At 38.3% G+C, this 131932-nt stretch overlaps 5 protein-coding genes, 2 non-coding genes and 2 pseudogenes across 8 annotated transcripts; 5 read left to right on the top strand and 4 right to left on the bottom strand.

Annotated features, from left to right (window-relative positions):
• Window positions 1-52130: 52130 nt before the first annotated feature.
• LOC119982281 lies at window positions 52131-53683 on the top strand. Its single transcript, XM_038825586.1, has 2 exons — window positions 52131-53143; window positions 53324-53683. The coding sequence occupies exons 1-2, from the start codon at window positions 53035-53037 to the stop codon at window positions 53617-53619; spliced, it is 405 nt and encodes a 134-aa protein (XP_038681514.1). The 5' UTR covers window positions 52131-53034; the 3' UTR covers window positions 53620-53683.
• Window positions 53684-53769: 86 nt separating this feature from the next.
• On the bottom strand, window positions 53770-55792 carry LOC119982272 (mitochondrial carrier protein CoAc1-like). Its single transcript, XM_038825573.1, has 7 exons — window positions 55269-55792; window positions 55080-55165; window positions 54778-54985; window positions 54566-54674; window positions 54247-54464; window positions 53997-54116; window positions 53770-53847 (listed from the first exon to the last, which is right to left on the bottom strand). Exons 1-7 carry the CDS (start codon window positions 55443-55445, stop codon window positions 53773-53775), a joined length of 993 nt encoding a protein of 330 aa, XP_038681501.1. The 5' UTR covers window positions 55446-55792; the 3' UTR covers window positions 53770-53772.
• A 604-nt stretch (window positions 55793-56396) lies between these two features.
• Window positions 56397-60263, top strand: LOC120005717 (coatomer subunit zeta-1-like). 2 transcript variants are annotated; one of them, XM_038855518.1, is made up of 6 exons: window positions 56397-56541; window positions 57664-57823; window positions 58788-58932; window positions 59025-59102; window positions 59710-59794; window positions 59956-60263. In XM_038855518.1, the coding sequence occupies exons 1-6, from the start codon at window positions 56527-56529 to the stop codon at window positions 60013-60015; spliced, it is 543 nt and encodes a 180-aa protein (XP_038711446.1). In that variant the 5' UTR covers window positions 56397-56526; the 3' UTR covers window positions 60016-60263. The 2 variants fall into 2 exon arrangements, with proteins under 2 accessions (XP_038711446.1, XP_038711439.1); XM_038855511.1 differs by having other exon boundaries at window positions 58785-58932.
• A 3145-nt stretch (window positions 60264-63408) lies between these two features.
• On the bottom strand, window positions 63409-71847 carry LOC120009450 (annotated as a pseudogene).
• LOC120011775 lies at window positions 64566-69834 on the top strand. Its single transcript, XM_038862898.1, has 2 exons — window positions 64566-65485; window positions 68435-69834. The coding sequence occupies exons 1-2, from the start codon at window positions 64906-64908 to the stop codon at window positions 69676-69678; spliced, it is 1824 nt and encodes a 607-aa protein (XP_038718826.1). The 5' UTR covers window positions 64566-64905; the 3' UTR covers window positions 69679-69834.
• A 3341-nt stretch (window positions 71848-75188) lies between the features above and the next one.
• Window positions 75189-114952, bottom strand: LOC120009442. The gene is made up of 11 exons (XM_038860052.1): window positions 114853-114952; window positions 108498-109322; window positions 108436-108447; window positions 107490-108386; window positions 106614-107381; window positions 86361-87071; window positions 77148-78050; window positions 76992-77057; window positions 76763-76898; window positions 76036-76471; window positions 75189-75278 (listed from the first exon to the last, which is right to left on the bottom strand). The coding sequence occupies exons 1-11, from the start codon at window positions 114950-114952 to the stop codon at window positions 75189-75191; spliced, it is 4944 nt and encodes a 1647-aa protein (XP_038715980.1).
• On the top strand, window positions 98632-98738 carry LOC119983903. The gene has a single exon (XR_005464778.1). It is a non-coding gene; the product is annotated as a small nucleolar RNA R71 (small nucleolar RNA).
• Window positions 111419-111518, top strand: LOC119983933 (annotated as a pseudogene).
• A 3007-nt stretch (window positions 114953-117959) lies between the features above and the next one.
• LOC119983436 lies at window positions 117960-118064 on the bottom strand. The gene has a single exon (XR_005464625.1). It is a non-coding gene; the product is annotated as a small nucleolar RNA R71 (small nucleolar RNA).
• Between the last annotated feature and the right edge of the window lie 13868 nt (window positions 118065-131932).

Below are 131932 nucleotides of genomic sequence, written 5' to 3'. Positions count from 1 at the left end.
TCAGCTTCATTTTGTTCTTCATTTCCCTTGGGTTCACCTTCACATTCTTCATTTGGTGGTGTTTCTTCATTTGAGATATTCATCTCCCTTAAGTTCTCCACCAAAGGGACATCATCTTCATCTTCTTCTAGCAATTGTACTCCATGTGTACCTTCATTTTTGTGCTTCAAAGGATGTTCCAAATCTGAAAATTTATTTTCTACACGCACATTTGGAGCAAGTGTGGTCATATCATCGAATTTAACATTTACACTTTCTTCCACAATTTTAGTTCTAGAGTTAAATACTCTATATGCTTTTGATGATGATGAATATCCTAAAAATATTCCAATGTCACTCTTTGCATCAAATTTATCCAAATTGTCTTTGGTATTTAAAATAAAACATTTAGCACCAAAAACCTTAAAGTAATCTACTTTAGGTTTCTTGCCATACAAGAGTTCATAAGGAGTTTTCTTTAATCCTTTTCTAATGCTAAGTCTATTACTCACATAACATGCATTACTAGTAGCTTCGGCCCAAAAATATTTAGGAAGATTATATTCTAGAAGCATGGTTCTTCCTAGTTCTTGTAAAGTTCTATTCTTCCTTTCTACAACCCCATTTTGTTGAGGTGTCCTAGGAGCACTAAACTCGTGTTTAATACCAAAAGAAGCACACAAAGAATCAAAATTAGCATTTTCAAATTCACCTCCATGGTCACTTCTAATTTTTGAAACCTTTAAGTTATGCTCATTTTGCAATCTCCTAAGTAAGTTTTCAAAAGCATGCAATGCATCACTTTTATGCACAAGAAACAAACACCATGTAAATCTAGTATAATCATCCACAATAACAAATGCATAGTATTTTCCACCTAGACTCCTAACTCTACTAGGACCAAATAAATCCATATGTAACAATTCTAGAGGCCTAGAAGTACTAATATCAAGTTTAGGCTTAAAAGACTCTTTAGTTTGTTTACCCCTAACACAAACATCACAAACATGTTCAACATTGAAATTTAACTTAGGCAATCCTCTAATAAGTTCATTGGCATACAACTTTTTCAATGTAGATATTCCGATATGACCTAATCTTCTATGCCAATGCAAAGCATCATCATTCTTAGCAAGCAAGCAAGATATTTTAGAATTTTTCATAGCATCAAAATGCATTACATACATATCACCACTTCTACTTCCTAATTTCACAACATTACCATAAACATCAAACACATAACATTTATCATTTTTGAAAAGAATATCAAAGCCTTTATCGGCTAAATGACTAACACTCAATAAATTAAAAGATAAATTTTCAACCAATCTTACTTCACTAAGGGAGAAAGAAGAGTTACCTATGGATCCCAAGCCTAGGATCTTACCTTTGACCTTGTCTCCAAAGGTCACAAATCCTCCATTCTTCTTTGCTTCAAAGGATGTGAATAATGAAGCATCTCCCGTCATGTGTCTAGAACAACCACTATCCAAATACCATTTGCATGACTCGGATTTGGATTTTAAGCACACCTAGATAAACACATGTTTAATATACCTTAGGTATCCAAACTTTGGATCCTTTGGGGTTAGTAGCAATAAAGGCATATGCATCAATTTTGAAAGTTCTCATCACATATGCTTTCTTTTCAAAGTCATTCAACCCTTTAGGCACCCAAACCTTCTTCACATAAACTTTTCTCTTCCTAGGTGTAGTTCCCTTAGGAACATTAGCCTTACCCTTGGGGTAGGTACCATTTTTGTTCACGTTGACCGTGGCCTCCTTAGCCTCTAGGGTGTCCTTAAGTTTCATAGGATCATATCCTAATCCACTCTTGTCAAGATAATGTCTTTGAGATGCAAGAAGTTCATCCAATTTAGAAGAACTCATAGAAAATTTTGAAAATTGTTTTTCAAGCATATTGTATTTCTCATTGGCCATATCAAGCTCTTTTTGTAGAGAAGAAGAGTTAGGCATAATAATGCACTCATGATCATCCCATGTATCCAACTCACCTTCTAGCTCATGAATCCTAGCATGCAAAGCATCTAAGTCATGTGAATTGCTAGATGATGCAATGTTACTAGAATTAACAAATGTTTTCAATTGATTTTTTAAATTCTCATTTTCTTGAACTAATGCATCAAGTGAAAAACATACATCATCATATTTAGATTTCAAATCACAACACTCATTTAGATGCATTTTTTCTACTTTAGAAAGTCTACTAACTTCTTTCTTAGCATGCTTGTGTTTATGCATCAATTTCTCATAAGCAATATAAAGTTCATCATAAACACAAGAGAGCTCATCATAAGAAGGTTTAGAAGATGTTACCATCTCATCCGAATTTGATGAGGACACTTCCTCTTCCTCATTTGCCATGAGACACAAGTTGGCTTGGAGTTCCTCTTCACTATCACTTGAAGATGATGATGAAGAATCATCCCAAGTGGCCTTGAATGTCTTCTTCTCCTTCTTCCCTTTTTCCTTCTTCTTCTCTTTCTCTCTATATTCCTTATGCTTCTTCTTTTGAAGCTTAGGGCAATCGGCCATAAAGTGACCTACTTTGCCACACTTAAAGCAAGTACTCTTTTCTTTCTCTTTCTCCTCTCTCTTTTCTTTAAAAGCCTTTCTATTCTTGAATCCTCCACGTTTGTTCATCTTCAAGAACTTCTTGAAATGCTTAGCTAATAGGGCTGCCCCTATTTCACTATCATCATCACTAGAATCCGAACTAGTGTCACTATTGATCCTAAGAGCTAAGCCATTTTTCTTAGGTGGTGCATCTTCCTCATCTAATCTTGACATCTCCAACTCATGTGTCATTAGACTTCCTATTAATTCCTCTATCTTAAGCTTCCTAAGGTCTTTAGCCTCTTTAATGGCTACTACCTTATCTTTCCAAATCCTAGGTAAACTCCTAAGGATCTTTTGGACCTTATCAACTTCCTCATATGGTTTGTTCAAAGCTTCTAATTCATTACATATGCAAGTAAGTCTAGAAAACATCTCCCTAATGCTCTCACCCTTCTTCATTCTAAAGGTCTCAAACTCGGTGACTAGCATGTTTATCTTAGAGTCCTTCACTTGACTTGTTCCTTCATGCTTCAACTCTAACATATCCCAAATCTCCTTTGCACTCTTACATTGAGCTATGTAATCAAATTCACTCCTAATAAGTGCAATGTGCAAAGTGTTGATTGCCTTATTATTTAGGCTAAGTAATCTCTTATCTTCCTTAGTAAACTCACTCTTTTCCTTATCTACCATCTCATCACCCAAAAGTTTCCTAGGAACATAAGGACCATTCTCTACAACTTCCCACAAATCATAATCAATGGAATTTATAAAAATTTTCATCCTATTTTTCCAAAAACCGTATTGCAAGCCATTGAAAAATGGTGGTCTATTCATGGATAGGCCTTCGGCCTCACCATAAGAATTAATATTTGCCATAAATATGCCAAATAGGATATAACTCCTAGTTTTAGCTAACCTGCTCCGATACCAATTGACGGATCGAGTTTAACACAAGAGGGGGGGTGAATTGTGTCCCCAAATTCCAATTGGAATCCCTTTTTCAATTTAAACAAATTAATGGCAATTAACAAGTAGCACACAAATTTGGACTCTAATGATTTTCCTAATCAATATTCAATCCAATGCAAGATGTGATACAATATAGTGAATGACCAAATATCAAATAATCAAGAATTGCACAAAACAGATTTTCAAGTAACACACTGCACACAGATTTTTCAACTCAGATTTTACCTATCAAATGATGTCGAAATGCAACGAAATTTTATATGCAATGTCACAACACCTTAATAAACACTATATCAAAATTTCAGATCAAAATTCAAAGTTTAAGGCAGTCTGCTAATCTTGGACAGATTAGGGTTTTGAAAATCCTGCAGTTTGAAACAAGTAGTAAATATAAACAAGTAAACAAAGAAATCAACACAGTGATTTATAGTAGTTCGGAGACCCTTCTCCTACGTCTACTACCTAGATTCACCAACCTAGGATTTTCCCAACTCCACTAAGGTGTGGTTTTAAGAGACCCACAAAACTCCTTACACCAAGGGTTTCTAAGAACTCCCTCAAACTTCAATGTTTACAATTTCCCCTAACAAAGGGAATTTCTCAATGGGATTTTCAGCCAAGGTTCTCACAGGTTACCTCAAAGGTATTTGGTGTGGAACTCTCAAGATTACAGCAACACTCTCAAAGATAGGATTTTAAGAACAAGAGAGGTTTAGATTGTAAGTAAACAAAGCCTAAAGGATATAGGAACTTCCCTTTTGCAAAAGCAAGAGTAGTGAGAAGTCCTTGATTGTAGAGGCTTGTATTGGAGAAGATTGTTGTAGCAAATAGCAAGAAAGCTTGATGATTGATGAACTTGATAGCAAGAGGTTTCTCTCAAGGATAATTTTCAATTTGCTTCTCCAAGTTGTATGAAAGGGAAGATCCTCTTTTAAAGGCAATTTTCTCCTATGCTTGCAGCCATTGGATCAAACCTCAAGAGTTGATCTCTACCATCCATTGCAGCTCCTAATCTTGGTCATTGATGATTTGAGCAAACAAATCTCCACCATAGAGCATATAGACGTTGCACATGCTCCTCTTTTAAGTCAAAAATTGCAAGCAAGAAAGTTGTCTTATGCACAACCATTTGATCAATGTATGTCTTCAAATCTTGACCATTCAAACTCTCTTTAATTCTCAACCATGGATGTAGATTGTACTATGCCATCTTGTCCCTTCATTTTGAATCAAAGACTTCAAAAGTGATCCCTTAGTCAAGGATCTTGTTTGATTGCACCAACCTAACTTTCTTGGTAGCACATGTCTTGAGTGAAAATGTCAAGGATCTTGTTTGATTGCACCAATCCTAACTTTCTTGGTAGCACATGTCTTGAGTGAAAATGTCAAACAAGAATATATCACTAATGATAGAGAGGACAAGGTTTGTCCCACATGTTTGAAAAGAGTTGTATCTCCATGAAGACCACAACCAATAGCCTCAATGTTTGATTCATTCAACTTGATTAAGTGTCTTAGTGGAAAGTTGGCAAATATAGGATTTTTCATAGTTTCCTAGAGCTCCAAGCTCATTCTTAGAAACTGGACTTCGACCACTCTTGAACATACTGAATTCTGAGCCATATGAGACCACAATGATGATTAACCTACAAGGAAATAGGAGGTAGAACTCCCCAATTGCATGTAAGCTCAAAGAGCTTCATATAGAGCGCATAGGTTAATTACATTAGAAAAACAACCCAGAAAATTCATATTACTGCATGATAAATCATTTTATATGTATTAGAATGTCCATGTAAAATTTCATAACAATCGGAAATCGTTTGGTCACTCAACCAAGCAATTAGATCACTAATAGTGAAACCGATAAATTCTAAGTGTAAATTCAAAGTCATTTTACAAACTCAGTGTAAATGACCTTTTCTCTTGAACTTTACTAAATCAAATATGTTCATAGTGATGAAACTAAGATGCACACGAAATTTCATTTAAATCGGAGTTCATTTGGTTCACCACGTTCACAAAGAACACATATGCACAAAATTAGGTAAAACCTAGTTTTGGCGGAATTTAAGCATATGACCAAATATATATGTGATGCACTTAATTTCTCATGATTATAGTCCTAGAACATATATTAAACCTTCATGTGCATGTGGTTCAAGTTTCAAGTCATTTGTACCTAAATTGGTTAAGATATGATAATTGGAAAATTGATGCTCTAACTTAGTCCATGTATGTTTGTTTTCAAAACTTAATTTCCAGCACTATCTCAAAAATATATAGTCATTTAAATTCAATTCATATAATTCAAATATTGCTTTAATGTTTCATTATCATTTATAAATGATTTAATATCATCAAAATTAGACATATAGGACCATAGGTCCAACAATCTCCCCCTTTTTGATGATTACAAAACATGCATGATATAAATGTCTATTTGATTGTAATTGAATTTAATATCAATTCAAAGTGCATTAAAAAGTTTAATGATATCAATTTAAAACAATTTTGAAACTCATATACAACTTTAGTTAAGTAAGCTTAGCTCCCCCTTACTTTAACATCTATTCTCTCCCAATCATGGCATATACACTCCCCCTTAAGTTATGCCTATATATGCATTTTGGCAAATGATTTTAATGCAATTTATCATCATGTCTCTCCCCCTTTTTGTAATAATTCAAAAAGTGGAGAACTAAGGGGTTGATGCAAGTTTTGTAAAAGATTTATAAGCATTTTTGAGATTTTATCACAAAAGTGATTTAAGACCATAAACATGCTTCAAATAATATCAAAACTAGTTCTCATCAACAAATAGTCATGGCAACACACCAATTGAACTAATAGAACCCAAGTGACCCAATTTGGAGCCTATCACACTAAGTGACCCATGGCCTCCTAATGACACTAGGTTACTCCCCCTTCAATCATGCATACCAATTTATACACTTAGCTTATAAGCACATATCACCAAGAAAATATAATAAGCATTCAAGTTCAAACTTGGGATATCAATCAAACAAGGATATGCATTCAAGTAATATGCACTCAAGGTGCTTCACACAAACCCAATGCATTTCTTAGTTTTATGAATCTATCCTTAGCTAAAGGCTTAGTGAACAAATCGGCAATATTATATTCCCCTTCTACATGTTCAAGCACAATGTTCTTTTTAGCAACATGATCTCTAATGAAATGATGTCTAATGTCTATATGCTTAGCTTTACCATGATATCTAGGATTCTTAGACAAATGTATGGCACTTATGTTATCACAAAGAATTGGAATGTTTGAAAATTCCATATTAAAATCAAGCATTTGTTGTTTAATCCAAAGCAATTGGCAAGTACAACTACCAATAGCCATATATTCGGCTTCGGTAGTGCTCAAAGCAACACATGTTTGCTTCTTGGAGAACCAAGATATGAGCATATTTCCTAGGTATTGACAAGTACCACTAGTACTTTTCCTATTTATTTTGCAACCCGCAAAGTCGGCATCTACAAATGAATGCAAGTCAAATGAAGATTTTTTATCATACCACAACCCTAGGGAAGGTGTGTCCTTTAAGTACCTAAGAATCTTCTTTACGGCCATGAGATGTGTTTGCTTAGGATTAGATTGAAATCTTGCACACATGCAAACACTAAACATAATATCGGGCCTAGATGCGGTCAAGTAAAGTAAACTACCAATCATTGACCTATATCTCTTTTGATCAACATCATTACCATCTAGGTCGGGTTCTAATTTGGTTCCCACTCCCATAGGTGTGGATGAACCTTTAGAAATATCCATGCCAAACCTTTTTAATATCTCATTTGTATACTTAGTTTGACTAATGTGAGTGCCAAGTGGGGTTTGTTTAATTTGTAAACCTAGAAAGTAAGTCAACTCACCCATCATACTCATTTCAAATTCATTCTTCATGCATAATGCAAAATCTTCACACATAGATTCTAATGTAGCACCAAACACAATATCATCAACATATATTTGCACAATTAGCATATCAAGACCTTTGTATTTAATAAACAAAGTATCATCAATACTACCACATTGAAAACCATTTTCAAGCAAGAACTTAGACAATCTTTCATACCAAGCTCTAGGAGCTTGTTTTAAACCATATAAAGCCTTGTCTAGTTTGTAAACATGGTTTGGAAATTTCTTACTTTCAAATCCGGGAGGTTGTTTAACATAAACTTCCTCATTTATCACACCATTTAAAAATGCACTTTTCACATCCATTTGAAAAAGTTTGATATTTTTGTAACATGCAAATGCAAGCAATAATCTAATAGCCTCTAACCTTGCAACCGGTGCAAAGGTTTCATCAAAGTCAATGCCCTCTTCTTGGCAATATCCTTGGGCCACTAATCTTGCTTTGTTCCTAGTTACATTACCATTTTCATCCATCTTATTCCTATAGACCCATTTTGTTCCTATAATGGTGTGGTCTTTAGGTTTAGGACAAAGAGTCCAAACCTTACTTCTCTCAAATTGTTCTAACTCCTCTTGCATGGCATACACCCAATCATCATCATGCAAAGCATCACGTACATTTTTAGGCTCTACTAAAGAAAGCATGGCAAAAGAGTTTAAAGGATTAGAATTGACCGTAGAGTCCCTTTTGGCTCTTAGTTGCCTTCCTTGATGCAAGTCTCCAATAATTAGTTCTTTTGGATGAGACTTCATCACCTTGTATTTGTGAACACCCGGTTGTTCCATAGCATTTTCAGCTTCATTTTGTTCTTCATTTCCCTTGGGTTCACCTTCACATTCTTCATTTGGTGGTGTTTCTTCATTTGAGATATTCATCTCCCTTAAGTTCTCCACCAAAGGGACATCATCTTCATCTTCTTCTAGCAATTGTACTCCATGTGTACCTTCATTTTTGTGCTTCAAAGGATGTTCCAAATCTGAAAATTTATTTTCTACACGCACATTTGGAGCAAGTGTGGTCATATCATCGAATTTAACATTTACACTTTCTTCCACAATTTTAGTTCTAGAGTTAAATACTCTATATGCTTTTGATGATGATGAATATCCTAAAAATATTCCAATGTCACTCTTTGCATCAAATTTATCCAAATTGTCTTTGGTATTTAAAATAAAACATTTAGCACCAAAAACCTTAAAGTAATCTACTTTAGGTTTCTTGCCATACAAGAGTTCATAAGGAGTTTTCTTTAATCCTTTTCTAATGCTAAGTCTATTACTCACATAACATGCATTACTAGTAGCTTCGGCCCAAAAATATTTAGGAAGATTATATTCTAGAAGCATGGTTCTTCCTAGTTCTTGTAAAGTTCTATTCTTCCTTTCTACAACCCCATTTTGTTGAGGTGTCCTAGGAGCACTAAACTCGTGTTTAATACCAAAAGAAGCACACAAAGAATCAAAATTAGCATTTTCAAATTCACCTCCATGGTCACTTCTAATTTTTGAAACCTTTAAGTTATGCTCATTTTGCAATCTCCTAAGTAAGTTTTCAAAAGCATGCAATGCATCACTTTTATGCACAAGAAACAAACACCATGTAAATCTAGTATAATCATCCACAATAACAAATGCATAGTATTTTCCACCTAGACTCCTAACTCTACTAGGACCAAATAAATCCATATGTAACAATTCTAGAGGCCTAGAAGTACTAATATCAAGTTTAGGCTTAAAAGACTCTTTAGTTTGTTTACCCCTAACACAAACATCACAAACATGTTCAACATTGAAATTTAACTTAGGCAATCCTCTAATAAGTTCATTGGCATACAACTTTTTCAATGTAGATATTCCGATATGACCTAATCTTCTATGCCAATGCAAAGCATCATCATTCTTAGCAAGCAAGCAAGATATTTTAGAATTTTTCATAGCATCAAAATGCATTACATACATATCACCACTTCTACTTCCTAATTTCACAACATTACCATAAACATCAAACACATAACATTTATCATTTTTGAAAAGAATATCAAAGCCTTTATCGGCTAAATGACTAACACTCAATAAATTAAAAGATAAATTTTCAACCAATCTTACTTCACTAAGGGAGAAAGAAGAGTTACCTATGGATCCCAAGCCTAGGATCTTACCTTTGACCTTGTCTCCAAAGGTCACAAATCCTCCATTCTTCTTTGCTTCAAAGGATGTGAATAATGAAGCATCTCCCGTCATGTGTCTAGAACAACCACTATCCAAATACCATTTGCATGACTCGGATTTGGATTTTAAGCACACCTAGATAAACACATGTTTAATATACCTTAGGTATCCAAACTTTGGATCCTTTGGGGTTAGTAGCAATAAAGGCATATGCATCAATTTTGAAAGTTCTCATCACATATGCTTTCTTTTCAAAGTCATTCAACCCTTTAGGCACCCAAACCTTCTTCACATAAACTTTTCTCTTCCTAGGTGTAGTTCCCTTAGGAACATTAGCCTTACCCTTGGGGTAGGTACCATTTTTGTTCACGTTGACCGTGGCCTCCTTAGCCTCTAGGGTGTCCTTAAGTTTCATAGGATCATATCCTAATCCACTCTTGTCAAGATAATGTCTTTGAGATGCAAGAAGTTCATCCAATTTAGAAGAACTCATAGAAAATTTTGAAAATTGTTTTTCAAGCATATTGTATTTCTCATTGGCCATATCAAGCTCTTTTTGTAGAGAAGAAGAGTTAGGCATAATAATGCACTCATGATCATCCCATGTATCCAACTCACCTTCTAGCTCATGAATCCTAGCATGCAAAGCATCTAAGTCATGTGAATTGCTAGATGATGCAATGTTACTAGAATTAACAAATGTTTTCAATTGATTTTTTAAATTCTCATTTTCTTGAACTAATGCATCAAGTGAAAAACATACATCATCATATTTAGATTTCAAATCACAACACTCATTTAGATGCATTTTTTCTACTTTAGAAAGTCTACTAACTTCTTTCTTAGCATGCTTGTGTTTATGCATCAATTTCTCATAAGCAATATAAAGTTCATCATAAACACAAGAGAGCTCATCATAAGAAGGTTTAGAAGATGTTACCATCTCATCCGAATTTGATGAGGACACTTCCTCTTCCTCATTTGCCATGAGACACAAGTTGGCTTGGAGTTCCTCTTCACTATCACTTGAAGATGATGATGAAGAATCATCCCAAGTGGCCTTGAATGCCTTCTTCTCCTTCTTCCCTTTTTCCTTCTTCTTCTCTTTCTCTCTATATTCCTTATGCTTCTTCTTTTGAAGCTTAGGGCAATCGGCCATAAAGTGACCTACTTTGCCACACTTAAAGCAAGTACTCTTTTCTTTCTCTTTCTCCTCTCTCTTTTCTTTAAAAGCCTTTCTATTCTTGAATCCTCCACGTTTGTTCATCTTCAAGAACTTCTTGAAATGCTTAGCTAATAGGGCTGCCCCTATTTCACTATCATCATCACTAGAATCCGAACTAGTGTCACTATTGATCCTAAGAGCTAAGCCATTTTTCTTAGGTGGTGCATCTTCCTCATCTAATCTTGACATCTCCAACTCATGTGTCATTAGACTTCCTATTAATTCCTCTATCTTAAGCTTCCTAAGGTCTTTAGCCTCTTTAATGGCTACTACCTTATCTTTCCAAATCCTAGGTAAACTCCTAAGGATCTTTTGGACCTTATCAACTTCCTCATATGGTTTGTTCAAAGCTTCTAATTCATTACATATGCAAGTAAGTCTAGAAAACATCTCCCTAATGCTCTCACCCTTCTTCATTCTAAAGGTCTCAAACTCGGTGACTAGCATGTTTATCTTAGAGTCCTTCACTTGACTTGTTCCTTCATGCTTCAACTCTAACATATCCCAAATCTCCTTTGCACTCTTACATTGAGCTATGTAATCAAATTCACTCCTAATAAGTGCAATGTGCAAAGTGTTGATTGCCTTATTATTTAGGCTAAGTAATCTCTTATCTTCCTTAGTAAACTCACTCTTTTCCTTATCTACCATCTCATCACCCAAAAGTTTCCTAGGAACATAAGGACCATTCTCTACAACTTCCCACAAATCATAATCAATGGAATTTATAAAAATTTTCATCCTATTTTTCCAAAAACCGTATTGCAAGCCATTGAAAAATGGTGGTCTATTCATGGATAGGCCTTCGGCCTCACCATAAGAATTAATATTTGCCATAAATATGCCAAATAGGATATAACTCCTAGTTTTAGCTAACCTGCTCCGATACCAATTGACGGATCGAGTTTAACACAAGAGGGGGGGTGAATTGTGTCCCCAAATTCCAATTGGAATCCCTTTTTCAATTTAAACAAATTAATGGCAATTAACAAGTAGCACACAAATTTGGACTCTAATGATTTTCCTAATCAATATTCAATCCAATGCAAGATGTGATACAATATAGTGAATGACCAAATATCAAATAATCAAGAATTGCACAAAACAGATTTTCAAGTAACACACTGCACACAGATTTTTCAACTCAGATTTTACCTATCAAATGATGTCGAAATGCAACGAAATTTTATATGCAATGTCACAACACCTTAATAAACACTATATCAAAATTTCATATCAAAATTCAAAGTTTAAGGCAGTCTGCTAATCTTGGACAGATTAGGGTTTTGAAAATCCTGCAGTTTGAAACAAGTAGTAAATATAAACAAGTAAACAAAGAAATCAACACAGTGATTTATAGTAGTTCGGAGACCCTTCTTCTACGTCTACTACCTAGATTCACCAACCTAGGATTTTCCCAACTCCACTAAGGTGTGGTTTTAAGAGACCCACAAAACTCCTTACACCAAGGGTTTCTAAGAACTCCCTCAAACTTCAATGTTTACAATTTCCCCTAACAAAGGGAATTTCTCAATGGGATTTTCAGCCAAGGTTCTCACAGGTTACCTCAAAGGTATTTGGTGTGGAACTCTCAAGATTACAGCAACACTCTCAAAGATAGGATTTTAAGAACAAGAGAGGTTTAGATTGTAAGTAAACAAAGCCTAAAGGATATAGGAACTTCCCTTTTGCAAAAGCAAGAGTAGTGAGAAGTCCTTGATTGTAGAGGCTTGTATTGGAGAAGATTGTTGTAGCAAATAGCAAGAAAGCTTGATGATTGATGAACTTGATAGCAAGAGGTTTCTCTCAAGGATAATTTTCAATTTGCTTCTCCAAGTTGTATGAAAGGGAAGATCCTCTTTTAAAGGCAATTTTCTCCTATGCTTGCAGCCATTGGATCAAACCTCAAGAGTTGATCTCTACCATCCATTGCAGCTCCTAATCTTGGTCATTGATGATTTGAGCAAACAAATCTCCACCATAGAGCATATAGACGTTGCACATGCTCCTCTTTTAAGTCAAAAATTGCAAGCAAGAAAGTTGTCTTATGCACAACCATTTGATCAATGTATGTCTTCAAATCTTGACCATTCAAACTCTCTTTAATTCTCAACCATGGATGTAGATTGTACTATGCCATCTTGTCCCTTCATTTTGAATCAAAGACTTCAAAAGTGATCCCTTAGTCAAGGATCTTGTTTGATTGCACCAACCTAACTTTCTTGGTAGCACATGTCTTGAGTGAAAATGTCAAGGATCTTGTTTGATTGCACCAATCCTAACTTTCTTGGTAGCACATGTCTTGAGTGAAAATGTCAAACAAGAATATATCACTAATGATAGAGAGGACAAGGTTTGTCCCACATGTTTGAAAAGAGTTGTATCTCCATGAAGACCACAACCAATAGCCTCAATGTTTGATTCATTCAACTTGATTAAGTGTCTTAGTGGAAAGTTGGCAAATATAGGATTTTTCATAGTTTCCTAGAGCTCCAAGCTCATTCTTAGAAACTGGACTTCGACCACTCTTGAACATACTGAATTCTGAGCCATATGAGACCACAATGATGATTAACCTACAAGGAAATAGGAGGTAGAACTCCCCAATTGCATGTAAGCTCAAAGAGCTTCATATAGAGCGCATAGGTTAATTACATTAGAAAAACAACCCATAAAATTCATATTACTGCATGATAAATCATTTTATATGTATTAGAATGTCCATGTAAAATTTCATAACAATCGGAAATCGTTTGGTCACTCAACCAAGCAATTAGATCACTAATAGTGAAACCGATAAATTCTAAGTGTAAATTCAAAGTCATTTTACAAACTCAGTGTAAATGACCTTTTCTCTTGAACTTTACTAAATCAAATATGTTCATAGTGATGAAACTAAGATGCACACGAAATTTCATTTAAATCGGAGTTCATTTGGTTCACCACGTTCACAAAGAACACATATGCACAAAATTAGGTAAAACCTAGTTTTGGCGGAATTTAAGCATATGACCAAATATATATGTGATGCACTTAATTTCTCATGATTATAGTCCTAGAACATATATTAAACCTTCATGTGCATGTGGTTCAAGTTTCAAGTCATTTGTACCTAAATTGGTTAAGATATGATAATTGGAAAATTGATGCTCTAACTTAGTCCATGTATGTTTGTTTTCAAAACTTAATTTCCAGCACTATCTCAAAAATATATAGTCATTTAAATTCAATTCATATAATTCAAATATTGCTTTAATGTTTCATTATCATTTATAAATGATTTAATATCATCAAAATTAGACATATAGGACCATAGGTCCAACAATCTCCCCCTTTTTGATGATTACAAAACATGCATGATATAAATGTCTATTTGATTGTAATTGAATTTAATATCAATTCAAAGTGCATTAAAAAGTTTAATGATATCAATTTAAAACAATTTTGAAACTCATATACAACTTTAGTTAAGTAAGCTTAGCTCCCCCTTACTTTAACATCTATTCTCTCCCAATCATGGCATATACACTCCCCCTTAAGTTATGCCTATATATGCATTTTGGCAAATGATTTTAATGCAATTTATCATCATGTCTCTCCCCCTTTTTGTAATAATTCAAAAAGTGGAGAACTAAGGGGTTGATGCAAGTTTTGTAAAAGATTTATAAGCATTTTTGAGATTTTATCACAAAAGTGATTTAAGACCATAAACATGCTTCAAATAATATCAAAACTAGTTCTCATCAACAAATAGTCATGGCAACACACCAATTGAACTAATAGAACCCAAGTGACCCAATTTGGAGCCTATCACACTAAGTGACCCATGGCCTCCTAATGACACTAGGTTACTCCCCCTTCAATCATGCATACCAATTTATACACTTAGCTTATAAGCACATATCACCAAGAAAATATAATAAGCATTCAAGTTCAAACTTGGGATATCAATCAAACAAGGATATGCATTCAAGTAATATGCACTCAAGGTGCTTCACACAAACCCAATGCATTTCTTAGTTTTATGAATCTATCCTTAGCTAAAGGCTTAGTGAACAAATCGGCAATATTATATTCCCCTTCTACATGTTCAAGCACAATGTTCTTTTTAGCAACATGATCTCTAATGAAATGATGTCTAATGTCTATATGCTTAGCTTTACCATGATATCTAGGATTCTTAGACAAATGTATGGCACTTATGTTATCACAAAGAATTGGAATGTTTGAAAATTCCATATTAAAATCAAGCATTTGTTGTTTAATCCAAAGCAATTGGCAAGTACAACTACCAATAGCCATATATTCGGCTTCGGTAGTGCTCAAAGCAACACATGTTTGCTTCTTGGAGAACCAAGATATGAGCATATTTCCTAGGTATTGACAAGTACCACTAGTACTTTTCCTATTTATTTTGCAACCCGCAAAGTCGGCATCTACAAATGAATGCAAGTCAAATGAAGATTTTTTATCATACCACAACCCTAGGGAAGGTGTGTCCTTTAAGTACCTAAGAATCTTCTTTACGGCCATGAGATGTGTTTGCTTAGGATTAGATTGAAATCTTGCACACATGCAAACACTAAACATAATATCGGGCCTAGATGCGGTCAAGTAAAGTAAACTACCAATCATTGACCTATATCTCTTTTGATCAACATCATTACCATCTAGGTCGGGTTCTAATTTGGTTCCCACTCCCATAGGTGTGGATGAACCTTTAGAAATATCCATGCCAAACCTTTTTAATATCTCATTTGTATACTTAGTTTGACTAATGTGAGTGCCAAGTGGGGTTTGTTTAATTTGTAAACCTAGAAAGTAAGTCAACTCACCCATCATACTCATTTCAAATTCATTCTTCATGCATAATGCAAAATCTTCACACATAGATTCTAATGTAGCACCAAACACAATATCATCAACATATATTTGCACAATTAGCATATCAAGACCTTTGTATTTAATAAACAAAGTATCATCAATACTACCACATTGAAAACCATTTTCAAGCAAGAACTTAGACAATCTTTCATACCAAGCTCTAGGAGCTTGTTTTAAACCATATAAAGCCTTGTCTAGTTTGTAAACATGGTTTGGAAATTTCTTACTTTCAAATCCGGGAGGTTGTTTAACATAAACTTCCTCATTTATCACACCATTTAAAAATGCACTTTTCACATCCATTTGAAAAAGTTTGATATTTTTGTAACATGCAAATGCAAGCAATAATCTAATAGCCTCTAACCTTGCAACCGGTGCAAAGGTTTCATCAAAGTCAATGCCCTCTTCTTGGCAATATCCTTGGGCCACTAATCTTGCTTTGTTCCTAGTTACATTACCATTTTCATCCATCTTATTCCTATAGACCCATTTTGTTCCTATAATGGTGTGGTCTTTAGGTTTAGGACAAAGAGTCCAAACCTTACTTCTCTCAAATTGTTCTAACTCCTCTTGCATGGCATACACCCAATCATCATCATGCAAAGCATCACGTACATTTTTAGGCTCTACTAAAGAAAGCATGGCAAAAGAGTTTAAAGGATTAGAATTGACCGTAGAGTCCCTTTTGGCTCTTAGTTGCCTTCCTTGATGCAAGTCTCCAATAATTAGTTCTTTTGGATGAGACTTCATCACCTTGTATTTGTGAACACCCGGTTGTTCCATAGCATTTTCAGCTTCATTTTGTTCTTCATTTCCCTTGGGTTCACCTTCACATTCTTCATTTGGTGGTGTTTCTTCATTTGAGATATTCATCTCCCTTAAGTTCTCCACCAAAGGGACATCATCTTCATCTTCTTCTAGCAATTGTACTCCATGTGTACCTTCATTTTTGTGCTTCAAAGGATGTTCCAAATCTGAAAATTTATTTTCTACACGCACATTTGGAGCAAGTGTGGTCATATCATCGAATTTAACATTTACACTTTCTTCCACAATTTTAGTTCTAGAGTTAAATACTCTATATGCTTTTGATGATGATGAATATCCTAAAAATATTCCAATGTCACTCTTTGCATCAAATTTATCCAAATTGTCTTTGGTATTTAAAATAAAACATTTAGCACCAAAAACCTTAAAGTAATCTACTTTAGGTTTCTTGCCATACAAGAGTTCATAAGGAGTTTTCTTTAATCCTTTTCTAATGCTAAGTCTATTACTCACATAACATGCATTACTAGTAGCTTCGGCCCAAAAATATTTAGGAAGATTATATTCTAGAAGCATGGTTCTTCCTAGTTCTTGTAAAGTTCTATTCTTCCTTTCTACAACCCCATTTTGTTGAGGTGTCCTAGGAGCACTAAACTCGTGTTTAATACCAAAAGAAGCACACAAAGAATCAAAATTAGCATTTTCAAATTCACCTCCATGGTCACTTCTAATTTTTGAAACCTTTAAGTTATGCTCATTTTGCAATCTCCTAAGTAAGTTTTCAAAAGCATGCAATGCATCACTTTTATGCACAAGAAACAAACACCATGTAAATCTAGTATAATCATCCACAATAACAAATGCATAGTATTTTCCACCTAGACTCCTAACTCTACTAGGACCAAATAAATCCATATGTAACAATTCTAGAGGCCTAGAAGTACTAATATCAAGTTTAGGCTTAAAAGACTCTTTAGTTTGTTTACCCCTAACACAAACATCACAAACATGTTCAACATTGAAATTTAACTTAGGCAATCCTCTAATAAGTTCATTGGCATACAACTTTTTCAATGTAGATATTCCGATATGACCTAATCTTCTATGCCAATGCAAAGCATCATCATTCTTAGCAAGCAAGCAAGATATTTTAGAATTTTTCATAGCATCAAAATGCATTACATACATATCACCACTTCTACTTCCTAATTTCACAACATTACCATAAACATCAAACACATAACATTTATCATTTTTGAAAAGAATATCAAAGCCTTTATCGGCTAAATGACTAACACTCAATAAATTAAAAGATAAATTTTCAACCAATCTTACTTCACTAAGGGAGAAAGAAGAGTTACCTATGGATCCCAAGCCTAGGATCTTACCTTTGACCTTGTCTCCAAAGGTCACAAATCCTCCATTCTTCTTTGCTTCAAAGGATGTGAATAATGAAGCATCTCCCGTCATGTGTCTAGAACAACCACTATCCAAATACCATTTGCATGACTCGGATTTGGATTTTAAGCACACCTAGATAAACACATGTTTAATATACCTTAGGTATCCAAACTTTGGATCCTTTGGGGTTAGTAGCAATAAAGGCATATGCATCAATTTTGAAAGTTCTCATCACATATGCTTTCTTTTCAAAGTCATTCAACCCTTTAGGCACCCAAACCTTCTTCACATAAACTTTTCTCTTCCTAGGTGTAGTTCCCTTAGGAACATTAGCCTTACCCTTGGGGTAGGTACCATTTTTGTTCACGTTGACCGTGGCCTCCTTAGCCTCTAGGGTGTCCTTAAGTTTCATAGGATCATATCCTAATCCACTCTTGTCAAGATAATGTCTTTGAGATGCAAGAAGTTCATCCAATTTAGAAGAACTCATAGAAAATTTTGAAAATTGTTTTTCAAGCATATTGTATTTCTCATTGGCCATATCAAGCTCTTTTTGTAGAGAAGAAGAGTTAGGCATAATAATGCACTCATGATCATCCCATGTATCCAACTCACCTTCTAGCTCATGAATCCTAGCATGCAAAGCATCTAAGTCATGTGAATTGCTAGATGATGCAATGTTACTAGAATTAACAAATGTTTTCAATTGATTTTTTAAATTCTCATTTTCTTGAACTAATGCATCAAGTGAAAAACATACATCATCATATTTAGATTTCAAATCACAACACTCATTTAGATGCATTTTTTCTACTTTAGAAAGTCTACTAACTTCTTTCTTAGCATGCTTGTGTTTATGCATCAATTTCTCATAAGCAATATAAAGTTCATCATAAACACAAGAGAGCTCATCATAAGAAGGTTTAGAAGATGTTACCATCTCATCCGAATTTGATGAGGACACTTCCTCTTCCTCATTTGCCATGAGACACAAGTTGGCTTGGAGTTCCTCTTCACTATCACTTGAAGATGATGATGAAGAATCATCCCAAGTGGCCTTGAATGCCTTCTTCTCCTTCTTCCCTTTTTCCTTCTTCTTCTCTTTCTCTCTATATTCCTTATGCTTCTTCTTTTGAAGCTTAGGGCAATCGGCCATAAAGTGACCTACTTTGCCACACTTAAAGCAAATACTCTTTTCTTTCTCTTTCTCCTCTCTCTTTTCTTTAAAAGCCTTTCTATTCTTGAATCCTCCACGTTTGTTCATCTTCAAGAACTTCTTGAAATGCTTAGCTAATAGGGCTGCCCCTATTTCACTATCATCATCACTAGAATCCGAACTAGTGTCACTATTGATCCTAAGAGCTAAGCCATTTTTCTTAGGTGGTGCATCTTCCTCATCTAATCTTGACATCTCCAACTCATGTGTCATTAGACTTCCTATTAATTCCTCTATCTTAAGCTTCCTAAGGTCTTTAGCCTCTTTAATGGCTACTACCTTATCTTTCCAAATCCTAGGTAAACTCCTAAGGATCTTTTGGACCTTATCAACTTCCTCATATGGTTTGTTCAAAGCTTCTAATTCATTACATATGCAAGTAAGTCTAGAAAACATCTCCCTAATGCTCTCACCCTTCTTCATTCTAAAGGTCTCAAACTCGGTGACTAGCATGTTTATCTTAGAGTCCTTCACTTGACTTGTTCCTTCATGCTTCAACTCTAACATATCCCAAATCTCCTTTGCACTCTTACATTGAGCTATGTAATCAAATTCACTCCTAATAAGTGCAATGTGCAAAGTGTTGATTGCCTTATTATTTAGGCTAAGTAATCTCTTATCTTCCTTAGTAAACTCACTCTTTTCCTTATCTACCATCTCATCACCCAAAAGTTTCCTAGGAACATAAGGACCATTCTCTACAACTTCCCACAAATCATAATCAATGGAATTTATAAAAATTTTCATCCTATTTTTCCAAAAACCGTATTGCAAGCCATTGAAAAATGGTGGTCTATTCATGGATAGGCCTTCGGCCTCACCATAAGAATTAATATTTGCCATAAATATGCCAAATAGGATATAACTCCTAGTTTTAGCTAACCTGCTCCGATACCAATTGACGGATCGAGTTTAACACAAGAGGGGGGGTGAATTGTGTCCCCAAATTCCAATTGGAATCCCTTTTTCAATTTAAACAAATTAATGGCAATTAACAAGTAGCACACAAATTTGGACTCTAATGATTTTCCTAATCAATATTCAATCCAATGCAAGATGTGATACAATATAGTGAATGACCAAATATCAAATAATCAAGAATTGCACAAAACAGATTTTCAAGTAACACACTGCACACAGATTTTTCAACTCAGATTTTACCTATCAAATGATGTCGAAATGCAACGAAATTTTATATGCAATGTCACAACACCTTAATAAACACTATATCAAAATTTCAGATCAAAATTCAAAGTTTAAGGCAGTCTGCTAATCTTGGACAGATTAGGGTTTTGAAAATCCTGCAGTTTGAAACAAGTAGTAAATATAAACAAGTAAACAAAGAAATCAACACAGTGATTTATAGTAGTTCGGAGACCCTTCTCCTACGTCTACTACCTAGATTCACCAACCTAGGATTTTCCCAACTCCACTAAGGTGTGGTTTTAAGAGACCCACAAAACTCCTTACACCAAGGGTTTCTAAGAACTCCCTCAAACTTCAATGTTTACAATTTCCCCTAACAAAGGGAATTTCTCAATGGGATTTTCAGCCAAGGTTCTCACAGGTTACCTCAAAGGTATTTGGTGTGGAACTCTCAAGATTACAGCAACACTCTCAAAGATAGGATTTTAAGAACAAGAGAGGTTTAGATTGTAAGTAAACAAAGCCTAAAGGATATAGGAACTTCCCTTTTGCAAAAGCAAGAGTAGTGAGAAGTCCTTGATTGTAGAGGCTTGTATTGGAGAAGATTGTTGTAGCAAATAGCAAGAAAGCTTGATGATTGATGAACTTGATAGCAAGAGGTTTCTCTCAAGGATAATTTTCAATTTGCTTCTCCAAGTTGTATGAAAGGGAAGATCCTCTTTTAAAGGCAATTTTCTCCTATGCTTGCAGCCATTGGATCAAACCTCAAGAGTTGATCTCTACCATCCATTGCAGCTCCTAATCTTGGTCATTGATGATTTGAGCAAACAAATCTCCACCATAGAGCATATAGACGTTGCACATGCTCCTCTTTTAAGTCAAAAATTGCAAGCAAGAAAGTTGTCTTATGCACAACCATTTGATCAATGTATGTCTTCAAATCTTGACCATTCAAACTCTCTTTAATTCTCAACCATGGATGTAGATTGTACTATGCCATCTTGTCCCTTCATTTTGAATCAAAGACTTCAAAAGTGATCCCTTAGTCAAGGATCTTGTTTGATTGCACCAACCTAACTTTCTTGGTAGCACATGTCTTGAGTGAAAATGTCAAGGATCTTGTTTGATTGCACCAATCCTAACTTTCTTGGTAGCACATGTCTTGAGTGAAAATGTCAAACAAGAATATATCACTAATGATAGAGAGGACAAGGTTTGTCCCACATGTTTGAAAAGAGTTGTATCTCCATGAAGACCACAACCAATAGCCTCAATGTTTGATTCATTCAACTTGATTAAGTGTCTTAGTGGAAAGTTGGCAAATATAGGATTTTTCATAGTTTCCTAGAGCTCCAAGCTCATTCTTAGAAACTGGACTTCGACCACTCTTGAACATACTGAATTCTGAGCCATATGAGACCACAATGATGATTAACCTACAAGGAAATAGGAGGTAGAACTCCCCAATTGCATGTAAGCTCAAAGAGCTTCATATAGAGCGCATAGGTTAATTACATTAGAAAAACAACCCAGAAAATTCATATTACTGCATGATAAATCATTTTATATGTATTAGAATGTCCATGTAAAATTTCATAACAATCGGAAATCGTTTGGTCACTCAACCAAGCAATTAGATCACTAATAGTGAAACCGATAAATTCTAAGTGTAAATTCAAAGTCATTTTACAAACTCAGTGTAAATGACCTTTTCTCTTGAACTTTACTAAATCAAATATGTTCATAGTGATGAAACTAAGATGCACACGAAATTTCATTTAAATCGGAGTTCATTTGGTTCACCACGTTCACAAAGAACACATATGCACAAAATTAGGTAAAACCTAGTTTTGGCGGAATTTAAGCATATGACCAAATATATATGTGATGCACTTAATTTCTCATGATTATAGTCCTAGAACATATATTAAACCTTCATGTGCATGTGGTTCAAGTTTCAAGTCATTTGTACCTAAATTGGTTAAGATATGATAATTGGAAAATTGATGCTCTAACTTAGTCCATGTATGTTTGTTTTCAAAACTTAATTTCCAGCACTATCTCAAAAATTTATAGTCATTTAAATTCAATTCATATAAATCAAATATTGCTTTAATGTTTCATTATCATTTATAAATGATTTAATATCATCAAAATTAGACATATAGGACCATAGGTCCAACAATCTCCCCCTTTTTGATGATTACAAAACATGCATGATATAAATGTCTATTTGATTGTAATTGAATTTAATATCAATTCAAAGTGCATTAAAAAGTTTAATGATATCAATTTAAAACAATTTTGAAACTCATATACAACTTTAGTTAAGTAAGCTTAGCTCCCCCTTACTTTAACATCTATTCTCTCCCAATCATGGCATATACACTCCCCCTTAAGTTATGCCTATATATGCATTTTGGCAAATGATTTTAATGCAATTTATCATCATGTCTCTCCCCCTTTTTGTAATAATTCAAAAAGTGGAGAACTAAGGGGTTGATGCAAGTTTTGTAAAAGATTTATAAGCATTTTTGAGATTTTATCACAAAAGTGATTTAAGACCATAAACATGCTTCAAATAATATCAAAACTAGTTCTCATCAACAAATAGTCATGGCAACACACCAATTGAACTAATAGAACCCAAGTGACCCAATTTGGAGCCTATCACACTAAGTGACCCATGGCCTCCTAATGACACTAGGTTACTCCCCCTTCAATCATGCATACCAATTTATACACTTAGCTTATAAGCACATATCACCAAGAAAATATAATAAGCATTCAAGTTCAAACTTGGGATATCAATCAAACAAGGATATGCATTCAAGTAATATGCACTCAAGGTGCTTCACACAAACCCAATGCATTTCTTAGTTTTATGAATCTATCCTTAGCTAAAGGCTTAGTGAACAAATCGGCAATATTATATTCCCCTTCTACATGTTCAAGCACAATGTTCTTTTTAGCAACATGATCTCTAATGAAATGATGTCTAATGTCTATATGCTTAGCTTTACCATGATATCTAGGATTCTTAGACAAATGTATGGCACTTATGTTATCACAAAGAATTGGAATGTTTGAAAATTCCATATTAAAATCAAGCATTTGTTGTTTAATCCAAAGCAATTGGCAAGTACAACTACCAATAGCCATATATTCGGCTTCGGTAGTGCTCAAAGCAACACATGTTTGCTTCTTGGAGAACCAAGATATGAGCATATTTCCTAGGTATTGACAAGTACCACTAGTACTTTTCCTATTTATTTTGCAACCCGCAAAGTCGGCATCTACAAATGAATGCAAGTCAAATGAAGATTTTTTATCATACCACAACCCTAGGGAAGGTGTGTCCTTTAAGTACCTAAGAATCTTCTTTACGGCCATGAGATGTGTTTGCTTAGGATTAGATTGAAATCTTGCACACATGCAAACACTAAACATAATATCGGGCCTAGATGCGGTCAAGTAAAGTAAACTACCAATCATTGACCTATATCTCTTTTGATCAACATCATTACCATCTAGGTCGGGTTCTAATTTGGTTCCCACTCCCATAGGTGTGGATGAACCTTTAGAAATATCCATGCCAAACCTTTTTAATATCTCATTTGTATACTTAGTTTGACTAATGTGAGTGCCAAGTGGGGTTTGTTTAATTTGTAAACCTAGAAAGTAAGTCAACTCACCCATCATACTCATTTCAAATTCATTCTTCATGCATAATGCAAAATCTTCACACATAGATTCTAATGTAGCACCAAACACAATATCATCAACATATATTTGCACAATTAGCATATCAAGACCTTTGTATTTAATAAACAAAGTATCATCAATACTACCACATTGAAAACCATTTTCAAGCAAGAACTTAGACAATCTTTCATACCAAGCTCTAGGAGCTTGTTTTAAACCATATAAAGCCTTGTCTAGTTTGTAAACATGGTTTGGAAATTTCTTACTTTCAAATCCGGGAGGTTGTTTAACATAAACTTCCTCATTTATCACACCATTTAAAAATGCACTTTTCACATCCATTTGAAAAAGTTTGATATTTTTGTAACATGCAAATGCAAGCAATAATCTAATAGCCTCTAACCTTGCAACCGGTGCAAAGGTTTCATCAAAGTCAATGCCCTCTTCTTGGCAATATCCTTGGGCCACTAATCTTGCTTTGTTCCTAGTTACATTACCATTTTCATCCATCTTATTCCTATAGACCCATTTTGTTCCTATAATGGTGTGGTCTTTAGGTTTAGGACAAAGAGTCCAAACCTTACTTCTCTCAAATTGTTCTAACTCCTCTTGCATGGCATACACCCAATCATCATCATGCAAAGCATCACGTACATTTTTAGGCTCTACTAAAGAAAGCATGGCAAAAGAGTTTAAAGGATTAGAATTGACCGTAGAGTCCCTTTTGGCTCTTAGTTGCCTTCCTTGATGCAAGTCTCCAATAATTAGTTCTTTTGGATGAGACTTCATCACCTTGTATTTGTGAACACCCGGTTGTTCCATAGCATTTTCAGCTTCATTTTGTTCTTCATTTCCCTTGGGTTCACCTTAACATTCTTCATTTGGTGGTGTTTCTTCATTTGAGATATTCATCTCCCTTAAGTTCTCCACCAAAGGGACATCATCTTCATCTTCTTCTAGCAATTGTACTCCATGTGTACCTTCATTTTTGTGCTTCAAAGGATGTTCCAAATCTGAAAATTTATTTTCTACACGCACATTTGGAGCAAGTGTGGTCATATCATCGAATTTAACATTTACACTTTCTTCCACAATTTTAGTTCTAGAGTTAAATACTCTATATGCTTTTGATGATGATGAATATCCTAAAAATATTCCAATGTCACTCTTTGCATCAAATTTATCCAAATTGTCTTTGGTATTTAAAATAAAACATTTAGCACCAAAAACCTTAAAGTAATCTACTTTAGGTTTCTTGCCATACAAGAGTTCATAAGGAGTTTTCTTTAATCCTTTTCTAATGCTAAGTCTATTACTCACATAACATGCATTACTAGTAGCTTCGGCCCAAAAATATTTAGGAAGATTATATTCTAGAAGCATGGTTCTTCCTAGTTCTTGTAAAGTTCTATTCTTCCTTTCTACAACCCCATTTTGTTGAGGTGTCCTAGGAGCACTAAACTCGTGTTTAATACCAAAAGAAGCACACAAAGAATCAAAATTAGCATTTTCAAATTCACCTCCATGGTCACTTCTAATTTTTGAAACCTTTAAGTTATGCTCATTTTGCAATCTCCTAAGTAAGTTTTCAAAAGCATGCAATGCATCACTTTTATGCACAAGAAACAAACACCATGTAAATCTAGTATAATCATCCACAATAACAAATGCATAGTATTTTCCACCTAGACTCCTAACTCTACTAGGACCAAATAAATCCATATGTAACAATTCTAGAGGCCTAGAAGTACTAATATCAAGTTTAGGCTTAAAAGACTCTTTAGTTTGTTTACCCCTAACACAAACATCACAAACATGTTCAACATTGAAATTTAACTTAGGCAATCCTCTAATAAGTTCATTGGCATACAACTTTTTCAATGTAGATATTCCGATATGACCTAATCTTCTATGCCAATGCAAAGCATCATCATTCTTAGCAAGCAAGCAAGATATTTTAGAATTTTTCATAGCATCAAAATGCATTACATACATATCACCACTTCTACTTCCTAATTTCACAACATTACCATAAACATCAAACACATAACATTTATCATTTTTGAAAAGAATATCAAAGCCTTTATCGGCTAAATGACTAACACTCAATAAATTAAAAGATAAATTTTCAACCAATCTTACTTCACTAAGGGAGAAAGAAGAGTTACCTATGGATCCCAAGCCTAGGATCTTACCTTTGACCTTGTCTCCAAAGGTCACAAATCCTCCATTCTTCTTTGCTTCAAAGGATGTGAATAATGAAGCATCTCCCGTCATGTGTCTAGAACAACCACTATCCAAATACCATTTGCATGACTCGGATTTGGATTTTAAGCACGCCTAGATAAACACATGTTTAATATACCTTAGGTATCCAAACTTTGGATCCTTTGGGGTTAGTAGCAATAAAGGCATATGCATCAATTTTGAAAGTTCTCATCACATATGCTTTCTTTTCAAAGTCATTCAACCCTTTAGGCACCCAAACCTTCTTCACATAAACTTTTCTCTTCCTAGGTGTAGTTCCCTTAGGAACATTAGCCTTACCCTTGGGGTAGGTACCATTTTTGTTCACGTTGACCGTGGCCTCCTTAGCCTCTAGGGTGTCCTTAAGTTTCATAGGATCATATCCTAATCCACTCTTGTCAAGATAATGTCTTTGAGATGCAAGAAGTTCATCCAATTTAGAAGAACTCATAGAAAATTTTGAAAATTGTTTTTCAAGCATATTGTATTTCTCATTGGCCATATCAAGCTCTTTTTGTAGAGAAGAAGAGTTAGGCATAATAATGCACTCATGATCATCCCATGTATCCAACTCACCTTCTAGCTCATGAATCCTAGCATGCAAAGCATCTAAGTCATGTGAATTGCTAGATGATGCAATGTTACTAGAATTAACAAATGTTTTCAATTGATTTTTTAAATTCTCATTTTCTTGAACTAATGCATCAAGTGAAAAACATACATCATCATATTTAGATTTCAAATCACAACACTCATTTAGATGCATTTTTTCTACTTTAGAAAGTCTACTAACTTCTTTCTTAGCATGCTTGTGTTTATGCATCAATTTCTCATAAGCAATATAAAGTTCATCATAAACACAAGAGAGCTCATCATAAGAAGGTTTAGAAGATGTTACCATCTCATCCGAATTTGATGAGGACACTTCCTCTTCCTCATTTGCCATGAGACACAAGTTGGCTTGGAGTTCCTCTTCACTATCACTTGAAGATGATGATGAAGAATCATCCCAAGTGGCCTTGAATGCCTTCTTCTCCTTCTTCCCTTTTTCCTTCTTCTTCTCTTTCTCTCTATATTCCTTATGCTTCTTCTTTTGAAGCTTAGGGCAATCGGCCATAAAGTGACCTACTTTGCCACACTTAAAGCAAGTACTCTTTTCTTTCTCTTTCTCCTCTCTCTTTTCTTTAAAAGCCTTTCTATTCTTGAATCCTCCACGTTTGTTCATCTTCAAGAACTTCTTGAAATGCTTAGCTAATAGGGCTGCCCCTATTTCACTATCATCATCACTAGAATCCGAACTAGTGTCACTATTGATCCTAAGAGCTAAGCCATTTTTCTTAGGTGGTGCATCTTCCTCATCTAATCTTGACATCTCCAACTCATGTGTCATTAGACTTCCTATTAATTCCTCTATCTTAAGCTTCCTAAGGTCTTTAGCCTCTTTAATGGCTACTACCTTATCTTTCCAAATCCTAGGTAAACTCCTAAGGATCTTTTGGACCTTATCAACTTCCTCATATGGTTTGTTCAAAGCTTCTAATTCATTACATATGCAAGTAAGTCTAGAAAACATCTCCCTAATGCTCTCACCCTTCTTCATTCTAAAGGTCTCAAACTCGGTGACTAGCATGTTTATCTTAGAGTCCTTCACTTGACTTGTTCCTTCATGCTTCAACTCTAACATATCCCAAATCTCCTTTGCACTCTTACATTGAGCTATGTAATCAAATTCACTCCTAATAAGTGCAATGTGCAAAGTGTTGATTGCCTTATTATTTAGGCTAAGTAATCTCTTATCTTCCTTAGTAAACTCACTCTTTTCCTTATCTACCATCTCATCACCCAAAAGTTTCCTAGGAACATAAGGACCATTCTCTACAACTTCCCACAAATCATAATCAATGGAATTTATAAAAATTTTCATCCTATTTTTCCAAAAACCGTATTGCAAGCCATTGAAAAATGGTGGTCTATTCATGGATAGGCCTTCGGCCTCACCATAAGAATTAATATTTGCCATAAATATGCCAAATAGGATATAACTCCTAGTTTTAGCTAACCTGCTCCGATACCAATTGACGGATCGAGTTTAACACAAGAGGGGGGGTGAATTGTGTCCCCAAATTCCAATTGGAATCCCTTTTTCAATTTAAACAAATTAATGGCAATTAACAAGTAGCACACAAATTTGGACTCTAATGATTTTCCTAATCAATATTCAATCCAATGCAAGATGTGATACAATATAGTGAATGACCAAATATCAAATAATCAAGAATTGCACAAAACAGATTTTCAAGTAACACACTGCACACAGATTTTTCAACTCAGATTTTACCTATCAAATGATGTCGAAATGCAACGAAATTTTATATGCAATGTCACAACACCTTAATAAACACTATATCAAAATTTCAGATCAAAATTCAAAGTTTAAGGCAGTCTGCTAATCTTGGACAGATTAGGGTTTTGAAAATCCTGCAGTTTGAAACAAGTAGTAAATATAAACAAGTAAACAAAGAAATCAACACAGTGATTTATAGTAGTTCGGAGACCCTTCTCCTACGTCTACTACCTAGATTCACCAACCTAGGATTTTCCCAACTCCACTAAGGTGTGGTTTTAAGAGACCCACAAAACTCCTTACACCAAGGGTTTCTAAGAACTCCCTCAAACTTCAATGTTTACAATTTCCCCTAACAAAGGGAATTTCTCAATGGGATTTTCAGCCAAGGTTCTCACAGGTTACCTCAAAGGTATTTGGTGTGGAACTCTCAAGATTACAGCAACACTCTCAAAGATAGGATTTTAAGAACAAGAGAGGTTTAGATTGTAAGTAAACAAAGCCTAAAGGATATAGGAACTTCCCTTTTGCAAAAGCAAGAGTAGTGAGAAGTCCTTGATTGTAGAGGCTTGTATTGGAGAAGATTGTTGTAGCAAATAGCAAGAAAGCTTGATGATTGATGAACTTGATAGCAAGAGGTTTCTCTCAAGGATAATTTTCAATTTGCTTCTCCAAGTTGTATGAAAGGGAAGATCCTCTTTTAAAGGCAATTTTCTCCTATGCTTGCAGCCATTGGATCAAACCTCAAGAGTTGATCTCTACCATCCATTGCAGCTCCTAATCTTGGTCATTGATGATTTGAGCAAACAAATCTCCACCATAGAGCATATAGACGTTGCACATGCTCCTCTTTTAAGTCAAAAATTGCAAGCAAGAAAGTTGTCTTATGCACAACCATTTGATCAATGTATGTCTTCAAATCTTGACCATTCAAACTCTCTTTAATTCTCAACCATGGATGTAGATTGTACTATGCCATCTTGTCCCTTCATTTTGAATCAAAGACTTCAAAAGTGATCCCTTAGTCAAGGATCTTGTTTGATTGCACCAACCTAACTTTCTTGGTAGCACATGTCTTGAGTGAAAATGTCAAGGATCTTGTTTGATTGCACCAATCCTAACTTTCTTGGTAGCACATGTCTTGAGTGAAAATGTCAAACAAGAATATATCACTAATGATAGAGAGGACAAGGTTTGTCCCACATGTTTGAAAAGAGTTGTATCTCCATGAAGACCACAACCAATAGCCTCAATGTTTGATTCATTCAACTTGATTAAGTGTCTTAGTGGAAAGTTGGCAAATATAGGATTTTTCATAGTTTCCTAGAGCTCCAAGCTCATTCTTAGAAACTGGACTTCGACCACTCTTGAACATACTGAATTCTGAGCCATATGAGACCACAATGATGATTAACCTACAAGGAAATAGGAGGTAGAACTCCCCAATTGCATGTAAGCTCAAAGAGCTTCATATAGAGCGCATAGGTTAATTACATTAGAAAAACAACCCAGAAAATTCATATTACTGCATGATAAATCATTTTATATGTATTAGAATGTCCATGTAAAATTTCATAACAATCGGAAATCGTTTGGTCACTCAACCAAGCAATTAGATCACTAATAGTGAAACCGATAAATTCTAAGTGTAAATTCAAAGTCATTTTACAAACTCAGTGTAAATGACCTTTTCTCTTGAACTTTACTAAATCAAATATGTTCATAGTGATGAAACTAAGATGCACACGAAATTTCATTTAAATCGGAGTTCATTTGGTTCACCACGTTCACAAAGAACACATATGCACAAAATTAGGTAAAACCTAGTTTTGGCGGAATTTAAGCATATGACCAAATATATATGTGATGCACTTAATTTCTCATGATTATAGTCCTAGAACATATATTAAACCTTCATGTGCATGTGGTTCAAGTTTCAAGTCATTTGTACCTAAATTGGTTAAGATATGATAATTGGAAAATTGATGCTCTAACTTAGTCCATGTATGTTTGTTTTCAAAACTTAATTTCCAGCACTATCTCAAAAATATATAGTCATTTAAATTCAATTCATATAAATCAAATATTGCTTTAATGTTTCATTATCATTTATAAATGATTTAATATCATCAAAATTAGACATATAGGACCATAGGTCCAACAATCTCCCCCTTTTTGATGATTACAAAACATGCATGATATAAATGTCTATTTGATTGTAATTGAATTTAATATCAATTCAAAGTGCATTAAAAAGTTTAATGATATCAATTTAAAACAATTTTGAAACTCATATACAACTTTAGTTAAGTAAGCTTAGCTCCCCCTTACTTTAACATCTATTCTCTCCCAATCATGGCATATACACTCCCCCTTAAGTTATGCCTATATATGCATTTTGACAAATGATTTTAATGCAATTTATCATCATGTCTCTCCCCCTTTTTGTAATAATTCAAAAAGTGGAGAACTAAGGGGTTGATGCAAGTTTTGTAAAAGATTTATAAGCATTTTTGAGATTTTATCACAAAAGTGATTTAAGACCATAAACATGCTTCAAATAATATCAAAACTAGTTCTCATCAACAAATAGTCATGGCAACACACCAATTGAACTAATAGAACCCAAGTGACCCAATTTGGAGCCTATCACACTAAGTGACCCATGGCCTCCTAATGACACTAGGTTACTCCCCCTTCAATCATGCATACCAATTTATACACTTAGCTTATAAGCACATATCACCAAGAAAATATAATAAGCATTCAAGTTCAAACTTGGGATATCAATCAAACAAGGATATGCATTCAAGTAATATGCACTCAAGGTGCTTCACACAAACCCAATGCATTTCTTAGTTTTATGAATCTATCCTTAGCTAAAGGCTTAGTGAACAAATCGGCAATATTATATTCCCCTTCTACATGTTCAAGCACAATGTTCTTTTTAGCAACATGATCTCTAATGAAATGATGTCTAATGTCTATATGCTTAGCTTTACCATGATATCTAGGATTCTTAGACAAATGTATGGCACTTATGTTATCACAAAGAATTGGAATGTTTGAAAATTCCATATTAAAATCAAGCATTTGTTGTTTAATCCAAAGCAATTGGCAAGTACAACTACCAATAGCCATATATTCGGCTTCGGTAGTGCTCAAAGCAACACATGTTTGCTTCTTGGAGAACCAAGATATGAGCATATTTCCTAGGTATTGACAAGTACCACTAGTACTTTTCCTATTTATTTTGCAACCCGCAAAGTCGGCATCTACAAATGAATGCAAGTCAAATGAAGATTTTTTATCATACCACAACCCTAGGGAAGGTGTGTCCTTTAAGTACCTAAGAATCTTCTTTACGGCCATGAGATGTGTTTGCTTAGGATTAGATTGAAATCTTGCACACATGCAAACACTAAACATAATATCGGGCCTAGATGCGGTCAAGTAAAGTAAACTACCAATCATTGACCTATATCTCTTTTGATCAACATCATTACCATCTAGGTCGGGTTCTAATTTGGTTCCCACTCCCATAGGTGTGGATGAACCTTTAGAAATATCCATGCCAAACCTTTTTAATATCTCATTTGTATACTTAGTTTGACTAATGTGAGTGCCAAGTGGGGTTTGTTTAATTTGTAAACCTAGAAAGTAAGTCAACTCACCCATCATACTCATTTCAAATTCATTCTTCATGCATAATGCAAAATCTTCACACATAGATTCTAATGTAGCACCAAACACAATATCATCAACATATATTTGCACAATTAGCATATCAAGACCTTTGTATTTAATAAACAAAGTATCATCAATACTACCACATTGAAAACCATTTTCAAGCAAGAACTTAGACAATCTTTCATACCAAGCTCTAGGAGCTTGTTTTAAACCATATAAAGCCTTGTCTAGTTTGTAAACATGGTTTGGAAATTTCTTACTTTCAAATCCGGGAGGTTGTTTAACATAAACTTCCTCATTTATCACACCATTTAAAAATGCACTTTTCACATCCATTTGAAAAAGTTTGATATTTTTGTAACATGCAAATGCAAGCAATAATCTAATAGCCTCTAACCTTGCAACCGGTGCAAAGGTTTCATCAAAGTCAATGCCCTCTTCTTGGCAATATCCTTGGGCCACTAATCTTGCTTTGTTCCTAGTTACATTACCATTTTCATCCATCTTATTCCTATAGACCCATTTTGTTCCTATAATGGTGTGGTCTTTAGGTTTAGGACAAAGAGTCCAAACCTTACTTCTCTCAAATTGTTCTAACTCCTCTTGCATGGCATACACCCAATCATCATCATGCAAACTCAGTGTAAATTTCATGTAAAATTTCATAACAATCGGAAATCGTTTGGTCACTCAACCAAGCAATTAGATCACTAATAGTGAAACCGATAAATTCTAAGTGTAAATTCAAAGTCATTTTACAAACTCAGTGTAAATGACCTTTTCTCTTGAACTTTACTAAATCAAATATGTTCATAGTGATGAAACTAAGATGCACACGAAATTTCATTTAAATCGGAGTTCATTTGGTTCACCACGTTCACAAAGAACACATATGCACAAAATTAGGTAAAACCTAGTTTTGGCGGAATTTAAGCATATGACCAAATATATATGTGATGCACTTAATTTCTCATGATTATAGTCCTAGAACATATATTAAACCTTCATGTGCATGTGGTTCAAGTTTCAAGTCATTTGTACCTAAATTGGTTAAGATATGATAATTGGAAAATTGATGCTCTAACTTAGTCCATGTATGTTTGTTTTCAAAACTTAATTTCCAGCACTATCTCAAAAATATATAGTCATTTAAATTCAATTCATATAAATCAAATATTGCTTTAATGTTTCATTATCATTTATAAATGATTTAATATCATCAAAATTAGACATATAGGACCATAGGTCCAACAGCTCGGTAAACAGATATGGCGTCTCATCCAACGCCCTAGATCTCTGGTAGCAAGATACTTCGTGGTAGATATTTTTCTAGAGGAAATATTTGGAGTGCATCAATTGGGGGCAATCCATTCTTTAATTGGGGGCAATCCACTCTTTGCAATCAGACAGCAGGGGTTTATGTTTACTTCACTCGGATGGAAAATGGGATGAAGGGTTGGTCCTAAAGAACCTAAGCCACACAAGAGGGGGGTGAATTATGTTCCCAAATTCCTATTAGGAATCCTCTTCGATAAAATCGTCGCACAAAACACGGACAAACAAGATTCGGTCTCTAAAAATCCTAATCAAATTCAAACAAGTATTAATATAAGTTTATCTCACATAGAATCACGGAGGTCAAATATAAGCAAGTATATAAGATCACATAATCACACAAGATTGCAACTCACATTCAGATTGTAACAAGATAATGAATCGGACAATCAGTGCATATATTAATAATATATAAAATATGAAAATCAATAGAACAAGTACTAATAATGGAAATATGATCATACGTGCAAGTATGATAGAAGTTATCAATCACAACCAGACTTAGCGTACAAAACTTAATATGGTCAGAGTTAATGTTTTAATCAAGCAAGAACACACCAATCAATAAGAAAATCAAAACAAATATGTAAAGCTATAAAATAAAGAGTGAAGGAGAGAGATGCAAACAGTGATTTATAGTGGTTCGGCGACTAAGCACCCTTGCTTAGGAGTTCAATCCACTATAGAAACGGTGATTTTCCAGAGTTCACCATCAAAACTCGGAGGTTTTCACAAGTTCACCCTCCTAACTTTTACACAAATGGTTTTAAAGGCAAACCACAAAACTTTCACAAACTTACAAAGGTGACACGTTTAAGTACAAGGTTCCTCCCAAGATAGATTTGAATGAGGTTTAAGAGGTAGGAACTTTCAATGGTTGAATGTAGCTCATAGGTAGGATAAAGAATAGAGTGTATAAGAGCTTTTTCTTGAATCAGAACAAATGTAAAAATGGCTTGAATGAATCACGGGAAGAGAGAATAATACTATTGGTGTTTTTCTTGAAGAAAGTTCTTTGAGATTGTTGAGAGAATACGACTGGGTTTGCACAGCTCTTCCTTGTCTTCTTCTTGCCATATGATATGCCTATATAGATTAGGCAACCAAGGGTTTAAGACCCTCAATTTCCTCCACTTCAATTTCGGAAATCATGCCTCTTTTTGATTTGAAATCAACTCCATAAACTTCTCCCTTTAATTCAACAATCAGCCCCTTGTTTTGTCTTCATATAGTAGGAAACAAAATCCCCATTGACGTGTTCTAATTTTGTTCAAAGAATATTCTCTTGAAATGACAATCATGCCTCCATTGACTTAGCAATCAGTCTCTCATTAACCTCTTCAGAATAGGAAATAAAAATCTCCATTTGAATGCAAAGTTGGTCTGCTGGACTTGCTCCAAAGATTATGTAGAATAAGCTCTTCTAAAATGGTCTTGAATCAATCTTCACATAATAGGAAAGAAATAAAACTCCCTTCTTGGTATGGATGATAATAGGCAATAGTATCCTTTCAAACCTTGATTCACTCTCATTAATACTACACATCTTGCTTCACAAAGTCAGCTGGGAACTTCTTGAGTTTCAGTTACCATAAAATAGGAAATAAGATTTTCTCCATAAAGTGTGATTCAGCTCTTCTTTATTTGGTAAGAAAATCAGCTCCAACGTCCTCTTCTTCTCAAGATGAAAACAGCCCTTGATTTCATTCTTTCATGTAACATCGGCTAGATGAGAGAGAGGTAATCTTCTCCATTAATGTAAATAGCATATATGAAAGGTGAAGCTTCTTGACCTTTCATCTTTAACTTTGAACATATTTGAACTCTTGATATGGCAACTCAATTCCAACTTCTTGCCAACTTGGCACTTTCAAAATTTGCTTCAATCAACTTCTAGTGGATTGTCAAGGGTACTTAGGAATTTCTTAGCAAGCCCTAGGTCTTCCAAGACCATCCTTGGACCGCCGGATAGCTCACATATTCATTGAAATATTTAGACTTAACCAGAAATATTCTAAAAAATGCTTATAAGCTCGTTTGAGCTTCATGCTTGAAACATAGGTAGCCACGGTCAAATAATTAATATTTTATCATGAAACATAATATCACATATATATGAATAGACATGTAAAGTTTCATTTCAAACAAATATTATATGATCACATAATGAGTCACATAAATCAATCGGATAATAACATTACGCAGCAATTTCGGACAGATACTTGGACAATGATTTTGAGCAGGGAAACGTCAAAATTTCTTAATCATGTCTCATGAAAAATGTTCATTATGATTTAAATGATGTCTCTGCCAAATTTCAACTTAATCCGAATTCATTTGATATAAAAATAGTTATTTAGTTCTCAACTAGGTTTGAAGCACTTTAATGAAAAACAGTTTCATGCAACACTCAAATTCATCACATAATGCATTGAATCAAATAGCATGGCATGATTCAATCATCAAAAATAAAATGTAGGACCTTTGGTCCAACAGGTCTGAGATAGCTTCCTTCATTTAGAGGCTGAAGTAATCCTTAGCTTACCTCGTCCTAGCAGGAGCTTTGAAAATCGACTATGTTGGCATTATGATAAAAAAAGGTAAATATTCTGTGAAGAGTGCTTACTACTTGGCTATGGACATGGCTTCTTCATGGCCCTCGGCTTCAGATAACGGAATGGCTAATTGGTGGAAGTGGCTATGGTCTCAGCAGGTTCCTCCAAAAGTTAAGAACTTTGCATGGCGTGCTTGCCATGAAATCATACCTACAAGAGTAAGTCTAGCAAAGCAGCTGATGCAGTGAGGCTGCAGGTTCCCTTATCCCACATCGGGTAGATGGGCACTGGGGAAGTGCTTTATATGCGCAAGGGGAACCTTAATCTTCCAGCCAAGGTTTTCGGGCCAGCCCTGGGATGGGGTTGGGCCCTGGGCCTTGGTTACAGCCGGCCCATGGGTAATATTGGGTGCGGGCTGGGCCTTGGTTGGGAGTATGCATCAATGTGGTATCGGAGCCAGACCCATGCTGACGGTGCGGGTGCATGTGGGTCCGCGGGGTGGTGCTCCACGGGGTGGGGGCCACACGTGGGACACGTGTTCTCTGGTTGGAGGGAGGGAATTGATGCAGTGAGGCTGCAGGTTCCCTTATCCCACATCGGGTAGATGGGCACTGGGGAAGTGCTTTATATGCGCGAGGGGAACCTTAATCTTCCAGCCAAGGTTTTCGGGCCAGCCCTGGGATGGGGTTGGGCCCTGGGCCTTGGTTACAGCCGGCCCATGGGTAATATTGGGTGCGGGTTGGGCCTTGGTTGGGAGTATGCATCAATGTGAAACTGATGCAGATTCTGGTTCAGACCATTAGTCGAACAGGTTATGTGCATCACCACAAAACTAACAGAAGAACTTAGCAACCCATAAAAGTCGCCCCGTGTGTCTAAACTCTCCAATCTTCAAGCTCCAGCACCATAACAGGAACATGATCTCAGTATAACCACACAAACTAATCACCAACAAACTCATACATGTCCATTGAAAATTAACAACCTAAATACAATAAGAAGGAAGTTTACAAAATCAAAATGAAGCGAGATTACAAACCAATGGGAAGAACCCAAACTTCGATCGAGCACTCGTGCTGAGAGTAAGGACCCCGAACTAAGGAAGAAACTACGAACAACTAAAATTTCCACAAAATATCCAAGCTGCTGCTAATGTCAACCAGCACTTCTTTTAAGCAATCTTCATCATAGATAAGCAATGGGCTTTCTTGCTACTAGGCTCTTTGGGCTTGGGCCTCACGACTACAAAATGCATCATTTCTTCTCTCCCAATAGAATTCGACTCTGTCGAATTTAGATAGACAGCAAGCTCCACCGGGTTCCCATTGTAGCCTTCTTGGAATGGGTAGCTTTAGAACTAGAAAAAACATAGCAATGTGATCCTGAAAACCACCTCTCACACCCAACCCCAGTATTGGATAAGCAATTAAACAATCAGGCAATTCATGCCAGATAACTTCAAAGTATGAGGTAGCAAGGACTTGAGCATTCTCTACAACAGCAAATTCCATGATTTCAGCATCATCTTCTCTTAAGGAAACTAAGGAAGCGAGTTTCCCCTCATAAGCATCCTTTAGCGTCTCACAATAAAACTTGTTTGCACATACCAACCTTTCCAACAGAGGAAGGTCATCTCCCAAACTACCAGTGGGAGTATGGACTACATTTGCTAAAAGAAAATTATGGAAACTTGTCCAGCCCATACTTGGGTATTGGAATATCATGTATGGTTGACAATTGATCTTAAGACAGAAGACATTGGTTGCCTCCTTACCTGCCTTTCCTTGCTTTTGCTTAAACAAAGTTGCAATAATAGGAGCACCACACATCACCTTCTCTTTGTTCTTGTCCTCATAATGGAAACACATTTCACCAACATTCCCCTTTGAAAAATGATCCACGGGTGACTTATCCATGTGATTGGAAGCCATGTCCTTCCATTCATAGATGCCATCTTCATTTGTAAGCATGGGCACCTTAAATATATTATCACCACATGGAACAAGAATAAGTCTATTATGCTCACCAGAAAGCTCTACCTTTTGTTTCAGCACATGAGCCAAAGATGCACCATCAGGTCCTTTAGTATCTTCAAGACAACTCTCTTCAACTAGAAGTGGCTTCAAGAGCGAGCTTCCATCACTAAAGTCATGTTTCCCATTGTCATTTCCATCCTCTTTCTCAATACTTGAAACAATTACATTCATTTTTCCATCAATATTTTCACATATGGTCATCTCTTCAACAAGCAAGGAAGCTTCACTTTTCTTTGAAATAGCTAAATCAATCAGAGGCTGATCAACATGACCCTGCTGAGCTCCCAACTTCTCTTTAGCCTTGAGCACATTGGAGCTTCTGACATCTAATTCCTTCTCAACCATATCCAGCTTTTGTTCCATTGTATCCAATTGTCGACTCATCATTCTCTTGAGGTTTTCGACTGCCCCTTTTAGCAAACTGAGTGAATCTTGCTCTGCCATCTGAGGGTTCACAGCAAATGACTTGCCACCAGACCAATGTTCATTCTTGTCAATTTTGTCTTCACAAAGTAGAGCACAACAATCAACTCTATCATCACAAGATTGATTTTGCTTGAGAGGCCAATTGTCTCGATGATCATGCCAATCACGTTTATCATGGTACCCTTCCGCCATATCGTCGTGAAGTCGAGGCCTATAATGTAGTTTCTCAGTGATATCTTGACGCCAGTCAAACCGGGTGTCTCTCTCATAAGCATACTTGTTAACGCCCGTTTTGCACGATCTATCACACCAGTTATCTTGCCATTCATTCCGGTCAACCCGCTTGGGTTCCAATTGAGGATGATCATAGTGTCTTTCGTATAGCTCAGCTCGCACGGCAGGAGGTAGATCGTACCAAATTTGGTTGTAGCGTCGCTCGTACCACTCCGTACTCTCGTCACGAACGTGATTATGCCCATAGGTTTGGCGAGTTAGTCGATCATAACCTCCCTCATCATGCCTACTCCAGCCCCTCAGATAGTGAACACGGGCATCCCACGTGCCCATCCCTGGCCTCTGATACCAAACTGATGCAGATTCTGGTTCAGACCATTAGTCGAACAGGTTATGTGCATCACCACAAAACTAACAGAAGAACTTAGCAACCCATAAAGGTCGCTCCGTGTGTCTAAACTCTCCAATCTTCAAGCTCCAGCACCATAACAGGAACATGATCTCAGTATAACCACACAAACTAATCACCAACAAACTCATACATGTCCATTGAAAATTAACAACCTAAATACAATAAGAAGGAAGTTTACAAAATCAAAATGAAGCGAGATTACAAACCAATGGGAAGAACCCAAACTTCGATCGAGCACTCGTGCTGAGAGTAAGGACCCCGAACTAAGGAAGAAACTACGAACAACTAAAATTTCCACAAAATATCCAAGCTGCTGCTAATGTCAACCAGCACTTCTTTTAAGCAATCTTCATCATAGATAAACAATGGGCTTTCTTGCTACTAGGCTCTTTGGGCTTGGGCCTCACGACTACAAAATGCATCATTTCTTCTCTCCCAATAGAATTCGACTCTGTCGAATTTAGATAGACAGCAAGCTCCACCGGGTTCCCATTGTAGCCTTCTTGGAATGGGTAGCTTTAGAACTAGAAAAAACATAGCAATGTGATCCTGAAAACCACCTCTCACACCCAACCCCAGTATTGGATAAGCAATTAAACAATCAGGCAATTCATGCCAGATAACTTCAAAGTATGAGGTAGCAAGGACTTGAGCATTCTCTACAACAGCAAATTCCATGATTTCAGCATCATGGTTGGGAGTATGCATCAATGTGGTATCGGAGCCAGACCCATGCTGACGGTGCGGGTGCATGTGGGTCCGCGGGGTGGTGCTCCACGGGGTGGGGGCCACACGTGGGACACGTGTTCTCTGGTTGGAGGGAGGGAATTGATGCAGTGAGGCTGCAGGTTCCCTTATCCCACATCGGGTAGATGGGCACTGGGGAAGTGCTTTATATGCGCGAGGGGAACCTTAATCTTCCAGCCAAGGTTTTCGGGCCAGCCCTGGGATGGGGTTGGGCCCTGGGCCTTGGTTACAGCCGGCCCATGGGTAATATTGGGTGCGGGCTGGGCCTTGGTTGGGAGTATGCATCAGCAGCATGTCCTGTGTCATCAATGTTGTCTGTTATGTGGGGTTTGATGACATTGTCCATGCTTTGTTCAACTGCCCAATTATCAAATCGACATGGCGAAAGTGTGGGTTCTGGAGAGACCTTCAAGCTTCTCTACATGGAAGTTTTCTGGACTGCGTATTTTTAGGTTGAAAGATGTGTTGCTTCCGACTAATATGCAGATCTTTCTTATGCCAATTTGGAAAATCTGGAACTATAGGAACAGAGTGATCCATAATTCCAAGGGTAGGCAACTGAATGAATTATTTGACTGGATTCCTCCTTTTATTGAATACTTTATGAAGTGTAGCTAGGCAGGTGACTAACGAGGAGATGAGGGAAGTGAGGCCTTTGATACGTTGGGTTCCCCCTCCATGTGGTGCAGTATTTATTAATGTTGATGCAGGGTTTGATAATGGTAAGGGTAAGTCTGTTGTTGGTTGTGTTGCACGAGACCATGATGGACGACTAATAGCAGCTTCCGCAGCTAGTGTGGGCTCGTTAAAATCGATTGAATGTACAGAGTTGTGTCCTATTCGTGAAGGTATTAATTTAGCTCTTGCTTGTCGCCTTGCTTCTGTTACAATTCAAAACAACTCCAAGACTGCGGTTGGAAAGATCCATGGAGGAGAGAGGGTCCTAGACGAGGTTGGGAACATTATCCATGACATTAGGATGTCCGACGAGGCCTTGCCAAATCTCACTATTATGTTCTACCCTAGGACAGCTAATCAAGTAGCTCATGCCATCGCTAAGTTTGAGTTATCATGCTCATCTCCTTGTATTTAGAGATCGCCCTTTGAGCCTCTTTGGCTCAAGGAAACTGTATTGATAGATTCTCTGTCGTTTGATCATTAATAAAGTATAGACTTCCTTTTTCAAAAAAAAAAAAGAGACTAGGAGATAAATTAATTTTAGAGAAATATCATTTTATTCATACATCTGGAATACCGATTGGGGAACAATACAACCAAAAACAAAAAACATACAAGAAAGAATAAATCAATCAGATTAAACACAATACATAAATTAATATCAAACGCAACAACAAAAGCAACACAGATTTATTGAGTCCGCTGGCTTAGATAGGATCTAAATTTCGCACTTAAAATCAACTGGAACCATCTTGTTGCACTCATTAATGTTGAGGATATACTGAGGAGGATTGATGACAGCAGCTAGCTTCTATGTCTTGCATATTTCTTATTAATTACAGTCCTCCATAGAGCTGACTCCTCATTTTTGTATCTCCATATCCATTTAAACAATATGGCCTTATTTTTTAACATTATGTCCCCTATTCCCAAACCTCCATCATTCTTTGGTTTGATTACATGATCCCAGTTTATGCAATGTAACTTTCTTTTGCCTGCCGTATTCCTCCATAGAAAATCTCTCTGTAGACACTCCAATCTCTTAGCAACTGAGGAGGGAATTTTGAATAGGGACATGAAATAGATTGGAAGATTTGCTAGTGTTGACTTGATCAATGTGACCCTGTTGGATATATATAGCATGGATAAGTCAATATAGTAATAATTGCATAAACAATGACCAAGTTACACAAACAGTAACATACATTAACAAAACAGTAACATAAATGCAATTGCTTATATTAAAGAATACCAAACCAAAACGTTAAGACAATTGATAGAAGAACAGCAACGAAGAGCGAGGTACGGTGTCCACCGAATCTCCTTAAGGTGAATTTGCCCCAGCCACTTGGTGTCAACACTTCCGGACAAGCACCTCCCAAGATACAACGCTCTTTTTGTGTAGGTAAGTGACACTTCAATACCACACAACACTTTCGAACCAAGAAAATGACTGTACTCTCAGATTTGTGAGCAAAAGAATAAGAGGAGAATAATGATTTTTGTAGTCTCTCAACTCTACAACTAAGCTCTCTATTTATAGTAGAGCATTTCAACAAAATGGTCCACAAAATCAGCAATATGGACTGATTTTTAGGACTCATTATTGATCCATTTTCATGGTGAAATTATCTCCACTAATCATTGACCATAAACAAACCAAGAAATTTGTTGGAGGACCTTAACTAACTTTGAATTGGTCATATTATGCACCAATGTATATGAGAATTATACATGAGTGGAAAATGTGTCTTGGAATGAAGTATATGTCATTCAACTACACTGAATGATATTTAATATCATTATTTTCCAACAGACCCTACTCCCAATAGACAAATTGCCTACCTTTCCAGTGTGCAAGCTTGGACTTAAACTTCTCAACAATTGGCCTCCATGTCTTTGTAAGTTTGTAATTTACACCTAAAGGCATTCCAAGATATATTACTAGTAGATTTTCTGTTTTGAAATGATATTATACCGCCATCTCCTCCACCCATTGCCTACATCCCCCCAAAGCTACCAAAGAGCTCTTTGAGAAATTCACCTTCAATCCTGAGATGATATAAAAACATCTTAGGATTCTTTTCACCGCCTGAATGTATTCTTCTTTTGCTTCACAAAGTAGAAGTGTATCGTCCGCATACTGAATATGGGATACGGACAGATTGTTTTTCTTGACTTCAATTGCTTTTATTAAACCAAATTCCTCTGCAACATAGAAATTGTCCTCCAATAACATTTTACGACGGAGTATTCTACAGAAGTCTTATAATCTCGTTTTCCTACATGTGATTGTCTAGTAGGTTGAATCATTGGACTTTATTCTATCCTTAAGGTTATTTGTAGTACCCTTTTACACATTTACAATCTAGTGGAAACGAATAAAGCCTTAAGAAAAGTGGCATTGCAACACTCCTTGAAGTCATTTCCTGACTCGATTTCGCACTATTTTGTACCATCGTTCTAAAATTAATTTGGGGCCAGTTTTTTTTCATGACTAGATGAAATGTTAGTATAATATAGAGTATCACTATAAATGTAACACCAGGTTCGAATGGGCGGAGTCACAAGCCTCTACAATGTCAAGTTTGATGGTACTGAACGAATTATCGAGTGGCAATCGGGTTAAGTCTCTTGTCCCTCATCATCCCAGAGAACATGTGAAGTACATAATAATATAACAGGTCAAACTTCCTAACTAATAACAAGCGTTTTTCCTTTACTCAAACTAGTATGGGCAGGTACTATGCCAGGGAAGACAAAGCCATGAAGACTTATATAGGCCGGCCCAAAGTGGATAAAGTATTACTAGTGTAGAGGGGCAGACTGCTACAGTAAAAATGTTTTACCATATATGTCAATAGCTCTTTCGCTCTATACATAGTTGTCAACTGCATACTCTAGACACTAATCTTGTTTTTTCAATTTTTGATATATATTATAACCTTGAGTCCTCCTTTAATTCGATTCCCCCTCAACCCATGACTTACATTTTCTCCAATAGATACTCCAAAATGAGTGAAAACTTATTTTGAGTACTTTTTAAATTTGGAGTGTTACAATGGGTACGTCAAAAGATACTTCCTCGTTTTAGATATACACCAAATTTGGGGTATGCCCACCATCTCTCAAGACTCATCAAATCATTATTTTATTTTCTTCTCTGCTCTCTCCTCTCTCCTCTCTCCTCCAACATCTATTCTATCTCCTCTCTTGCAAAATATTGATGTGATATTGAAACAAAGATGTGATTGGAATGGTGATCCCCTAAAATAATTTTTTTTTATTTTTTGATTAAAATAGGGGCAAACCATGTACCTCATTTTGGGCTACATGATTGGAGCTGCTCTTATATAACCAAAAAAAACTCTTGGATTGTTTTCATAATAAAGGAAACCAATTACAAAAGAAAATCAAACAAACTGCCCTATGTAACTGTGGGGCTAGATTACCATTGTGTAACTCTGGGTAATGGAGGAAGAACCAGAAGATTGATCCACTCCTTGATGGGCTAAGCTCCAAGTAGTATGGCTTTCAGATTTTGCAAATAACTTAACATGAGCCCAATAATTTTGATTAATTGAATAAAAGGCGCCTTGCAGTTGGAACAATTTTTAGATGAGCCTTCTACGCCAATTTTTCATCATTCTTGGCAGAAACTGCAATGGCAGAGCCAAAGCCAGACCCCACAAACGCTTTTTCAGATACGATGTTTCTCTCAAATTTCCTGTGAAGCATGGGTTAAAAAATATCCTGACTGATTGTTGTAACTTGTAAATTGTATATCTAGAGTTGATATTCTGAGAATAAATTAGTTATTTTTTTGTTTTCTTAGCAATGATCTCAGAATCTCTTGGAACCCTGAATGCTGCTGTAGACCTGTGAATCCTGTGAAATGGGTTTTGTGTTTATTTCTGTGTTTTGGCTTGTTTCCTCATCGAGAACTGTTTCTTTGCGGCCAATCCTTATTACTAGCCGAATTGCTGCAGATGTGCTTTTGGCTTCTGTGGAGTTTATACTAGTTTGATTCGGAGAAAATCCATTATTAGTTTCTTCCGTTAATTTGGAAAGATAGAAACTAAATGCTAATTCATAACCTTTAAGTTCTTCTCAAGATAAACAACAAATACCGTGGCGTAATTTGACTTCTCTTTTCTGTTTTTGAAGTTCATATATGTGTGTGTGTGTGTACCGCATGTGGGTTTCGAGGAATTTTGCCTATGAGCTCGTTTGATTTGATTTTATTCATTTAGCAACTTACCTGGTTGTCAATTATCCTTAATGTCCATGATATGGAAGAGAAAGATGTAAAAGCACCGAACATAATTGAAAGAGCGAAAGAAGAGATTGAAGCAATAGCCTATTCACCAAACCGTCATCAAGAAACGCATGGAAGGAGTGAAGATATTGATAAGAATACCCTGGTAGAGGAAGTCAAAGGACCAAGTGTGTTTCAACGGGTAAAGGAAGAATTTGAGGCTATTGCCGAAGCAATCCATCCAAAGAAAAAAGTGGGCAGTCATGACTCATGAGTCATCTTCATGAAAAGGAAACTGATGTGAGCCTGTTCTGTTGGAAGGTTTGAGAAATATTTGCTAGTTTTAAAAGACATGGGTTGTATATGCTACTGTAATGTCTCCTAGATTTAATTTGTATGCTTGCTTCAATTAGCATGTTACTGTGAGATGGAGCATCTGGTGATTTGTGTCATTTCCAATCGTTTCTTCTTTGAATTTGAAATTTTCATTGCAAAATTCTGTTGCTCATATCTTTGTTGAATTGTACTTGGACTAGGAAATTTTGGTGAATAGCTTTCTTGGGGGCAGGTTCTTGTTAGTTTTATCCATGATATATTGCTGGTTGATTTGGATGCAGAGAAATGATGGATTCTTCTCTGACAAAGAGACTGAAACCTGCCAATTTAGTGAGACTCAACTCTCTACAGCTAAATTTTGGCTCTCCAGACATTGTAACAATTTTCTTGACATCCTCCATCTAAATGTACCTTAATTTTATGAGTCGTAAAGAAGCTCTTAGGGAGCCCATACTGTTTATCGACTCTTATGTAAAATATGTACATCTTTAGTCTGTTTTAAGGAAACTTTGTTGTTTCATTGTGCACAACGCGTAAGATTACAAGATTGGACTCGATTGCATTTCTCTAGCTGCTGGAGAGGATTCCATCTCCTTGACTTGAATCATTTAAATTATTTAATGCAATGCTATGTGCTATGTTTGCTCGAGTTCTCTTTGGTTTCTATTTTATTTTATTTTTTGGAACATTGGTGAGATGTTGCTCCGTTGCCAACCTTTATTGAGTTGAGTTCCGGTAGAGTCCGATATTAACCTAGATGGTATGTTGCTAAGGTTTGTCTTTCTTTATTTTTTCCTTCTTTTTCCTTTAACTCGATGGCAGGGTTTTCAGGTGGCTCCTTAATCACCTTCTCGTAACAAAACTTGGTGAGTCAAATTTGTATATCATAATCAAGGAGTTTTTGTCAAATTGTATAACTGCTTTTTTTGCACTTTCTTTTAATATCTGTATTCTACCCATGGGAATTCATTGGAATCAACTCAACCCTTTTACATCTTTCATATTTGATCAACATGAGATTCAAATTTTCAAGGATATCTTGACAATAATTTCTCTTTTGTAAATATTCAGGTTCTGGTTGTAGTTGTGATGTTTTTTACTCCTTTTTCCCGTTAAGATGTTTAAAGAATTGCTGGAAAAGAGGGAAAGCAATATCTGTTTAAATTTGTTCCACTTTTTTTGTTTGCCTTTTATAGAGGGAAGGTTTTAAACTTGTCAAAATTCAATTTCCAAGTGTTTTATGTTGCGATGATTTGATGATTTTTACTAACCCTTGTGAAGAAATACGATCTTGATTGAAGGAGTGATTGGAGGACTTAATTGGTAGCATGATTATAGAATATAATTATGGCATGATCATGGGAATTAATTTATTAAAATCAATGTGCATAAGTTAAGGAGAAACTTACTCTGATTTGTTGTATATAATAGGATACTGCCTCTGTAATAGATATAAAAAAAGTAATACAGAAGAATTCTTCTTTGTATACTTTCTTTCTCTCTTTGTTTATATGGTATCGGAGCAGTGCCGACCCTAGGAAATCTATGGCGGATCTCACTGACGACAAGGTGACTGAGATAACCAGCACCAAGACAGAAAACATGGGACTCGACAACTCGTTCTTCCCACTCACGGTTGAAAAGCTCCACGGGAGAAACTATCTTGAGTGGGCTCAATCAATCAAATTAGTAATCGACGGCAAGGGGAAATTAGGTTACCTCACCTGTGACACGAAGAAGCCATCCTCAACCGATGCCTCTCTGGTGAAGTGGAAATCAGAGAACTCCATGGTGACTGCTTGGCTCGTCAATTCCATGAAGCCGTCAATTGGGAAGACATATCTGTTTCTTCCGTCAGCTAAAGATGTTTGGGATGCCGTTCGCGAGACTTACTCTGATCTGGAGAATTCATCTCAGATCTTCGAACTTAAGACTCGCCTATGGCAGACTAAGCAAGGTACCCGAGATGTCACTGATTATTGGCTTGAGATGAAAAATCTGTGGCAGGAACTTGATCTAAGCTATGATGAAGATTGGAAGTGCACTGAGGACAGCGTGCGATTCAAGCGCAGGATGGAGGATGAGAGGGTGTTCGAATTTCTGGCCGGCCTCAACCGTGAATTGGACGAGGTGAGAGGAAGGATTCTGGCCAGAAAACCTCTCCCATCCACTGGTGAAGCATTCTCTGAAGTGCGACGAGAAGAAAATCGTCGTAAGGTGATGTTGAACGTGAACCAGTTTGGGCCTGGAATTGCTGGGCCAGAGGGATCAGCTCTCTTGATCAGAGGTGCACCAAGTGGGCCGGGCCTAAACCCACAAAGAAAAAATATGTGGTGTGATCATTGCAAAAAGCCTAGACACACCAAGGATACTTGCTGGGAGTTACATGGAAAGCCAGCTGATTGGAAACCAAGGCAAAATAAGACCCGTGGATATCAGGTCTCCATGGATGTCCCAACTGAAAGGAGAATAGAAGCACACAGCAGTACCCAGTCTAACACTGCCTTTAATCAAGAACAAATGGAGCAGCTGTACAAGATGTTTTCTGATATCCAAACATCTAGTCAGTCATCTAATAAGGTGCCCTTAGGTTCGTTAGCCCACAAAGGTAATTTTTTAAAAGCTTTGAGTATCACATCTGAAACTAAAATTCCATGGATTATTGACTCCGGCGCATCAGATCATATGACTGGTAATTATCACATATTTTCTACATATTCGCCGTGTGCCGGCAATCTCAAAGTTAAAATTGCAGATGGTTCACTTTCACCGGTTGTAGGAAAAGGGAGTATCCGTATCTCCGATTCTGTAGTCCTAAAGTCTGTTCTACATGTCCCAAACCTGTCTTGCAATTTACTATCAGTTAGCAAGTTCACAAAAGATTCCAATTGTTCTATTAATTTTCTTCCAACTCATTGTGTTTTCCAGGATCTATCATCGGGGAAGACGACTGGCAGTGCTAAGGAGTGTGAGGGACTCTACCACTTTGATAAGGTCAATTTGAATAAACAGTTTCAAACTGCTATTTGTGATTCTGTGTCTGTTTCTAAGGAAAGTGACATTATGTTATGGCATTTTAGAATGGGTCATCCCAGTTTCCAATATTTGAGCCATGTATTTCCTTCTTTAAAAAAATCAAGCTTTAATCTTCAGTGTGAAATTTGTCAACTTGCAAAACATCAGCGCACTTCATATTCAAAATCCAAATATCACATGTCCAAACCATTTGCCATGATTCATAGTGATTTGTGGGGTCCCTCTCGTATATCCAATCGTTCTTACACAAAATGGTTTGTTACGTTTATTGATGATCACACTCGAACTTGTTGGGTTTACCTTTTGAAAGAAAAATCTGATGTAAGTACTGTGTTTAAAACCTTTCATTCAATGGTTCAAACACAATTCCAAACTCAAATTCAAATTTTACGCACCGATAATGGTACGGAATATTTTAATTCCATTTTGGGGGAATTTCTGACAAAACACGGAATCATCCACCAAAGTTCTTGTGTCAATACCCCACAACAAAATGGTGTTGCCGAACGAAAAAATAGACACCTACTTGAAGTAGCCCGTGCCTTGATGTTTACTACCAAAATGCCAAACATATTTTGGGGAGATGCCATTCTAACATCTGCTTATCTCATCAACAGGATGCCTAGCAGAGTTCTTTCTTTTGAAACCCCCCTTCATACACTTCAGAAATTTTTTCCCACATCCCACTTGTACTCTACTCTGTCTCTAAAAGTGTTTGGATGCACCACATTTGTGCATGTTCATTCTCATAATCGTAGCAAGTTAGATCCTAAAGCCATCAAATGTGTCTTCATTGGATATTCTCCTACACAAAAGGGGTACAAATGCTATGATCCATCTACAAAAAAGGTATTTGTTAGCCTGGATGTTACATTCTTTGAGAATACTCCATTTTTTCTAGAAACTTCTCTTCAGGGGGAGAGTGTGCCTAAAGAAGATCGTTTCTTGAACATTGATCTACCTATCTCAAACACTGAATCTGTTTCATCTTCTTGCTCTAATATGCCATACTTAGAAAACTTGAAATCAGGAGAAGACATGGAAAAACAAAATGATAGGGAGATGCTTGTTTATTCAAGGAGACCAAAGTCAAGGAACAATGAAGATCTCACACCTGAAGCACCAAAAGAGTTGGACCCAGTGATAGCTCCAAATGTGGATGAGTCAATCCCAAGTCCAGGTATTCCTGAAATTGATTTACCCATTGCACTCAGAAAAAAACCTCGTTCATGTACTCTTCATCCCATCTCCAATTTTGTGTCTTACAATAATTTGTCTACTGTTTTTCGTGCCTTTACCTCTAATCTCAATAGGATAGAAATTCCTAAAAATATACAGGAGGCAATGGCAATTCCTGAATGGAGAAATTCAGTAATGGAGGAGATGAAAGCCTTGAAGAAAAATGAAACTTGGGACCTAGTGCACTTACCGAGAGGGAAGAAACCTGTAGGATGCAAATGGGTGTTCACAGTAAAATACAAAGCTGATGGAACAATAGAGCGATATAAGTCTCGCCTAGTAGCCAAAGGTTTCACACAAACCTATGGAATTGACTACACAGAGACATTTGCTCCGGTGGCAAAGCTAAACACAGTCCGAGTTCTATTATCCTTAGCAGCAAATCTGGATTGGCCTCTACAGCAATTTGACATAAAGAATGCATTCCTGAATGGTGAGCTGAAAGAGAAAGTTTATATGGAAATCCCACCAGGCTTTAGTGGAGGAGGTAAAGACAACAAAGTATGTAAACTCAAGAAGTCCCTTTATGGCCTCAAACAATCTCCTAAAGCATGGTTCGATAGATTTACCAGAGTAATAAAGAACCAAGGATATCGACAAGGACAATCAGATCACACTATGTTTTTTAAGCATGCTAAGAATGGGTTGAAGACAATTCTGATTGTGTATGTCGATGATATAATCCTAACAGGGGATAATACGGCTGAAATGGAAAGATTAAAGAGGATCCTATCCACAGAATTTGAAGTGAAAGACCTGGGACAAATGAAATATTTTTTGGGAATGGAAGTTGCTAGATCAGCAAGTGGAATCAGCATTTCTCAAAGAAAGTATGTTATAGATCTTCTAACAGAAACTGGCATGCTTGGTTGCAAGCCAAGTGACACTCCAATTGAAGCTGGAAGGAATATAGAAGAAGGGAAACTAGTTGACAAAGACAGGTATCAGCGGCTAGTTGGCAAGCTAATCTATCTGTCTCACACAAGACCGGATATTGCATTTGCGGTTAGTTTTGTAAGTCAACACATGCATTCACCCAAAGAAGCTGACATGGAAGCAGTATACAAGATACTTAGATACCTGAAGGGTTCACCAGGTAAAGGGTTATTCTTTAGAAAGAGTGAGTCTAGGGACATTGAGGCATTCACAGATGCTGACTGGGCAGGGTCAGTTGAAGATAGAAAATCTACTACAGGTTACTGCACCTATGTATGGGGCAACTTGGTAACTTGGAGAAGTAAGAAACAGAATGTGGTGGCCAGGAGCAGTGCTGAAGCAGAGTTCAGAGCATTGGCACAAGGGATATGTGAGGTTTTATGGTTGAAGAAGCTCGTGAAAGAATTACTAGTCACAGTTAAGTTTCCTATCAAACTTTATTGTGATAATAAGGCAGCAATAAGTATTTCTCACAATCCAGTGCAACATGATCGAACTAAACATGTAGAAGTGGACAGACATTTCATCAAAGAAAAAATTGAGAAGGGTGACATCTGCATGACCTATGTTCCCACAAGAGATCAAATTGCAGACATCTTCACCAAAGGACTTCCAAGACAAAGTTTCAGTGATTTTATATGCAAGTTGGATATGATCAACATATATGATCCAACTTGAGGGGGAGTGAAGAAATACGATCTTGATTGAAGGAGTGATTGGAGGACTTAATTGGTATCTTGATTGAAGGAGTGATTGGAGGACTTAATTGGTAGCATGATTATAGAATATAATTATGGCATGATCATGGGAATTAATTTATTAAAATCAATGTGCATAAGTTAAGGAGAAACTTACTCTGATTTGTTGTATATAATAGGATACTGCCTCTGTAATAGATATAAAAAAAGTAATACAGAAGAATTCTTCTTTGTATACTTTCTTTCTCTCTTTGTTTATACCTTGCATTTGGTGTAATCTTGCAACCAGTGCGTTCAACCCCGTATACTTGTGCTTCCTAAATTACTGTCAAAATTAGCTTCTTGTTCATGTGGGAAGCAGAGTAATTATTTTTTTAACAGGTTGATGATACTATTGTCCTCCTGTGTGGCTTCAATGTTCATCCATTGTTTTACATAGCTGTGGAAATGAATTTGCTTTCCTTGATTTGGAAGACTGAAACTGTTATAATCTACTACTGCTTTACATGAATTCATGGGAAGTATTCCAGAATACTCTCAGACAGTTGTGTGATGAGAAGTAACAGATCAATGTTGGCAGATCGAAGGCCCAGTATCCTAAAATGCTTGATAGCATCAACTGTCCAATGATTTCTTACAAGCGTTGTTGAGTGGGTGAGATTACAGTACAACACATTGAATGGTCAAATCACTCACAAATATCAATATGAAATTCCAGAACAAATTGAAGCCATTTTTGATTGAAGAACATGTATTATAAGCATTTGTTACTCAAAAGTACATTCATGTGCCCACTGCTTGATTTGGATGATTGTTATTAACAGATATAGCAAGTTAAGTTACACTCTAGTCTTATAGCTAGCACCAGCTGTGCCTGTGCTATCTCTAGACCTATGAGCTATTCAGTGATGTAATTAACAGCTTTGTTTGCTTTTCAGGTTTGCCTTCATAGCCTCACCCTTCTACACATAAGTCTCCATTCACAGGCTTACATGGTCTTTCACAAAACAAGAAGATCATGTGGAGGAAAACAAGTAGATTGATATAATTGTTGTGCAGTGGGATTCACTACATATATTAAATGTGGGTATCTAGAGATACCAGAACTCTTAATTGCCTTTTGGTTTGTTGTTCCAGTTGGATGGCTCAGATTGCATCAAGATACCAACTAACCTGTAAAAGGTTGACTCTGGTACTACCTTATTTAAATTATTTAACTAACTCATTTAAGTATTCTTTTGCACTGCTGTATATGTCAGACATTGAAATAGGTCACTGCCACTGGATTTTTGTTTTCTTCTTACCTTTTATGGGAATGGAAAGGAAGGGAATGGCTCTGCAGTCTAGGCAGCTAAGATTTCTGTTGTATTATCAGTAATTTATAGAAAAGAGAGAAGTAATTCTAGGCTTATTGGTCCAGCTCATAGAGTTGATAAGATAGAAATGCTAGCTTTGTGTTGAAAGGAAAGAAAATCAAGAAAACAAAAGAGAGGAGGAAGGTTTTCAAGTGAGTTGTCAAGTACAGGAAAAACTCTCTACTGTATTGACAAAAAGGTCAGAAATCACTAGCTTGTGAACCAAGATCTCACTCTATCAGTAGAGGCTGAAGGAAATCCAAGAGATTTTGGTTGTTCTGTTCTGGCTTTTCTTTCTTCTCGGGAAATGGGAATTTGCAAATGCTTGCTTTTCTCAGCTTGTTATATATATATATATATATTGCAGCAATCATGACTCCATAAATTCTGTGAATGAATGATTCAAAATCTGTGTTCTTACCTCTCTCTCTCCTTTCCATCATAATCACAACATCATCATTTAAGGACTTGAAATCATGATGAAGGAGAGATACTTGTGTTTTGTGTTAGCAGCATTGCAAGTCTTGAGTTGGGCTTCAAGCAGGAATTTTGCTCCAAATGATGGTCTTTCTGTTCATCAATCAGGTAATAATCACTCACTCACCCAACTTTTCTTTGCAAATTTACCCAGTAATCTCTTATTTCTTGCAATGATTGCATCTACTTGACTTTTTGTGTCTTATTACAAACCATTTTCTTGGAAAATTTTGCTCCTACTCTCAAGAAAATTTCTACTCTTTCTCATCAAACATTTTTCATATGCAGTAAATGCTTTGTCAGGCCGGAAATCAGAGTCTTTACAAGGTGCCTTTGGCACACAATTGCCCTCAAAAGAGGTCTCTCCCTTGACAAGCATGGAAGGGGCAGATGAAGAAGCATATGCTAATGGGAAGAGAAAGATAGGGTCAAGTCCACCAAGCTGTGAGCACAAGTGTTATGGGTGCATTCCCTGTGAGGCCATTCAAGTGCCCTCCACCAGCAACCATTTGGGGGTCCAGTATACCAATTACGAGCCCGAGGGCTGGAAATGCAAGTGCGGCCCGACCTTTTACAGCCCATGAACCCATTTCATTGTACATCAACAGAGTTGCTCATCCCATTGTACAAAAGTGCACTTCTGGTTCATTAAGCTGTTTGAAGTTGGAACATTAACATTTCTGAAAGCTTACATTACAAAAGAATCTCGTCCGAGGCCAGGTAGATTACTCAAAACTTCATTGTCCAGCGATATGTAGCCAATACTTCATTATGTCATAGGTTGTGAACCCAATTGCTACGGATGGAACAACCTGCACATGAATGATCAGTCAGATCAGTTTAAGTGCGTATTTGGGTTTAGTTACATGAATCCAAAATAGAAATCAATGATAATCATATGTTTGGATTTGTTTTCTCCATACATTCACGGTCATACTTTCAACAACTCCTATTAGATTACCTTCAAATAGTTAATGGTTAAGCCTGCATACAATTGTCTCCATCCATGAAACCGGATGATGCCGCTTAATGCCTCCACAGTGTTCTTGTACCTGAAATCACCCCTTTGCAGGTATTCAACCTGGAAAATAAAACAGTTATTTTTGAAAAAGTACCGAGGGCTGAAAGAAATTGGAAGCCTGTCTGCTCCAAATACCTTTAAGGAAGTAAGTTATTCAAAGATATTACTATGTGAAGGCTATAAAAATTACATTATATGGTTTTAGTTCACATTTAGTACCTGCATTCCCAAATAAACCAACAACATCCAATGGATATGTGATGGTCTGCCCAAATAAACGAGCAAAAGCTCCGCAGGAAAGACGAATTCCTATAGAATTCTGACAATCTTCAGGAATCCGCTGCTTGAGCTCCTCGTACGCGTATAATGTCAAGCCAGCATAGGGAAGAATTCCCACAAGTGTAGGACCTGCAACGGTTGAACCCAAGTTGTTGCAAAATGGTTAAATTGTCTCTATATATAAGATTCAATCTTACACTGCCAGAAGAAAAAGAAAAAGAAAAACATACCTAAACCACTATAAAAAGCAGTCACTCCACCTTTCCTGTATACACTCCTCAAAGCATCTTGAATCCCAATTACAGCATTTGTGCCATTGCTGCTTCTCTGTTCTACCACCTAATTATAGCACCACCGCGTAAAGAAATTAAAATTTGCACCAAAAACTAAACGTTACAACGATGAAGAAGGAAACGTAAGCAATACTAATCTAATCTGTTACCTGGTATGCAAGCTTTGTTCGCGCTAAATCCAGGGGATATGTGCATAATACTGCTGTTCCACCAGATGCAGAACCTGCTAAAAGATCAATAACAGGTCCTTTTCCAAGGGAAGGGCAATTGTTCACGAGCCAAGATCGATATTGCTCGTACGTCATGTAATGTAATGCTGAAAAGGGAACGATTCGGAGGACAGCAGCAGCATTTCCTCTGCAGAATTTTTAAAGAATAACTTAGACCTTAGTTGTATTATCAGAAGAAAATCTGTGTGTCTAAATCCTACATTATATATATTAAAACTTACTTATAGAGGCCTTTAACACCTTCATGCTTCACTAACTTCTTCAGCGATTCGTAGACCCGGATAGAGTGATAGCCTTCTCTTCTTGTCTGTCAAGAGGCAAGAAACAAAATATATGATCACCAGATTGAGAAATTGGGTTTCATGATTCATATAATATGCTAAGACAGACATTAGGCTTTTTTTTTTTACCTGCAAGAGTATTTTGATTCTTTCAAGGGGAGCAGTGGTGGTCTTTGCAATGGCACTGGCAATGGCACCTGCAAATAACTCCTTAACACAAGCAGGAAATGAATCAATGAAGTAAACATTGGCATTCTCATTAGACCCATCAACATTTCCACCACCTACACCAGAATAACCACCCATCTCAACCCACAAAAATGCATTGAAATTAATGAAGTGAAAGGTGGAGAAGTTAAATAGGGAGAGACAAAAAGAAAAATAGAAAGTTTATGTGAAAAGAATAGCATGATTTTGAGTTAAAATGAGTTGGTGATGCTCTTAAAAATTGGTGTTGTTTATGACTAAAGCGAGTTGGTGTATTTGCTTAAAATAGTTCGGTGCCTAAATAAAAAGTTTACTTTGGATATAAATAAAAAAAAAATAATCTAAATATACTACCAATTGCACTATTAATTGCCATTGAATATTGTAATATTAATTAATTAAAAATTTTGGCCCATTTAGGCAGGAATAAATCTTTCACTTGGAAGTGAACATCTGATGTAGGTTATATAGTTATCGCATTTATAGAGAATTATGATTGTCATAGTCAATGATGTCATGTTGAGCTGAAAATTGCATGGTTGATTCTAAACGGCCTTCAAATATGCAATTTACGATTTGTTTTGGTACTTTGCTTTCAACGTTATTATTTTGTTTCTTTTGAGTTATTTAGGATTTTGGTTACGATATTTTCTTGTACTATTTAAGTTGTATTTTCAATTTTTAGATTGAATAAAAATGATAGAGACTAGTCATTTTTGAATTCTAACTTTTTTAGTATTCCTTCGATTGTGAAATCAACGAATTGTTAAAGCCTTAAACTTGGTAGTCATGATTCGAATTAACAAGTTTGAATAGAAACATTCCTTTCATCATGCTATCATGCATCAACACCCAAATTCAATTTTTTATATTGACACCCTATCACCCTAGTAATTTAATAAGACAATCCAAATTGATTTACATTTATTCACACCCAAAATAAACAATTATCTCATTAAAAAAATATTTTTTTCCTCTAGTTTTTATTATTTTTTATAGGCTACTATTGGAGACCAATTTTTTTTAAAATTTTTTTATTTGTTTCTCTCTTCCAAAAACAAAAAAGTTTTGTCCTACCGATTACCATTAAATACGCAGCGACAGGCATGGTCAAGAACTGTTGAAGAAGACCACATCTCTGCTTCTCGCGTAACCAAAATACCCCACGTTCGATCTATCAATGGCTTCCTCTCGCGTAAGTCTCTCTCTCTCTCTACACTTCTTCTTATGATCTCTTCATTCCTGCATACACTCAAAATCACTGTGATCTCCAAAATTGAATTGAATCAAGTACGAGATTACTCCGATTTGGATTGTATTAGGGTGAAATTCGGTTCAAGGAATGTAATATGGATTGGTCTCCGATCTGCATCTGTCTTTTTTTCCCTTTTTTTCTTTTTCTTTTTTTATTTTGAATGTAACAATCGAAATACAGAAATACGCATATATATAGTACGATCTATCCTTTGATCGATGGTATTGACTATACTGTTACAGCCTTTTGTGAATCACTGCTTATGCTGCAATGTCGATTTTTCTTCAGATGCGTACTGTTACATCTATGGGGCTGTTAATCAATTGAACTGCAAGATTATAGAAATATAAGGTTTTGTGAATAAGCCTTCAACAGATATTTCTTAGGAAAACAATGCATCTATGGACTCATATAGAACCAAAAAAGAAGAAGATAAAAGAACCATTTTTATACAATTTTTTTTTGTCCCTTTCAATTTTGAGTGTACATTGATAGTGCTTTTATCGCTTAATTTATTTTGAAAATGGGTACTCCAGGGCAAGGTCATGGATCTATGTATATGTAATGTAAGCAAAATAAGTGGAAGAAATTTGTAAAATATACTTATAGTTGCATAGTTGAAGTTGATTGGAGTGGATGAATGTATGATTCATGATAGAAATTAATGGAGAAAACAAATACATGCGGTGGATCCCCGTTGATGTTCTCGTAAACTCATGTGGTCGACCCCAAACTTTTGGGATAAAGGCTTTGATGATGATGATGATGACGATGACTTATAGTTGTGTAGTGTATTGAATGAATGACGGATATCAGTAGGCGAATTCGAAGTAAAAAATGGTGCTTAACTTTTGGTGTTTAGAAAATAGTACTAGGAGTGAATGAGTTTATACTATGTGATGGTAACAGATTACTAATTAAGGCTGAGCCCATGAATAATTCCGGTTTTGTTTCTTATTATTTTGAGTTTTGGATATTTTAGTAATTGAAAGTGATAAATGCCTCCCACTTTATGATTGATTAGATTGATATACTAATATAGTTTATTTTTTTGTTTGCAAGGAATCATGCCCTTCTGTCAAAAACATCCTCCTTTTGGACTCTGAAGGAAAGCGTGTAGCAGTCAAGTATTACACGGATGACTGGCCAACAAACAGTGCCAAGTTAGCATATGAAAAATCTTTGTTCACAAAGACTTTGAAGTCAAATGCCCAAATAGAAGGTATGCTCTGATAAACCTTTTTAAACACTGGAAAATGATTTCAATATCTTGTTATTTTCTAAAGGATATTGAACTTAGATATAGTTTAATGGCCCTGGTTGGTAATAAACCTTCAATAACAGTGATGGTGACAGACAGCAAAGTTGGGGATGCTAAAAGAAAGACACATCAAAATTTATTATCAAAACAAGCTAAAACCGTAATCTCTGTTCATGCACTTGAATGTCCTTTTACTGCCATGTTACTGCACATAGTGCACCAAATCCAGTAATTGACTGGCATAAATGTTGCTATGCTTCACACCATTTTTTTAAAAGTGAGATTTTGTATAATTGACATGTACTAGTCTCTTTCCACATTCTTGAGTATTCCATGTGGCATTCCATCAAGTGCTTTCTTTTAAATTTTCCAGAAGGGCGGGTGAAAATGTAATATTTGTTTAATATGATGAGAATTGTTAATGCTTTATCTTTTAAAAGAATTATTTTCATGTGAATGTTTGGATCCAAGGAGGTACAAAACCTTAGTTAAGTATTGATATATGGTGCTGTTGGTGGATGTGAATATATTATTGCCTCTCAAGATATCTCGATCCATTGTTTACTTTTTCTCCTTCATTTGTGTCTTCTCTTTATCATCTGCCATTGACATCCATAACCTTATGCATCTATTCAGCTAGTTATAATGTCTAACAGAAGCAAGTGAAAATAATTCATTTTCATTCTAGAGCCCTGATGTTGAAGTTGTGGCCTTACATGTTTTTACCTATGAAGCTGGGTTGAAATGGACTTAGAGAGAATGATAGTCATTCTATTTAGTGGCTCATCTGTGGAGAAATTCTAAGTTTCTCCATATATAGGAAAAGAAGCATGTGCAAGGGGAAATCCTTTAACCCAGTATTAGAGGCCTTGAGATACCATATGAAATGCATTATTGATGTGATGCTAAATTAACTATGCAGCGGAAATTGCAATGTTCGAGAGCAACATCGTCATCTATAAGTTCATTCAGGACTTGCATTTTTTTGTGACTGGAGATGAAAATGAGAACGAGCTCATCTTAGCTTCTGTTCTTCAGGGGTTCTTTGATGCTGTTGGCATTCTGTTGCGGTATTTTCAATAATTGCTTTTTTTAAAAATATCTTAATGGATATTTAGTTTCTGGCATTTATCCCAATTAATCTCTGATGTCACTGTTACAGGAACAATGTGGACAAAGCGGAAGCGCTTGAAAATCTGGACCTTATCCTTCTATGCCTTGATGAAATTGTTGATGGAGGGTCTGCAATACGCTTCTAGAATTCCTTTTCTGTTCAATTTCTTATAGTAGTCAAAACCTATAGAAACAATCAAATGATATTAACTTTATATTAGCTAGATTAGCTTCATAATTATTTTTCTTTTTCTTTTTTTCTCTGGTCAGAACTGGAATCAAATAATACACAAAAATAATAGTGTCCTAACAAAGGAGATCTGTAAATACTTCTTATGGCATCACTTTATAAATAAATTAGATTACTTCTGGCTAGAATTTTTTCCTTGTTCATATGCAGAAATTTTGTACCATTAGGACTTAGAATTTTTAATTTTCTATTTATAGTCCTACAAATCATTATCTATGTTAAATTGGCTTTTTTTGCATATCAGGTAAAATTAATGCTTTTCTGCAGCTTGTTATGAAAATTTTCTTCTGTTTTGTTTTGTCCTTCTAATTAATAGTGATTCATGTTGATGAGTTTAATGTCTGGAAAAAATTTTAAACACTAGTTTTTAGTTTCTTGTGGCTGCCCTCATCATCTACAGCCTACACAAATGTTACAGATTCATATCTAGTGCAAGGCACTGTTTGGTACCTTTCCTAACGAGTGTGATTGATTTTGTTTGCAGGATAATACTTGAAACAGATGCTACTGTTATAGCAGAGAAGGTAGCATTTCACAGTATGGAGTCTGCCGAACTTTTGTCTGAGCAGGTTTGTGCTATCACCATGTCCGTAATTTGCATTGACGGTAAACAAAGAAGCAAACGTTACCCATATATGAAGATTTGAGTGTCAACACTAATAGGAGATGAAATCACAATAACCTGGTTAAATCTTAATCTGTCATTGTAATGTGTTTTCTACCATTGCAGACAATATCTCAAGCACTGGTTACAGCACGGGAGCATTTGACAAGAACCCTTTTTCAGTGAATTTCTACCAGCACACTTGGAGATAATGGCTCGGCATCATTCTCTTGAGTAAAGTTTTTGCTCTGTTTAGATTATAATTATTCTTTTAAAATTACTCAGCATTATTTATTTTTTTCAGCTAAATTTTCAAACAGTTGATAATATAGCCCATGAATCTCATGTATTTAGTCGTTATTTTATCTAATAATGAAGGATCATTGCGTGCAGACATGTTATATCAATATCAATATCACTGCTTTTGTTTTGTCCTTCCTAAGTGATTGGTCTGAGTGTGTGTGGAGAGTGGAGTAATTTTCTATGGTCTTTTCCATGGTTAATGAACTAAGGGCCCGATTGGTTCAACTGGTATTGTAGTGGGAATAGTACTCGCATTACATTACTTGTTGATGACGAACCTTATTTGCACCTTATTTTTTATTGAGTACATCACGATCTAAATAAATCTCTATTGAGTACACTCCTTTTTTGTGTTTCTTTTGAAAATCACACTCTACACCCTAATGCATAACATAAGAGAAGTCTCTTAAGCATTTCATCAAACACCTTGCCTGTAACTCAGATTTGTATTCAATTGACCTAAATTCTCCAATGCTTTAGCCACACAATCATGAACCCAGCAACAATAAACATCAAAGATATATATAAAATAAGGAGCAAAGATCAAAAACAAGATGACATCAATATGGATGGAAACCAGATGAGAAGATGGAAGTTAGATGATGTAGCGCGCTCATATACACTAACCAAGTCTAGCTCACTACCTCATGACCATGTATGCCACTCCCATATCCCAGTAACCATTTTTAAGAAAAAATAATCATATCACCTTTCCACACATCACTCACCTCTCCAACCATGTTCAAATGATCCATTAAACCCAATAAATACCTATCTCACTCGGCCACTCCAATAAGAAAACTTGTTGAAGTCAGAGTTGATTGCTGGATTCTTTGGCAATTGATGAGGAGTGAATCTCTGTCTTCAGGTTAGGGGAGAAGGAGGAGGGAAGAGGTGGTTGTTGTGGCCGTCGAAGGTTGAGGTGGGTCTCCGTCTTCACCTTGGTGACAAAGAAGGAGAGGAGAGAAGAATTTGGGTTGAGAATGATAGGGTTCCGTCTTCAGTTTGGTGATAGGAGAGGAGAAGAATTTGGATTGAGAATGACAGGGTCGGTGGGGTGTTGAGAGAGTAGGGTTTTTACAACATTATTGGGGTGTACTTAGTAAAATAGGGGATGTACATAAGGTTCATCTTACTTGTTTGGTACACTTTTCAATCACAATTGAATGGTAATGAGATTACTGATCATAAAAACTCTTTACAAAAGTGTGTAATCAAAATACTTATTTTCAGCTGGTATTTGAATTACAAAATAACTCACTCTCACATATAAAGACTAGACATTCCACATGGGATAAGACCCTGTGCTCGAATATTATATTAAACTATGACTTAGAATTGAGTAAGTTAATTAACATGTGAATATGTTTATTCATTTGATCGTACCATTTTGTAAGCCATAAGTTATTATATATATAAAAAAAAAAGAATATAATAGAGTAAGATAAAATTTAAGGGTTTGTTTGGTTTTTCTTTTTTTTTTTGGGAAAACAAAAGAAAAAACTACGAAACCACGTTTGGTTGTTCATTTTTGATAGCTAAAATCACTTGAAAACAAAAAATGAAAAAATAAACATTTTATGTTTTTTATTTTTTGGAAAATGGAAAAAAAATTAAAAAAACAAACCAACGGATCATAACCTTTGCAAGAGCATAAGAATGTATTTTGGGCAACAACAAATACTTCACACTCCAAAAATCGAACTAACATTTAGAGACACCAATCAAAATCATATACATAGTATGATTACTGAAAACTTAGATGTTTTAGAGGCTGCCAACTAACATTTAGAGAGACCAATCCAAAATCATATATATATAGTATGAATATTGAAAACTATGTTTTAGAGGCTGCCAACTCAGCTTTGGATGATTCCAAAAACATGACACGTAAGCTTCTTCTTTTTTTTTTTTCATATAAGTACATGTAAAAAACTATTGTTTGATTTAAATTAATTTAATTTACTGTTTTTAATTAATTTGTTGTTAAATTGCAAATGAGTCATTGGTTGAGTGACAATAACTTTGCATGTCCCTGACTTCAGGGTCATGAGTTCTAGTCTCACTTCGTCCTGAATATTTATAAAGAGGCTTGGTCTGCCCTTGCTTAGGCTTGGTTTGTGCCTCCAACGTGGGGCATGTTGACACCTGTATTTTCATAGGCTTGATCTGGTGGTGTGTCGTATATTGTATCTGTAATTGTAGTCAAAAAAAAAAATAATTTGAAGTTAAATTTATTCAAGAAACCTGGATAGTCAATGCTCAGTTGACACGTTTAGGATTTAAGCAAATGTAATCTGGCTGTTACGCTTCTTTACCTTTTGGTTTCGATCGGTTCACCTCCCGGACATTGCGATTCTTCTCCTCTTTCATCTGCGTCTGCACGATGCAAGCGTTTCACTAATTTAATTTATCGTTCGGATACGTTTTGGTTCATTATTTTGCTGGGAGTTGATTCCACTGGATCCAGTTTAAATCTTCTTACACGGCTATTCTACTCGGCGGGTTTCATGTATCTCGGTCGATTGACGCCGTCTCTATCCTTCCAGTAATCCACAAAGGGAAACAAAAGACAAATCTACAGCATCGACTCAGTGCTTCTGCGACTCATGTTTTCGACAGAATGGATTCAACGTTTTAGCTTATATGATGTGGCTTCCTCACTCTCTCTCTCTCTTGCCCCGGTGCAATTTTGTTTACTCTGTTAGTTCGTTTTCTATGTTTGGCACCTTTGATTTCTGTTTCTGCAATTGTTTCAATTAATATTGATTTTCCTAATTCTGACCTGTTAGCCACCTGCAGGTTAATGTGGTTATCAATTGTGATCTTCCTAAGAAGCACCACTTGCTTCCAGGTTCTTGAGTATCAATGGACGAGTTTTCGATGAATTTGATTCCAACAAAGATGGCAAGATTTCTCAGCAGGAATACAAGGCGGACTATGAATAAAATGACAGATTGCATATTGCTTGCTTGACACAATTCTGATTCCTGAAACTGCATTGCGCTCACATGAAAATTACAGAAGCAAATTTCCATTCTCTTTTTTTTTTTTGACACTGCAAAGGACTGAAGCATAGCAGAATAGACTTCCATGACACATAAACACCTAGCTTTATATAAAATAGACTTAGGAAAGTAAACAACAGCAGTCCTAAGGGACAACATAGCAAAATACCATAGTAGAACTTCTACATGTCAACAGACCAGACACACTAGATATGATGGACAAATACCTAAACAAGAAGATACCATACCAAAACAAAGTAACAAACCATTAAGCAGTAGCAATGTCGTCCATGATCCTAGCCAGAACCTTCTTAGACTCTTGAAGCAACTTGATGGTCCGGCTACTCTTCCCAGCAACCGATGGTGATTCCACCACCATGAGAGTTCATCAGCAACTCATTCACAATCTCCTTTTCCAGCTCTTTGTCAACAAGATTATGAACACTAAGCTGCAAATGCAGAGCCAAGCTGTCAACCAACCTCCTCAAAACAATCTTCCAATAGGCTGTCATTCTTGCTTTCAGGTCATATGCTTGAGGCACAACATGCTTATGTTCACGTAAACGAACAACTTCAACTTCGCCAAATCCTTCAAGATATATAATAGCGGGAGATATTTTAGCGTTAAAAACATCAGCCATAAACTTATCTTGCTTAGCCATCAATTTACTGCTTTCGAGCAAATTTTCGGGATTGCAAGTATAGTCGGTCAGTTTTTCCATCTGAATTATTTCCATCACCCAATTCAAAGACTGTTGCTTCATCTTTGCCACAAGATTGAGGCCAGCTCTTCTTGTTGCTATCTGAAGCTGGTGATAGTTATCCGAATGACTCATCAAAACATCAATCACCACACCTTCTATATAGGTCCAGACTTTCTCTACAAACTCCATTGGCATACTTGAAATTGAGTCCACTTTTTTGCACAACAGAGCAATGAATACACTGTGTGGCAGGAAATTTGGAAGTCTTATTCCCTTAATAGCTTCATCCAGAACACTAATCTCATCCATCAAAAAGTTCTTCTTCAGATCACTTGAGCGATGGTTCTGCATTTCCTGCGAGCATTGGTTGATCATTTCAACCAACCTAGCACTGCAATGCATTTTTTGGTCATCTGGGTACTCATCGAATTCTCCTCTCAAAATGATTTTCCTCAGGGACTCCTTACTTGCTGCGATAATTCCCATGAAAGCAGTCATGGCCTCTGCAATCGAGGTGAAAGTCTTGGGAAGTTTATTAAACTCGGAGAGACTAGAGTTCAACTTGTCATTGATCTTCTCGACAATTTCTGGTAAACATTTCATTATGATAGCAGCTTGTATTTGCACAAGCTTTTGTGCCAAAACAGGAACCCCAACAATAGATTTGTCAATCAAACACAGAAGGGGATGAGACTCGAACAATGCAGCTGTCATGAGGCCAGATAATACGGGGAAGGTTCTGGAAGCAATAGCTGGAAATGATGACGTGGACATTCCTACAGCAGAATCAAAAGGGATCGCTGATATTGATGGAAGGAGGAGAAAGATGGTTCGTGAAAGGAATAGGCCTAACCATCTAAGGGACTACGTGTAGGGCTGTGATTAAACTAGCTATGAATAAATAGTTATCTAGGAGGTTTGGGAAAGGTGTGTAATGTGTGATGTTGAGAGATAGTCTCTGTTTCTTCCCCTAATTTCTCTATTTTGGATCTGTATTGCCTTGCTCAATAGTAAAACCCTTTTCAGTTCATATCAATTGGTGCTTTCATTGAATCTCCGCCATGGCTGAAGGGACTCGTCTCAAAGCCCTGGACGACGCTATTCGCCGTCTTCAAGAAGCCTCCTCCGTTCATGAGTCGTCATTAGGGTCTCTTCAATCTGCGTTGGTGGAGCTGACTCAGGTCACGACAGATCAGAAAACTTTCGTTCACGAGTTAACCAACCGTGTTACCGCGATGGATGGCCGTTTGGAACAGGTTCTTCGTCTGGCTCAGGCTTCTCTTTCTACACTCAGCAGTCCTTCTGCTGTGACTGTTTCCACAACCACGGGTGTTCCTGCTCCTGCTCCTGCTTCTCCGATAGCCGCTCCTCCTCTAGCGGCGTATACCACCGCCTCCATGGGAGTTTTTCCACCGGGATCTGTTCGCTTAGATTTCCCTCGCTTTGACGGCACAAATCCTCTGGATTGGGTTTCGAAGGCAGAACAATTTTTTCATCTCTTTCAGACAAATGAAACTCAGAAGGTGGAAATCGCTTCTTATCACTTTGATGGTCCTGCTTGGCAGTGGTTTCAATGGGCCACCTCGGCTCACCCATTTCCTTCTTGGTCTGATTTTGCTCGTGCCATTGAGATTCGCTTTGGTCCGACAGCATTTGAAGATCATGGATCTGCTTTAGCTAAACTCACACAAACTGGTTCGTTTGAGGATTTCCAATCCCAGTTTGAGCTTCTCTCAAATCGTGTGCCTCAACTACCGGATTCCTTCCGTTTGAGCCTTTTTCTTTCTGCCCTGCATTCGGATATTCAACACGATGTTCGCATCTGTAAACCAACCACCGTTCTTGAAGCTATTGGCCTCGCTCGGCTTCATACTGCTAAGCTTTTGGCTCTCAAGAAGGCTGCGGTATCCGGTGGTACACCACGTCTGGATTTTCGACCCACCGTCCAAGTTCGTGGACCTCTGCTTCCTAACCCAATTCGACCACCAGATTCTTCGACTAAACCTAACCCTCCTGCCCCAGCTGTCAAACGAGCTTCCACCATTCCTATTCAGAGGCTTACTACTGCTGAAATGCAGCGGAAGCGTGACCTTAACCTTTGTTATCATTGTGATGCTAAGTTTACTTTTGGGCATCAGTGTCCCGCTCGTCGACAACTATTTTATTTGGATCTCGCGGATCCTGGGGAAGGGCTTGATGAGGTATCTGAGGCACAACTGACCGAAGCCCTGCACCTTGCTGAATTACCACATACGTCCGATGAGAGTACCCTTACTACGGATACGGCTATATCCTTTCACGCACTTACGGGTTCTCCTTCGTTACAGACTTTGCGATTTCAGGCGACCGTGGCGGGTTCCCAGTTACATACCTTGGTCGATGGGGGTAGTACGCACAACTTCATCCAAAGTCGGGTTGCTAAGACCTTGGGGCTGCCAATTGAAGTAGTGCAGGGTATTACAGTTGCTGTAGGAAATGGGGAAAAACTACGATGTGAAGGTTGTATTCGCCAGGTCCCAATTACTATCCAAAATCACTTATTCAAAGCTGATTTGTATGTGGTGGCTATCCAAGGTGCTGAGTTGGTTTTAGGGGTTTCTTGGTTACATACGGTTAATCCTATCTTGTATGATTATGTCCAACGGGTGATTACGGTGAACCATAATGGCGCATCTGTTCGTCTTCAGGCCATGGCTTCATCCTTGCCAACTGCCATGAACTATCATCACCTACGTCGCTTGGTTCAGTCAGGTGCAGTAGGAACTTGCTTACAACTAACCATGGAATTTCACTCAGCTCAAGGTGGGGAGGAAGTGACAGAACCCCAGTTGAGTGGATTACTGGCACGATATCAGTCTATCTTTCAGAAACCACAAGGGCTACCACCAGTTCGGTCAACTGATCATGCCATACACCTTTTACCACAAGCAAATCCAGTCAATGTAAAACCATATCGCTATCCTTATTTCCAAAAATCGGAAATTGAACGGCTGGTTCAAGAAATGCTACGGGAAGGAATTATTCGTCCAAGTACTAGCCCATTCTCCTCTCCCGTCTTACTTGTCAAAAAAAAAGATGGGGCATGGCGATTTTGTACTGATTATCGAGCTTTGAATGCCATCACGGTGCGGGATCGTTTTCCTATTCCTACTGTGGATGAATTATTGGATGAATTAAATGGTGCGGTGTTTTTTTCTAAGCTGGATTTGCTAGCCGGCTACCATCAAATTCGAGTTCGATCAGAGGATATCACAAAGACTGCTTTTCGCACTCATGAGGGGCATTATGAGTATCTTGTGATGCCGTTTGGCCTCACCAATGCTCCCTCCACCTTCCAAGCTACAATGAATTCTATATTTCGGCCCTTCCTTCGTCAATTTATCTTGGTTTTCTTTGATGACATTTTGGTGTATAGTAAGTCTTGGGCTGATCATTTACAACATTTGGCTGATACTTTTCAGGTGTTGCAAGTTAATCAATTTGTGGCTAAACGCAGTAAATGTACATTCGGTCAGACCTCAGTGGAATATCTTGGCCATATTGTGTCGGGTCAGGGAGTGCAAATGGACCCAGCAAAAGTTTCAGCGGTCGAAAAGTGGCCTCCTCCCACAACCATTAAAGCTTTACGTGGTTTTTTGGGACTTACGGGATACTATCGCCGTTTTGTTAAAGGATATGCTATGGTTGCTGCCCCTTTAACTGACCTTCTCCATAAGGATGCTTTTGTATGGACGGACAAGACGCAAGCAGCTTTTCAACTCTTGAAAACAGCCTTGACATCAGCCCCGATCTTGAAATTGCCCAATTTTAGCTTGCCATTTGTGGTGGAAAGTGACGCATCCGGCACGGGCATTGGGGCTGTATTAACCCAGGCAGGGCATCCTATTGCTTTTTATAGTGCCAAATTATCTCCTCGAATGCAGGCAGCATCTGTCTATCACCGCGAAATGTTTGCAATCACAAATGCCGTTGCCAAATGGAGACAGTATTTGTTAGGAGGACGATTTGTTATTAAGACAGATCAGAGGAGTTTGAAGGAATTACTGGACCAGACTATTCAAACCCCAGAACAACAACGGTGGATGACCAAGCTTTTGGGGTATAGTTTTGATATTCAATATCGTCCAGGTAAGGATAATATTGTTGCTGATTCTCTATCAAGACAGCAGTGGGAGGTAGCTAGTTTCTCTGCTCTATCAACTCCCCAGATTGATTTGCTACCCTTATTAGTGCAAGAAACTTCAGCGGCTGAGGATTTGGTCACACTAAGTCACAAAATCCTCATTGATCCAGGTTCGGTCCCTCATTATTTGATTCGGCAAGGTCTGATTTATTTCAAACACCGGATTGTGTTGTCTGCTACTTCACAATTGAGACAACAATTAATTGAGGAATTTCATTCAACCCCAGTGGGCGGACACGCTGGTGTTCTACGAACTTATAAAAGGCTAGCGTCTAATTTTTATTGGCCTTTAATGAAGAAAGATGTTCACAAGTTCGTCACTGAATGTTTGATTTGCCAGCAAATGAAAATTTCTCAACTATCGCCGGCCGGATTGTTGCAACCGTTGCCCATACCGGAGCAAGTGTGGGAAGATATATCCATGGACTTTGTGGTTGGGTTACCTGCTTCAGGGGGCAAAACAGCCTTGCTTGTGGTGATTGACAGATTAACCAAATACGCCCATTTTTGCCCATTACCCAGTCATTATACTAGCACTATGGTAGCCGCTGTTTTTGTTAGGGACATCATTAAACTGCATGGACTTCCACGTTCAATTGTTACTGATCGGGATCCACTATTTTTGAGTACATTTTGGCAAGAAGTTTTCAAATTACAAGGCACAAAGCTGAATATGAGCAGTGCTTATCATCCGCAAACGGATGGCCAAACAGAGGTTTTAAATCGTTGCTTAGAAATGTATCTTCGCTGTTTTGTACAAGACAACCCGGCGCATTGGCTTAAATTTCTACCATGGGCAGAGTATTCATACAACACGGCTTACCATACTGCTTCAGGTATGACGCCGTTTCAAGCCCTCTATGGTCGACTGCCACCTCTAATTCAGAAGTATTTTCCAGGTTCCACAACCTGTGACGCTGTTGATCATGAACTTATCACACGAGATGAATTGTTGCGTCTTCTAAAAACTAATTTGCAGCGCGCGCAACTTCGCATGAAAAATCAAGCTGACCAGCATCGGCGTGAGGTTCAGTTTGAAGTAGGCGATTTGGTTTTTATTCGGCTTCAACCATATCGTCAGCTGTCACTGCGGTTGCGCCGTGACCAGAAGTTGGGTCCTCGATATTTTGGTCCTTTTCCTATCATTCAAAAGGTTGGGGCAGTGGCCTATCGTTTGGAATTGCCGGTGTCAGCTAAAATCCATCCGGTCTTCCATGTTTCTGTTCTTAAACGATGTGTGGGAAACCCAGAGCAGCAGTCTATTCCACTTCCATTGTTGACAGTACCTTCGGGGCCAGTTGTGAAACCAATTGCCATACTCAGTCAGAGAGAAGTTGTACGCCAAGGACAGTTAATACCGCAGGTTTTGGTGCAGTGGGAGAATTTGCTGCAGGAAGATGCTACTTGGGAAGATTTGGCCCTTGTGTCTAAGCAATTTCCTAACTTGAACCTTGAGGACAAGGTTCTCACTGACCAGGGGAGTATTGTCATGAGGCCAGATAATACGGGGAAGGTTCTGGAAGCAATAGCTGGAAATGATGACGTGGACATTCCTACAGCAGAATCAAAAGGGATCGCTGATATTGATGGAAGGAGGAGAAAGATGGTTCGTGAAAGGAATAGGCCTAACCATCTAAGGGACTACGTGTAGGGCTGTGATTAAACTAGCTATGAATAAATAGTTATCTAGGAGGTTTGGGAAAGGTGTGTAATGTGTGATGTTGAGAGATAGTCTCTGTTTCTTCCCCTAATTTCTCTATTTTGGATCTGTATTGCCTTGCTCAATAGTAAAACCCTTTTCAGTTCATATCAGCAGCTTCCTTCCTTCTTGCTTCCTCGTAGGTCTCATCGCCAATACGATTCCTGACACAAACATAGCCAAGCCCTACATTCACATCGTCAGCAGTCACCTTCTCGAGTAACCCTTCAGGCGCCTTATCGACCTTTGTGACAACAGCAGGAGTCCTGTCCCCTTTCTTATCCACTTGTTGCGACATCCTAATCGATTCACATATAGAGAAATCAACAGTTGCAGACAAAACATTGAGGATGATACTCTCATCAGGCTTAATGTACTCCATGATCATCCCGGCAATCTGCTCATAAATGTTCTCAGGTTGGCCATGAACAGGCACTCTAGTAATCCCAGGAAGATCAACCATTGTAAGGTCTGGAACACCAAGCTTTTTTACCACCAATGTCAGAGGAGTGTTTGATACCCCCTTCCCATTGCCAGCAATCTCATCGGTTGCGAGATTAATCGCTTCAGAAATCCCGGACTCATTAGTTTGGACTGTTTTGCCATTGAACTCCAAGTAAAGCTCTGGCTCTGGAATCTGTTGATGTTGGAGCCTCATCACAAGAGGTACCCTGGTGCAGATACCTTGTCCACGAGGGAGATTGATTCCTGCCAGAGACTCGAGAACACTAGATTTTCCAGAAGATTGGTCGCCAACTACAACAATGGTGGGTAATTGTATTCCTTCCTTCATGACCATAAGGTGCCTGAGCTTATCAACGGCATCAAGCAGAGGCCTGATGCGATTATTGCAGGAAGCAACAATGGGTGCATCAATCGCCACTTCTTGTTGTGGCTGGTTAACCACCACTGAAAGCGAGTCACCTTCACAGTCAGAGCTGTAAACCGTTACTTGTTTGCTCATTGCTTCCATTGTTTCAAGAGGGATACTCTTCATCTGAACCCAAGCAGGAGATTTCGTTTAAGTGTTTAACACATTGCATACAAAAAACACATATATAAAACCGTTGAAGTACTGAGATTGGTTTTACTTTACCTGTCACTGAAATTGTGGTCTTTATGCTTGCTCTCCCCTACACACAGTCCGAGTTTTAAAATGGAAGAAGCATATATATATATATATATATATATATATATTGGGATTTGGGAATGTAAAGACTAAAGAGAAGCTTTTGGCAATTCGATGACTTGAAAAGGGTATGTCTTTTAAGTTTTAACACATTGGGTCTTCTTCGAAGATGTGAAAGGTTCCTTCATTGATCTCTATGCAAGCTCACTTCACTTGCTAAAATGGTTTTGAACCACCAAACTATTTGAAAATACCTAAAAATGATTAATTAATATAAGGCTTTTATTATGTATATTGTTTTTTTAAAAATGCCTAAAGTGTTCGATATCCCCTACCCATTGCCAGCAATCTATCAAAGTACTATTGTATTGTGCTCTTTTTAAAAAAATAAATAAATTTACGTGAGTACCATTTATACTCATTCTTTTTCTCATCTTGATTAATATTTATTCCTAATAAATTATTCTTGTATTAAAAAAATGAGATTAACGTTTGTTTTTCTTCGAATTATTTTTGGAAATCGAAAAACTTAGTGATGATGTCTGAAACAGGTCCACCCTATCAGACAAATCAGCCAAGTCAGACTGAGCTGGAATAACTAATTTCTCCTTTGCTGGTACGTGATCTCCTCCTTCCTTCCTGCACTGGAAGCAAACGTAAGCTTCGGTAGGGCCCCGAGGGTGTACTCGGGGGGGCCTCTCCGACGCTCAAGTCAGTACAGTACTAAACTTGGGAGGATGGCTCGTTGCTTCGAGCGTTGCCTCTTGCTCAGTAAGTATTTCAGAATGTAAGAGTTAGATGATCTACCTGAGGGCAGAGGTTCCCCTTTTATATGAGTTTGAAGTGTTTGAGTTGTAATATGAGTCAGACTCTCTCTCATTGGTTTTCCAGAGGGTTTGTCGGATGGTAAATTCCATCCGTATCCCTTTCCAAAGGGGAGTAGGACTCTTCTGTAGCTAAACCTTGTTTACTGAAGTAGCCCCTTCCGTCATGTATCGAGATGGACACTTCGGTTGAGCCGAAGTGACTTATTCCTTGTAGTACCGAAGTGTATACTTCGGCTAAGAACCGAAGTACACCCTTCAATTCTTCTTTATCAACGGCCTTGCTGGCATTCTTTCCGCCACGTGGTCTTCTCCTATTACGAGGGTTATTTTAGGAATACCAGTTGCCCCCTACACTTGTACCAAGGCATCTTAATGATAAACTGGGTATGAGTGTAATAATATTTATACGTCGGTTCATCTTTGCGGATGAGATCGAAGGATAGGAAGCGTCACAAACTTCTGTCCATTAGATCGGATCCGTCACCTTATATAAATACGAGATTTGTTATTCTCTTCGATTTTTACTCGTCCTTTTTACTGTTAAAGAGTTTTCCATCTGACTGACAGACCGAAGCCTCTCTTCATTCAACTGAACATACTCCTTTCCAGTCCCTCAACATCCATCAGGTCAGTCCCTTCTTCCTTATCATTTTAAAGTGATGTCTTTAAGTTCCTCCACCTCGTCCTCTTCGTCAGGGGCTACATCTTCTTCTTCTACTTCGAGTGAGCAGACTGCATCCGACTCTGAGGTGAACATTATTGACTCACCTCAGACTGGTCTTATTGAGGCCTCGGTACTTCTGTCGACTCAACCAGAAGTTGCTGCTTCAAACGAGATTCCTCCTAATCAACAAGAGGGGGGAGACGAGGTTGATTCCAAACCGACCTGTCTATCTGGTTCGGGATTAGATGATCATGGGGTGTCCAATATTAGGAGAGAGTACGGTATCCCATGGCCATGCCATCGTATCCTTCCAGACGAACACCCCCTTCATCCCAGGGAAGGGGAGTTCGCCGTCTCGCTCCACTCTCTAAAATATGGTGCAAGGATTCCTTATCCCCCTGCACTGACCAGTTTTTTCCGTATCTTCGGTATTTGTCCAACCCTTCTAACACCAACTCTTGGTTCTTCCTTAATACCGTTATCAACCTTTGTGCCAAGTACAAAGTACCCTTCAATTCTTTTATCATTCAACACGTCCTTAGACTAAGTCGGCATGGTAGGGAGGTCGGGCTGTACTACTTTCAATTTCGGCCTCCAATTGAAGCCCCTCACTACCAAGCTTCCATTAAGGATTGGAAGAAGGGTTACTTCTTCGTGAAGGCCCCCCTTCATCCCGGAGAGAACCTTCTGTTCCGAACAACCTTCGGTATTCCTCACGTTTTTCAGTTCAATAATCCCCTTGAACTCAGGCTTGAGACTGATAGAGAACTGTTAGATCGATTGAAGTCTTACCTTCCTCCCAATCCTTCGGTCCCTCTATCATTCAGTAGAATTGATTCGGCTTATGCATATTCTTCGGTTATTCTCCAGAGAGGTGTGCTACAGTTGGTTCTTTTAGACTTAAAAAAATTCGCTCGTCTATATTGTCTTTACTAATAAGTTCGGTCATCCTTTTTTGCAGATATGGCGAGCATGGAAGACTATGTGAACATGTTCAGTGCTGGGGCTTCAAAAGGCAAGAAGCACGTCATTGGTAAGTGAAACCGAAGGAAGCCGAACCCAAAACGTTCAAGGAAGAATACCACGGGAGAGACTTCGGCTGCAGCTAACGCTCTCAACGCCCCAACTACAGTCCGTTCTTTGGTAAGGGTAACACAGCTGGGCCCAAACCCTTCCCGAACCCCAGATTTCACCAACATCCCTCTTCCAGTGACCCAACCACCCCGAAGGATGGATATTGAGGATCTCACCATTCATACACCGAACTGGGATGTTCTGGTGAGTGACTCGGCCAATAACCCGATTATCGCGGGTAGGATGGTCGCGAAGGCACCAACTCCTACTGACTTCAGCAGATATGAAGCACTTGCCTTATCAGACAAAGTGTTAGAGCTAAACGTTGTTGCCATGAAGGTACAACAACTTTACTTAACTTCGGTTCTGATTTTTTAACTTGAGTTATTTTTTACTGATGAAATTGGTCCCGAAGTACTGAAGTCTATCATGCTTATGTAGGTTGTCTCTGTTCTTGCTACACTTCCTGGAGGCATAGCGAACATGGCTCACAACGAAACAACGGCAATTGAAAGGGCCGAAGCAGTTGCCTCGGCGAAGGCGAAGGCTGAAGCCGAGCTAGAGACATTTCGGGCCGAACTAACGGAGAGGACCGAAGCTCTAAATGCTGCTAACGCCAAGGAGCTCAAATACCGTAAGGAGAAATCGAGGCTCGAAGCTGAGGTCACTAGGCTTTCACAAGCTACTGAAATTGAAAGAGTGAAGGCCATTGCCGAAGGCAAAGCCCTGGAGGTTCAAGAATACAAAGCTTCAGAAGAGTTCAAATTGACTCTTCGTCAAGAAGGCTACTTCGGTGGTCGAGGTGCCTTCAAGATGGCCAGGAAAGCTCTAATTGAGGCTGGACAGGATCCAAGTGTTCTTGACAAGCTTTGTCCAGTTTTGGTTGGAAAGGATGGATTGGAGGAGTCCAAAGAGGAAATATACGCTGAACTTGCTAGGGCTGAGGATGAAGTTCATCGCCAGGCTGAAGATGAGGAGAATTCTGAAGAAGATTTCGAGGATGGGGATGAACTTCCTTCAACTGTTGACCTTACCGCAGTCACTTCAGATGAAGATCCTCCTCATATCATCCCTACTGAAGGTGATTCTCCAATTCAATCAACTGAGCAAGGTGATGTTCGTCCTTTTACTCCAGAAGATGTTCCTCCTCTAGAACCTTCTAAACTTGTCCAGCCAGAAGCTAACCAACAAGAGATGCCAGAGACTTAGCTGAACCCTCCGTCCAAACTTGTTTAGTTTAGTTTTTTTTTTTTTTGGACAATGTATGAACAAATTTGCATTATTTCAGAATGATATTTCCATATTTTGTTGATCTTTTAATTCTGAATTAATTTGTGATTGAAGTGGGGACTTCTACCCCAAGTTCGCTCTTTTGCTGAAGCGCTTTTCTTTTTGACTGAAGTTGGCTTCCTTCATTCTCTGAACAATTTTGAAACCTCTTCGGCTGAAGCATCCGCTTTGGCCGAAGTGGCCATATTGGACCGAAGGGTCTAATGGCCGAAGGGGCCTATCTTTGAGACTTAGAAAATTTTTCTAAGCTTTGGGACCGAAGTGGCCTATTTGGACTGAAGGGTCTAATTGGGCCGAAGTGGCCTATTTTTGAGACTTAGAAATTTTTTCTAAACTTTTGGGCCGAAGTGGCCTGATTGGATCGAAGGGTCTATTTTAAGACTTAGAAATTTTTCTAAGCTTTGGGACCGAAGTGGCCTATTTGGACCGAAGGGTCTAATTGGGCCGAAGTGGCCTATTTTTGGACTTAGAATTTTTTCTAAGCATTTGGGCCGAAGTGGCCGGATTGAACCGAAGAGTCTAATGGGAGGATTGATTGTGACAACTTCTGAACTGTTGTTTTATTGAACTAATGAAAAAATAACAACTCTTTAAAAATTATTGTTCAACTAAATAAAATATCTACGTAGATTGTCAGCATTCCAAGGACGCATCTTCTTCCCATGATTTTCTGGGTCTTCAATTCGGTATGTTCCTTCCTTGAATGCTTCAATTACTTTGTAAGGTCCATCCCACGTCTCCCCTAACTTTCTGGGGTGCTTTCCTGCAGCCTCCTTCTTTCTTAAGACCAGGTCCCCTGGGGTGAATTTTCTTTCTTTGACCCTACGGTTGTAGTATCGGGTAGTCCTCTGCTTATACGCAGCAGTTCTGATTCGAGCCTCTTCTCTAACTTCCTCCACCAGGTCTAAATTATTCAGAAGTGCTTCATTATTTTCCTGGATATTGAAGTTAATGATCCTTGTAGTTGGGATTCCAATTTCTATAGGTATCATGGCTTCGGAGCCAAATGCCAGGGAGAAGGGTGTTTCTCCAGTAGAAGTCCGTGTTGTGGTTCGGTAGGACCATAGCACACTAGGTAGTTCTTCTACCCATCTTCCTTTGGCACTATCTAGTCTTGTCTTCAAACCTTGGAGGATCACTCGGTTTGTCACTTCGGCTTGCCCATTAGCTTGTGGGTGGCTGACCGAAGTGACTCTGAGATCAACCCCCAAGTCTTCACATAGCTTCTTCATCTTTCCTCCGACAAATTGTCTGCCGTTATCAACAATAAGGGCTCTTGGTATCCCATATCTACAGACAATGGTTCTCCAGATGAAGTCTATTACCTTATTCTCAGAAATAGTTGCAAGTGGCTCCACTTCTACCCACTTAGTTAAGTAGTCCACGACTACTATCAGATATGTCCTTTGACCCAATGCTGGTGGGAATGGACCAAGAAGATCCATACCCCACTGAGCAAATGGACAAGGACTCTGAACAGGCACCATCTGACTAGGAGGAAGATGGGGTATGTTAGAATGCCTTTGACACTTATCACATTTTTGAACAAGTTTTTTGGCATCTGACACCATCGTAGGCCAGTAGTATCCACAACGTAGCACTTGATAGCTCAGTGTTCTTCCTCCTATATGACTTCCACAAATTCCTTCATGCACTTCCCTTAAAACATAATCAGCTTCTCTAGGTGCCAAACATCGCAGGTATGGAAGTGTGAAGGACCTTCTGTATAACTCTCCGTCAATCAAAGTATATCTTGCTGCCCTTTTCCGGAGACTCTTCGCTTCATTCCTATCTTCAGGAAGTTTCCCTTCAAGTAGGAATTCTCTGATCGGGTCCTTCCAGCTTGGTTCAGCTTCAACCGGAGCAACTTCTAGTTCAGCCGAAATACTCGGCTGAGGAAGTACTTCAATTTTGACCGAAGTAGGCCCTTTGGCTGATCAGGCTGAAGCTAATCGAGCAAGGACATCTGCTTTTGCATTTTCCTCCCTAGGTATTCGATTGATCTCTACCTTGGGAATCTTGGCCAGTAATTTCTTGACCGCAGCTAAGTACTTGACCATGTTTAGTCCTCTCGCCTCATAGTCTCCCTTCATTTGTTCAGTCACTAGCTGAGAGTCACTGTTGATTATTAAATTTTTGACTTCGAGTTCGACGGCCAATCTCAATCCAGCTAGTACTGCTTCGTATTCTGCTTCATTATTTCACGCTTTAAAGTGAAAATGAAGAGCATGCTCAATACATATGCCCCCCGGACCGAAGAGGAGTACTCCAGCTCCGCTACCCTCTTGATTAGACGATCCATCAACGAAAAGGTTCCACTGAGGGTAGTCATCTTCGGTCGGTGTAACTAAGGTTGGTTGGAGACATTCAACAACAAAATCTGCCAAGGCTTGAGCCTTAATCGCCTATCTTGGTTTGTACTGAATGTCGAATTCACTCAACTCTATGGACCATTTTATCAATCTTCTTGATGTATCCGGCTTCTGAAGAATGTTCTTCAATGGTTGGTCAGTAAGAACCACTATCGTATGGGCTTGGAAGTAGGGTCTCAGTTTTCGAGCAGCAGTAACCAATGCTAAAGCAAACTTTTCTGCTTCAGTATAACGAGTTTCAGCATCAATCATGACCTCACTGACATAATATACCGGTTTCTGCATTTTATCTTCTTCCCGGAGAAGGACTGCACTTACTGCATGATCTGTCGTAGCAAGGTACAAGTACAATACCTCTCCTTCTTTTGGACATGTTAGTAGGGGAGGACGTCCGAGGTATTTTTTCAAATCCTCAAATGCCTTCTGACATTCTTCAGTCCATTGAAACTCCTTGGCCTTTTTTAAAGCTTGGAAGAAAGGTCTACACCTGTCTCCTGACCTAGCAAGGAATCGCCCAAGTGCTGCTGCTCTTCCAGTTAATCTCTGGACCTCCTTCGGAGACTTTGGAGGCTCCATCTGAAGTATGGCTTCTACCTTCTCTGGGTTCGCTTCGATTCCTCTACTAGTGACAAGGAAGCCAAGGAATTTTCCGGAGCTTACTCCAAATGCGCATTTGTCTGGGTTCAATTTCATTTGAAATTTTGCCAAAGTGTTGAAGACTTTCTGAAGATCTGAAGGATGATCTTCAGCCCTTTTACTCTTCACAACCATGTCGTCTACATATGCTTCTATTGTTTTCCCTATTTGATCAGCCAAGACATGATTTACCAACCTCTGATAAGTGGCACCAGCATTCTTAAGTCCAAAAGGCATAACTTTATAGCAATATGTCCCTTCTGGAGTTATGAATGAGGTACTCTCCTCATCTTTTGGGTTTATCTTGATTTGGTTGTACCCCGAATAAGCATCCAAGAAGCTAAGGAGTTCCTGTCCCGAAGTTGCATCCACTAATTGATCATCTTGGGAAAAGGATAGCTGTGCTTGGGACAGACCTTGTTTAAATCTGTGAAATCAACGCACATACGCCACTTTCCATTCGCCTTCTTCACCATGACCACATTGGCCAACCAATCTGGGTACTGCACCTCTCGGATGAAGCCAGCTTCAAGTAACTTCCCCACTTCTTCCTTGATAGCAATTTGTCTCTCTAAGGCGAAGTTATGCTTCTTCTGCTTCACCGGTTTAGTCCCTGGTATGATGCTCAAACTGTGGGAGATAATCTCCCTACTAATTCCTGGCATCTCGTGTGCACTCCATGCGAAGTTCTTAATGTTAGAGAGGAGAAGCTTGGTTACCTCCTCAGCTAACTTTTTATTTAACTGAGACCCTAAGAATAGTCTCTTTTCAGTTCCTTCTTCCGCGGTTATGGGAAGAAGCGCTTCAGCTGGAGTGGGCTTTAGTATCTTCTCTTCCTCTCTAACATCTAAGCTTCCCACTGATATGGAGGTCTTCTTCCTATCTTTCAAGTCAGTATAGTACATCATGCGAGCTAACTTCTGATCCCCACTCACTTCTCCTACCCCATTAGAAGTTGGAAACTTCATTTTGAGGTGGTATGTAGAGACCACTGCCCGAACCTTGTACAATAACGGTCTGCCAATGATGGCGTTGTAGGGGGTTTGAACATCTACCACAAGAAGATCGATCATATGCATAACCGTTCTTGGGGAGATTGAAAATCTGTACATAGGGTGTAATTAAACTGAAATAATCAATTATCACATAATGCTTGAGCACTCAAAATGTCATTACTAGAGAGGGTAAAATTCCCAACATTAATAAATTCAATCTAAAGGAAAACTTTTTATTTTTTTAGGGCTTCAAAGCTGAATAATCAATTTGAAGAGGAATAAGAATATCAGAAAATAAATGCTAAAAGGCCATCACCACCACATAAAGTTGAAGTGCAAGAACCACATGACTTAGTATAGGTCACATTAAAAAAGGTTGCAAAATCTCATTTTTGCTAAATTCTCAGATTGATGGTCTCTCTAAATTAAACAAGAAAAATGAGTAAGTTCTTGCTTCACCAATCCAGACCTCTTGATCTTGGCCAACATAATTTTAAATCTATCGAAGTCATTAAGAGATGCCATTCTCTTCTGAACAATGAGCTTCCTACCCCAAGAGTTGTTCTCCCACTTGCTCTTAACATATCAGCGTTCTCCATAGCATCGATCAGATTCTTCTTCTTGGGCACCCGGTTAATCTCAATCTTGATGTCAGTTAGAGACCTCCTCTTGAAATCTTCATTTGGGTTCTAACCATATGTTGTGAAATATTCGCAAGCGGACAAAATCGCACAAGTAATAAAGAGTGAATAGAGTTTCTTCCCACAAGGATGTTTTGGCAATTTCAACTCAATGACAATATAAGCAATTAGCACACTAAAATGGAAAGCGAAACATTGATTTGGTTTTACCTAATGCTAAACAAGTAATTTAAAAATGGTACTAAGTAAATGACAAATTTAATGATTAACAAAGCAACAAACCAGAAATTTTGTTTTCAAACAAAGTAAACACTAAGGCTCCTAATGTCACCACTTCTTATCCGACTAAACTTCATTGGTTCATCAATTCTCACTTCTCAATTTAGTTGTTGACAATCGATTTCCCAAACTATCCAATGTTCTATTCCTAGATACACTGAAAGTATTTTCAATAGAATCCCTGTTATTCCTAACATTCGGTTTCATATCAAAAATCCCTTAAGCATAATGGAAATCAATTAATGATTGCATAAGTCATGAACCTATATTCCTATGGTTCATACAACCTATGTTTTCTATGGACTCTTGCAACCCTAGGTTTATCCTTCCGGTCTCAACCTAGACTAGAAATCATTCAAATGGTGATCAAGCATTTGAAAGCAATAAGCATATCCACAGAAAATCAACATCATAAAAAGAGATTCAAGAACAATAAACCAATTTCCTTTAATCTTCAAAGAAGGGTTCCATTAGGACCCTTAGTTAGAGGATTAGTTCCTCATAACTAAGGGATACAACACAAGATCCAAAACAACAAACATTAAATACAAGATTAAAGAAGAAAAGAAGGAAAACCCCTTAACCCCCTTGCGCTTGCGCCAATGGCTGCTGTAGAGAAGTTCCCAAAACCCTTGGTTTTGCTCCAAAAGTGAAAAGTTACTAAAACCCTAAAATTCTAAGCTTTTATACTCCTAACAACTCTTCAGTCGTTCTGTCTAATAAGTCTGTGCCGTTTTGAGTGGGACCATTTGGGTTTAGAGCGAGATCGGCGTTTTACAAATCTTCAGAATCCTTTCACGATTCTGACCGATCGATCGGACATCTGTGCCGTTTTGAGTGGGACCATTTGGGTTTAGAGCGAGATCGGCATTTTGCAAATCTTCAGAATCCTTTCACGATTCTGGCCGATCGATCGGACAGAGGTCCGATCGATCGGACTTCAGCTCTGTCTGATTCAGCTTCAAAGGCGTCCGATTGATCGGACCATAAGGCCGATCGATCAAAATTTATCTATGTCTCCACTTCTTGTCTCTTTCCTATCCATTCAGCTACTTTTCTTCCATTTGTGCCCCGGCACCTGAAATGCGCACATAACACTCTTTAAGCAGCATATAGTCCAAAACAACTCTTAAACAATGCAAGATTTCATGTAAAATGATGCACAATTATATGAATATAATTGGCATATCAAACACCCCCACACTTAATCTTTGCTCGTCCTCGAGTAACTCTAGAATCAAGAATGAAAGGAATTTTAAAACTTTCCCACAATCTCAGGACTGAAAGTAGCTCAAAGACAAAGGAGAATCATCAACAAAATTGTAGCTCAGTAATCTTTTATAAAATGTCAAGCAGCCTTAGGATCATAAATCAAACTCCAGCAGAAAACACAGCACATTACAAAGCTCTTAGCTTCAACTTCAAGCCTCACAGATATTCACTCACAAGCAAAATCACACTGAAGTGGCTAAGTGTTTCTCTCAAGTGCATGTGGGCGGAATATTGTAAACAAGAACTCAGAATTTCCACAAGCAACATTGCAATGAAAGCTTAAGAAACAAATGAAATGATCTCATGAATGGATGTCACTTAACCAAGCAATTGACCAACATCCTCATTCACAACTTGTGTTCAAATCCAAAGTATTCTCAAAATCAAGTGGGACTTTTTAAGCTTGTAATGTAGGGTAAAGGCTAGATGAGAAGGGCAAAGGGTATGGAATTTTGAATAAGTGGAGAACCATTATATAAAGAAATGTCATTCAACTTTTCCCCATACTTCACTATCTTTCCATTCTTCCATCATTCCTTTTCCTTCACAATTAATTCAAAAATATAGAGTCACATGCAAATGCAATTGGTTTTTTTCTTCTTTTTTTTTGTTTTTTTTTTAGAAGAACAAACCAATTGCATGCTCCTTTTTCCACTTTTCTATCAGTTAATACCCCCCACACTTCTTCCAAAAGAAAACTATAACATACATCCACACTCCCTCAATGACCAAAAGAAATTCAGCATATATCATCCCAATTTCTCATTTAACATAAATAATTCTTTCTCCACAATAAGAAGCAGGGAAATTGGCTATGAATAAAAGGTTAGTGTTTGGCTTCAAAAAGGGTGCAAAGGATAGCATGTATAAGATATGATGAGAAAGGTATTTATAGATCCAAAAAATGGCCTTACTCTCATCTTTTTCAAGAACACTATTGAATTTCCCACATGAAAGTGATTTGGATGTAATGTAATGTCATGTAATGAGTACTTAGCAAGCGACCATGATGAAAAATAATGAGATCAAGCAAATATTATAGTGAGCAGAATAAAAACAATAGAGTTGATTTATATCACTCATTGAGAAACGAATGGCTCAAAACTCACATTGGTTCAAGTCTCCACAATTTGCTAAGTAATGAATGTTCACTACCGAAAAGTTTTCAATTTGATCCTTTGGCCACAAGTTTTTGAAAAGCAAAGTATCAATTTCTAAGCCACAATTCATCAATTCATCTCCAATGCAATGAACACATCAATAGTAAGCATCATAGAAGGGGAAAGCAACACTAAAAGCTTAAAAGAAAAATTACACTACCATAAAATTCAAAAGATCCAAACAAAGAGAAAACACAATAAAAGGTAAACATAATCTAATAAAAAGTTTCCTTCCCACCCCCACACTTGATGTGAACACTGTCCTCAGTGTTTCAAACTATGACTACACAGTGGGAAGAGAGGAACAAAACAACCTGGGTGATCTCAGAAAGAACAGCGCCTGGATGGAAGAGGATCTCTGGAAGGATCAGTAGAAGCAGGTGCAGGAGCAGTTGGGGCTGAAGAAGACTGCATGGACAGCTGGCGCAAAAGATCTATCATCTCCGACTGCTGAGCACGAATAGCAGCCAGCTGGTCACGGGTCTCTATCTGAAATAACTCAATGGCCTCCAAGCGCTCCTCAGTAGAGCGAACAAGTGGGGGATCAGCAGGACTGGCCGGGCCACTGGAATCCACTGGCTCAACATCAGAATCATCAGCGGGAGGAAGGTGGCTGGTGCGCAGATTCCAGTCGGCTTTGGAAAGCTTAGCAAGAAAGGGGTCAGCATCACCGGTGGGGGCAGCTGGTGGCCCAAATGGCGGAGCAAACGAGTGATTAACCGGGGAAAGAACAGCCGCATCTTCTTCCCCTCACGCACCTCCGTCGTGCATTGCAGCATGGCGCGCACAAAATAATATCCGATATCAAACCAACACTCCTGATGGAAGAAATAAAGTAACTCCAAGGCTGGGCCACGCCTCTCAGATTTATGGCCATGGAGCCATAAATTCTTCTTCACTATACTGTCAATAATCCAGAGACGAGGGGGTATGGAACCCCTCGTTGCAGCCTGTCTATTCTTTTGTCGGACTGCTGGATCGGGAACCAATGTGTGGAACATGGTGGTGTGGTCCACCTCTACCGGAGGGCCGATTGGAAGATCCTCTGAATAAGAAGCTGGATAGCCAAGAGCATCACAAATATCGACAGTGGTGAATGTATAGGAAACTGCTCTTCTATCGGTCTTGGGTACTCTCACAGTGTAGCGCGCGGGACCGTCTTCGCCCTCGGCGGGATCAACCGTGCGCAAAGTGTGGTAGAATGCACGGACCAAGGTGGGATAAATATCAATGGCGATAGGGTCGGAGTCCCATAAGAAATCCAACCGGGCGCGGTGTAAATAATTCCTGGCCCACAAGTTCAACTGCTGGATCATGATAACAATATCGATCCTCCAATCTGGCTCAATACGGGCAGAAGCAAAGTTATCCTCCGAAGGCCGTGGACGCGGAGGTGCCAGAGTTTTCTTCTTAGTGCCCCGCGCTCTCTTGGGTGATGGTGGTGGGGTAGAAAACACAAAGACAACAAGGTCCGACACATTTAGCATACTCAAGCTCCCTCATGCACTCATTCCAAAATAGTAATAGCATTCAAATAAACTCCGCACTTAAAATGTTGAAGACATAACCTCACCCAATACCACACGCATTAGCATTTTTTGCGCAAAAATCAATAATTGGAAAATAAACACCAAAATCACTCAATGCACAACCCAATATGATATATTTGTATATAATGGGACTATGGATGCGAGCGTACAAAGAAACGTGTGTGAGTTTGCAATTTCAAACAAAGAACGTTGGGTGAGGCCTTTTAGCAAACATATTGTGCATGAGAATGAGAACGGAAGTGCGGGCACATTGCAATAGCGAAAGAACTGTTCAAATTGGCAAGAAAACAATCACACAAGTCACTAGAGCATATTAGAAATGAAACGTGATAGTTCCAAGCACTCAAGCATGGTTGAGACATTTTATCGAACACTTTGTGTGCACATTGAGTGCATTGCAAGAAAAGAAGGCAAAAGAACCATGGCCTCCCTTGAAATTCAAGAATAATGCATGATAAAGAGCACACAAAAGTAGGCACACACTTCTAAGCCACATGCTATCCACCCACAGCATCCAAGCTCCAACAAAGTTCTATATATCCAAAAACAATTTCAAGTTCGGCAACACCTATCCAAATTAAAAACCAAGAGGGAATGAAATCATCATACCTGGGGTGGGTGTAGGTCGAAATGAAGAACTAGAATGATGGCAAGTGGGTGGAAAGAAAAGTGGGTGTGAAGAACTAGAAAAATTGCCGGACTTGCGCGGAGGAGCTAGAGAAAAGAGAAACAAGGGAAAGGTGAGAGGGCGCTGCGCGGGCTTCGGTTTTAAAAACCCTGGCCCACGCGTCCGATCGATCGGATTGTATCCCCGATCGATCGGATTTGCGCTCGGGTCATTCTTTAACTCACCTAGTCCGATCGATCGGATACCAAGTCTAATCGATCGGTTTTAGCCTCTGTCCATTTTTCACACAACTGCATATCCTGCACCAAAACACTTCGAGACCAACCCAGACAGTTTTCAAAACAAGCAAAAAAAACATATATATATACGAAAATAAAGCAATTAAAAAGAGAATAGGGAATGAAGTTACCCCGGTTGGGTTGCCTCCCAACAAGAGCCTAGTTTATAGTCGATGGCCCGACTATTGCTTCCTCATTGTTGTGGATTTTGGGGAGGAAGAGTGACCTTCCCTCAAGAAAATTCGGCTTCATAATAATGCTTCAATCTCTGCCCATTCACCTTGAATGTAGTTCCCATGGTTCCATGCTTTATCTCAACGGCGCCATGAGGAAACACCGCAGTAACTAGAAAAGGGCCCGACCATCTTGATTTGAGCTTGCCCGGAAATAGACGGAGTCTTGAATTGAATAACAGCACTTGTTGCCCAACTTTGAACTCCTTCCGAACAATGTGACTATCATGCCATTTCTTGGTCCGCTCCTTATAGATTTTTGCATTCTCATAAGCATCAAGGCGAATTTCATCAAGCTCATTCAATTGCAATAACCGCTGCTCTCCCGCACTAGCCATATCAAAATTTAGAAATTTAATAGCCCAAAAGGCTTTGTGCTCCAATTCAACCGGGAGATGACAAGCTTTCCCAAATACCAAGCGGAAGGGAGACATGCCAATAGGAGTTTTGAAAGCCGTACGGTAAGCCCATAAAGCATCATCTAGCTTCAAAGATCAATCATTCCTTGAGGCATTGAGCGTTTTTTCAAGAATTTTCTTCAACTCTCTATTAGAAATCTCCACTTGGCCACTTGTTTGAGGATGTTAGGGAGTGGCCACCTTGTGAGTAATTCCATATTTGGCAAGCAAGGAATTGAATTGCCGATTGCAAAAATGGGTACCCCCATCGCTAATAATCGCCCTCGGGGTACCAAATCTTGTAAAAATGTTCTTCTTCAAAAACTTAAACAGCCCTTTGGAATCATTGGTGGGCAACGCCATGGCCTCCACCCATTTAGAAACATAGTCAACCGCCACAAGGATGTAGTAATTTCCCAAAGAATTGGGGAATGGCCCCATAAAATCTATCCCCCACACATCAAAAAGCTCCACTTCAAGGATATTGGTTAAGGGCATTTGATTTCGATTGGAGATGTTCCCCGTACGTTGACATTCATCACAAGCAAGAACAAATGAATGGGCATCTTTAAACAAAGTAGGCCAATAGAAACCGGATTGCAAGACTTTAGCCGCCGTCTTGTTACCTCCAAAATGACCACCACATGGAAATGAATGGCAATGTCTCAAGATACTAACCATCTCTTCCTCCGGAACACACCGACGAATAATTTGATCCGCACATTGCTTCCACAAGAAAGGCTCCTCCCAATAATAGAACCGAACAAGATAAAGAAATCTCTTTCTTTGTGAGTGAGATAAGTCCGGAGGAAGGATTTCCTTGGCCAAATAATTTACAAAATCAGCATACCAAGGAGTTGTAGAGGAGTGAATAGCAAACAATTGTTCATCCGGAAATGTTTCTTTGATAGGAATGGTGGCTTCCTCCCGGCCCTCCAACAATCTAGACAAATGGTCCGCCACCACATTCTCGGATCCCTTTTTGTCTTGAATTTCCAAATCAAATTCTTGTAGAAGAAGAATCCATCGAATCAACCTTGGCTTGGCTTCCTTTTTCGTCAATAAGTACCGCAAGGCTGCATGATCGGTATACACAATGACTTTGGAGCCAATCAAGTATGATCGAAACTTGTCAAGAGCAAAGACAACCGCCAAAAGTTCTTTCTCCGTTGTTGTGTAATTAAGTTGAGCATCATTGAGAGTACAGCTAGCATAGTAGATAACATACAAAATTTTATTCTTCCTTTGACTAAGAACCGCTCCCATAGCATAATCACTAGCATCACACATAAGCTCAAATGGAATGTTCCAATCCGGAGAAGTGATAATAGGGGCTGTAGTGAGCCTTTCCTTAAGAGTGGTATAAGCTTCCAAGCACTCCTTTGTGAAATGAAACTTCACATCTTTCAACAACAATTCACATAAAGGCTTTGTGATTTTGGAAAAATCTTTGATGAAGCGCCTATAGAATCCCGCATGCCCCAAGAAACTTCTCACCTCTTTAACCGAAGTTGGTTGAGGGAGTTTCTCAATAAGTTCAATCTTAGCTCTATCCACTTCAATGCCCTTTTGAGAAATTCGATGCCCCAAGACTATCCCTTCTTGCACCATGAAATGACATTTCTCCCAATTAAGCACTAAATTAGTCTCTTCACATCTTTGAAGCACCATAGATAAATTTGTCAAGCAAGAGTCAAATGATGAACCAAAAACAGAAAAATCATCCATAAATACCTCAATTGTGTGCTCCACCATATCACTGAAAATACTCATCATACACCGTTGAAAGGTGGCCGGTGCATTGTATAACCCGAAAGGCATCCGTTTATAAGCAAAAGTACCAAAAGGACAAGTGAAAGTAGTCTTTTCTTGATCTTCCGGAGCAATGGGGATTTGATTATACCCCGAATAACCATCCAAGAAGCAATAGTAAGAATGCCCCACAAGCCTCTCTAGCATTTGATCAATAAAGGGCAAAGGGAAATGATCCTTCCTAGTGGCATTGTTGAGCTTTCTATAGTCAATGCAAACTCGCCAACCGGTAGTAGTCCGGGTGGGAATCAACTCATTCTTCTCATTCTTCACCACCATGATTCCACCCTTTTTGGGAACAACTTGCACCGGACTTACCCAAGAACTATCCGAGATAGGGTAAATAATTCCTGCATCAAGAAGCTTTAAAATTTCAGCTTTCACCACTTATTTCATATTAGGATTGAGTCGGCGTTGATGTTCCACCGAAGACTTGTACTCCTCCTCCATCAAGATACGATGCATGCACATAGTGGGGCTAATTCCCCGAATATCCGCTATTGTCCACCCCAAAGCCATTTTATGCTCCCTCAACACTCTTAAAAGCTTGTCCTCTTCCTCCATATTCAAATTCGAAGAGATAATAACCGGCAAAGTATTAGAGTTTCCCAAATAAGCATACTGAAGATGAGATGGGAGAGGTTTCAGAGTAAGTGTTGGAGCTTCCACAATACTTGGTTGTGGTCTAGAAGGCAAGACACCAAGAGGCTCAAATTTCTGGAACCTTCTTGGTTTAGAGTCTTTCATAGATTCTAAACAATTCATGAATTCCACCACATCATCATCATCACACTCTATAGCATCCTCATTCACCAAGAAAGTCTCAAGAGGATCTTTGCAAGAAGTTATGGCACAAGTGTGTGCTACTATATGATCCACCGTGTCTATACGAAAACAAGATTCCCCATCTTCCGGATACTTGGTAGTTTCAAGCACTTTGAATGTGACTTGCTCATCCGCAATCCTCAACACCAAAGTTCCCTTTTCAACATCAATAAGAGTTCTCCCCGTGCGCAAGAAAGGTCTTCCCAAAATAATTGGAGTATTGACATCTTCCTCCATATCAAGAATTACAAAATCCACTGGAAACACCAATTTGTCCACCTTGACAAGAACATCATCAATGATACCACGGGGATATTTAACAGATCGATCCACCATGACAAGAGACATTATAGTGGGGCTGATTTCATGCAAACCAATGAGCTTGGCTATTGATAGTGGCATCAAATTGATACTAGCTCCCAAATCACATAGTGCCCTTTCAATCACCGTACTACCAATGGTGCAAGGAATGGTGAAACTTCCTGGATCTTTCTTCTTAATTGGAAGCTTTTGCTGCACTATGGCACTACACTCCTCCGTCAATTGAACACTCTCATAATCCTTCAACCTCCGCTTCTTAGAAAGAATCTCCTTCATAAACTTGGCATAGCTAGGCATTTGCTCTAAAGCCTCTGCAAAAGGTATGTTTATCTGCAACTTCTTAAACACCTCAAGGAATTTTGAGAGTTGAGAATCCTTCTTGGTGTTTTTCAACCTTTGCGGAAAAGGAATTGGAGGCACATATGCTTTAACTGGAGGTGCTGGCAATGAACTATCAGGCCAATCCATTTCAATTGCATACCGAGATTGTACATCCTTGCTTTTCTGCATTTTTTCAACATTTTCAGTCTGGTCTGCAGTGGTCCGATCGATCGGAATTGGGGCCGATCGATCGGACTTAGGCTCTGTCCCATTTTCAACTTCAACTGGAATAGGGATCCGATCGATCGGATTTTTACTCTGTCCCTCCTCAGCTACATTTTTTTGCACTTCTTCATCTTTCAGTTTTTTCGCTTTTTTCAGCATCTAGATCAGCAGCAGTTTTCACTAGATTCTCATTCCGTAGAGTAATAGCATAACAATGATCTTTCCCCTTCGGATTCACTTTCGTTTGGCTAGGAAGTCCCCCTTTTTCTCTAGAAGATAAAGCATTAGCTAGTTGCCCCACTTGTATCTCAAGATTTCTAATGGAAGCTCCTTGATTCTGAATCAATGATGCTTGAGTTTGTAATGCAGAATCAGTCTTGCTAATGAAGTTGTTTGTGTTATTGGCTAATGCATCCATACTCCCGGCCATCTTAGCAAACATTTCATCAATGTCCTCTTCTTTTCTTGGGGCTGAATTTGTTGAGGAGGAGGGTTTTGCACATTTTGATTATTGCTCCAAGAAAAATTTGGATGGTTTCTAAATCCCTGATTGTAGAAATTTGAATATGGATCATTTCTTGGCCGATTATAGTGCCCACCTCCAATAGCATTAGCTTGCTCGCTTTGAGAAGAAGATGCATTAGTAATCAAGCATTCTCCGGTTTGATGGCTAGCACCACAATAATCACAAGATACGAAAGACATTCCTTGAACCGCATGCACTCCTTGAGGAGAATTCACCGTCAAAGAATCAATCTTTTTCGCCATAGCGGCCAAGGCGGACATCACATCGGCATCTCTTGGGTTACCTTGCCTTTGTGGTAGCCTCTCCGTAGGCCAAGAAGTATTCGTCTTAGCAACCTTCTCAAGCAAATTTCGAGCATCCTTTTGAGATTTAGTCATAAAAGAACCACCCGCGGCTGCATCTAACATTTGCCTCGTAGACATACTCAATCCAGAGTAAAAAGCCTGATAAACAATCCACTCCGCAAGTCCATGATTGGAACAACTCCTCAAGATGGCTTTGAACCGCTCCCAAGCTTCATGGAAAGACTCAAGATCAAATTGGGAGAATGTCATGATATCATTCCGGATTTGAACCGCTTTCGCCGGAGGGAAAAATTTAGATAGAAATTGCTCCGAAAGCTCATCCCATGTAGTGATGGAATTTGGAGGAAGTGACATCAACCATGCCTTAGCTTTGTCCCGCAATGAGAATGGAAATAACCTCAAGAGAATTGCATCACGTGAAGCAGCATGAATATCAAATGTAGCGTAAATGTGCAAGAATGAAGCAATGTGCACATTTGGCTCTTCATGAGGAAAGCCATGGAACACAACGGAGTTGGAGATCATGGTGATAATAGCCGGCTTGATCTCAAAGTGAGTAGAGTTGATAGGCGGATACCAGATACTAGAGGGAGTGGTATCCCAAGTTGGTCTAGCACATTCCTCCAAAGAACGAGGATCAATTTGCCCTGGGGGTCCATCCACCTCATTGGCTCCATTTCCACCATTTCCATTATAAGCACCTCCACTATTATCATTTCTTTCATTCAAACCATTTCCACCAATGGCACCCTGTTGGCACCAAAAATATGTTGGGCCTAATGGGCTTAGAACATGTGCAAGGCCCATTGTGCTGCCTATTATGATTTGGATTATTATGGCCCAGAAGCCCATATTATTGAAGAAGAGAGGCCCATTTGATGAGCAACTGCCAGGTAGAGTTGCGCTGAGAATGGTCCATGAAAAGAGGAAGAAGTTGTGGCAGTTACCACAAGGTGGTCTAGGTGGCAGCTTGTGAGAGATTTAAGGAAAAACTGACATGAAGAGGTGGTAATGGTTTCAAACTGCCAGAAAATGGCACAAATGAAGGATAACTACAGTTTATGGAAGAGATTTTCGTGCAAGACAGCAGGTATAAAAGATGGTAGACAGACAGACGGGACACACACAACCAATCAATCAAACAAACTACTCAAGCCCAAAGGCAATTTCAAGTTCAACTTTCAAGCTTCCTAGCATTCTAGCATTTCAATTACATTTCCAAATCTTTGTCAATCTCAAACTATGTCAAATTCTCTTGTATTTAATTTCAATCAAGTTTCAATACCAACCATCGTTGTGTAAATTGTTCTTGGTGTCTATATATTTTTTATTTCTCAATCTCAACAAAGCGCACTTCAGTGGAGTTGGGGAACCTAGAGCTATTGAGGTCCCAAGATAGTTCGCTCAATCGTCTAGTTAAAAGTCATATTTACATTCGGTGCAATTTATTCATTAGTGTAGGAAACTATAATCCTTGGCACACCTGCAAATCATCATCACCTTGGGCCACATTTAGGTGACAACACACCCGCACCATTTCTTTCCTCCAAATTGTCTCCCATGCCTTCGATTTGGTTATTATGTTGTTCCCGTCTAAGCATACGAAACGTTCTCTCAATCTCCGGATCAAAATCAATCACATCCGAGCTACGAGCACGTCTTCCTAAGCTCATACAAGAGAAAGAATTCCTGCAGAAAATTAAAAACCAAATTAGCACAAACATTACCTAAATTGACACCAACAATAAAATTGTCTCAATCCCCGACAACGGCGCCAAAAACTTGTTGTGAAATATTCGCAAGCGGACAAAATCGCACAAGTAATAAAGAGTGAATAGAGTATCGTCCCACAAGGATGTTTTGGCAATTTCAACTCAATGACAATATAAGCAATTAGCACACTAAAATGGCAAGCGAAACGTTGATTTGGTTTTACCTAATGCTAAACAAGTAATTTAAAAAGGGTACTAAGTAAATGACAAATTTAATGATTAACAAAGCAACAAACCAGAAATTTTGTTTTCAAGCAAAGTAAACACTAAGGCTCCTAATGTCACCACTTCTTATCCGACTAAACTCCATTGGTTCATCAATTCGCACTTCTCAATTTAGTTGTTGACAATCGATTTCCCAAACTATCCAATGTTCTTTTCCTAGATACACTGAAAGTATTTTCAATAGAATCCCTGTTATTCCTAACATTCGGTTTCATATCAAAAATCCCTTAAGCATAATGGAAATCAATTAATGATTGCATAAGTCATGAACCTATATTCCTATGGTTCATACAACCTATGTTTTCTATGGACTCTTGCAACCCTAGGTTTATCCTTCCGGTCTCAACCTAGACTAGAAATCATTCAAATGGTGATCAAGCCTTTGAAAGCAATAAGCATATCCACAGAAAATCAACATCATAAAAAGAGATTCAAGAACAATAAACCAATTTCCTTTAATCTTCAAAGAAGGGTTCCATTAGGACCCTTAGTTAGAGGATTAGTTCCTCATAACTAAGGGATACAGCACAAGATCCAAAACAGCAAACATTAAATACAAGATTAAAGAAGAAAAGAAGGAAAACCCCTTAACCCCCTTGCGCTTGCGCCAATGGCTGCTGTAGAGAAGTTCCCAAAACCCTTGGTTTTGCTCCAAAAGTGAAAAGTTACTAAAACCCTAAAATTCTAAGCTTTTATACTCCTAACAACTCTTCAGTCGTTCTGTCTAATAAGTCTGTGCCGTTTTGAGTGGGACCATTTGGGTTTTGAGCGAGATCGGCATTTTGCAAATCTTCAGAATCCTTTCGCGATTCTGGCCGATCGATCGGACTTCAGCTCTGTTTGATTCAGCTTCAAAGGCGTCCGATCGATGGAACCTTAAGGCCGATCGATCGGAATTTCTCTCTGTCTCCACTTCTTGTCTCTTTCCTATCCATTCAGCTGCTTTTCTTCCATTTGTGCCCCGGCACCTGAAATGCGCACATAACACTCTTTAAGCAGCATATAGTCCAAAACAACTCTTAAACAATGCAAGATTTCATGTAAAATGATGCACAATTATATGAATATAATTGGCATATCACCATATCTGGAGCATCAACCAGGGATCTGTTCTGATCAAGCAAGTCTTTAAAGAGATCCTTTAGAGATGCCTATTGGAGCTTGTTTCTCCTTTTGAGTTAAGACTTGAGATAAGACCATGTCTTTCCTGAACTTGAACTTGTCCCACCATTTGATTAAAATATTTTGGCTTAACCAATAATTTTTTATTGGTGTTTTTTCCATTTAAGAGAATCTACTTCTCAATGATAAAGTCTCAGTTCATGATCCAAGGCACCCGATAAGTGCAAACAAAAGCTATTATTGTCACAAGCTCATCATAATGGGGATTATCATTTTACCTTTACTGACATTCCATTCTACATGTAACGGCCCATCCCGCAGGATCCAGCCGGGCCCATGGGCCGCTACCCCCAACCCTTCTCCTGCGCCACGTGCCAGACCCAGACACGGGCACGCCTGCACACGTCGACACATGTGGGTTGTTGAAGGTAGGAGTCGAACTCCTCACCTCCCTTTAACATAGGTCCTATTACAAGGCACCATATGCTACCAACTAAGCCATGGCTTAGTTGGTAGCATGTGGTGCCTTGTAATAGGACCCATGTTAAAGGTGAGATCAATGGATCGATTCTCACAACAACCTCCGTGCCATGCGTGGACGGGATGGGTTGGGCTGCTTGGTCCATGGGCCTGGGAAGTAGACGGTTTGTGTTGGGTCTAAATTAACCTTACTAGCAAGTGTACTAGTCGGCGACTACAGCACAATGATAAGCAAGGGTCGAATCCACAGGGACGGTGTTATGTTTAATCCAAATGTCTATTTGTATGTATATATGGACAATGCAGTCAAAAGTAAAATTCAACTCAAGATTGTTTGGTTTGGTAATTAAACTAAAACAAGCAAAGAGCAAAGTGTTTTTGGTATTTTCTTAGAATTAGGATGCAACTAATGCAAATGAGATGATTTAACAAATATGAGATGAACACCAAGGCTTCGGAATCCCCCTTGGGAAATGACTTGGAATGACATAAATTCACACACATATTTGCTAATTCGGGCATAACGAATCCGTACCTAAGTCGGTTTTAGCGCACTTAAGTCGAATCTCCCTAAAATCGATTACTAGCCATCTTATTGGTCTAGGTCGGATATTCCTAAATACATTCTAGCCATCCTATTGGTCTAAACATGCATAGGAATTCATGAAGTTCTATGGAGATTAGGATTCATACAAATTGTCACCTAATTAAAGGGAGACACATTCATAATCAAGTGTTTCAAGAAGCATAATCTACTTGACATATTATTGTCTAAGCAAATTCTCCAAACAATTTCATCCAAAAAAACCTAGATGTTGGCCAAACACCACAAGCATGAAGAAATTGCAATCAAACATAGAAACACAAGATTTATACCCAAATCAACTCATATATATGTAAATCAAGTCATAAACAAAGTCATCAAACCCAAGGCTTCAACCTAGCCTTGGCACAAGAGATTTAGTTACACATAATGAGAGAAAAACACAAAAGGAGAGATGAGAAAATCATGAATAAACCCAATTAGTTGAGTAGATCCAAGTTGAGCTGAAGAATCTCTCCTCCTAGCTCCAAGAGTCGCCTTCCCCCTCTGGTTTCGCTCTCCAGAAACTCAGTTCTCGGTCTCCAAGTGTCCTGCGGCTCGGCAAGTTCGCGAATTAAAACATACCAAAAAACTGTCTTGTGCGCCTAGGCGCGTTGTATTCACGCCTAGGCGCACCACGCCTAGGCGCAATCCTAGGCGTGCACAACTTCAAATTCACGCCCAACTCGCTGGACTGGGCGTGCACAAGTGATACTGGGCGTGCACAAATATTGCGCCTAGGCGTGGAATGATTCCAAAATCTCCATACGACGTCCGATTTGCACGATTTTAGCGTCTACGGAAAGCTTGAGATGTCTAGTTTCCAATGCCTTTTATTTCGCTTGATTCCGATAACGTGACAAAAAGTTATAAGTATTTGAACACACGAAGGTCGGTGGACATTTTCTTCAGTTCAGCCCTTTTTTCATCACTTTTCATCCAAACCGCAATCAACCTATCAGAAATACAAATCAAAACATAAATACACTCATTATTTATCAAAAGAAAGCTTGAGAGGGGGATATTTCTACCAAAAACAATAGGTATTATCATACCTATCAAACACCCCACACTTAAACCTTACTTGTCCTCAAGTAAAACTAAACAAAGTACATCTACCAACTAACATCCTAACTCACTAACGCAGGAATCGCGATTGCATTTAGCATATGCAACAAGCCGTTAAACCCCTAGGTGTCCCTAGTGGAGGAGTTTTGTCTCCTGAGGGCTTACAAGAACGACACCCACAAACGTTTCAAGATAACTCAAATCAAACATATGTGAGGGAAATTGCTAGAATCGAAACAATATACATCAATGCCATGCAATCAAAAAGATGTGGAGACCCCACACTTCATCCAAACATATACTCTGTGAAGATTATCCGTCTACTCAATCACTTCATCTAAATTAAGTGCATGCAAAGAAGAAATGTATAAATATTTGGCTTCCAAAAGTTCATAGGCGCCAAACATAGTCACATTCCAAGAATTCCAAGAACAGTCAAGTAGTAATACCAAAGCACTTTTATTTATGTACATACTTCTCTTCTTCTTCTTCTTCTTTTTTTTTATTATTTTTTTATTATTTTTTATTTTTTTTTATTTTCATCTTACTAGGCCCGTGCAATGCTCACTCCTTTAAGCTTTCTAGTCAACCCATGTAACAAGTTCTCAACCAATGACTCCCAACCAGTTGGTTTAGGGCATTATGTGATAAAGCACACCTCGGATCAATCACTCGAGTTGAAAAGGCTTCGAAGTTAAGCTAGCCTAGTATGTTCATCAAGATTGTCTTACCTTTTTACGCGAAACTCGAGTTGGTTAGACAAGAGCCCCGGTTACTCAGCAAGATCACAAGAGCGGAACATGCTTTTATTCATCATCAATTTTTTTTTAACATGCATGTAATTAACTAGTGCCAAGAATATCACTAACACGGTGTTCTAGATCATCTTAAAGAAAGTCCACATTCAACATCTATTCACCCAAGTCATACCCCACAAGCATACATTCTTGTGCAAGTGAATTCAAGTGATTATCCAATAGAGTAGACGTCAAGCATATAGAAGGATAAGATGGGTTCCACAAACCAAGATCAGCTGCATTTCAATATAGCACTCAATTCAACAGAAAATTCCCATAAATATGCAAGATTCAAGCACTGAATTTTTTTTTTTAAAATTCAGCTACAACAAAAATCATGTGAAATTTGGCACAAGATAATCCATATGCAGTCCACCACCCCACACTTTAAAGAATGCATTGTCCTCAATGCAAAACATAACAATGTAATAATGCACTAAAAAGAGGACAAGTTGAAACAATACAACCTGGGGGTTGGAGTCATGCATCGAGTGGATTGGGGTACTGGCCTAGCCACAATTCTTCAATGTCTTCATGAACCCTTTCTTGCATATGACCTTTTTTTTTTTTTTTTTGTTTTTTTTTTTGTAAACACACACGCCTAGGCGTGTATAAGGTGCGCCTAGGCGTGCACAATACGCGCCTAGGCGTTCACAATACGCGCCTAGGCGTGGTCTGGCTGTAAACATAATGCCCAGAAATTTAAACTTTCCTGCAGCCAGATTCCAACACATTCAAACTAACATCCACACAAGATTTTGTCAATAAAAATGAAATAATGAAGAACAAAAGGATACACAAAAGGATATACTTCATTGGGTTGCCTCCCAAGTAGCGCTAAGTTTAATGTCTTCAGCCAGACGTAGTTGTACCTACAAAATCAACCATGTATGCATCAACACTTAATAATTTAAGCAAACTCTCACCCCAAACTTTAAGAACATGCATGGTCATCAATACAAATAAATAAAGGGAGGGAGAAAGCTTAAACACAACACTCGTTTTAGATAAGGAGAGAGACAACCTGATTTGGAGAAATCACCACAAGCCTCAACACCTTCACAACAATTCTTGGGAAACAAATCAAGGAGGATGGTGCACAGGATACTTTCCATTCAGAATCCCCGAAACATTTGGCCCACAGAATTGAAATTGACGAGCCACAAATTTCCACCCTTTTTCTATCTTAGAATTCGTTATCGTGAAAGTACCATGGATAGACAATTTCAATGTCTCAAAAGGAGCACACACTTTACCTCTCAACATTGTTTTGGACCGTGCCTTTTTCAACTTCCTTGCTCTTGTCCGCATGCCTTTCAAAGTTGGAGATAGCTTGCTAGTAACAAGGGAAGTAGCCATGAGCTCGTTGGATATTGGTGATGATGGGGTCTTTTTGCCTTCATTGCTATCACCATCCACATATTCAACAACCTCATCACTTGAAGCCATTTTTGTCAATAAATTCACTCTCTCATGGCCTACCATATCAACATGAAGGCATTCTCTAATGACATCCGGACTCTTCATAGCCTTAAAAATTTTGAACTCAATGGTCTTGTCAAAGACTGTCATTGTGAGCATGCCCTTTTCCACATCTATAATGGTCTTTGTGGTAGCCATAAAACCACGGCCTAGAATGAGTGGTACATCTCTTGTCGGATTAGGTTCACCCTCCATATCAAGCACCAGAAAATCCACCGGAATAACAAAATCACCCACCTTTACTAAAACATCTTCAACTAACCCAAAAGGATGCACTAAAGAGCGATCAGCTAGTTGGAGAGTGACTGAAGTTGGTTTCAACTCACCTATCTTCAAAGTAGTGTAAACAGAATAAGGCATGATATTTACACTTGCACCAAGATCCATCAAGGCCTTTTCAATTTCTTTCTCTCCAATAATACAAGGAATGGTAAAGCTACCCGGATCTTTTAATTTGGGCGGGAGCTTCTTTTGTAAAATAGCACTCGTTTCTTCGGAGAGAAATACTTCTTCATGATCACCTATCTTCCTTTTGTTAGTGCACAACTCCTTCAAAAATTTTGCATATGCGGGAATAGACTTAATTGCCTCAATGAGTGGAATATTAATCTCCACTTTCTTCAAAACTTCAAAAATATCCCGATTATACTTGCTTTTCTTAGCTGGGGCAAGACGAGATGGAAAAGGCACTTTTGGAACATACTCTTCTACTTCCGGCTTTTCCTTCTCAACATGAGGTATTTTGGAAGCACTTGGCTCCACCACTATAGGCTCATCATGATTCTCACCTTCAAGCTTTTTATACTCAATTTTGTTATCCACATTTTTCCCACTTCGCAAAACAGTAATAGCATTAGCATCCTCATACTGCTTAGGATTTACCTCAGGTTGACTCGGCAGCTTTCCTGGCTGTCTTTCACTCAAGGCATGAGCAAGTTGTCCTACTTGCATTTCAAGCTTTGCGATAGATTGAGTATTACTGGAAACAGTTTGTTGCAACTGAGTCATTGACTTGCTCATCTCTGCTTGGGAATGTTGCATTGTGACTTGTGATTGAGCAAGCTGGGAAATAAGGTCCTCCATAGTAAACTTCCTTGCATCTTGAGAAGGTGCTTCTTGTCGTGGAGCTTGCCAAGGTCTGGGCCCTTGATTGAAATTCTGGGGTGAAGCATAGGAGAAATTGGGATGATTCTTCCATCCTGGGTTATATGTGTGAGAAAAGGGATCATTCTGCTGCCTATGAAAAGGTTGAACTGCATTAACTTCCGCTTCAGGAAATGTCCCACTTCTAGAACATACATGAGTAGGATGATCGGTGCCTCCACAAATGCCGCAAGGATCCAAATTTCTGCTCAGCAAAGTCACTACCGCATCCAATTTCCTAGCCACAGATGCCATCTCTGTATTTGAACCACTAGCCTCATAAACCATGTGTCTAGGAGCATCAAGATCACGATTATCCCATTGTGAGGAATTTGCCACCACAGTCTCAATAATTTCATTGGCTTCAGTTGGTTCCTTAGCCATAATATTTCCTCCAGCAGCTGCATCTAACCTATGGCGGCATTCATCAGCCAGATGTTGGTAAAAGTATGATATAATCTGCCATGGCAAGAATTGATGATGTGGGCAACCAATCAATAAAGTTTTATATCGCTCCCAAGCCTTAAAAAGTGGTTCTCCCTTGTTCTGCCTGAAATGGAAAATCTGATCCCTAAGCCTCTGTGTCCTTGACTGAGTATAGAACTTCTGAATAAACTTAGCAGAAAGTTGTTCCCAAGAAGTGATAGAATTTGGTGGCAGAGTCTTGAACCAGATCTTAGCACTTTCCTTAAGAGAAAAAGGAAATAGCTTCAACCGTATGAACTCTTCAGATATGCCTTGAATTTTTTGAGTGCCACAAATCTCCAGAAAATTATCAATGTGATCACTAGCATCTTGATTTTCCGCTCCTGAGAATGATGGGAGCATGTTAATCACATGACATTTAAGCTCATAAGATAGATTTGGCGGAATGGTTGGTAATATGATGCAAGATTGTCTAGTAGAGAATTGTGGCATAGAGTAGTCCATGATAGTAACAGGAGCATTTGCATTGTTGCCAACTTCTTCACGATTTTCAGCCATGCTTGCTTGTTCAGAATGTTCTCCCAAAATTTTGTCACTAGACGAACTAGAGCTGGATGTAGGAGAAATAGAACGAGTGGAAGATTTCTCCTCAAGAAGATCCTTGTCTCTCTTGTTCCTTCGTGCACGTTCCAAGTCTAGATCAACAGGAAGAATTTCTGTATCTTGAGAACGCCTTCCTTGCATGAACTACAAACAAGAAAGAAAAGTATAAAGATCACTAATTATCAAGAAAGAAAGAGCTAAACTAAGTATGTAAGTATCTATGTATATAAACAAGAATGGATCAAATATAAGCAACCATCCCCGGCAACGGCGCCATAAACTTGTTGGGTCTAAATTAACCTTACTAGCAAGTGTACTAGTCGGCGACTACAGCACAATGATAAGCAAGGGTCGAATCCACAGGGACGGTGTTATGTTTAATCCAAATGTCTATTTGTATGTATATATGGACAATGCAGTCAAAAGTAAAATTCAACTCAAGATTGTTTGGTTTGGTAATTAAACTAAAACAAGCAAAGAGCAAAGTGTTTTTGGTATTTTCTTAGAATTAGGATGCAACTAATGCAAATGAGATGATTTAACAAATATGAGATGAACACCAAGGCTTCGGAATCCCCCTTGGGAAATGACTTGGAATGACATAAATTCACACACATATTTGCTAATTCGGGCATAACGAATCCGTACCTAAGTCGGTTTTAGCGCACTTAAGTCGAATCTCCCTAAAATCGATTACTAGCCATCTTATTGGTCTAGGTCGGATATTCCTAAATACATTCTAGCCATCCTATTGGTCTAAACATGCATAGGAATTCATGAAGTTCTATGGAGATTAGGATTCATACAAATTGTCACCTAATTAAAGGGAGACACATTCATAATCAAGTGTTTCAAGAAGCATAATCTACTTGACATATTATTGTCTAAGCAAATTCTCCAAACAATTTCATCCAAAAAAACCTAGATGTTGGCCAAACACCACAAGCATGAAGAAATTGCAATCAAACATAGAAACACAAGATTTATACCCAAATCAACTCATATATATGTAAATCAAGTCATAAACAAAGTCATCAAACCCAAGGCTTCAACCTAGCCTTGGCACAAGAGATTTAGTTACACATAATGAGAGAAAAACACAAAAGGAGAGATGAGAAAATCATGAATAAACCCAATTAGTTGAGTAGATCCAAGTTGAGCTGAAGAATCTCTCCTCCTAGCTCCAAGAGTCGCCTTCCCCCTCTGGTTTCGCTCTCCAGAAACTCAGTTCTCGGTCTCCAAGTGTCCTGCGGCTCGGCAAGTTCGCGAATTAAAACATACCAAAAAACTGTCTTGTGCGCCTAGGCGCGTTGTATTCACGCCTAGGCGCACCACGCCTAGGCGCAATCCTAGGCGTGCACAACTTCAAATTCACGCCCAACTCGCTGGACTGGGCGTGCACAAGTGATACTGGGCGTGCACAAATATTGCGCCTAGGCGTGGAATGATTCCAAAATCTCCATACGACGTCCGATTTGCACGATTTTAGCGTCTACGGAAAGCTTGAGATGTCTAGTTTCCAATGCCTTTTATTTCGCTTGATTCCGATAACGTGACAAAAAGTTATAAGTATTTGAACACACGAAGGTCGGTGGACATTTTCTTCAGTTCAGCCCTTTTTTCATCACTTTTCATCCAAACCGCAATCAACCTATCAGAAATACAAATCAAAACATAAATACACTCATTATTTATCAAAAGAAAGCTTGAGAGGGGGATATTTCTACCAAAAACAATAGGTATTATCATACCTATCAGTTTGCGGTACAGCCGTGGCTGCGCAGCGTCGAAACTTATAAAAAGGCAGTTTTTATGTAATGCCACGTGCCAACCCCCGACCCGGGCACGACTGCACACGCCGACATTACATGCTCCATGGGGCCACTACCCCCAACCCATCACCACACTGGGCCGAACACATCAATACCCAGTACCTGGCAGGTTGTTGCGAGACTCGAACACAAGACCTCGCCTTTAACATAGTGCCCATGGCAACCTATGCTACCAACTAAGCCATGTTAAAGGCGAGGTCTTGTGTTCGAGTCTCGCAACAACCTGCCAGGTACTGGGTATTGATGTGTTCGGCCCAGTGTGGTGATGGGTTGGGGGTAGTGGCCCATGGAGCCTGTAATGTCGGCGTGTGCAGTCGTGCCCGGGTCGGGGGCTGGCACGTGGCATTACACTACATACCAATGGTATAAACCAGTTGAGAAAAATAAGAGATTTATCCTCTAGTTGGAATTGGATAAACTAACTATGTTTTATGGCCCTATTTTCATAAATAAGGGCATCGGACCATGCTTGAATATAGTCGAAATAATTAGAAGTTTTAGGGTGAATGTGATATTTGGTTAAATGATGACATGCATGAAGATTTAAATGCCTAGCATTCTATGTTGAAAATGCAGTAGAACTAGATAGAGGGGTTCCTTGTCTAATGATAAATTACAGGCCTTTAAATAAGGCATTAAGATGGATTAGATATCCAATTCCTAATAAAAGGGATTTATTTAATAGGCTTAATCAAGCCTTAATCTTCTCAAAGTTTGATATGAAATTTGGATACTGGCAAATTCATATTAACAAGAAGGATAGATATACGAAAACATTTATGATTCCATTTGGCTATTATGAATGGAATGTAATGTCATTTGGATTAAAAAAAATGCTCCATCTAAATTAGGGGTGTAAAAGGGTTGGGTTTATACTTAACCCTCATCCAACCCTTTTACTATGAGGGTGAAGTTTTTTAACCCAACCCAACCCTTTCATTTGATGGGTGAGGGTTGGGTCGGGTAGAAAGGGGTTAAATTTTTTTAAAAAAAGGTTATACTTTTTAATCAAATGGTGAGACAAGTTCAAGTTCAAGTTCAAGGAAGAGCACTTACTTCAAAAGGAGAAAATACCTACAAAAACATCTCTAAAGGATCTCTTTAAAGACTTGCTGACTACTACATCTAAAGAAGATGTCCTACAAACCCTACTGGAAGTCTCGAATCAGGATTCTACTCCAATAGTGTCTCCATCATATGTTTTTCAAGACTCGCAAGATCCTACTATGACTCTGGATGATGATACCTACATGTAAGACTTCTACAGTCACCTAGGGTATTGACAGCATGACACCATCATCATGACTTATCAGTATTTTGTCGGTTTGTAACTTTGAAATCCTCTTTTAGAAAAGTGACGATGTTGCCCTATGTGAAAGACACCTTTTCTAAAGTGACTTTCAAAAATTTAATCATTATTCTGAGTGCTGCATTATTATAACATGTGTGTTTCTTGATTTATTTTATTTAGAAGGGGTCTTCGTCTCTCATTAGGAGAGAAAACATCCGAAAAATTGAGAGAAATCTTTCAAGTTTGTACGTAGTCTTTCACTTGTAAAAATTTAATTATTTCTACTATATTCAAGCATGGTCCAATGCCCTTATTTAAATAAAATTAGTCGTGCATCCGCGCTACACACTTTTTTTATTTATGTATACACACCCGTCCGTCAATTTGGTTAGCCTGTGGTTAATGTGCGCTGATATTATAGGTTAGAATTCATTGAATCATATATGACTGTATGTTCTCAACCTGTTTGGGCATCTATATATATTGATTGATCTCTCAGAATATCAAAATCATTTATACTCTTTCACCAATCACAATTTTACTGCAACTGGAATTGCAGATGCAGGGGACCTAAGCCCATCACAGCAGGATCTACACCATGGTCGACACCAAAGTGTGTGTGTGTACTTACCCCAAGTGTAGGGTATCGTCAAGTAATAAACCGGTGAGTCCGGTATCGATCCACGAGGAAGCAATGCAAATTTGAAGTGAATGATATGCAAATGACTAGCTAACACTAATAAACACAATGAATATCAAATAAAAGCAAGTAAAAGAAATGGGCCGAATGACTCGGTAGCATGAGCGATTTTGTAATCAAAGTAAGCACAAATTGAATTTAAAACAATTAATTAAAAACCTAGTCTCTAGTCCGTCCCGGTGGTTACTCGGTTCTCATACTCAAGGTATTATTGCAAACACACACAACCATACACAATGCATTGTGTGATACTATCAATCATGCATATGCAAAGAGAATTGGGATATAAGACTTCAATTCATACATGTAGGCCATCGGGTCTCTTAATCTACGATGAACGCAAAGGGATAAGCACCTAATATTATGGATTAATGTTCCCCCTTGGGGCTTGGCTTGGCTAACACCCTAGTTTCACACTCAAAGATCAATTAACCATAACTCTCTCATGCACATTCCTAAATTAACCCAAAACTCCATCATCAATACACATAATTAATAGCTATGCTATGGAAAACTCAATTAATTAAGAAAATCATGCAATGGGTTTAACAATTCTCAATCAAACACATTAGATGCAATCCCTAGACTAGACAATCCAAAGATACAATCAAATATGTCATCTCCATAGATCTAATCACACAACCACGAAATTAAAAGAGCAAAATCAAAACTACAATTCCATGAACATACCTTGAGTAATTGAAACCAAGCACCCACCGTTTGGGACTAGAAACTAGAAAGAGAACTTAGCCACTCATCATAATGGGTATAAACATCAATTTTATAGATGAAAATCAACGTTTACAAACAAAATCACGAAAAACCAAGAAAAACTTAGAGAGAGAAGTTGAGAGAAAACAATGGAGGCAAGAACTTGGAGGAGATGAATTGTGTGAAGGAAGAAGAAATCTTAGGGTTTTCTCCCCCTTTTACCATTGAAAATACCTAACTGCCCTTATACAAACGTTCCCCATTGGTTATATACATGATTTACCCCAAATGCCCTTGAAATGTTGTGCAGAAAAGTTGCAGTTCCGCGGTGGTGTCCGGACAGGTGTCCGGACGGGTGTCCGGACGGGTGTCCGGACACTTCATGCTTCCATCAACTTTGAAGCCTCTGTCTCAATTTGTGAAGAAAGTGTCCGGACGGCACTTGAGGCGTCCGGACACACTGTCCGGACAGGTGTCCGGACACCTGCTGAGTCCCAGCTTCTTCTTTCAGCTCTAAAGGTGCCCAATTCAGTCATTTAAGCCCGATTTCCTGCAAAACCAACGGGAAACATGTATAAGGGTAAAATTACTTTATTTAAACACAAATGAATTACTATAAACACTAGAACCTCCTAATTAGATAGTATTAGGACCTCAAAATAGAGGTCCGGTCACACCCCCCAACTTAGACGTTGCTAGTCCCTAGCAATGCAAACACTTCTAAAAATAAAATCCTAACTCACTGACGTAGGCATCACGGTTGCATTTAGCATATGCAACAAGCCTTTAAACCCCTAGGTCACCCTAGTGGACGAGTTGTAGTCTCGTGAGGGCTTATCAGAGCGATACCCACAAACACTTGCCAAGGGATCCACTATTACTTTGAAAGCACCATAAATGATTCTTAAGTTCTTACATGCAAGAAATAGAGCTAATCCCCCAATTTCCCCGCTAGTTGAAGGCATGCAAAATCTTTAGAAAATCAATCTCAAATCCCCTCAAAGATGACTAAGAACATTTTTATACTATGAAAAATATAAGTGCAATCAAGCAAGACAACTCAATACATTCACACAAGTAAAACCTTGTTACGGAACCTTTTGGTGTTCATAAATCCCCAATCCCAAATGTACACAAAAACATAAAAACATTGTGCTAAGTAAATGACTTACACAATTGAATTAAATATATGTGTTTATAAAAGATAATTTGGATGGGCATAGCTTTGAGAAAGAAATCACCTACAAGAGCAATTAATGCATCCGCCAACTCACTTGCTTACCTTGAATCAAATTCATCAAAAGGTTAAATGGTTTGTAATGTGGCTAAGGGACAAGGTAGGAAGAATTTGGAACTAGGTAACAAGTTGCAAGGTTAAGTTCAAACATGTGAGCTAAATTCTCATTTTGTCACCCCTTCCATTGCACCACAAATTCAAACACTTCTCATCCTTTACACACAAAGGATTAACTTTATTGCATACACCTCTTTTTGATTATTTTTTCTATGCGGTTTTTTTTTTTTTTTTTTTTTTTTTTTTTTTTAATGGCTAAAACCACCCTAAATTTTTTTTTTTTTTTTTTTTTCAGAATAAGGAGGGATAATATCACTGCCGACTTATTTTTGAAGCTCCTACCCAACCTTGCAACCAAAGGTGGGAAATATTTGGGAAAATGGTTCACACAAGGCTTGTAAGTGAAATAAAAGGCTTAAAGAAATATAGGCTTATGATCACTCACAAATAAATAGGCTAGGCTCAAATCTCTCAACCTAATGAATCCATCAATCCTAAGTTCATAAGCAAGTGGCACATACAAAAATCACACTTCTCAGTAATCAAATGTAATGAATGCAAAGCTATTGAAGAACACGCTTATAAGATGTCAAATGAATAATTGGTGAAAAGAATCACCCAAAAACCCCATATATATCACGAAGAATGGCTCAAAAGAATGAGAAGGGTAAAAAGGTAATTCTATTTTCAGACAAAAGGATCCAAAAACGCAGTCATACAATTGCTTCAATGCCAAGATGCCCACTTAATCACAGTTTTGATATCAAACTAGGTCCCAATCATCCCAAGAAAGATTGATCATAGTCATCCTACTCAATCACATGCTTCGACTTCACAAAAGAAATCAAGAAACCTACTCTACACTTGCACGTTCGAACAAGAATAAGAAATTAACGTTGAAATTGGTAGTGAATCCCAAAAGCATCTACCCTTCCCTTCCTAAAGTCCATTTGGCATGTATGAACAACAAAGCACAACACAATAGGATAGAGGGTAGGAAATCATACCATACTCTTCAAAAGTGATCGGAATCGTGAGAAACGAAGCGTATCCTGAAAAAGTTAATACCAACCACACTATCCAAGCATGACACAACAAGATTTTTTATTTTTTTATTTTTTATTTTTTTTTATTTTTTTTTTTAAATATTCACAAAAGCACACCAAAATAAAGCAAGTTTCACAATGAATTCACAATTCTCTCACCCCCCAACTTAAATGAGACATTGTCCTCAATGTCAAGCATGATAAACAAGGCAAGAACAAATTGTAAAATGCATTGTGAACATACAAAAACACACCAAAAATGAATGAAAAATAATCTAACACTACATATTTACAAGAGAGCTCTTTTCACGCACACTAGGAAGGGGTGGGATCCACAAGGTCCCATTCTTCGGCCAATTCATTAAAATTTTCCAAGTATGGTTTCAATCGTTGGCCATTAACCTTAAAAGTTTTTCCACTCCTAGGATCATCAATGTCAATGCTTCCATATGGGGAAACCTTGCGGACAATAAAAGGTCCGGTCCATTTGGTACGTAACTTCCCGGGAAACAAGTGTAACCGGGAGTTGTATAAAAGAACCTTTTGTCCCTCATGAAAAACTTTCCTCACAATGTGCTTGTCATGGTATCTTTTCATTTTGAGCTTAGCAATTTTGGCATTTTCGAAAGCATCATTCCTCAACTCCTCAATCTCTTGGATTTGGAGTTTGCGATGCCCCCCAACTTGATCGGTGGAGTCATTCAAAGTGCGAATGGCCCAATAGGCCTTGTGCTCCAATTCCACCGGCAAGTGGCAAGCCTTGCCATAGACAAGTCTATAAGGAGACATTCCAAGGGCAGTCTTATATGCAGTACGGTAAGCCCACAAAGCATCAATCAATTTGGAAGACCAATCTTTTCTATTGGGACCAACCGTTTTTTCAAGAATACGTTTAATCTCCCTATTTGCCAATTCCGCTTGGCCACTTGTTTGTGGATGATATGGGGTGCCAACTTTGTGCAAAATGCCATATCGTTTCATCAAAGTTCTAACCGGGGCATTGCAAAAGTGAGACCCACCATCACTTATGATGGCTCGAGGCATCCCAAATCTTGAGAAAATGTTTTCTTTTAAAAATTTTATCACAACTTGGTGATCATTTGTTCGAGAAGGGATAGCCTCTACCCACTTTGACACATAATCCACACCAACCAAGATATACAAATAACCAAATGAATTAGGGAAAGGTCCCATGAAATCAATGGCCCAACAATCAAAAATTTCCAAGATGTTAATAGGTTGGAGGGGCATCATCTCACGTTTTCCTAAATTACCTAACCTTTGGCAATTGTCACAAGATAGGCAATAAGCATGGACATCTTTGTGCAAAGAAGGCCAATATAAGCCACTTTGAAGAATTTTGGCCGCGGTCTTTTTGGAGGAAAAATGGCCTCCACAAGCATATTTATGGCAAAAGGCCATGACACTTTCAAATTCATTATTGGGGATGCATCTCCGAATCACTTGATCGGAACAATACTTGAACAAATATGGGTCATCCCAAAAGAAGTTTCGCACATTGCGAAGGAATTTGGATCTATCAATCTTGCTCCAATGAGATGGCATTTTTCCGGACACCAAAAAGTTGGCGATGTCCGCATACCATGGAGTCAATTTGGATGAGATGGCATTGGTGAGGAAGAGTTGTTCATCCGGGAAATGTTCATTGATGGGTATGCCATGTGAAATCAAATTTTGTCCGGGAAGTCTAGATAAATGGTCGGCTACTACATTCTCCACTCCTTTTTTATCTTTAATTTCAAGGTCAAATTCTTGAAGTAAGAGAATCCATCTTAACAACCTAGGCTTGGCATTCGCTTTTGAAAGCAAATACTTCAAAGCCGCATGGTCGGTGAAGATGATGACTTTCGAGCCAACCAAATAAGATCTAAACTTGTCCAAAGCAAAGACTATAGCTAGTAATTCCTTTTCAGTGGTGGTATAATTCACTTGAGCATCATTCAAAGTCTTACTAGCATAGTATATAACATGAGCATTTTTTTCTTTTCTTTGTCCTAGGACCGCCCCAACCGCCACATCACTTGCATCACACATGAGTTCAAAGGGCATACTCCAATTGGGAGTTTGCATAATGGGTGCGGTGGTTAGGGCACCTTTCAAATCATCAAAGGCTTTTTGACATTGTGGTGTCCATTCAAAAGAGACATCTTGAGCAAGCAAGTTACTTAAAGGTTTGGCAATGGCACTAAAAGAATTAATGAACCTTCTATAGAAACCCGCATGACCCAAAAAAGATCTCACATCTTTAACACATGTAGGGGGAGGTAACTTTTGAATTAATTCAATTTTTGCCTTGTCAACCTCTATCCCTTTGGATGACACAATGTGTCCCAATACAATTCCATGTGTCACCATGAAATGACACTTTTCCCAATTGAGAACCAATTGGCTCTCCTCACATCTTTTTAACACACTTGCCAAATTAGCAAGGCATTGATCATAGGTATCTCCATAAACCGAGAAATCATCCATAAAGACCTCCACAATTTTCTCAACCATGTCACTAAAGATACTCATCATGCACCTTTGAAAGGTAGCCGGAGCATTGCATAACCCAAAAGGCATGCGTCTATAAGCAAAAGTTCCAAATGGACATGTAAATGTGGTCTTGTCTTGGTCTTCTAAGGCTATCTCTATTTGATTATATCCGGAATACCCATCAAGGAAGCAATAATAGGCTCTACCCGCTACTCTCTCAAGGACTTGATCAAGGAAGGGTAAGGGGAAATGGTCTTTTCGAGTAACCATATTGAGTCTACGGTAGTCAATGCACATGCGCCACCCGGTTTGAATTCGAGTGGGAACCAATTCGTTCTTGTCATTCTTAACTACCGTAATTCCGGACTTTTTGGGGACCACTTGGGTAGGAGATACCCATTTGGAATCCGCAATGGGATAAACTATCCCCGCATCAAGCAATTTTAGCACCTCCCCCCTAACTACCTCCTTCATGTTCGGATTTAAACGTCTTTGCATTTGTCTAATGGGCTTAGCTTCCTCTTCCATGTAAATCCTATGAGTACAAACCAAAGGACTAATACCCTTCAAATCAGCAATTGTCCAACCTATTGCCCTTCTATACCTTTGCAACACTTGCACAAGTTTCATTTCTTGGGAAGAAGTAAGTAGGGAAGATATCACAACGGGGTATGACTCATTCTCTCCCAAAAATACATATTTCAGCTCACTTGGTAAGGGTTTCCTTTCCGGCGTTGGTGGATGCTCTAGAGATGATTCAAGCTTAGTCTTGGAAGGTTCTAATTCCTCAATGGGTGGGTTGAATCGTCCTATGCTATGGATAGCTAAAGACTCCAAAACCTCATTAATTTCCTCTTCCTCAACTAAAAATTGACTACCTTTTTCGCTCAAAGCTAGCACACCTTCCACCGAATCCCTAGCAAGAGTTTTCTCTAAGTTCTCCTCAACATATGAATGGATCCAATCTACTTCCCTAATGTCTTCAAACTCTCCCATTTGCTTAGACACATTAAAAATGTTCATCTCCGCGGTCATATTCCCAAAAGATAGCACCATGACACCATTCCTACAATTGATCAAAGCATTTGAAGTTGCTAGGAAGGGTCTACCTAGAAGGACCGAGATTGGTTTGCTAAAACTAGGGAGGGGCTGAGTATCTAAAACCACAAAGTCAACCGGGAAGTAGAATTCATCCACTTGAACTAGCACATCTTCAACTATTCCTCTAGGAATCTTGACGGATCTATCGGCTAGTTGCAAGGTAATTCTTGTAGGCTTAAGCTCACCTAACCCCAATTGTTGATAGACCGAGTATGGAAGGAGATTAACACTAGCACCTAGATCCAACAATGCTTGCTCAATCCTATGGTTCCCTATGACTATTGGAATGGTAGGGCAACCGGGATCCTTATATTTAGGTGGAGTGGTGGCTTGTAAGATGGAGCTTGCTTGCTCCGTAAGAAAAGCCTTCTCCTTCACATTCAATTTGCGTTTCACGGTACACAAATCCTTGAGGAACTTTGCGTACGAGGGAACTTGTTTGATGGCATCTAAAAGAGGTATGTTCACTTTCACTTGTTTGAAAAGTTCAAACATCTCTTTGTGTAGAGCCTCATTGGTTTTCTTCCCTAATCGGTGAGGAAATGGTGGCCTTGTGATACACTCTCTATCCTTAGACGTGTCTACCCTTGTCCTATGTGATTGCCCCTCACTCTCCTCTTCTCCTCTTGGTATTTTCTCACATTTTTCTGAGTTTCTGGATGAAGTGTCCGGGCAATCCAAAATAGGTGTCCGAACACTTGCACCTAGTGAATCATTTTCCTGCACAAATTTCTCCAAACTCTCTTCCTTTCCACTATTTCCTTTGTCCTTTTTCCCCACTCTATCACCAAAATTCTGCACATCGTCATTTTGATCAACATTCTCATTTGGTATGGGTCTATCCACAATGCGTCCATTCCTCAAAGTGAGGATGGATTGGGCTTGTTCATGTCCACTCACCCCCCCACTAGTAGATTCTAGCAAATTGGCTTGTTTGGATGGATTGGGGTATGGTTGAGCTGGGAATTTACCCTTCTCATATGTGGTGAGAGCTTGGGTGACCTTAGTGATTTGACTCTTAATATCCTCAATGGCCCTATTGGTTTGTTCTTGGAATTTGGTGGCCTTTTGATTCTCCCCTATTTGAGCTTGCATGAAAATGTTAAGAGTGTCTTCAAGAGACCTCTTAGGAGGTGGAATGTAAGGTTGTGGAGGTGGTTGTGTAACACTTGGAGGAGGCAATTGTTGTTGGGGTGGATTGGGGAGTGATTGGGATTGAACATTCCCATCATTCCTCCACCCAAAGTTTGGATGATTCCTCCAAGGGTAATTCTCATTGTACGAATTGTTACCTTGGTGATTGGTAGGGTAGGGCTTCCTAAAGTTCTGAGAATTGTTCCCATTGTAACCTTGCCCAAATAGGACTTCCTTACAAGCCGGTAAGGCATTACACTCATCCGTCCTATGATCCCTACTTTCACACAAAGTACAAGCAACTTGGTCGTCAACACCAACCACATTTATAGGGGCCTTTTGTGACTCTAAGGACTCCAATTTCTTGGACAACAAAGCAAGTTTAGCATGCACATCATCATTTTCGTTCAACACAAACTTGCCACTAGAGCTTGGCACAACATCATGTCGGGTTAGGGGAGGAGCTTCCCAAGATCGGGATTCCTCCGCCAACCCATCAAAGAAAGTAAATGCTTCATTGGCATCCCTATTCAAAAAGTCACCTTGAGTCATAGTGGAAACCAATTTCTTCAAAGATGGAGTCAAAGATTTGTGGAAGAAATTCACAATTTGAAATTTTTGAAATCCATGGTGAGGACACATAAACAACAAATCCTTAAACCTCTCCCAAGCTTGGAAGAAAGTTTCATGTTCTTTGCAATGAAAATTCATGATTTGTGTTTGATAAGAAATGGTACGGTGGGAAGGAAAATATTTGTTGAGAAATTCTTCTTGCATTGCCGCCCAAGTCGCAATGGATTGGGGGCGCAAGTTCTCAAACCATTGTTTTGCATGATCCTTCAAAGAGAATGGAAAAAGTTTGAGTCTCAAAATTTCTTGTGTGCATGTAACATCACCAAAAGTAGTACACACCGATTCAAAATCACGCACATGTGAATATGGTCGTTCCGATTCCATTCCATGGAATTTGGGAATCATTTGGAACATTGATGGTTTAAGGCTCACATTTTGTTGGTTCGGTGGCATGATGATGCAAGAAGGTTGAGTTTGCCTTGCGGGATGCGTGAGCTCCCTCAAAGTGCGATGCTCTTGGGCATGAATGTACTCCAAAGGAGGAGGTGCATGTAAATTTTGTCCGAAGGGAGCATATTGTGGCACTTGTGGCATTGGATAATACATGGGATGCACATAATTGTATGGGGGAGGTATATGATATGCGGGAGGCATATTGGGAGGTTGGTAGACATTTTGTGGGGCAATTTGTGCCGCATTGTCTTGTTGAAGTGGTTGAGGTGCATTTTGCAAAGCATGCTCAACTTGAACATTTGGTAAATTTTGGGCATTTGGCACATTTTGGGCATCTTGCCCTTGCGCCGGATTCATCAATTCATCAATGTTCACACGTTGTAAAAGACGACGTAATGCATCAAGATTGATATCACCCCCACGTACACTCCCCGCATCACTCGCATTTATGTCACCACCTCTCCCATCTCTATTAGACCCATGCCCACTAACACTATCTCTAAGATGAGACATGATGGCAAACAAAACTATCAAATAACACGAAAGATGGCAACCAACCAAGTCAAGTAACACCAGATTTTTCAATCAACAAACAACCAAGAACAATGTCAAGCAAGAACAGGAGCAAAGATAGGAATAGAATGACAATCAACCTCAGGAACAATTACACACCAAGATGTAGCAAGTAGTGATAGAAAGAAAAATGCGCAAAGCTCTCTCAAACAACGTATCACTACCAAGCAGCAAACAAGGTGGCATCCATCGCCCACAGGAATCTAAGTTAGCCCCATCCGCCAAGTTCTCCTCACAATTTTTTTTTTTTTTTTTGCAGCAACTACACTAAATCAACTACACTAGAAAGCAAGTAAAAGGGAGGAACGAAGTTACCCTTGAAGCGTGACCGTGCTCCTTCCTTATTTGATGGCGTTTAATAGCATAAAGCTAGCATCTACAAGCCACCCAGCTCCGTCTTTGACACTCGCTTCCCCGGCAACGGCGCCAAAAACTTGGTCGACACCAAAGTGTGTGTGTGTACTTACCCCAAGTGTAGGGTATCGTCAAGTAATAAACCGGTGAGTCCGGTATCGATCCACGAGGAAGCAATGCAAATTTGAAGTGAATGATATGCAAATGACTAGCTAACACTAATAAACACAATGAATATCAAATAAAAGCAAGTAAAAGAAATGGGCCGAATGACTCGGTAGCATGAGCGATTTTGTAATCAAAGTAAGCACAAATTGAATTTAAAACAATTAATTAAAAACCTAGTCTCTAGTCCGTCCCGGTGGTTACTCGGTTCTCATACTCAAGGTATTATTGCAAACACACACAACCATACACAATGCATTGTGTGATACTATCAATCATGCATATGCAAAGAGAATTGGGATATAAGACTTCAATTCATACATGTAGGCCATCGGGTCTCTTAATCTACGATGAACGCAAAGGGATAAGCACCTAATATTATGGATTAATGTTCCCCCTTGGGGCTTGGCTTGGCTAACACCCTAGTTTCACACTCAAAGATCAATTAACCATAACTCTCTCATGCACATTCCTAAATTAACCCAAAACTCCATCATCAATACACATAATTAATAGCTATGCTATGGAAAACTCAATTAATTAAGAAAATCATGCAATGGGTTTAACAATTCTCAATCAAACACATTAGATGCAATCCCTAGACTAGACAATCCAAAGATACAATCAAATATGTCATCTCCATAGATCTAATCACACAACCACGAAATTAAAAGAGCAAAATCAAAACTACAATTCCATGAACATACCTTGAGTAATTGAAACCAAGCACCCACCGTTTGGGACTAGAAACTAGAAAGAGAACTTAGCCACTCATCATAATGGGTATAAACATCAATTTTATAGATGAAAATCAACGTTTACAAACAAAATCACGAAAAACCAAGAAAAACTTAGAGAGAGAAGTTGAGAGAAAACAATGGAGGCAAGAACTTGGAGGAGATGAATTGTGTGAAGGAAGAAGAAATCTTAGGGTTTTCTCCCCCTTTTACCATTGAAAATACCTAACTGCCCTTATACAAACGTTCCCCATTGGTTATATACATGATTTACCCCAAATGCCCTTGAAATGTTGTGCAGAAAAGTTGCAGTTCCGCGGTGGTGTCCGGACAGGTGTCCGGACGGGTGTCCGGACGGGTGTCCGGACACTTCATGCTTCCATCAACTTTGAAGCCTCTGTCTCAATTTGTGAAGAAAGTGTCCGGACGGCACTTGAGGCGTCCGGACACACTGTCCGGACAGGTGTCCGGACACCTGCTGAGTCCCAGCTTCTTCTTTCAGCTCTAAAGGTGCCCAATTCAGTCATTTAAGCCCGATTTCCTGCAAAACCAACGGGAAACATGTATAAGGGTAAAATTACTTTATTTAAACACAAATGAATTACTATAAACACTAGAACCTCCTAATTAGATAGTATTAGGACCTCAAAATAGAGGTCCGGTCACACCATCAGCAGCAAAACTCCTGCGAGAATTTGGAAAAACTTCTCCGTCTTTAACTCATCATCAAATGCTGTTGCATCGGCTAAACAAATCCAAGTCAGAAATTAGTGAGAATCCATCATATGAATTTTACTTCTTCATTCACTACAATCAAAAGCCATATTCTCACATCAAAAATTAAGAAGTATCCAGTTATGTATTACACATCCCATTGTTTTTAAGTTTCCAACTATTAGATTAAGAAATACTATAATGAAACTATTTTTCGCTCATTCAAAAATTTTAATTAATTGCTGCTTGAGAAAAGTTTTCTCACCACTGCCAATTCTGTCTCCATATTTGCAAGGGAAAATTTTTTTCCAAAATTTTAGCAGACACAGAGTGCCTGAGTTGGGGCCTCTACTGATGCCTGAATTTCAGTAAGGTCTAATTGCAATAGCAACTAATAAGCCTAGTCCATGTATTGAAGGCTTCTAATCAAATATAAGTGTATGTCAAAAAAGTCATTGCACTGTCCATGCTATATACCTGAACACACCAAGAATGGGAATTCCCATTTGCATAGCTAAACTTCTTCTCACCAGGACAGCTCCAGCACCGTCACTCACCTGGCTAGCATTACCTAGCATAGCATGCATATTAATCAAGTTACCATCCAAAATGCATTATTTTATCAACGAAGATCCTAAGTTGAAATTTCTGTAGCGCGACATTATTAAATACCAGCAGTGGTAGAACCATCCTTCTTGAATGCCGTCTTCAGCTTTGCCAGATCCTTCATGTTTGTGTTTGGACGTAATGCCCATAGGAAGAAGACAATCTCGGGCTAGCACAAAATAATGTACCTATCAAGCATAACCAATATTTATATGACAGGCGAAACTATATCAGACTCCTTCAAAATTGGAATAAAAAATAAAGGATTTTGATTTTACTTTTGGATTAACTTTCTGAACACCAAGATTTGGATCAACCGTCATACACTCCAATCCAGCCCCAATACCTGTGTCGAAGAAGGAAAAAGCCAAAGTGGAGATCACCCAAGCTAACTCATAAGCTAGAATAACCACTTACCAATGTCGTTAAAACCTGCTTTTGTGCAAGCAGCCACATCAGTAACTCCTTGGAGAACCAGATGAGCATTTCTTGTTGACCGTCCTCATGGGTACTTCCTATAAAGTTGGGCCCTTACCCAACTCATCCCAAAAGGCCTTATTGAAGAGAGGAGGCTTGCCCTTATATTCAGCATATGTTTCACATAACCATCCGATGTGGGATATCTCTAACATCCCCCGCACGTGTTTGGGTCGCGAGCCAGACTTGGGCAGCTCGCGCCACGCACACGTGGAGTTTTCAACCCGGCGGCCTGCTCCGATACCATCCTATAAAGTTGAACCCTTACCCAACTCACCCCAAAATGGCTTATTGAAGTGAGAGGAGGCTTGCCCTTATATTCAGCATATGTTTCACATAATCAACCGATGTGGGATATATCTAACAGTACTGTTTATGGTTGAAACAGATCAATATTGTCCATGTATCAACTAAAATTGGGAAAGAAAAAACAGAATTGACGAAAACTAAAACAGTCCCAAATTTCTTATTCAAGGAAAATTTGTTTGTCTCCAATCAATCATGCAGAAGTACATTGATATGCCAATTATATTCATATAATTGTGCATCATTTTACATGAAATCTTGCATTGTTTTAGAGTTGTCTTGGATTAATTCTGCCTAAAGAGTGTTTAATTTTGTAATTCAGGTGTAAGGGCAATCATGGAAGAAAATGAGCAAATTGGGGAGAAAGAACCAGGAAGAAGGGACACTGAAGAAATCCGATCGATCGGAATTGTGCCCGATCGATCGGACCCTGCTGAATCAGAAATGAGTCAAAGAGAAAATCCGATCGATCGGGCATTCTTCCGATCGATCGGCCAGAGTAGTCTCGCGATTTTTGGGCCCTTTAATTGTCCGAAATTAACCTAAAGTCAAGAAAGACCAACTCAAAACGACAGAGAAGTGTGAGATAAATGACTCTGGGGTCGTGGGGAGTATAAGAGGAGAATTTTTTAGGTTTTGAGGGGGGGGGGACTTTAGAGAATTCTCTCAAGCTTGGAGGCAGCTTGGACGGCAGCCCTTGGGAGCTCAAGCAGGAATTTCAGGGGTTTCCTTTAATTTCTTCTCATTTCTTGTATTAAATGACTGCTAGTGTAGATTTCAAGTTGTATTTCGTGATTATGAGGAACTAATTCTCTACTAGGGGTCCTAATGGAACCCCTCTTTGAATGTTGAATGAACTTGGTTATTAGTCTTTAATCTCTCTTATTGTTGTTGATTTTCTATGGATACACTTATTGCTTTCAAATGCTTGATCACCATTTGAATGATTTTTAGCTTGGGTTGAGACCGGAAGGATAGGCCTAAGGTTGCAAGAATCCATAGAAAACATAAGTTGAATGAACCATAGAAATATAGGTTTATGACTTATGCAATTGTTAAGTGATTTCCATTGTTCTTAATGGGTTTACAATATACTAATCTGAGTGTTAGGAATAACACTGATTTATATTGAAAACACATTCGATGTATCTAGGAATAGAACATTGAATAGAGTGGGAAATTGACTGTCAACAACTAAATTGAGAATTGAGAATCAATGAATCAATGGAATTCAATTGGATGAGAGGTGGTGAAATTAGGAACCCTAGTGTTTAATTTTCTTGGAAACTAAATTGTTACTTGTGGTTGGTTAATTGTTCATATTGTTACTTACGTAGTCATCTTTTAATTACTTATTAGCATTACATAAACTATAATCAATATTTCACATTGCCAATTAGTGTACTAATTATTTGAATTGATTTTTAATTTGAATTTGCCAAAATATCTTCGTGGGAACGATACTCTACTCATTCTTTATTACTTGTGCGATTTGTCCGCTTGCGAATAATTTCACAACAAGTTTTTGGCGCCGTTGCCGGGGATTGAGGCAAATTTTTATTTTTGTGTCAATTTAAGTAATTTTTGTGCTAATTTGGTTTTTAATTTTCTGTAGAGAAATTCTTTCTCTTGTATGAGCTTAGGAAGACGTGCTCTTCGCTCGAGTGTGATTGGTTTGGATCCGGAGATTGAGAGAACGTTTCGTAGGCGTATACGGGAGCAATATAATAATCAAGTTGAAGGCATGGGAGACAATTTGGAAGGAAGGAATGGTATGGGAGCCAATGGTGGAAACGGAGTCAATGAGGCGAATGGACCTCAAAGACAAATTGATCCTCGTTCTTTGGAGGAATGTGCTAGACCAACTTGGGATACCACTCCCTCTAGTATCCGGTATCCACCTATCAACTCCACTCACTTTGAGATCAAACCGGCTATTATCACCATGATCTCCAATTCCGTCGTGTTTCATGGTTTTCCTCATGAAGAGCCAAATGTGCATATGGCTTCATTCTTGCATATTTGTGCTACATTTGATATTCAGGATGCTTCTCGCGATGCAATTCTTTTGAGATTATTCCCATTTTCATTGAGGGATAAAGCTAAGGCATGGTTGATGTCACTTCCCCCCAATTCCATTACTACATGGGATGAGCTTTCGGAGCAATTCTTATCAAAATTTTTCCCTCCTGCGAAAGCGGTTCAAATCCGGAATGATATCATGACCTTCTCCCAATTTGATCTTGAATCTTTCCATGAAGCTTGGGAGAGGTTCAAAGCTATCTTGAGGAGTTGTCCTAATCATGGACTTGCGGAGTGGATTGTTTACCAAGCTTTTTATTCTGGATTAACATGTCAACGAGGCAAATATTAGATGCAGCCGCAGGTGGTTCTTTTATGACTAAATCTCAGGAGGAGGCTCGAGATTTGCTGGAGAAAGTTGCCAGGACAAATACTTCTTGGCCTACGGAGAGGCTACCACAAAGGCAAGGCAATTTGAGAGATGCTGATGTGATGACCGCTTTGGCCACTATGGCTAAAAAGATTGATGCTTTAGCAGTGAATTCACGCCAAAGGAGTTCATGCGGTTCAAGGAATGCCATTTGTATCTTGTGAGTATTGTGGTGCTAACCATCAAACCGGAGAATGTTTGATTACTAATGCATCTTCTTCTCAAAGTGAACAAGCTAATGCTATTGGAGGTGGATATTACAATCGGACAAGAAATGATCCATACTCAAATTTCTATAATCCGGGGTTTCAAAATCATCCAAACTTCTCTTGGAGCAACAATCAAAATGTGCAAAACCCTCCCCCTCAACAAATTCAGCCACAAGAGAAAAAGAGGGACATCGATGAAATGTTTGCTAAAATGGCTGGAAGTATGGAGGCATTAGCCAACAACACCAACAATTTCATTAGCAAGACTGATTCTGCATTACAAACTCAAGCATCACTGATTCAGAATCAAGGGGCATCCATTAGAAATCTTGAGATACAAGTGGGGCAACTAGCTAATGCTCTATCATCAAGAGAAAAAGGGGGACTCCCTAGCCAAACTGAAGTGAATTCGAAAGGTAAAGATCATTGTTATGCTATTACCTTACGGAATGGGAATATAGTGAAAACTGCTGCTGATCTAGATGCTGAAAAAGCGGAAAAATTGAAAGATGCAGAATTGCAGAAAAATGCAGTTGAGGAAGAACAGAGTTCAAATCCGATCGATCGGACCTCACACCCGATCGATCGGAGCTCTATTCGAGCTGATGTTGAAAATGAGACAGGACAAAAATTCGATCGATCGGCCACAATTCCGATCGATCGGACCACTGCAGACCAAAATGAAAGTGTTGAAAAAATGCAGAAAAGCAAGGATATGCAATCCCGGTATGCAGTTGAATTGGATTGGCCTGATAGTTCATTGCCAGCACCTCCAGTTAAAGCATATGTACCTCCAATTCCTTTTCCACAAAGGTTGAAAAACACCAAGAAGGATTCTCAATTCTCAAAATTTCTTGATGTGTTCAAGAAATTGCAGATAAACATACCTTTTGTAGAGGCTTTGGAGCAGATGCCCAGCTATGCCAAGTTTATGAAGGAGATTCTTTCTAAGAAGCGGAGGTTGAAGGATTATGAGAGTGTCCAGTTGACAGAGGAGTGTAGTGCAATAGTGCAGCAAAAGCTTCCAATTAAGAAGAAAGATCCAGGAAGTTTCACCATTCCTTGCACTATTGGCAGTACAGTGATTGAAAGGGCACTATGTGATTTGGGAGCTAGTATCAATTTAATGTCACTATCGATAGCCAAGCTCATTGGCTTGCATGAAATCAGCCCCACTACAATGTCTCTTATCATGGCGGATCGATCTATTAAACATCCTCGTGGTATCATTGAGGATGTTCTTGTCAAAGTAGACAAATTGGTTTTTCCGGTGGATTTTGTAATTCTTGATATGGAGGAAGATTCTAATACTCCAATTATTTTGGGGAGACCTTTCTTGCGTACGGGGAGGACTCTTATTGATGTGGAAAAAGGTACTTTGGTATTGAGAATTGCGGATGAAGAAGTCACGTTCAAAGTGTTTGACACTACCAAGTACCCGGACGACGAGGAATTTTGTCTTTGCATAGACTCGGTGGATCATATCTTGGCTCACACCTATTCCATAAATTCTCGCCAAGACCCTCTTGAGTCTTGTTTGGTGAATAGAGATGCTCTCGAATATGGTGATCATGAAATGGTGGAGTTTATGAATTGGTTAGAATCGATGCAAGAGGCTAAACCAAGAAGATTCCAGAGATTTGAACCGCTTGGTGTCTTGCCTTCAAGACCACAACCAAGTATTGTAGAAGCTCCAACACTCACTTTGAAACCTCTTCCGTCTCATCTTCGGTATGCTTACTTGGGGAATTCTACTACCTTGCCAGTTATTATCTCTTCGAATTTGAATACGGAAGAAGAGGACAAACTTTTAAGAGTATTGAGGGAGCATAAAATGGCTTTGGGATGGACAATAGCGGACATTAGGGGAATTAGCCCCACTATGTGCATGCATCATATTTTGATGGAGGAGGATTACAAGTCTTCGGTGGAACATCAACGCCGACTCAATCCTAATATGAAAGATGTGGTAAAAGCTGAAATTTTAAAACTTCTTGATGCAGGAATTATTTACCCTATTTTGGATAGTTCTTGGGTAAGTCCGGTGCAAGTAGTTCCCAAAAAGGGTGGAATCACGGTGGTGAAGAATGAGAAGAATGAATTGATTCCCACCCGAACTACTACCGGTTGGCGAGTTTGCATTGATTACAGGAAGCTCAACAATGCCACTAGAAAGGATCACTTTCCTTTGCCCTTTATTGATCAAATGCTAGAGAGGCTTGCTGGATACTCTTATTATTGCTTTTTGGATGGTTATTCGAGGTACAACCAAATCCCCATTGCTCCGGAAGACCAAGAAAAAACTACTTTCACTTGTCCTTTTGGCACTTTTGCTTATAAAAGGATGCCCTTTGGCTTATGTAATGCGTCGGCCACCTTTCAACGGTGTATGATGAGTATTTTCAGTGATATGGTGGAGCACACAATTGAGGTATTCATGGATGATTTTTCTGTCTTTGGCTCATCATTTGACTCTTGTTTGAAGAATTTATCTATGGTGCTCCAAAGATGTGAAGAAACTAATTTAGTGCTCAATTGGGAGAAATGTCACTTCATGGTGCAAGAAGGGATAGTCTTAGGGCATCGAATTTCTCAAAAGGGCATTGAAGTGGATAGAGCTAAGATTGAAGTTATTGAGAGACTCCCTCCACCAACTTCGGTTAAAGAGGTGAGAAGTTTCTTGGGGCATGCGGGTTTCTATAGGCGTTTCATCAAGGATTTTTCAAAAATCACAAAGCCTTTGTGTGAATTATTGTTGAAAGATGTTAAGTTTCATTTTACAAAGGAGTGCTTGGAAGCCTATACCACTCTCAAGGAAAGGCTTACTACAGCCCCTATTATCACTTCTCCGGATTGGAACATTCCATTTGAGCTCATGTGTGATGCTAGTGACTACGCTATGGGAGCGGTTCTCGGTCAAAGGAAGAATAGAATCCTGTATGTTATTTACTATGCTAGCCGTACTCTAAATGATGCTCAACTAAATTACACAACAACGGAGAAAGAACTTTTGGCGGTTGTCTTTGCTCTTGACAAATTCCGATCATACTTGATTGGCTCTAAAGTCATTGTATACACTGATCATGCAGCCTTGCGCTATTTATTGATGAAGAAGGAAGCCAAGCCAAGGTTGATTCGATGGATTCTTCTATTACAAGAATTTGACTTGGAAATTCGAGATAAAAAGGGATCCGAGAATGTTGTGGCGGATCACTTGTCTAGATTATTGGAGGGTCGGGAAGAAGCCACCATTCCTATCAAAGAAACATTTCCGGATGAACAATTGTTTGCTATTCACTCCTCTACAACTCCTTGGTATGCTGATTTTGTAAATTATTTGGCCAAGGAGATCCTTCCTCCGGATTTATCTCACTCACAAAGGAAGAGATTCCTTTATCTCGTTCGGTTTTATTATTGGGAGGAGCCTTTCTTATGGAAGCAATGTGTGGATCAAATTATTCGTCGGTGTGTTCCGGAGGAAGAAATGGTTAGTATCTTGAAACATTGCCACTCATTTCCATGTGGTGGTCATTTTGGCGGTAACAAAACGGCGGCTAAAGTCTTGCAATCCGGTTTTTATTGGCCTACTTTGTTTAGAGATGCCCATTCATTTGTTCTTGCTTGTGATGAATGTCAATGTACCGGGAATATTTCAAATCGAAATCAAATGCCTTTAACCAATATTCTTGAGGTGGAGCTTTTTGATGTGTGGGGTATAGATTTTATGGGGCCATTCCCTAATTCTTTGGGAAATTACTATATCCTTGTGGCGGTTGACTATGTTTCTAAATGGGTGGAGGTCATGGCGTTACCCACCAATGATTCAAAAGGGGTGTTGAAGTTTTTGAAGAAGAACATTTTTACAAGATTTGGTACCCCGAGGGCCATTATTCGTGATGGGGGTACCCACTTTTGCAACCGGCAATTCAATTCCTTGCTTGCCAAATATGGCATTACTCACAAGGTGGCTACTCCCTACCACCCTCAAACAAGTGACCAAGTGGAGATTTCTAATAGATAGTTGAAGAAAATTCTTGAAAAAACGGTCAATGCCTCAAGGAAGGATTGGTCTTTAAAGCTAGATGATGCTTTGTGGGCTTATCGTACGGCTTTCAAAACTCCTATTGGCATGTCTCCCTTCCGCTTGGTATTTGGGAAAGCTTGTCACCTCCCGGTTGAATTGGAGCACAAAGCCTTTTGGGCTATTAATTTTCTGAATTTTAACATGGCTAGTGCGGGAGAACAGCGGTTATTGCAATTGAATGAGCTTGATGAAATTCGCCTTGATGCTTATGAGAATGCAAAAATTTACAAGGAACGGACCAAGAAATGGCATGATAGTCACATTGTTCGGAAGGAGTTCAAAGTCGGGCAACAAGTGCTGTTATTCAATTCCAGACTCCGTCTATTTCCGGGCAAGCTCAAATCACGATGGTCGGGTCCTTTTCTAGTTACCGCGGTGTTTCCTCATGGCGCCGTTGAGATAAAGCATGGGACGATGGGCACTTCATTCAAAGTGAATGGGCAGAGATTGAAGCCTTATTATGAAGCTAAATTTTCTGGAGGGAAGGTCACTCTTCCTCTCCAAAATCCACAACAGTGAGCAAGCTAGAGTCGGGCCATCGACTATAAACTAGGCGCTTGTGGGAGGCAACCCAACTGGGGTACTTTCGTTCCCTATTTTCTTTTGCATTGCTTTATTTTCATGAACATATTTGTTTTGCTTGTTTTTGAAAACTGCCTGGGTTGTTTTGGAAGTGTTTTGGTGCAGGATATGTAGAAATCAGCAGAATTGTGAAAATTTGGACAGAGGCAAAGTCCGATCGATCGGATATAAAATCCGATCGATCGGACCAGGTAAATTTAATTTGGACATAAGAGAAGTCCGATCGATCGGATGGCTATCCGATCGATCGGAGCATCTGGATCACAAAATGACCCGAGAGCAAATCCGATCGATCGGATATCCATTCCGATCGATCGGACGCGCGGGCCAGGGTTTTTAAAGACCCCAGCCCGCGCAGCGCCCCCTCCCCTTTCACCTTTTCTCTCTTTTCTCTCTTGTTCTCTCACACGACCCCGGTTCCATCAACCATTTTTCATCATTTTTCTTTCACATCCTCTTGCATTCATTCATTTCTCTCACTTGGGTTAATCTACATCTTAGGTATGATTCCTTTCCACCCCCTAGCATTTTAATTTTGAGATTGTGTGCTGCCAAATGTTGATTTTTCTTGATAATTGGAGATTTGTTGGAGGTTGGTTGTGTGGGTTGCTTGAGCATGGCTTAGAAGTGTATGCATGTTTTGTTTGATCTTATTCAATCCTTCTTTCTACAATACAAGGGAAGCCATGGATATTTTGCACTCTGTTCTTGACTTGTATTCATTGTGCACACAACATGTTCGATGAAATGTCTCAACCATGTTTGAGTGCTTGGAATTATCACGTTCCAATTCTGATATGCTCTAGTGACCTATGTGATTGTTTTCTTGCCAATTTGAACAGTTCTTTCACTATTGCAATATGCCCGCGCTCAAGTTCTCATTTTCATGCATAACGTGTTGGGTAAAATGTCTCACCAACCTTTCTTTGTTTGAAATTGCAAATTCACACATGTTTCTTTGTACGCTCACATCCATAGTCCCATTATATACATATATATCATGTTGGGTCGTGCATTGAGTGATTTTGGTGTTTATTTGCCCATTATTGAGTGGTATTGGGTGAAATTATTTCTTCCACATTTTAGGTGCAGGAGTTGTTTGAATGCTATTACTATTTTGAAATGGATGCCTGTGGGAACTTGATTGTCTTTGTGGTTTCTCTATTTTTGCATTATGCTCTCAATTGTTTTCGTTCTTTTGCAGAATGGGACGACGCAAGGCAGCTGAGGCATCCGGTTCCACTACACCACCACCATCACCCAAGAGAGCGCGGGGCACTAAGAAGAAAACTTTGGCACCTCCGCGTCCTAAGCCCTCTCAAGATAATTTTGCTTCGGCTCGCATTGTGAGTGATTGGAGGCTAGACTGCCGTATCATGGACGAGCCACTGAATTCTTGGGCTGCGGGGTACTTAAGTCGAGCCCGGCTAGATTTTCTGTGGAACTATCGATATTTCCGGCTTGATGTCTACTCCACCTTAGTTCGTGCTTTCTACCGTACTCTGCGGGCGATTGATCCAGTTGAGGGTGAGGACGGGCCTGCTCGCTATACTATTCGGATACCAAAGGTTGACAAAGGCGTCGTTTCTTATACTTTCACCACTACAGACATTTGTGCTGCCCTAGACTATCCAGATGCTTACTCTGAGGATCTTCCAGTAGGCCCTCCAGTAGAGGTTGACCATACCACTATGTTCCACACCTTGGTACCAGATCCGATGGTCCGTCAGCGAAATCGGCATGCTGCCACTCGAGGATCTATTCCCTCTCGTCTGTGGATTATTGACAGCATGGTAAAGAAAAACTTATGGCCACATGGCCATAAGACTGAGCGACGCGGGCCCGCCTTGGAGCTACTTTACTACTTCCACCAGGAGTGTTGGTTTGATGTAGGAGTTTATTTTATACGAGCTATGCTACAGTGTGCCACAGAGGTACGCAAGGGGAAGAAGCTGCGGTTATTTTTTCCCCGCATGATCACTCGTATACTCCACCATTTTGGGCACCAGCAACCAGAGACCGGTGATGCTGATCCTCTTGTTTCTGAGCTCTCCCCAGCCGACTGGAATCTACGTACAGGTCATCTCCCTCCAGCTGTTGATCCGGATGCTGAGCCCGCTGCTCCCAGTGCATCGTCCAGTCCTGCTGCTCCACCACAAGTTCGCTCTACTGAGGAGCGCTTGGAGGCCATTGAGTTATTTCAGATTGAGACCCGTGACCAGCTGGCTGCTATTCATGCTCAGCAGTCAGAGATGATTGCTCTTTTACGCCAGCTGTCCATGCAGTCTACTTCAGGCCCAGCTCCTCCTGCACCTGCTTCTACCGAGCCTTCCAGAGATCCTCTTCCATCTAGGCGCCGTTCTTTCTGAGATCGCCCAGGTTGTTTTGTTCCTCTCTTCCCTACTGTGTAGTCATAGTTTGAAACACTGAGGACAGTGTTCACATCAAGTGTGGGGGTGGAAAAAAAAAAAACCTTTTATTAGATTATGTTTCTCCTTTTATTGTGTTTTCCCTTTCTTTTGGAACCTTTGAATTTTATGGTAGTGTAACTTTTTCTTTGAAACTTTTAGTGTTGCTTTCCCCCTCTATGATGCCTACTGTTGATGTGTTCATTGCACTGGAGATGAATTGATGAATTGTGGCTTAGAAATTGATACCGTTGCTTTTCAAAAACTTGTGGCCAAAGGATCAAATTGAAAACTTTTTGGTAGTGCACATCCATTATTTAGCAAATTGTGGAGACTTGAACCAATGTGAGTTTGAGTCATTCGTTTTTCAATGAGTGATATAAATCAACTCTATTGTTTTTATTCTGCTCACTATAATATTTGCTTGATCTCATTATTCTTCATCTTGGTTGCTTGCTAAGTACTCATTACATGACATTACATCCAAATTACTTTCATGTGGGAAATTCAATAGTGTTCTTGAAAGATGAGAGTAAGGCCATTTTTGAATCTATAAATACCTTTCTCATCGTATTTTATACATGCTATCCATTGCACCCTTTTTGAAGCCAAACACTGACCTTTTATTCATAGCCAATTTCCCTGCTTCTTATTGTGGAGAAAGAATTATTTATGTCAAATGAAAAATTGGGATGATATATGCTGAATTTCTTTTGGTCATTGAGGGAGTGTGGATGTATGTTATAGTTTCTTTTGGAAGAAGTGTGGGGGGTATTGACTGAAAAAAAAAAAAAAATTGCATTTGTATGTGACTCTATATTTGTGAATTGATTGTGAAGGAAAGGGAATGATGGAAGAATGGAAAAATAGTGAAGTATGGAGAGAATTTGAATGACATTTCTATATATAATAATTCTTCACTTATTCAAAACTTCATACCCTTTGCCCTTCTCATCTAGCCTTTACCTTACATTACAAGCTTAAAAAGTCCCACTTGATTTTGAGAATACTTTGGATTTGAACACAAGTTTGTGAATGAGGATGTTGGTCAATTGCTTGGTTAAGTAACACCCATTTATGAGATCATTTCATTTGTTTCTTAAGTTTTCATTGCATTATTCGCATGTGGGAATTCTGAGTTCTTGTTTACAATATTCCGCCCACATGCACTTGAGAGAAACACTTAGCCACTTCAGTGCGATTTTGCTTGTGAGTGAATATCTGTGAGGCTTGAAGTTGAAGCTAAGAACTTTGTAATGTGCTGTGTTTTCTGCTGGAGTTTGATTTATAATCCTAAGGCTGCTTGACATTTTATAAAGATTATTGAGCTACAATTTTGTTGATAATTCTCCTGTGTCTTTGAGCTACTTTCAATCCTGAGATTTGGGGGGAAGTTTTAAAATTCTTTTTCTTCTTGACTCTAGAGTTACTCGAGGACGAGCAAAGATTAAGTGTGGGAGTGTTTGATATGCCAATTATATTCATATAATTGTGCATCATTTTACATGAAATCTTGCATTGTTTTAGAGTTGTCTTGGATTAATTCTACCTAAAGAGTGTTTAATTTTGTAAGTCAGGTGTAAGGGCAATCATGGAAGAAAATGAGCAAATTGGGGAGAAAGAACCAGGAAGAAGGGACACTGAAGAAATCCGATCGATCGGAATTGTGCCCGATCGATCGGACCCTGCTGAATCAGAAATGAGTCAGAGAGAAAATCCGATCGATCGGGCATTCTTCCGATCGATCGGCCAGAGTAGCCTCGCGATTTTTGGGGCCTTTAATTGTCCGAAATTAACCTAAAGTCAAGAAAGACCAACTCAAAACGACAGAGAAGTGTGAGATAAACGACTCTGGGGTCGTGGGGAGTATAAGAGGAGAAGTTTTTAGGTTTTGAGGGGGGGGAACTTTAGAGAATTCTCTCAAGCTTGGAGGCAGCTTGGACGGCGGCCCTTGGGAGCTCAAGCAGGAATTTCAGGGGTTTCCTTTAATTTCTTCTCATTTCTTGTATTAAATGACTACTAGTGTGGATTTCAAGTTGTATTTCGTGATTATGAGGAACTAATCCTCTACTAGGGGTCCTAATGGAACCCCTCTTTGAATGTTGAATGAACTTGGTTATTAGTCTTTAATCTCTCTTATTGTTGTTGATTTTCTATGGATACACTTATTGCTTTCAAATGCTTGATCACCATTTGAATGATTTTTAGCTTGGGTTGAGACCGGAAGGATAGGCCTAAGGTTGCAAGAATCCATAGAAAACGTAAGTTGAATGAACCATAGAAATATAGGTTTATGACTTATGCAATTGTTAAGTGATTTCCATTGTTCTTAATGGGTTTACAATATACTAATCTGAGTGTTAGGAATAACACGGATTTATATTGAAAACATATTCGATGTATCTAGGAATAGAACATCGAATAGAGTGGAAAATTGATTGTCAACAACTAAATTGAGAATTGGGAATCAATGAATCAATGGAATTCAATTGGATGAGAGGTGGTGAAATTAGGAACCCTAGTGTTTAATTTTCTTGGAAACTAAATTGTTACTTGTGGTTGGTTAATTGTTCAGATCGTTACTTACTTAGTCATCTTTTAATTACTTATTAGCATTACATAAACTATAATCAATATTTCACATTGCCAATTAGTGTACTAATTATTTGAATTGATTTTTAATTTGAATTTGCCAAAATATCTTCGTGGGAACGATACTCTACTCATTCTTTATTACTTGTGCGATTTGTCCGCTTGCGAATAATTTCACAACATACATCCAATCAATACGTATAAGGGAAACCAGCATAGAACGCTGCCATCATGCACTATGTTGCTCTTTGTGACCCAGAAGCTAGTATTGTATATCCCCTACTACTTCACCTGGGTTCAAATTTGTTTTACAAATACAGGTCACGTAATTGGCAAGTTCACCGCAAACATTGACCATTAAAGTCTAGAATTACCTTGGTGCTGAAGAGTAGATGATCCAACGAACACGAACGTAGACCGGAATATCAACAGGCGTGAAGAGCATTTGCACTCCCAAGTTTTTTTAATGTAATTTCCTAATTTTGTGGTAATTAATTTATCATATAAATTTACACGTGGCAACTCTTGAGACAGCCTAATGGGTGATGTGGCAGGCTCAGGAGAAGGTAAGACATTCTCTCATTTTCAGGATTCCAATAATGTATGGATGGATAGATAGATAGGGCTAGAAAATACAATCGGTTTATCCAATTCTAACTAGAAGATAAATCTTTTATCTTTCCCGATTCGTTTATACAATGGTACGTAGAATGAAGAAATTTTCCGACACCAATGTCAGTAAAGGTAAATGAGAGGTTAAATAATTTTAAAAATGATAATCCCCATTATGATAAGCTTATGGCAATAATAGCTTTTGTCTGCAATTATCAAGTGCCTTGGTTTCATGACTTTATCATTAGAGAAGTATGTAGATTCTCTTAAATGGATAACACCAATAAAAAATTATTGATTAAGTCAAAGAATTTTAATCAAACTAGGTGCATACTCACGCTACGCGCGTTGTGTATGAATATTGAATAGTAAGGTTTGAGCCTTTGAGGTAACGATTCTTATAACATTATGAAGACATTTATGTCGTTAAATAATAGTATCATGTCACATTTTTAACCATGTAATGGAATGATTCATTACCATTATTTACTTCTTCTTTTTTATATGTATTACCATTGTTTACCACTAATCCATAGTTTGATTCAACAAAACAAATGACGTAATGATAATCGTCCTTACCAATTTTTGGTTGTAATGAATATTCATTGCTTGGAACCTATGAATACCCCATTGTATTAGAATCCCACTCGGTCAACCTTTATCATCAATCAATCATCAATTTATATATATATAATGGAGGATCCAAAAAGCTTCTCCTTGATGCCACGTGGATGTCTCTAAAAAAACCTAGACAAAAAATAAAAAATATATTAACAAAAGAAAAAAGAAAAAGTTAAATATATTGAATAACTTTAAGACCCACAAGCACATACAGTTAATAATATACAAATAATTTTAAAATCATATTTAATAATACAATAAATAGTCATATCAATTATCACATATTAATTGCATAGAAAAACAAAAAGATAAAAGCTTAAATGAAACATATTCACAATATAGGTATAAAATAACACACAAAAACATACGATCATCATAAATTTCAATTTATATATATATAATGAAGGATCCAAAAGGCTTTTCCTTGATGCCACGTGGATGTCTCTAAAAAAACCTAGACAAAAAATAAAAATATATTGACAAAAGAAAAAAGAAAAAGTTAAATATATTGAATAACTTTAAGACCCACAAGCACATACAGTTAATAATATATAAATAATTTTAAAATCATATTTAATAATACAATAAATAGTCATATCAATTATCACATATTAATTGCATAGAAAAACAAAAAGATAAAAGCTTAAATGAAACATATTCACAATATAGGTATAAAATAACACACAAAAACATACAATATCACAATAAAGTTCTAAGAGATACTACAAAAACTTCATGGGAAAAAAGAACAATTTCAACAAAATTCCTAACGATATGACCCTACAAATCATGGAATTAGTTGTCAAACAACAACCAAATTATACAATTCAATAAACTCTGATGATGAAAAAGATCCAGTTTAGGATGCATTCTTAGGAGATTTCATAGAGGATGATCCCGTATAAGATGATCCTATAGTGAATGATCGTACAAATAAGGAATTTAATCAAATGTGAGATACAAAGTACAACAAATTATATATTATATATGCTTATTGAAATAGTATGAAAAATTGTGGCTTGCTGACATAATAAACAATAATAAATGAGATGTAAAAACTAGGAGACAAAGGAGGTGCGCTATATTTTTTATAAAATTTAAAATTTATGAGATGTTTTTTAGTTACTTTACAACTTTGTTAAAAAAACCAACACAAACAATAATTATTAAACTCTGAGCATATTTTTTCCTTATGCATCAAATTTTTCGCTCTCTCTTAAAAAATTATTTCTTAACATATTGAGAAAAAGGTGTTGTAGTTATTTGTTCATCTCACAATTATCTTCATTTTCTATAATTCAAGCTCTGTTGTTAATAATAGTAACAAAGTATCAAAAAATTACCAAAAATCTTTATTTTTTAAATTAATTATGTGTCGCGCGAAGCGCGAGCATGCAACTAGTTATAACGTATTGCTCTTCTCCTTAAAAGAATTCTAATGGCTGCTGTTTATTATCTTGATTTTTAGATTGATTCTTTTTATTTCAAATGTTTCATTTTAATCCAACAAAAAATTGAAAAGGCTATGATTAAAAAACAAAATCGAAATACATTACATATGCTTTTTCTTTTCTGTATTTTGTCGATAATGTGCTTGAAAGATACACATGACCTACCCATCAAATTTCTTAAAACCCATTTTATAAACCCCTATCCTTAGTGCAGCTAGTAAAAGACATCTAGCCTATGGATATATTAGAGGATTGAATGACTGACATGCAAGATTTATGCAAATACATGTACTAAGAAGCACATTCATTATAAAACTGTAAATTAGTGTCTAATGAGCATTGGATTATGGGTGTTGATATCTACATCCATTTTTCTAATTGTTACACCCCTTTGGAAATGACATAATAATAATAAAAAGGACCGTTGATATTTTGTTTACTTTTTCAAAGATCTTTTAGTTTTCAGAGATCCTTTTACTTTTCAGAGATTCTTTTAACCGTACTCCTATATTTTTTTATTATAATTTTCAAATTAATATTTTTATTCCCATAAAGCCCTAATATATCTTCTATAAAAATATTTTCATCATTCTACAATAAGAACGGCGTCTACTTTTCTAGTCAAAACTTCTACTTCAACCTACAACATCAATACTGATTTCATTATCACTAGTGGTCATTCCTGAGTTTGCAGATAGTTGAGCTCGGTATATCTTTTTTACATAATTTGTAAGAGTGGTGGGAGATTACATTGAATATCTAAGCTTGATAGAAAACCAGACAATTCAATTTCGTAACTTGTCATTTTTGCCTGAGAAACTTACAAAGTATGAATCTCTCTCTCTTCACATCAAGTCATCATTACTTTTTTGAAATTATTATAAAAAATAAAAAGACAAAAATAATAACAAAGGACAAAAAAAAATTTAGGCGCTCATTTTTGCACCCTCCTTTTTTACTTATACCCAATTTCAAAAAAGACAAAAAACATGTAGTGCGCCCGTACACAAATGATCTTAATTTTGTACACAATTTCAAAAAGACAAATTAACAAAAAAAAACACATTAATTATCTAAACAAAAAGACACTATCATGTCAATAATAGGCAAGAGGCAGTGTTAGAATGATGTGTACAAGTGTGGCAAAGCTGGAGTCCACATTTCATG

This window comes from Tripterygium wilfordii, chromosome 2 (genome assembly GCF_013401445.1).
Source record: "Tripterygium wilfordii isolate XIE 37 chromosome 2, ASM1340144v1, whole genome shotgun sequence".
NCBI lineage: Eukaryota > Viridiplantae > Streptophyta > Magnoliopsida > Celastrales > Celastraceae > Tripterygium > Tripterygium wilfordii.
This window is presented reverse-complemented; position numbering and strand designations above follow the sequence as displayed.

Bases quoted from the DNA above. Each gene is read 5' to 3' on its own strand.
- LOC119982281 (XM_038825586.1), top strand. From the start codon at position 53,035: ATGATGAAGGAGAGATACTTGTGTTTTGTGTTAGCAGCATTGCAAGTC. The intron at 53,144-53,323 runs GTAATAATCACT...TTTCATATGCAG, and splicing joins TCTTTCTGTTCATCAATCAG to TAAATGCTTTGTCAGGCCGG.
- LOC119982272 (XM_038825573.1), bottom strand. From the start codon at position 55,445: ATGGGTGGTTATTCTGGTGTAGGTGGTGGAAATGTTGATGGGTCTAAT. The intron at 54,675-54,777 runs GTAACAGATTAG...TGCTATAATTAG, and splicing joins GAACAAAGCTTGCATACCAG to GTGGTAGAACAGAGAAGCAG. The intron at 53,848-53,996 runs GTAATCTAATAG...ATTCATGTGCAG, and splicing joins TAACCATTAACTATTTGAAG to GTTGTTCCATCCGTAGCAAT.
- LOC120009442 (XM_038860052.1), bottom strand. From the start codon at position 114,952: ATGCATGCTATGCTAGGTAATGCTAGCCAGGTGAGTGACGGTGCTGGA. The intron at 107,382-107,489 runs GTGTCATGGCCT...CTTTGCACAAAG, and splicing joins CCCCAATAATGAATTTGAAA to ATGTCCATGCTTATTGCCTA. The intron at 77,058-77,147 runs GTGAATTCGACA...AACCAACCTTAG, and splicing joins AAAATGGTCCATAGAGTTGA to TTACACCGACCGAAGATGAC.
- LOC120011775 (XM_038862898.1), top strand. From the start codon at position 64,906: ATGGCTGAAGGGACTCGTCTCAAAGCCCTGGACGACGCTATTCGCCGT. The intron at 65,486-68,434 runs GTCCGACAGCAT...CGGAGCAAGTGT, and splicing joins TGCCATTGAGATTCGCTTTG to GGGAAGATATATCCATGGAC.
- LOC120005717 (XM_038855511.1), top strand. The intron at 58,933-59,024 runs GTATTTTCAATA...TCACTGTTACAG, and splicing joins GCTGTTGGCATTCTGTTGCG to GAACAATGTGGACAAAGCGG. The intron at 59,795-59,955 runs GTTTGTGCTATC...CTACCATTGCAG, and splicing joins CCGAACTTTTGTCTGAGCAG to ACAATATCTCAAGCACTGGT.